The 135,122-nt window shown below is 37.8% G+C and overlaps 3 protein-coding genes, 1 long non-coding RNA gene and 1 pseudogene across 11 annotated transcripts; 3 read left to right on the top strand and 2 right to left on the bottom strand.

Moving 5' to 3' along the window:
- The first annotated feature begins 13,096 nt into the window (after positions 1 to 13,096).
- Positions 13,097 to 35,377, top strand: LOC133249633 (UDP-glucuronosyltransferase 2B31-like). Of its 2 annotated transcripts, XM_061420363.1 has the most exons (7): positions 13,099 to 13,356; positions 13,873 to 13,918; positions 14,531 to 14,679; positions 26,522 to 26,653; positions 29,755 to 29,842; positions 30,714 to 30,933; positions 33,755 to 35,377. In XM_061420363.1, exons 1-7 carry the CDS (start codon positions 13,192 to 13,194, stop codon positions 34,032 to 34,034), a joined length of 1,080 nt encoding a protein of 359 aa, XP_061276347.1. In that variant the 5' UTR covers positions 13,099 to 13,191; the 3' UTR covers positions 34,035 to 35,377. The 2 variants fall into 2 exon arrangements, with proteins under 2 accessions (XP_061276346.1, XP_061276347.1); XM_061420362.1 differs by having other exon boundaries at positions 13,097 to 13,918.
- A 24,457-nt stretch (positions 35,378 to 59,834) lies between these two features.
- Positions 59,835 to 62,302, top strand: LOC133249637 (oxysterol-binding protein-related protein 1-like). Its single transcript, XM_061420369.1, is given in 2 exon segments — positions 59,835 to 60,686; positions 60,689 to 62,302. Coding segments are annotated over 2 exon segments (1,233 nt in total). The 5' UTR covers positions 59,835 to 59,936; the 3' UTR covers positions 61,172 to 62,302.
- A 20,765-nt stretch (positions 62,303 to 83,067) lies between these two features.
- LOC133249615 (large ribosomal subunit protein eL33-like) lies at positions 83,068 to 83,388 on the top strand (annotated as a pseudogene).
- Positions 83,389 to 83,977: 589 nt separating this feature from the next.
- On the bottom strand, positions 83,978 to 122,218 carry YTHDC1 (YTH N6-methyladenosine RNA binding protein C1). 7 transcript variants are annotated; one of them, XM_061420335.1, is made up of 17 exons: positions 121,835 to 122,218; positions 110,967 to 111,068; positions 110,274 to 110,602; positions 109,723 to 110,149; positions 104,527 to 104,616; positions 104,005 to 104,058; positions 103,333 to 103,427; positions 101,098 to 101,206; positions 100,871 to 100,988; positions 93,856 to 93,940; positions 92,512 to 92,678; positions 89,906 to 89,988; positions 88,716 to 88,752; positions 88,580 to 88,619; positions 88,413 to 88,475; positions 86,797 to 86,931; positions 83,978 to 84,983 (listed from the first exon to the last, which is right to left on the bottom strand). In XM_061420335.1, the coding sequence occupies exons 1-17, from the start codon at positions 121,860 to 121,862 to the stop codon at positions 84,759 to 84,761; spliced, it is 2,187 nt and encodes a 728-aa protein (XP_061276319.1). In that variant the 5' UTR covers positions 121,863 to 122,218; the 3' UTR covers positions 83,978 to 84,758. The 7 variants fall into 7 exon arrangements, with proteins under 7 accessions (XP_061276319.1, XP_061276318.1, XP_061276323.1 ...); XM_061420334.1 differs by having other exon boundaries at positions 88,580 to 88,643; positions 121,835 to 122,207; XM_061420339.1 differs by having other exon boundaries at positions 88,580 to 88,643; positions 110,481 to 110,602; positions 121,835 to 122,207.
- On the bottom strand, positions 115,840 to 121,510 carry LOC133249616 (uncharacterized). The gene is made up of 2 exons (XR_009737034.1): positions 116,900 to 121,510; positions 115,840 to 116,588 (listed from the first exon to the last, which is right to left on the bottom strand). It is a non-coding gene; the product is annotated as an uncharacterized LOC133249616 (long non-coding RNA).
- Positions 122,219 to 135,122: the final 12,904 nt, after the last annotated feature.

The following is a 135,122-nucleotide window of genomic DNA, read 5'->3' as shown; positions in this document are numbered from 1 at the left end:
TAATTGATTCCATATATTAAATTCTAAGATGTTCATACGATGTAATCAATGTGTTAGTTTCATTCAGAACATTTGACTGGAAAAACCTGACATACTTACTACCCAATATATCAAATGATAGACTTTTTTAGGATATTTACTTTATGTTTCAAATATTATAAGTAAATATATTACAACATATATTTACAATAGCTTCAATATTTAAATAGCTTCAAAAGTTAAATCACAAAATTTTAATGACTTTACTGTGGTTTTAATATCAATAGTTAATGAATTTTACAAGAGCTTGAGGACCTCTATTGGCTTATTTCAAATATCTGTAGTCCTTTTGAGACATGACTACAAGTATTTTGACAGCTTTCCCACCAAGTCAGAGAAGGCAATGGCACCCCACTCCAGTACTCTTGCCTGGAAAATCCCGTGGATGGAGGAGCCTGGTAGGCTGCAGTCCATGGGGTCTTGAAGAGTCAGACATGACTGAGTGACTTCACTTTCACTTTTTGCTTTCATACATTGGAGAAGGAAATGGCAACCCACTCCAGTGTTCTTACCTGGAGAATTCCAGAGAGGGTGGAGCCTGGTGGGCTGCTGTCTATGGGGTTGCACAGAGTTGGACACGACTGAAGCAACTTAGCAGCAGCAGCAGCCCACCAAGTAATTTCCTCTTTTGAAGTTTAGTAAGTCTTGCTGCCATCTCAAAAATGTTTTGGCTTCACCTTCAAGGCTCAGTTAGAAAATTCAACACATTCTGTATCTGTATTTCTTCTGTGTGTGTATCACTCCATCATCTCTCTATCTCTCTACTCACTATGGAGCCCTGTACTATATGGAAAGTCTCTGTGATTAAAGACCATTTGTAGACATATGGTTTTCCCAGTGGTCACATATGGTTGTGAGAGCTGGACCATCAAGAAGGCAGTACTTTGAATTGTGGTGCTGGAGAGGACTCCTGAGGGCACCTTGGACAGCAAGGACATCAAATCAGTCAATCTTAAGAGAAACCAACACTGAATACTCATTTGAAGGACTGATGCTGAAGTTGAAGCTCCAGAATTTTGGTCATCTAATGTGACTTATTGGAAAAGTCCCTGATGCTAGTAAAGATTGAGGGCAGAAAGAGAAGACAGCATCAGAGGATGAGAAGGCTGGATGGTATCACCAATGCAATGGACATGAACTTGGACAAACTTTGGGAGACAGTGAGGGATAGGGAGGCCTGGCATGCTGAAGTCCATGGGGTCACAAAGAGTCAGATATGACTGAGTGACTAAACAACAAAATAGATATGCATAAAAGCTCAACATTCAGAAAACTAAGATCATGGCATCTGGTCCCATCACTTCATCACAAATAGATGGGAAAACAGTGGAAACAGTGGCTGACTTTATTTTTCTGGGCTCCAAAATCACTGTAGATGGTGATTGCATCCATGAAATTAAAAGATGCTTGCTCCTTGAAAGGAAAGTTATGACCAACCTAGACAGCATATTGAAAAGCAGAGACATTACTTTGCCAACAAAGGTCTGTCTAGTCAAGGCTATGGTTTTTCCAGTAGTCATGTATGGATGTGAGAGTTGGACTATAAAGAAAGCTGAGCGCCAAAGAATTGATGCTTTTGAACTGTGGTTGGAGAAGACCCTTGAAAATCTCTTGGACTGCAAGGAAATCCAACCAGTCCATCCTAAAGGAGATGAGTCCTGGGTGTTCATTGGAGGGACTGATGTTGAAGCTGAAACTCCAATACTTTGGCCACCTCATGCAGAGAGCTGACTTATTTGAAAAGACCCTAATGCTGGGAAAGATTGAGGGCGGAAGGAGAAGGGGACAACAGAGAAATGAGATGGTTGGATGGCATCACCGACACAATGGACATGGGTTTGGGTGGACTCTGGGAGTTGGTGATGGACAGGGAAGCCTAGTGAACTGAAATGAACTGAACAATTCCTCCTAGTTCCAGCCCCCCAGCAGTTTGAGTCTTCATAAACCAATCACCAGGTATGTTCAGATGATTACAACCCCAGCCACCACAAGACAGTAACTGCCTGAGAAACTTCCTATAAGAACCACTTAGCTGATCCCAGCAACACCCAGAACTATGAGTTCTAAGTCCTTTCATTTAAGGGCAGTTTTTGTGCACTAATATATAACTGAACAATAATTATACTTCTGTAATAATCAATAACCTCAGATATGCAAATGACACCACCCTTATGGTAGAAAGTGAAGAGGAACTAAAAAGCCTCTTGATGAAGGCCTCATGCGAAGAGTTGACTCATTGGAAAAGACTTTGATGCTGGGAGGGATTGGGGGCAGGAGGAAAAGGGGACGCCAGAGGATGAGATGGCTGGACGGCATCACTGACTCAATAGATGTGAGTCTGAGTGAACTCCAAGAGTTGGTGATGGACAGGGGGGCCTGGTGTGCTGCAATTCATGGGGTCACAAAGAGTCAGACACGACTGAGCAACTGAACTGAACTGAACTGAATAATATTACAATTATGACATATCTTAATGGGAAACTTAATATTTCATTTTTAAGGTAACTATAACACAGAAAGGGGAGCCACCATACCATACTGTTTAAGAGACTGCAGTTTAAACAGAGTATATCCATAAGTCACCATGAAACAACCACAGAGTTACATGGATTTGGACCAGATGCTCAACCTCCCTATGCCTCTTCTGCCTCATCAATGGAATGCAGATAAAGTAACAGTATCACCTACTTCATAGGTTGTTAAAAGTCTAAATATATTAATATTGTAAATTTTATACAGCATACAAATATATACAAAAAATATATACAACTGAATAGTTGCTGTATATAGTAAAATGTAATTTGCATTGACTATTCCCTGGTGGCTCAGATGGAAAAGAATCCGTCTGCAATGCAGGAGACCTAGAATCTATCCTTGGGTTGGGAACATCCCCTGGAGGAAGGCATGGCAACCCACTCCAGTATTCTTGCCTGGAGAATCCCCACGGACAGAGGAGCCTGGTGGGCTACAGTCCATTGGGTTGCAAAGAGTTGGACACAACTGAACAATTAAGCACATTCTCATTTAAATACATAGAAAATTTCCACAATGACTTTAGTCTTCACATTGACCTAATATATTTTAATGTAACATGTAAATAACAATAAGAAGATCAAATCAGTCAATCCTAAAGGAAATCAACCTTGAATATTCATTGGAATGATTGATGCTGAGCTAAAGCTTCAATACTTTGGCCACCTGATGCAAAGAGCTGACTCACTGGAAAAAACCCTGATGCTGGGAAAGATTGAAGGCAAAAGGAAAAGGGGGGGAGGGGTAGAAGATGAGATGGTTGGATAGCATCACCAACTTAGTGGACATGAATTTGAGTAAACTCTGAGATATAGTAAAGGACAGGGAAGCCTGGCATGCTGCAGTCCATGAGGTTGCAAAGAGTCAGACATGACTTAGTGACTGAACAACAACAAAAACAAAATGATAATTTCCTGAGAAATATGTAGGAATTAAACTTATGGTTTGGAATCTGACAAGATGATGGTGTATAAGGATCTCAAACCCCTTCTCCCTGCAAACACATCAAAAATACATCTTCATGTGTAACAATTCAGAGAAAACTAACTGGAAACTGGCAAAACTCTTATAAAAATATAGCTGCAGGAAACATTTCCTTGTGATCAAGTGCTTAGTCATTTGGTCATGTCTTACTGTTTGTGACCCCATGGATTGTAGGCCCGCCAGGCTCCTCTGTCCATGCGAATTCTCCAAGCAACAATACTGGAGTGGGTTGCCATCCCCTCCTCCAGGAGATGTTCCGAACTCAGGGATTGAATCCAGGTCTCCTGCACTGCAGGTGGATTCTTTATCATCTCAGTCACCAGGGAAGTCCCAAAATACTGGAGTGGGTAGCTGATCCCTACTCCAGGGGAACTTCCTGACCCAGGAATCAAACAGGGGTCTCCTGCATTCCAGACAGATTCTTTACCAGCTGAGTTACCCAGGAAGCCTTGTAATCGAGTAGGACAGAAAAAAAGGCATAGAACTGGAACCTCAGCCCCTGAGAGAGATCTGAATAAAAAGAGAACTCCCTCACAGGTGGACCCTCATCCTGGAGAGCTAGCAAGCAGAACTGTTGATCAGACAGCCCATCCTGGGGTCCTATATGGCTGCTGGGAAACCACTGAAACAAACATCAGGGTTGCAAATGCCTAGGTGCTGCTCTCAAAAAGTGCAGAAGTGGCTGGCTTATTAACAGACAGTAAGGAGAAGCTCCACACCAGCAGCTGTCACTTTGCCATTCTCCTGAATCCAAGCAGCACAAACATCCCAGGCTTGTTCATTTCACATATCAGCTGGGAAAAGACTCATACTGACTATACAGAGAAATCTGGGGGTTTTGGGTATGGTCCAGGTGGGAAGTCATGTCAATACTGGCACTTATTAGGCAGTGTTTCAAGAGTCACCACTACCAGCATACCATGGTCCATCTACTAAAGACTGTGGCCCCACCTACTTCATATCATAGCCTTGCATTACGTCTGGGACAACCACAATAAAGGAAGTAACACGAATTGAACTCAAGTTGCATGTAAGCAGAGCCACAGATGCCTACACAGGTTGTATATAGGACATCTGTGAGCACACGGACCTCATTGCTTCAGCACTCCCCACCCTTAGGGCAAGGAACACAATGATAGCTTATGGTGAATGATATAGGATTCATGATATCCAAAGAAGGTTTAGTTTTGGGATCAGGGACCAAGCTTGATCACTCAAGAGCTTTTGTGTAGCAGAGTTTTATTAAAGTGAAAAAGGACAGAGAAAGCTTCTGACATTGATATCAGAAGGGGGACAGAGAGCACCCCCCTTGCTAATCTTAGCAAGGGAGCTATATACTTTTTCAACTGGTTATTACAGTAAATATCTTCAAAGTTAAAAAAAAAAAAAAGTCATGGCCAACTAGAAGAATGGTCAATCTGCTTCTTTTCAAGTCTTTCTAATTTCTGTAAATGATATTATTACTCTTCCAATTACAATCTTTGCTGCATCATTTAAAAAAAAATACAGTAAATCAAAAGAATGTCTCAAGGTTGTAAAATTCTTACCAGACCCACTCTCACTATTTACTGATGCTGGGAAAGATTGAAGGCAAGAGGAGAAGGGGATAATAGAGAATGAGATGGTTGGATGGCATTACCCACTTGATGGACATAAGTTTGAACAAGCTCTGGGAGTTGGTGATGGACAGGGAGGCGTGGGGTGCTGTAGTCCATGTGGTCAGAAAGAGTTGGACATGACTGAGCGACTGAACTGAGTCTGACCCCAGGGCTTCTACTCCAAAAAAGCAAAGATCAGACCCTACCTCTGACAGGGCAGTGAAAGCCCTGTTCAGTTCAGTTCAGAAAGCCATGTAGCAGAGAGGAAGTCCTGCCTCCCAACCTGCACAGTCTTTAGACACTCTGACCACAACAGCATCCCCTATCAAGGTGATAATGCCCAGTGCACACTGATAAAACTTGTGACTGACATTCATTTCTAAACCACTGCTCACAACAAAAACACACTGGAAACAGGCAGTCTATACCAGGACACTCCCACATAAAAATGCCATTTCATGACCATGATAAGACTATTTCTCCTAAATTCATGGAGACAAAAAAGTTAAGTGAAATAGAAAGCTAGAGAAAATATTCCCCAATAGAAGAGCAAGAGACATCCCCTGAAAGAATAAAGAAAGAAACACAGACACCTGTCTATCAGACACTGAGTTCAAAAAGGAGGTAATAAATATACTAACTGAATTAAGAAAAATTATAGACATAAACACAGATCACTGTAACAAGGAATTAAACATTTTAAAGTTCAACTGATCAAAAAGGAACGATTTCTGAGACAAAGAACAATCCAGAAGCAATGAATAGTTGACTAAATGACACAGAAAAATGAATAAGTGATCTGGAAGACAGAATAATGGAAATGACTTAATCAGAACAGCAAACAGAAAAAGAAATTTTTGAAAAATGAAGGCAAATAGGAGACCCAGGGGATGATATAAAACATGCCAATTTATGCATTATAAAGGTTGTAGAAGAAGAATAGATAGAGAAATGGATCAAAAATATATTTGAAAAATTATGGATGGAAACTTTCCAAACCTAGAAAAGGAAACAGATTTCCAGGCACAGGAAACACAAAGGGTAAAAAACAAAATAAACCCAAATAGACACAAAAAAACATATAATTAATATGCAAAAGTTAACGATAAAGACAGAATTTAAGGAAGCAAGAAAAAAAATATATTTTCAAAAGAACCCTCATAAGTCTATCAGCTGATTTCTTGGAACAAATTTTGCAAGCCATACAGAGAGTGCTGCTATAGACAAAGTCCTGAATGGGAAAACCCTGAAACCTAGCATACTCTAACCAGCAAGATTATCATTTGGAAAAGAAGGAAAGAAAAGAATTTCTCAGACATGCAAAAACTAGAAATATATGAAGCATCCTTTAAATCACAATGGTATGAAACTAGAAATCCCCTACAAAAAAGAAAAAGATGGAAAGAATTAACACATTAACACTATTCAACATGCTTATAAAGAAAACAATGGGTCAACAGTGAAATCAAAGAATAAATGAGAAAACAAAAATTGTTTTGTATGGCAAAACCAAGACAATATTGTAAAGTAATTAACCTCCAATTAAAGTAAATAAATTTATATTAAAAAAACTTTTAGTCAGTTTGAATATGGAACACTGAAAAGAAATATGACCTTTGAAAAATATATTTTATGTCATGAATACTTGTGAATTCTTACAATTTAGCACATTTTAATCTACTGGTTAGTCAACAATAATAATTAAAAAAAAGAAAACACCACAAGCAATTGAAAATGAAAACACAGTTCTACAAAATCTATGGGATGTAGCAAAAACAATTTTAAGAAGGAAGGTCATAATGATGCAAGCCTTCCTCAAGAAACAATAAAGATTTCAAATGTAACCTACCCTACAAAACAATTAGAGAAAAGAAAAAAAAAGAACAAAGAAAGACCAAATTTAGCAGAAAAAAAGAAAATACAAGGGGTTAACATCCCAAATATACAAACAGCTCATACAACTCAATATCAAAAAGCAAAGAACCTAATCAAAAAATGGGCAGAACACCCAAAGAAAAGATCTTCTTTTCCAAAGAGGACATACAGATGTCTAACCAACACATGACAAGATGTTCAACATTGAATTATCAGAGAAATGGAAATCAAAACCACAATGAGGTGTCACTTCACACTGCTTAGAATGACTAACATCAAAAAGTCTATAAATAATAAATGCTGAAGAAGATGTGGAGAAAGGGAACTTTCATATACTATTGCTGGAAATATAAATTGAAGTAACCATTATGGTAAACAGTATAGAGGTTCCTTAAAAAGTAATAATAGAATTACCACAATATCTAGAAATTCCATGCCTAGGTATACATCCAAAAAAATAGAAAACTGTAATTCAAAATGATACATCCACCCTGATATTCATAGCAGTACAATAGCCAAAACACAGAAGTCACTTAAGTGCCCAGCAACAGATGACTGTCTTAGAAAGATGTGGGATATGTGTACAGTGAAATATTAGTCATAAGCAAGAATGAAATAATGTTATTTGTGGCAATATGGATGGGCCTAGAGAATATTGTGCTAAGTGATATAAATCAGTCAGAGAGAGACACATACTGTAAGATATAAATTATACAGTGAATCTAAAAATTAACACAAATTGAATCTATATACAAAGTAGAAACAGACTTACAGACATAGATAATAAATTTATGGTTACCTGGGAAAGGGGGAAGGACAAATTAAGAATACAGTATAACCAAAACAAACTACATAAAAGAAACAAGTATCTACCGAATAGCAAGGGGAATTATGGGCTTCCCTGATAGCTCAGCTGGTAAAAAATCCGCCTGCAATGCAGGAGACCCTGGTTTAATCCCTGGGTTGGGAAGATCCCCTGAAGAAGAGAACGGCTCCCCACTCCAGTATTCAAGCCTGAAGAATTCCATGGACCGTGTAGTCCACGGGGTCACAAAGAGTCAGACATGACTGAGCGACTTTCATTCACTTACAAGGGGAATTGTACCAAATATCTAATAATAAACTATAATGAAATATAATCTATAAAAATACTGAATCGTTTTGCTGAACATGTGAAACTAACAAAAAATTATAAATCAGCTAACATAAATAAGCAAGCAAATATATATATGTACAAATTAAGGGCTGCAAAACCATGGCCTCTGACCTAACTCTTGGTAGCCATTTGCGTTTTTCCATTGAGTTAAAATTCATGTTACAGGAAATTCACGTTTTTAACTGTAATAAATTATATAATTCTGTGTTAAGTTAATGAATGTACAATGATGTGCAACTGTCACCTGTATCTGGATCCAGAGTATTTAAACTCTATAGCCTTTAGATAGTTATTTCCCGTTCACCCACTCCCAGGCCCTAGCAAGTAAGCCTTGTGCTTTCATCACTGTGCAGCATTTAAGTAATACCAGAAAACAAACAAAAGAAATGCAAGACTAAAACTTTAACCAGGCTTCTTTCTGTACTTTTCACGTATTTTCTTGGTTCTTAAATTAAAATTATCTGATGAATTAAAATTTACTATTAATTCCTTGATTGTTCTTTTATTGAATGTATACAAGAACACAGAATGTGTCAAAGCGTTAGAATATAGAGAAACTTTTCAAGAACACTTTGAACCTCCCAATTTCTGAATGGCAGTATGGCATGTTCCACAGACTAGCTCCCACATGAAACAAGCATCACAAGTGAAAAATATTTTTAAGACAACTATTTAAAGTGTCTTTTAAAGAAATTATCCTAAAGACATACAGCAAATAAAGATACATTTGTTCCAGAAATACACTAACAGCAAAATGAGTGATAGCCTGTGGCATTTGAACCTCAACTTACTCCCTCTCTCACCCTCTCTACTCAGAGTGAGAGACTCTATTCCAGGTAGATTCAGAAAGAGCACGGGGTTCTCACTCCCCACAGCTCTCTTTTGAGTGCCGTGGTATCTTCTTGGAAGGGTCAAGCTGCTTGACTTTCTATATCTCTCTCACACACACAGTTATGTGTTACAGAGGCAAAGTTCAGACAAATGTTGCTGAGAGGGATCTCCCTTATTCCCTGAGCCCCAGTGATAGGAAGAAGCTCCATTAATGCACAACATATTGAGAATACCCAATTCCAAATACTCATTTCCCCAGGTCATTCAAAGGATGGAGTTTCCATGAGGAAACAGGCAAACTAAAAAGAGAGGCCATGGTCTGACTGCTAAAGTGGGGATGCCACTCAGAAAGAAGCATGCCACTATTATTCCCCAGCTCTGGAAGCCAAGGTTCAGAGAATTTGACCAGATGGAGACTCAGGACATAAACACAGAGCTCTAAGCTATTCCATAAGAAACTCACTTTATTTCAAAATTTCTGTGGGAAGTTCAAATCTAAGAACTCCAACAAACTATGAAAGATAATTTGGTAAGCAATTAAAAGAAATCTGGTTGTCTCATAATAGATACAGGTCAAACCATTGACAAACAAGTTTATCAAGGATACAGCTATTGAAGAGCCTTCCTGAGGTAAAAATCCACCTGAGATGCTGATTTCAAAGAGTATGCCCGCAAAAGAGTCTAAACTTTCTGGGATCAGATTCTGAGGCAATTTATGCTCCCAATATATTATCAGAAAATATTACTCATCACCCAGCAATCAGTGAAAGCTAAAAGTAAGAAAAGAGGCAGTTAAAAGGAGCACCCTACTAAAATCACTGCTGCCCAGTAATGTGAATATCCCCGAGGCTGCACCCTCCAAGAAACCATGTCAGAGCCTTAACACAGTAAGGGAAAAAGACTTCACTAAAATAGTCCATGTAGTCACTAAATAAATACCAGTAACAATACATGGAGCTGGAAAGGGCCAGTATCCAGAGTAGCTACACTCTATTGTCTAAATGCAAAGTTTAACAATAACTTCACAACATATATATAAAAAAGTATGAATATGTGACCTATATGGAGAAAAAAACAGGCAAAAGAAACTGCCTGTTAGAGGTACTAATGGTTGGCTTTAACAGGAAAAACTTCAAAATTAGCTAATCTCAATGGGCTCAATGACCCAAAGGAAACCACCAAAAAAGACAAAACACTGAAATATATAAAATAAGAAGCTAAAATAAAAAATATAAATGATCATAAGAAACTATTGGAAATAGTATTATTCCTAAAATGTGGAGAATTTAGAAGAAATGGATACATTCTTGAAAGTATACAACCTACCCTCAGGAAACTATGCTTAAAGAAGAAACATATAATAAAAATGTCCCACCTAATAGAGTCTATAAATAATAGATAGAAACCATATTTTATGAAGTAACAAATGAAAATTTTGAAGTAGAAAATTGAAATATCTGAAACAAAAAATTCACTAAGGTGGGAGGTATTTAACAAGTAGATTTGAAGAACTGATGAAAAAGCCAGAAAACTTAAGATAGATCAACAATATAATCCAAAGAACAGAGAGAAAAAAAGAGTAAAGAAAAATAAACAGAGGGGTAGATAATTGTGGAACATAATTAAGCACAATACATACACAAGGGGTTGACCCTGTGACTTGGTAGGAAAAAATCTGCCTGTAATGCAGGACATATAAAAGAAGCCATAGGTTCAGTCTCTGGAAGGCCCCCTGGAGAAGGAAATGGCAACCAACTCCAGTATTCTTGCCTGGAACATCCCATGGACAGAGGAGCCTGACATGACTCAGTGACTAATACAACAACAATAACACTCAAAAAGGGGAGTGCCAGAAGAAAAATGTAAAGTAAAATCTTCAAAAAATAATGCCTGAAAACATCCCAATTATGATGAAAACTATTAATCTACACACTGCATTTGCTCAACCAATTTCAAGTAGGATAAACACAGGAGAGCCATATAAAGACATTAGTGAAATGTTGAAAGCTAAGGACAGAAAATCTTGAAGCATTGAGAAAAATTATTCATCCATAAAAGCAAACTCCAAAAAGATACTACTTATTTTTCATCAGAAACAATGGATGCTCTATGGCAATGGGATGTCATGTTCAAAGTGCTCAAAGTCAAAACTGTCAGCCAAAAATTCTGTCAAACAAAGCTATCTTTCAAAACTGAGGGCAAAATACATACATTTCTCTATACCCCACCCCAGAAAGAATTCTTTGCTATGAATTCTGACATACAGGAAAAGCCAAAGAGAGGTTTTCAGAGGTTTTCAGGTTTTCAAGAAAATAAACCCAGACTACAATTCTAATCACCATAATCAACCAAAGAGCACTGGTGAAGATAACTAAAGAATTATACAAGACAATACAAACACACTGTAGTTCTGGAGAAGACTCTTGAGAGTCCCTTGGACTGCATGGAGATCAAACCGGTCAATCCTGAAGGAAATCAATCCTGAATAGTCATTGGAAGGACTGATGCTAAAGCTGAAGCTCCAGTACTTTGGCTACCTGACTGAAGAGCTGAATCATCGGAAAAGACCCTGATGCTGGGAAAGATTGAAGGCAGAAGGAGAAGGGGACGACAGAGGAAGAGATGGCATCACTGGCTCAATGGACATGAACATGAGCAAACTCTCAGAGATAGTGAAGGACAGGGAAGCCTGGCATGACACAGTCCATCTGGTCACAAAGAGTCGGATATGACTGAGTGACTGAACAACAGCAAACACACATTTCTTCTCCTTTCTTCCCTTAACAAATATAAAATGCAAGCATGCAAATCAAGCATATAGTTATATTGTTAAGCACATTACAATGTAGTTAATATATTAATATTAGATGGGGAGCTGTTGCTGCAGTGGTACAGCATGATAGATTAAAGCTGTGGCTTAGGATACAGAGAGGCTATGTCGACCAGCAGCAGCTCAGCCTAGGTATGTCCAGTCAAAGTCACGATTAAGAATACAGAGTGCTGTACTAAGTTGTTTCTGTCATGTACAACTATGTGTGACCCCATGGACTGTAGCCTATCAGGCTCTTCTGTCCATGGGGCTCTCCAGGCAAGAATACTGGAGTGGGTTGTCGTGGACTTCCCCAGGGCATCTTCCAGACTCAGGGATCGAACCTGAGTTTCTTATATATAATCTGCATTGACAGATGGGTTCTTTACCACTAGCACTACCCAGGAACCCTCAGGAATACAGAGTGATGGCCAAGGAAACAGCAGAGTGGCCCTAGTTATGGCAAAAAAAGCACTGACTTAGAACCTGGGGCCAGAACACAGAGCAGCAGCTCCAGTCTCATAGATGGCAAGGCACTGTAACATCTCAACCAAGGAAAGCAGGGTACAGGAGTGATGGGGCCCCAAGCTCAGGTTTCACCACAGTGACATTTCCAGCTTCAGGAAAGACACAGCATCAGGAACTCTTGGCAGTTCTGTCAAATGAAATCAGCGCTGGTGAAGACTATAGAAGTCCTCAGTAACAAAGGCTGCAGATGCTTACAGAGGTGATGCTCTTTGGAATTCTCCTGCTCTCTTTCTCTCCATGGGGAAGATCCTGATGGAGGGATCCTTAATGCTGCCAAGCTGGTCTGAACTGAAGGATGTTGCTATGTATGTAAAATCATTCCCATGGTTTTTTACATGGACATCTTCAGTTTTTGCTTTGCCCTCTTCAGGGTTTCTACTCCTTCATCATTATAATAGAACTTTCCCCAAATAATTTACATTGGTTTGTACTTGTTCATTTATTATTTTTGTTGTTTTTGTGAGGGATACAAGTGTTGGGACCTCCTAGCCCTCCATCTTGAAGATGTCACCTTATTTCAAATTCTGTGTCAAGGAGACTGCAGACAAAAGTGCCTCTCATTCCTACTGTTTCTACACGAGTCTTATCTCTTACATAACATAGTGAATTTGTTGTACAAGATCCTTGACTTTTAGATGAGTAATAGCACTGGCAAAACATTAAACACACTCATCTGGAAGTGTTCTACACTTTGCCCTTTTGCTGCTCTCCACACCTGCTGACCGTTCATATCATGTATTTACTTGAAATGGAGGAGTTATAATTTAACTTCCAGACTGATTTCTCTTTGGCTATGAGCTTGAGCTGCCAGATACAGTTATTTTAAAGAAGTACTGCATATGAACATGATGGCTGTGAAACGGCTCTTGCTTCTGCTGCTGCTACAGCTGACTTGTTACTTTAGCTCTGGGAGTTGTGGAAAGGTGCTGGTGTGGCCAGTAGAATATAGTCACTGGATGAATATGAAGATAATTCTGGATGAACTTGTCATGAGGGGTCATGAGGTGACTGTTTTGACATCTTCAGCTTCCATTTTGATTGATCCCAACAAACCATCTGCCATCAAATTTGAGAATTTCTCAGTATCTTTAACTAAAGATGATTTTGAGGATGCTTTGAAGAATTTTGTCGGGAACTGGACAGACCTGACAAATTCATTTTGGACATTTCCTTTGTTACTGCAAAGCTTATTTGATGAATATTCTGATCTTACTCTAAAGATCTGTAAAGAACTTATTTCAAACAAGAAACTTATGACAAAACTACATGAATCAAGGTTTGATGTTGTCCTTGCAGATACCGTTGGACCCTGTGGAGAGCTGCTGGCTGAGATATTTAAAGTACCTTTAGTGTACAGTGTCCGCTTCACTCCCGGTTATTCAATTGAAAGGAAGAGTGGGAAACTCCCATACTCACCATCCTACGTACCTGTTATATTGTCTGAATTAAGTGATCACATGACATTCATGGAGAGGGTCAAAAATATGATATATGTACTTTATTTTGACTTTTACTTCCAGATGTTAAATGAGAAGAAGTGGGACCAGTTTTACAGTGAAGTACTAGGTAAGTCAGGTTTTTAGTTGATGGCATAAAGTCCTAATTTTCCTTGGAATAAAAGTTTGTATAAAGTCACAGAAATTTGTCTATTATAAGTAAAATGATGAAAAGAAAATATAAAATGTTCCATCAATCTCATAAAATGTATAGAAACATTACATGATAGGGTAAGATATAATCCTGTGGTCCATTACTAGTACAGGACACTCCAGAAAGTCATAAACCACAGATTGAAACACTTAGGACTTCTCTAAACAATTGTATATCCATCTTACTAAACTTTTTTAACTTGAAAAAAGTCACTAGAAAATTCATAAAATGTCTTAATAAATGAAGACATGTAGATTGAAGAGTTACACACATATTTGTAACACAAGCTTCCAGGTAGCATTAATTTTTTTTTATTTATATAGTTCAGTTTTCAGACATTTTATGTTTAATATATATTATACACACACATATATATTTGCTTTATCAAAGAATAGAAACATTCAAACATCTTTGGCTACATCATTCCCCCAATCTCTTTTATAAAACTTACCTAATATATATATATATATATGGCAATATTCTCATTTGATCTGAGTCTTGTTTTTTTTTTTTTTTCCTTCCTTCCAGGGAGACCAACTACATTATTAGAGACAATGGGAAAAGCTGAATTTTGGCTCTTTCGATCCTACTGGGATTTTGAATATCCTTGCCCACTACTACCAAATGTTGAATTTATTGGAGGCCTCCACTGCAAACCTGCCAAACCTCTGCCTAAGGTCACCTACTCTTCTCTGTTGTGCTTCTTTAACTTTGCATTTTCAGTAGGAATAATTTTGCATTCTTTATTTATAATGTTTAATTACAGTGAGAGTGATGTAGGAAACTAAAGTGACTTCCAATTAGAAACTCATATTCCACACCAACACAAGTATCTGAATTTCGTTAACATTACAGAATAAAAGAGGGATATCTGGGAGATTTTGAGAATATGTCAGTTAAATTATGATTTCATCATTTAATGCATAATAAAGCATCAGACACTCATTAAAAATAATTATAAAGTGACTAGCATATTCCAAAAGTAAGTGATAATATGCAGAGAAATGGTAGAGACCCAGTTTCTGCCACTTGATGCTCTACCTGGAAAAACAGAATACAGACAAGTAATAAAACTTGTGTATTAATTTTTACAATATGGAAAGACCACAATGATAAGGAAACATCTAACAGCAATCACAGAAATATCTCTGAGTCATTAATAATTAAGGTGAGATCCAAAGGATATTCAGGAATAATTGAAGGTATAAGGGCAGAAGTGGATACAAAAGGAAAGCAGGTTGAGTAGTAATAATAGTGGCCAAGAAGTCCAAGTTTCATCAAAAGAGGAAGAGGCTCAGTAAAGAGTCAGATGATGCTGAAGAGGTAAGTTGGAGACAGAGAATTATGAGGAGTTTGAAGCATCTAGTAAAGGTGTTAGGTAGAACTTTAAAAGGGTCAAGGGAGAGATTTGATCACATTAAAAAAAAAAAGACCTATATAGGATATAGTCACTGGGTTGGACTGTAAAGGGGGAAGAGTAGAAAGGGGTACCATTTAGCAAGTTGCTATGAAATACAGGAAACAAGGACGGAAAAGATATGACCACACTAAATCATGATAATAGTACCAACCTCATATTGTTCTTGTGGGGAAAAAAACTGTACATATGAAGCATCCAAAATGTCCCTGACACAAACTCAGTGGCCTAGAAGAAATATTAAGTATTGTTTTTTTGCTGCTATTACATACTATCAATAACACAATGTGTGCCAGCCACCTGGATTTAATTCCTAATTGAATCAAGACTGGTTTCCTAACACATCAAGATTATGCTCTCCAGTAAATTCCTAGAAAGCAGATATCCCATGAAGTGATTTAAAAATAAATTTTTAATTTTTTTTAGAAAAAAATTAAGTTAATAAAAGTAATTTAATAAAATTTTAAATAAAATATAATTTAATAACAATTTAAGATTTTAATGTTAAGAATTTCTTAAGGTTTCAGTAATTAAATGAGCAAGATGAAAAGCTAGAATTATTTTCTGTTCACCTGTGCTCTAGACAAAATGAAAATTATTCTTTGACAACATAAATGTATGCCCTAACAATTTTTGCAGTCAAATACAACATTTCCTTGCCTTCACATCAGCTTTTAAACCAGTCCTCATTTGAAATCCCAGGGTTTTATAGCTTACAGCATAAAAGGAATAACTTTGTCTATTAGGCCAAGTGTTTTCTGCTTACCCTGACCTTATACAAAAACCTCAGCAAAGCTCTCTTAAGGAGTGTAGGTCTCAACATCATAGCTGCCTGACAGAATGAACACAGAGAAAATGCACACTGCCTATATAGGAATCATAAATTCTGCAGATTATGATAAAGACCAAATAATTTGTGCCACTTGAATCTGAAAACTGTCCAATTATAAAATTTCTTCAGTTCATAGGGCTCTATTTCTAATGAAGGAAAGCAAGAATATAATTTGTCATAAATTAAAATGATTAGTTTTTAATGTAGCTAAAACTTAAATAGGAAGCAAATAATCTTCAGCAAACTATTTTGTGATCTCTTAAGAGATTCTTTAGTCTACTCATTATTGGTGGAAAAATTAAACTGATATCTTTTTCAAAGGGAAAACTCTTTGGATTGCAAATTGTTTGAGTTATCTATGGTAATTTTCATAGTGTCTAAAGGCTGAAATAAGATTAGTGACAGTTCTTCACTACCTAACCATGTATTTTGAAAGATTTCACCATTCTCATTTCAGGAACATGATAGTGTTAGTAAGAAGGGAGGTTAGAAGGAAAGGGAGAATGACAAGGAAAGATGAACAGTAGGATAATGATAATAATCAGTAAATGTAGCTGTTGCTATTAAGTTGTAAAGCAAGATTTGAATCCAAGTCAATTATTGTGAGGATTTCATCATATAGAAAACTATTCCTTCAAACAATAACTTTTCTATTAATTATTAGGTTCTCAGAAATTTTCATTACCTTTGAAAGAATTGACTTTTGGCAAAATGCATCAATAGTTTTGATATCAATTCCTCATTCAGTATGTGATTTGAAAAACTTTTCTCCCATTCTGTAGCTTGTATTTTCATTGTGTTGATTGTCTCTTTTGCTGTGAAGAAGCTTTTGAGTTTGATATAGTCCTATCATTGATTTTTTTCTTCTATCATGATTTTGGTGTCATATTCAAAAAAATCATTTTCAAAACCAATATTAAGGAAGCTTCTCTCCACTTTTTTTTAAAAGACTACTATGCTGTCTAGTCTTATGTGAAGTCTTTGATTCATTTTTGTGAAATGTGTACAATAGGGATCTCCTTTCACTTTTTTGCAAGTGCTTAGTTTTCTCAGAAGACAAAGAATAAACTAACATTTCCCAATTAGGTGTTCTTGTCTTCCTTGTCAAATATTGATTATAAATGCTGTTTTAATTCTGGACCCTGCATTCTCTTTCACTGTTCTATTTGTCTATCTTTAGGCCAATATCATATTGTCTTAAATATTACAGCTTTGTAGTATAATTTGAAATTGGTAGGTGTGATGCTCTGGCTGGCATCGAGTAGTGTGGATATTTCAATAGTATTATCTCTTATGATCCATGAATACATGATGTTTTTCCATTTATTTGTTTTTTCTGCTATTTCTTCCAACAAAGGCTTATAACTGTGCAGAGTTTTCACTTCATTGGTTAAGTTTATTTCTAGTTATTTTATTATCTTTGATCATATAGTAAATAGCATAATTTTTTTAGATGTTTCATTATTAGCATAGAAAAATGCAACTAATTTCTGTATGTTGATTTTTTATACTATAACTTTACTGAATGTGTTGACTAGTTCAGGTTTTTAGTTGAACCTCTGGGATTATCTGTACAAAAAAATTATGTCATCCACAAAAAAAAAAAAAAGAATGACGATTTTACTTCTTCTTTTCTGATTTGGACACCTTTTATCTTTTTGTCTTGCCTCCTTGGTCTAGCTAGGACTTCTAATACTATGTTGAGTGAGTGTGAGAGGCCATCCATGTCTTGTTCCTGATCTTAGAGAAAAAGTTTTCAAATTTTCATTGTTGATCATGTTAGCTTTGAGTTTACCATATATGGTCTTTATTATGTTGAGGTCTTTCTACACCCAATATATAGGAGGTTTTATCAGGACAGGTGGTTATCTTGTCAAATGTTATTCTCCATCTCTTGAGATAATCAAGTTATTTTATCTTTTATTGTATTAATGCAATGTATTACATCTATTGATTTGGATGTTGAACCATCTTTGCATCCTATGGATAAATTCCACTTGGTCATGGTATATAATTTTTTTAATGTGCTGTTGAATTTGGTTTCCTGATATTTGGATGAAAATTTTTGCATATATATTTACCCTGGATATTGGCATATAGTTTTCTTTACTTAGAATGTCCTTGTGTATTTGATATCAAGGTGTAATATTGGCCTTGTAGAATGAGTTTAGAAATGTTCCTTCTCTCCTGTTTAATTTTTTAGGAAAAGTTTTTGAAGCAATGATTCTCAACCCTTGGAGTAAGTACTGATGAGCTTCATGCTATGTGGGGATGTGTCTGAATGAGGGACTGACAGAGATCCCACTTTAGTCTCTATGAAGCTTCATAGTCTCAGAATTACTACTTTCCTCTCTTTGGCTTTTTAAACTATATTACAAGTTTGCTGCTGCTAAGTCGCTTCAGTCGTGTCCGACTCTGTGCGACCCCATAGACGGCGGCCCACCAGGCTCCCCCGTCCCTGGGGTTCTCCAGGCAAGAACACTGGAGTGGGTTGCCATTTCCTTCTCCAATGCATGAAAGGGAAAAGTGAAAGTGAAGTCGCTCAGTCGTGTCCGACTCTTCGTGACCCCATGGTCTGCAGCCTACCAGACTCCTCCGTCCATGGGATTTTCCAGTCAAGAGTACTGGAGTGGGGTGCCATTGCCTTCTCCATATTACAAGTTTACATAGACATATTTGGAGGAGAAATTCATATTTTCTTCAGATAATCATATTATTGTTTATAAAATGAGGTCCATACTGTTTAAGCAGTCTCTGAAATGTAACCGTGCAACTCCTAAAAGACTTGACAAGTGAATCAGCTGGGAGAACTAAAGAGATTCAGGTTGAAAAAGCAAAACTGATATTAACTTACTGTCTTTTCTAATGAAAGACTTCACGATAAGTTTCATACAATTTTCATCAACCATATTTGAACTAATGGTACTTACAGTTCTTTGATGTACAGAGATGAAAATCTTCCTTTAATATTATTTTGATTCTGATAATGTTTATACTTCAGTAGAAGAAAAAAAAATCACACATATGCGTGTTAAATGTCCCTGCCCCAGGGGAGTTTAAGAACCCTCGAGTTCCAACCAGTGGATACCTAGGGTTCCTAGAACCCAAAATAAGAAAGAACCCTGCAATTTAGAAGCCATTTATAAAGCCTGGGAAAATTATCTTAGGAGAGAACCCTTTGGGTGGGGGGCATTTTTGGTCATATAGTCTTTCCCCTTGTTGATATAACTTTGCTTGTGACCTCCAAGGAAGAGCTGAGAATGGGCTCAGAAGTCAGTGTGGCCATGGGGATCTCCGAGTTAAAGAGCTTGGACAACAATGCAGTGATGACCATTTCCATGTGTGACATGGTGGATGCAGTTCCCTGACCTTGAAGGAACATTGTAGTTTTTTTTTTTTTTTTAGATTTTAATTGTCACCAGCATCAAATTCCTCCAAAATTTTCAGAATTCTTTCCTCCAAATTCTGAAATTCATATACTTCTAAGGACCAGGACCTATGGACCAGGAAATAAATTTTATTCTAAGTTAAACTAAGATTGTTGAGAATTTATAATACATACACAAATAGGGAGGAAAAAAAGAATGTATAATTTGGTTTCCCTGTTGGCTCAGTGGTAAAGAATTTGCCTGCCAAAGCAGGGGACACAGTTTCAATCCCTGATCTGGGAAGATCCCCTGGAGAAGGAAATGACAATCCATTTCAGTATTCTTGACTGGAAAACCCCATGTAGCCTGGCATGCTACTGGCCATGGAGTCACAAAGAGTCAGACACAACTTAGTGACTCAAGAACAACAGTAAATATTAATATTTTATAGAATGTGTCAGTGAAGTCTTCTAGTCCTGGTGTTTTCTGTGTTGGGAAATTTTTGATTACTGGTTCAGTATCTTTACTCATTATAATTATTCAGATTTTCTAATTCTTCCTGATTCTGCCTTGACATATTATGTATTTCTAGGACTTTATCTATTCTTTGTGGTACATAATTTGTTGGTGTATAATTCTACACAGCAGTATCTTATGACCTTATGTATTTTTGTGATTTTAGTTTAATGTCTTCTCTTTCGTTTCTAATTTTATTTATGAGTCTTCTTCTTTCTTTTGTTAGTCTAGCTAAAGTTTGTCATTTTTGTTTATCTTTTTGAAAAGACAAAGACCAATACTGTATGATATCCCTTGTACGAGGAGGGCATGGAAACCCACTCCAGTATTCTTGCCTGGAGAATTCCCACGTGCAGAGGAGCCTGGCAGGCTACAGCCCATGGGATTGCAAAGAGTCGGACACGACTGAGTGACTAAGCACACACACCAATCCCTTGTTTGAGGAAACTTAAAAAGGTCAGACTTTTAATAAAGGAGAGTAATATGGTAGTGGTTACCAGGGGCTAAGGGCTGGGAGAAATAAAGAGATGCTTTTAAGGGTACAAACTTGCATCTCAGAGTAAATAAGTGCTATAGACATAAGGTACAGAACAGTGATTGTAGACAACAATATTATAATCATCAAGCATGCTGAGACTAGATCTTAGTTATTACAACCACAAAAAAAGAAAATATAATTATGTAACATTATGAAGATGTAAACTATCATTAAAATGGCAAACCTATTACAATATATAAATGTATCAAATCATTATGTCTTAAGTTCCATAATGCTTTATGTCAAATATATTTTATTCTTCTAAAAAAGTGCATGAATTTTAAAATAAGGATATCCCTACTCAGTAGTATACCTTATTTCATTTTTATAACTTTTTGTATTTTGCATGCTTTTGCCATGCTGCTGCTACTGCTGCTAAGTCGCTTCAGTCGTGTCCGACTCTGTGCGACCCCATAGACGGAAGCCCACCAGGCTCCTCCGTCCATAGGATTTTCCAGGCAAGAGTACTGGAGTGGGGTGCCATTGCCTTCTCTCTTGCTTTTGCCATCAGATCAGATCAGATCAGTCGCTCAGTCGTGTCTGACTCTTTGCGACCCCATGAATCGCAGCACGCCAGGCCTCCCTGTCCATCACCAACTCCCGGAGTTCACTCAGACTCACGTCCATCAAGTCAGTGATGCCATCCAGCCATCTCATCCTCTGGCGTCCCCTTCTCCTCCTGCCCCCAATCCCTCCCAGCATCAGAGTCTTTTCCAATGAGTCAACTCTTCGCATGAGGTGGCCAAAGTACTGGAGTTTCAGCCTCTGCATCATTCCTTCCAAAGAAATCCCAGGGCTGATCTCCTTCAGAATGGACTGCCTGGATCTCCTTGCAGTCCGAGACTCTCAAGAGTCTTCTCCAACACCACACTTCAAAAGCATCAATTCTTTGGCGCTCAGTCTTCTTCACAGTCCAACTCTCACATCCATACATGACCACAGGAAAAACCATAGCCTTGACTAGACGAACCTTTTTGGCAAAGTAATGTCTCTGCTTTTGAATATGCTATCTAGGTTGGTCATAACATTCCTTCCAAGGAGTAAGAGTCTTTTAATTTCATGGCTGCAGTCACCATCTGTAGTGATTTTGGAGCCCAGAAAAATAAAGTCTGACACTGTTTCCACTGTTTCCCCATCTATTTCCCATGAAGTGATGGGACCGGATGCCATGATCTTCGTTTTCTGAATGTTGAGCTTTAAGCCAACTTTTTCACTCTCCACTTTCACTTTCATCAAGAGGCTTTTTAGTTCTTCACTTTCTGCCATAAGGGTGGTGTCATCTGCATATCTGAGGTTATTGATATTTCTCCCGGCAATCTTGATTCCAGCTTGTGTTTCTTCCAGTCCAGCGTTTCTCATGATGTACTCTGCATATAAGTTAAATAAACAGGATGACAATATACAGCCTTGACGAACTCCTTTTCCTATTTGGAACCAGTCTGTTGTTCCATGTCCAGTTCTAACTGTTGCTTCCTGACCTGCATACAAATTTCTCAAGAGGCAGGTCAGTTGGTCTGGTGTTCCCATCTCTTTCAGACATGTCCACAGTTTATTGTGATCCACAAAGTCAAAGGCTTTGGCATAGTCAATAAAGCAGAAATAGATGCTTTTCTGGAACTCTCTTGCTTTTCCCATGATCCAGTGGATGTTGGCAATTTGATCTCTGGTTCCTCTGCCTTTTCTAAAACCAGCTTGAACATCAGGAAGTTCATAGTTCACATATTGCTGAAGCCTGGCTTAGAGAATTTTGAGCATTACTTTACTAGCATGTAAGAGGAGTGCAATTGTGCGGTAGTTTGAGCATTCTTTGGCATTGCCTTTCTTTGGGATTGGAATGAAAACTGACCTTTTCCAGTCCTGTGGACACTCCTGAGTTTTCCAAATTTGCTGGCATATTGAGTGCAGCACTTTCACAGCATCATCTTTCAGGATTTGGAATAGCTCAACTGGAATTCCATCACCTCCACTAGCTTTGTTCATAGTGATGCTTTCTAAGGCCCACTTGACTTCACATTCCAGAATGTCTGGCTCTAGGTCAGTGATCACAACATCGTGATTATCTTGGTCATGAAGATCTTTTTTGTACAGTTCTTCTGTGTATTCTTGCCATCTCTTCTTAGTATCTTCTGCTTCTGTTCGGTCCATACCATTTCTGTCCTTTATTGAGCTCATCTTTGCATGAAATATTCCTTTGGTATCTCTGATTTTCTTGAAGAGATCTCTAGTCTTTCCCATTCTGTTGTTTTCCTCTATTTCTTTGCATTGATTGCTGAAGAAGACTTTCTTATCTCTTCTTGCTATTCTTTGGAACTCTGCATTCAGATGTTTATATCTTTCCTTTTCTCCTTTGCTTTTCACTTCTCTTCTTTTCACAGCTATTTGTAAGGCCTCCCCAGACACCCTTTTTGCTTTTTTGCCTTTCTTTTCCATGGGAATGGTCTTGATCCCTCTCTCCTGTATAATGTCATGAACCTCATTCCATAGTTCATCAGGCACTCTATCTATCAGATCTAGGCCCTTAAATCTATTTCTCACTTACACTGTGTAATCATAAGGGATTTGATTTAGGTCATACCTGAATGGTCTAGTGGTTTTCCCTACTTTCTTCAATTTAAGTCTGAATTTGGCAATAAGGAGTTCATGGTCTGAGCCACAGTCAGCTCCTGGTCTTGTTTTTGCTGACTGTATAGAGTTTCTCCATCTTTGGCTGCAAAGAATATAATCAATCTGATTTCGGTGTTGACCATCTGGTGATGTCCACATATAGAGTCTTCTCTTATGTTGTTGGAAGAGGGTGTTTGTTATGACCAGTGTTTTCTCTTGGCAAAACTCTATCAGTCTTTGCCCTGCTTCATTCCATACTCCAGGGCCAAATTTGCCTGTTACTCCAGGTGTTTCCTGACTTCCTACTTTTGCATTCCAGTCCCCTATAATGAAAAGGACATCTTTTTTGGGTGTTAGTTCTTAAAGGTCTTGTAGGTCTTCATAGAACCTTTCAACTTCAGCTTCTTCAGCATTACTGGTTGGGGCATAGACTTGGATTACTGCTTGTGTTATTTTCATAAAGATGTCAGAGAAGGAGAATAATCAGTCCACATCTGTGATTAATTTTTAAAGAAAGGCTGTATTACAATATGATAGGGATGCATCTTCCAGAGCAGAGAAAAATGAGCTTTGAATAGTAAGACAATGAAACAAAATACTGAAGACACATAACTTTAAATACTGCTAAAGGTCACTAGAAATATACATATGACCTGGATGTACCATGTGAGGTGGCTCAGTGGTAAAGAATCCTGATTGGCTGATGGCTCAGTGGTAAAGAATCCACCTGCAATGCAGGAGCCAAAGGAGATGTGGGTTCAATCCATGGGTCAGGAAGATTCCCTGGAGGAAGGCATGGCAACCCAGTCCAGTATTCTTGCCTGGAGAATCCCATGGACAGGAGACTAGTAGGTTACAGTCTTACAGGGTTGTGAAGAATCGGACATGACTGAGGCAACTGAGCATGCACACACATGTGAGTCATAGGAAAGTTCACTGAAGTTCATATTGAGGCTGATATCATCAGGGTGAAATTACATTTTTAAAGAATTCTCTACACAATGTAATCTGCAAGGTTAAAGTTTGAAAAAAGATTCCATTGTCTTTTTTTTTCTGTTAAAAATAGGTTAAAAAAATATTTTATGATCATAAGTAGGGTCAAAAAATATACATTTTATGATGGAAGGGTTGAGTCATTATTCTCCAGAAGAAAAAAATAGTAAATTGAAAACAGAAAAAAAGGAAAGAAGTTTAAAAGATATGTACATCATTTTCACTAGCTATTCAGGAAAATTTCTCTGCATTTTTTTTGTAATAGAGTACAATGAGGAATGTGGAATTATTCTAATATAGAAGATAAAAATTTTACGTTGGAAAGTGTGAAGGACTACAAGACAAAATAATTCTGATACAATTCCAAGCGTACAATTTTTTTAGGAGAGTACATTGAGCAATGTGGATTTATTCTAGTATATTAGTGACAAAATTATTTTTAATTGGTGAGGATCTGGGGTTACTCAACAAAATAACTCTAAAACAATTCCAGCAAATACAGCTTCACCAGGAGCTTTATTTAGTTTGATGTGAACCACAAGTTCACAGAAGTTACACATAGTACATCCTACTGTGACATTAAGAAAGTGTAAACAAAAGACCCTGATGCTGGGAAAGACTGAAGGCAGGAGGAGAAGGGGACGACAGAAGATGAGATGGTTCGATAGCATCACCGACTCAATGGACATAGGTTTGGATGGACTCTGGGAGTTGGTGATGGACAGGGAGACCTGGCATGCTGCGGTTCATGGAGTTGCAAAGAGTCGGACACGACTGAGCGACTGAACTGAACTGAAACAAATTCAGCAATATGATCACTCAAATATATATATAAATACACAGATATATCTCTGGGTTTTACATATAGGACTCAGGACTCTTTCGTAGAACATACAAACAGCAATGCCAGACTCCTCATTGTCAGTGATTAGTAATTTAGAGAGAGAGTCTGGGAAATATTGGCAAAGTTTAAGTTGAGGTATAAGGATTATAGAGCTGAAAGAATGAGAAAGTTATTAGAATCATAACTTTTTCTTAGTACTAATAGTCAGGGAAATAAAATACAAATGATGAAACTAAAATAACTCACCAGAATGTATGGAATAAATAAGTGATTTAGTAGGATTATAATAATAAATAAGATGAAGCAAAAAGTGAAACTGAAAGTTGCTCAGTTGTGTCCAATTCTTTCTCTGTGACCCTGTGGACTATACAGTCCATGGAATTTTCCGGGCCAGATTACTGGAGTGGGTTGCCGTTCCCTTCTTCAAGGGATCTTCCCAACTGAGGGATCGAATTCAGGTCTCCCACATTGCAAGCAGATTCTTTGCCAGCTGAGGCACAAAGGAAGCAAATCTTTCCAATAATCTATGTTAGTAATCAATAACATTATTGATGAAGAATCTGAGTGTAGCATTGTTTAATAGTATCTCCTCACTACTGTCTTTTTCTTGCTTTTACACACATACACATTTGCACAAATACACATATTAGAAGAAATTAACCTCATATTACATATCTCCTTCCCAAGGATCTCAGGGATAACATCTGTTTAAAAGAGAGCCATTAATGAAAATGCTATGGAGATTCCTCAAGAAATAAAACATAGAATTACCATAGAGGTCAACAATTCTCCTTCTGGGGATATATATAAAAAATTGAAATTAGTTATGAAATTAGGATGAGATATTTACACACCATGTTCATGAAAGCACTATTCACAAGAGTCAAGAGGTTGAAGAAACCCAAGCATCCATCAACAGATAAAGCAAAAAAAAACAAAATGTGTCTGCAAACAATGAAATATTACTCAGCCTTTAAAAGGAAATATGAAACAAGGCAAAACATGGATGAACCTTAGGCAAAGTGAAATAATCCATCACAAAAATACAAATACTATACAATTCAGTTTTTATGAGATTGCTAGACTCTCAAGTTTGTAGAAACTAGAGTAGAATGAAGGTCTCCAAGGGGCTGGGCAAAGAAGAAATGGTGCTTCTTAATGGACATAGACTTCTAGTTTTGCCAGATGAAAAATGTCTGGAGATTGGTTCCACAAGACAAATATATTTAACACTACTGAACTATACACTTAGAAATGATGAAGATGGTAAATTTTATCTTATGTATATTTTACCACTTTTTTTAAAAAGTCACCAATAATTCCTAATTATAGTGTTTGTAGCCATCCTTCAGTTAATGTTTGCTATGCTGTTGCTCTTTTGTGATGAAGCAAATGCTTTTTTCACAGGAAATGGAAGAGTTTGTGCAGAGCTCTGGAGAAAATGGTATTGTGGTGTTTACTTTGGGGTCAATGGTCACTAACGTGACAGAAGAAAGAGCCAATATGATTGCATCAGCTCTTGCCCAGATTCCACAAAAGGTACACACAGTAACTTAATAGTGGACAACTATTTAACAAGTTGGGCTTCCCTGGTGGCTCAGTATAAGAGTATGCCTGTCAATGCAGGAGACTCAGGCTTGATCCTTGGGTTGGGAAGATTGCTTGGATAAGGAAATGGCAAGCCACTCCAGTATTCTTGCCTGGAAAACCGCATGGACAGAGGAGCCCGGTGGGCTACAGTCCATGGGGTCGCAAAGCATTGGACACAGCTTAGTAACTGAATGACAACAGCAACTAATGAGTCCGTTAAACTCTATAAAAGGTCTAATTACAGAAAATTTTTGCAAGAAAGGTAAACTACTATGATAGCTCCAACTTATCTGAGATATTTATAAAAAAACAAAATATACATGGCAGATGCTAAAGTGGTATACAGAGTGTTTTTGATTGACAATAACTTTGGACTTACATTGTAATCAAAAAGAGATATATTTAAGAGATGTAGTATGAATTTTGGTATTATAATAGTGTTGTAGGCAGGAAAAGAAATCTCACATTCTGTTATGTAGTTTACTCCTTTACCTTGAAGGGCTCCTGAGGACACAGTATACATATACAGGTGTTCTCAGAGGTTAAATTTTAACAGTAGGCATAATACCGACTCTTTGCAAACCCGTAGACTGTAGCCAGACTCCTCTGTCCATGGGATTTTCCAGGCAAGAATAATGGAATTGGTTGCCATTTCCTTCTTGAGGGGATCTTCCCAACCCAGAGATCAAACCCAGGTCTCCCACACTGCAGGCAGGCTCTTTACCATCTAAGCCACCAGGGAAGACCCAATAATACAATAATGTTAAGCAATATTGACAAAAACCTGCAATGTGCCATGCAATTTCTACCTGCCAGGAAATCCCAACCCCTTTCCTTGTCCTAAATGTTGAAACAGCCCTCTTCAGTGTCCTTTTCTGGTTGCTACACAGAGAAAGGATGGTCAGGGAACCGCAATCTGCTGCCAGACATCCGTATAGCCACAGTGATTCAGAGAAAGAGAAACATCAGCCTCCTTGATTGATTGCTGCTACTGCTGCTAAGTCATTTCAGCCGTGTACGACTCTGTGCGACCCCATAGACGGCAATCCACTAGGCTCCCCCGTCCCTGGGATTCTCCAGGCAAGAACACTGGAGTGGGTTGCCATTTCCTTCTCCAACGCATGAAAGTGAAAAGTGAAAGTGAAGTCGCTCAGTCGTGCCAACTCTTAGCGACCCCATGGGCTGCAGCCTATCAGGCTCCTCCGTCCAAGGGATTTTCCAGGCAAAAGTACTGTAGTGGGGTGCCATCGCCTTCTCTGATGGTTGACTGGGTCCTGCCAAAGTCTGAGGCAGGAAGAGCAAAGGAAAAGGGTGAAGGTGGGGTCCTGCCCTTTGGATGAACCCGGTGCACTGTAAAGTCTGGTCCTTAATGGACTCTGCTTCTATTACTATTCTAAATTGAGGAAAGAAAAGAGGCTGTAAGAAGGAGTCAAGCATGAGAAAGACTGGCATGGAAAAGGATCAGCTGCCTCCTTCTCCATAAAATATAGCAGTAACTTATTTTCTAATGTATAAAATACACCAAGGGTCTTTGGATGTTTGTGAACTTCTTTTTTAGTTTACTATCTGATATCGATCGTAGTATTCTCCTAACTACACATGCTAATTTTTTGCTGGAAACCTACTTTACATTCACATAGCAAATAGAAGTTAAACAACTAAAAATTATAATCCAGTTTATAAAGATTGCTTGGTACTAATTTAGCACCACAGTTTTTGAACTTTACCAACAGCTGTTTTGTTATTAATAGTTACAAATTGCTGACAGGCTTTTCTTTTCTAAATTTAAAGAATTTCCTAACCTAGAAAAGTGGTAATACACTGGATTCATGTCAAAAATTGCTAATAGACACTTTTCTTAGAAGTAGTGTTTAACAATTTGTAATCTAAAAGAAGCTATCTCCTAAACAGCATTAATTCTCTCTGCTAAGTTGCATCAGTCGTGTCTGACTCTGTGCGACCCCAGAGACAGCAGCCTACCAGGCTCCCCCATCCCTGGGATTCTCCAGGCAAGAACACTGGAGTGGGTTGCCATTTCCTTCTCCAATGCATGAAAGCGAAAAGTGAAAGTGAAGTTGCTCAGTCGTGTCTGACTCTTCGAGACCCCATGGACTGCAGCCTACCAGGCTCCTCCGTCCATGGGATTCCCCAGGCAAGAGTAGTGGAGTGGGTTGCCATTACTTGCTATTAATAAATTACTAAATAAGCAGAAATATTAATTGTAATAAGTGGCTGATTGAATGTATTCCTTTTTGTAAACCAAAAGATATAAAACTCTAGTAAAAATTACTTAAGCTATATGAGTAAGTGTATATAAGTAAAGTCCCTACTATGAATCCAAAAGGAATCAGTAAGAGACAATTAAATTTTACAATAAGAGCTAGTGTATGAAATAAAGCAAATAAATGTATGTTATTAATGATTTGCCACTTTTTTTAATAGAATGGAGACCAATAGCAATTTCTTAAATATATAAATTTGCTATTCAAGATCTCATTTCTTTATGGCATCAGTCATTAGTGCATACCACACCTGGTTGAATAAGTTCATAAAATGTGGTTCTTCCTATTGATGGCAGTGTATTAGTACATATCATTACTTAAGAGGTCATGTCCTTGTTTCCTTAACTGTCATCAGTTCAGTTCAGCTCAGTCACTCAGTTGTGTCTGACTCTGCGACCCCATGGACTGCAGCACACCAGGCTTCCCTGTCTATCACCAACTCCCAGAGGCTACTCAAACTCAAGTCCATTGAGTCAGTGATGCCATCCAACCATCTCATGCTCTGTCGTCCCCTTCTTCTCCTGCCTTCAATCTTTCCCAGCATCAGGGTCTTTTCTAAAGAATCAGTTCTTCACATCAGGGGGCCAAGGTATTGGACTTTCAGCTTCAACTGAATATCATATGGAATATGACATTTCATATGGAATATGACAAATTCCATATGAAAAGTCTTCCATATGGAAGACTTTTAACTAGTTGTCTTCAATCTCTTTAGAATTCTATCCCTATAAATTTGAAGTTCAACTTACGGAATATTTTCTTTAACAGGTTTTATGGAGATATGATGGCAAGAAACCAGACACCTTAGGACCCAATACTCGGCTGTATAAGTGGGTCCCCCAGAATGACCTTCTTGGTGAGACTTGGTAGAACAATTGAAAGCATGGGTAACAGCTGAGCAGAGTGATCGTACTTCAACAGGAAACAAACTTACCAAGTATTTATTATTGAAACACTCAAAAAGAAAACTTTACTCCTTTATTTTTATTTCCAGCTCTAGGTGAAAATAGAAAATATAGCAATTGTCACTTTATTAAACATAGAGATGTCCCTTAAAACAGAATCAAAATGTCTTATTTTAGCTGTAATCATTTCGAGCCATGAACTTTTAAATAACTTCAGAGATGGTTGTTCTGTCTTTGAATTCTCTATCTTTTCCCCCCGTAGGGATATTAAGATCCACTGAAAAATACCGGCTCCTTTTTTATTACCAATGACCCTTCATTTTCTGTAGGAAAAATTCTGCAATCATTTCCTTGAGGCAATTACACATTTTATGGTAATGTAGATTTTCCTTCCTCTGGTTCCAGTACAACTACCATTACCCTTCCTGTGGCCTTGTCACCCTTTCTATCGGACTGAATGACTTTACTGTTTCTTTAAGAGAATATATTTCTGACATGCCCTCCTCTGGTATTTTTGTTCATCCGCTTTATTTTACGCAGAGTATTCTTTCAAGCTATTCACCTGCTGATCTTGAATTCGTTTATGACATTCAAAAGGTAAAGTACTTCTTTCATGAAGTCTTCACTTACCTCTCCAGCAGACTTAGTGGATTCTTGCACTGAGTTCCAAAAGCTATTTAAATGCAGTTTCCTGTGTGTAATCAAGGGTGATATTAAACAAACAAACAAACAAACATTGCTTTCTTTCAGTGTCTTCTAATGCCCTTTTCTCATTTTTAAGACTTTTAATTAATAATTTTACTGAAATTCACACAATCCTAGGTCATCCAAAAACCAAGGCCTTTATAACTCACGGTGGAACCAATGGCATTTATGAGGCTATCTACCACGGGGTCCCTATGGTGGGCCTTCCTTTGTTTGCTGAGCAACCTGATAACATCAACCGAGTGAAGGCCAAAGGAGCAGCTGTCAGATTGAACTTGGAAACAATGTCAAAAACAGATTTCCTCAATGCACTGAAGCAAGTCATTAACAATCCTTCGTGAGTATATATATACACATATATGTTTTACTACGTATTATTTCTAGAGGCGTTCTCATAGGAAGACACAAGAGGCAGCAAGGAGTCTTCAGTAAGATTTGCTCAATGCTTTGAAAATAGTCATTAGTAACCTATTGGGTCACATTGTGTGTTTTCAGTGGCTTTAGGGGAAAGATTTGTCAGAGGCTTAAGGATTGTGGAGAAATTCTGAAAGAGCTCCTCATTAGAATGAGAAGAATCCCTAGGTGGTAACAAGGATTAAGAGGAAGCACTGAGAACAAAGTTAAAGTAGGAAACCATGAACTCTTTAAGCACTCATCTGCACACTTACAACTTTCCTTCAGCATATGAATTCCGCAAATGTTTTAGACTCTTCTGCTGCTGCTGCTGCTGCTGCTGCTGCTATGTCACTTCAGTCGTGTCCGACTCTGTGTGACCCAATAGAGGGCAGCCCACCAGGATCCCCTGTCCCTGGGATTCTCCAGGCAAGAACACTGGAGTGGGTTGCCATTTCCTTCTCCAATGCATGACAGTGAAAAAGTGAAAGTGAAGTCGCTCAGTCATGTCCTACTCTTCGCAACCCCATGGACTGCACCCCACCAGGTTCCTCTGCTCATGCGATCCTCCAGTCAAGAGCACTGGAGTGCGGTACCATTGCCTTCTCCATTAGACTCTTCTAAAATGGTCTAATTTTAGTAAATCACCATGACATGATCCATCTCAAATTCTCATTACATTGAGCACTTTTCAAATTTTCTGTGCTAATATTTTTTCCATAAAAGATGAAAGATAAACATCTAGAACTATCTAATTACAACTATTTTGAGACTATTTTTTACCACCAGTGCCACCTGGGAAGCCCAAATATAGGTACATTCTTAGTTCTTCTTTAGGTTGTTTTTGTCTTGTTTTGAAGAACTGTAAAATCAAAAAGTAATTGACTTTGAAAAGACAAGTTGGGATATTCCTATGTAAAAACCAAATTTTCTGAAACCAGAAACATTTTGTTTTCAAATTGTTTCATAGTTTAACTTGAGTAATATTATTACTACTAATATCATAAATATGATGTATGTATTTTCCCCCTTTTGTTTCATGATGACTTTGGAAAAAAACATTTTGAGACTATATTGGCAATAATAGCACAATGGACATTTGTGCTTTAAAAACAGTGTTATTTAATTTTAGCACAAATATTACACTAAATGTCTGCCATTAGAAGAATAGTTTCTTTATTTTTAAAAGAAATATATGTTTCAGTAGGCAGTTTTATGTAAAAGTAACTCTCTCTAGTATCTTTGTGTATTTTTTAATTTTTAATAATGTAAAGCTAGCATCCGGAGAAGGCAATGGCACCCCACTCCAGTACTCTTGCCTGGAGAATCCCATGGACGGAGGAGCTTGGTAGGCTGCAATCCATGGGGTCGCTAAGAGTCAGACATGACTGAGCGACTTGACTTTCACTTTTCACTTTGATGCATTGGAGAAGGAAATGACAACCCACTCCAGTGTTCTTGCCTGGAGAATCCCAGGGACGGTGGAGCCTGGCGGGCTGCCATCTATGGGGTCGCACAGAGTCGGACACGACTGAAGTGACATAGCAGCAGCAGCAGCAGCAGCAGCAGTAAGCGGCACCAGCAAAGCTAGCGTCAATAAAGAAAGATAATGTACTGCTTGATATATATTGACTATTTATAATATGGTACACATTGTACTAAGTCCATTATACATATTAAGTAACTTCTTCATTATAAACTTTCCCTACTCTATTAAAAGTATTTCTGAACTACTACCCTCTTCTCAAACACCCAATGCTCCCCCTGAGTTTTTTACAGAACAGGGAGAGAAGTTACCTCCATTGTTACCACACTGTTATTTATAAAAGTTCATGCATCATATCGCTTTATTCCTCTTTCCTTGTCTGTTAGTCCATCATCATTTCAACAATAAAAACAAATAAAACTCGGAAGTCTGAGGGTGAAATGTTTGGCACACTCTGTATTCTAAAATAACTAGCAAGGAAAACAACAATAATATTAGGAAAAATTTACTCAGTCTACTGTATACTAATAATACATCTAAGGATCAACATATTATTCCTCCAAATAATCAGATAGGATACTATTGCTATGCATTCCATTTAACAATGAAAAACTAAGAAATGGAGTTTAAAAAGCAGGCAGCAAGGTAAGTGTCAGAGTCAGAATTCAAACGAAGGCAATTCACTTCCACACTTTAACCACTGCTTCACTAATATAAGGTCAACACCAACTCCTGGCCAGTGCTATCTGGCCATGTCTCTGAAGCTCATGATGTATTTACCTCTTATCTCTGGATTATGATAGTGTTTCAAAGCTTTTCTGCCAGATCTCTTCACAATTCCTTACTGGATAGCTCAAGTCATGTATTTCTTTTCTTTTCACCTTCACAATTTAACTTACTCCATTCTCAAGCTACAGACACTTCTCTCTTGTCTTCTCTTTTCTTCATAGCTTGAAATCCTATGCATTCAACAAATTCAAGCCCATAAGCTCCTGTGCCTGTGTTCAGTTGCTTAGTCATATCCAGGTCTTTGCGACCCCATGGACTGTAGCCTGCCAGGATTCTCCGTCCATGAAATTCTCCACCAAGAACACTGGAGTGGGTTGCCATTTCCTTCTCCAGGCCGACGAACTTAGATCTCTATAATTATCTCTTAGAAAAACAATCAATCGTTCTTCCACTCTATGTGGCACTCATTTCCTCTCTCTGCATGGAAATTTCACATATTTAACTTTTATAGTTCATTCTATAAATTGATGTCTCTTTGATTTTCCTTCAGGTATAAACGGAATGCTATGTGGTTATCAACCATTCAACGTGATCAGCCTATGAAGCCCCTTGACCGAGCAGTCTTCTGGATTGAATTTGTCATGCGCCACAAAGGAGCCAAGTACCTGCGACCTGCCGCCCACAAGCTCACCTGGTTCCAGTACCACTCTCTGGATGTGATCGGGTTCCTGCTGGCCTGTGTGGCAACTGCTGTATTTGTCATCACAAAATGTTTTCTGTTCTGTTGCCGAAAGTTTGCTGAAACAGGAAAGAAGAGGAAAAGGGAATAGCTGTATTTGGGTCCCAAAGCAGTAATGCCCCAGAGGTGGAATTCTTCCAGCTTATTTCAACAGGAAGGAGTTATGAAAAGGCTCCTATCTTCCTGTGACAAAATGGCTTTTCACAGTTCAGCACCTCCTTTCAAAATTCGTTTACAAGGAATTTTTTAACTGTTTAAGATTTAGAAAAATGTCATACCAAGATGAAAGCTGATGAAAATTATATAAAAGTAAATGGGTAAATATTGAAATTTATTATTTTAAATCAGAAGATTTACTAAAAAATTATTGAATATGGTATAACAGTGTTTCACATGGTGTGCATAGACACTAGAATGATAAACCTAGACCTCCTCTGACTTACATAATCAGATAACAATGGGCAAAATACAAAAATTACATGAAGTGTATGGAAAATTGGTAAATCAAATGAAAGCAATATGAAGTCACTTTTGTAAATTGCACATCAGGAAAGCAGTTTATAATCAAGGTGGTCCAGGTGAGGAAATGGGTTTTATTGATCAAGAGGACCACCATCTAAGTCATATAACAAACATTCATCAGTCTAAGGCATAATTTATTCAAATTATTTAAAAATAAATTGATGCTTGGGGAATGATAGGAAAAATGTACCATAGAATTTTCCATACTGCCTCTCAACATAATTGCCATATTTAAAAAAGATAGAATTAATATGGTACCATAGTAGATAATATTATTAAATCACACATATAGTTCTAAATAATTTTCCAGAAATCTATCCTGCAACACTTGTAACAAAAAAAAGTGTTTGTCATTACTGTATAGTGAGAATTACTCCAAAACTCCAACAAAAAGTCAAACAGTCCAATATGAAAATAGATGAAGATGAATAAGAAAGTCACAGAAGTGAAATGGCCGATGACATGTAGAAATGGACAAAAGTCACTGGTGCTTTGGAAATGGAAACTAAGCCACTTATGTCTCTGGATATATTTCAGTGTCTCCTAGTTTATAGTCTATGGGAACTTGAGTAGAATTTGTATTCTACTGTTGTGTAAAAATTGCATAAATCTTAATATGTTGAATTGATTCATGATGATTTTAAGGTCTACTGTATTCTTCTACTTCTCTATAGATGCATTCTATTAATTTCTGAGAGTTTGATATTGAAATTCTAACTAAAAATCTTATCTACCTAAAAAATTCTAATATACAGGGAACTATATGAAAATGCATATTTTCATAATTTAAAATTTTTTTAAAGCAAATTATTTTCCAAAAATAATTTTCAGAACAAATAATATAGGAGAACTATTTTTCTGTATGTATAATGTGGAGATACCCTTTGAAAATAAAATTTAAATGTACTGTTTGACACCGCAACTCTACATCTTGGTTATCTTTCATACAGAAAGACTTGCAAGTGTTCATGCATGCTAAGTCACTTCAGTCATGTCTGACTTCTTGCCACCCCATGAACTGTAGCCTGCCAGGCTCTCCTGTCCATGAGATTCTCCAGACAAGAATACTGCAGTGAGTTGCCATGCCCTCCTCCAGGGGATTTTCCAAACCCAGGGATTAAACCCACATCTTTTATGTTTCCTGCATTGGTAGGTGGGTTCATAATTATATACTGAATTCCCACTAGCACTTAAATTGCTATCAGTTTATAAACACACTAACCTACAACATAGGTATGCGTTATACAGCCATGAGAGAAAACAGATGGATTATGGACAATATTGTTGAATACTCTCCATGTCACATTACTAAGTAAATAAAAAGTTGCAAAAATTACAAAAAATAAGCATGACATTCTTCTTTGGACATAAAATTAAACATATGTAAATATATGTAAATTTGCATACCACAGGGAAAATCTTAAAGAATACACTGAATTTCCAATGAAGAGAATTTAAATTTTAGTTCTACATATTTTTCAATGGTTTCTAATTGTGCATTTATTGTTTTTGTAGATTTTATGGGGGATACAAGTGTTGGGACCCTCCTAACCCTCCAACTTGCTAATGTCACTTTATTTCTAATTCTGTGTCAAAGGGGCTGCAGTCACAAGAACCTCTCATTTGCTATTATTTTTACACTTTTTATCCCTTACAAGATATAGTTGATGTTCTATGCAAGGACATTAATATTTAAATGTGTGATGACTGACAAAACAATATTAAACACACTGTATAATCTGGAAGTGTTCTAGACTTTGCCCTTTCAGTTGCTTTCTACATCCGCTATTTACATATTTACTTGAGATGGAGCTGTTTTAATTTAACTTCCTGACTGATTTCTCTTTGGATGTAAGCATCAGTTCGGTTCAGTCATTCAGTTGTATCCAACACTTTGTGACCCCATGAACTACAGCACGCCAGACCTCCCTGTCCATCACCAACTCCCAGAGTTTACTCAAACTCATCTCCACTGAGTTGGTGATGACATCCAAACATCTTGCCCTCTGCCATTCCCCAGTCCTCCTGCCTTCAATCTTTCTCAGCATCAGGGTCTTTTCCAATGAGTCAGTTCTTCATATCAGATGGCCAAAGTGTTGGAGTTTCAGCTTCAACATCAGTCCTTCCAAAGAAATCCCAGGGCTGATCTTCTTCAGAATGGACTGGTTGGATCTCCTTGCAGTTCAAGGGACTCTCAAGAGTCTTCTCCAACACCACAGTTCAAAAGCATCAATTCTTCAGTGCTAAGCTTTCTTTATAGTCCAACTCTCACATCCAGACATGACTACCAGAAAAACCATAGCCTTAACTAGAAGGACATTTGTTGGCAAAGTAACGTCTCTGCTCTTTAATATGCTGTCTAGGTTGGTCATAACTTTCCTTCCAAGCAGTAAGCATATTTTAATTTCATGGCTGCAGTCACCATCTGCAGTGATTTTGGAGTCCCCCAAAAATAAAGTCTGTCACTAGTTCCACTGTTTCTCCATCTATTTGCCATGAAGTGATGGGACCAGATGCCATGATCTTAGTTTTCCAAATGTTGAGCTTTCAACCAACTTTTTCACTCTCCTCTTTCACTTTCATCAAGAGGCTCTTTAGTTCTTCTTTGCTTTCTGCCATAAGGGTGGTGTCATCTGCATATCTGAGGTTATTGATGTTTCTCCCTGCAATCTTGATTCCAGCTTGTGTTTCATCCATCCTGGCATTTCTCATGATGTACTCTGCATACAAGCTAAATAAGCAGGGTGAAAATACACAAACTTAACGTACTCCTTTACCTATTTGGAACCAGTCTATTGTTCCATGCCTAGTTCTAACTGTTGCTTCTTGACCTGAATACAGATTTCTAAAGAGGCAAGTAAGGTGGGGTGATATTTCCATTTCTTTCAGAATTTCCCACAGTTTATTGTGATTCACACAGTCAAAGGCTTTGACATAGTCAATAAAGCAGAAATAGATGTTTTTCTGGAACTCTCTTGCTTTTTCCATGATCCAGCGGATGTTGGCAATTTGATCTCTGGTTCCTCTGCCTTTTTTAAAACCACCTTGAATATCAGGAAGTTCACGGTTCACCTACTGTTGAAGCCTGGCTTGGAGAATTTTGAGCATTATTTTACTAGTGTGTGAGATGAGTGCAATTGTGCGGTAGTTTGAGCATTCTTTGACAATGCCTTTCTTTGGGATTGGAATGAAAACTGACCTTTTCCAGTCCTGTGGCCACTGCTCAGTTTTCCAAATTTGCTGGCATATTGAATGCAGCACTTTCACAGCATCATCTTTTAGGATTTAAATAGCTCAACTGGAATTCCATCACCTCCACTAGCTTTGTTCATAGTGATGCTTTCTAAGGCCCACTTGACTTCACATTCCAGGATGTCTGGCTCTAGGTGAGTGATCACACCATCGTGATTATCTGGGTCCTGAAGATGTTTTCTGCATATGTCTTCTGTGTTTTCTTGCCACTTTTTCTTAATATCTTCTGCTTCTGTTAGGTCCATACCATTTCTGTCCTATATCGAGCCCATCTTTGTATGAAATATTCCCTTGGTATCTCTAATTTTCTTGAAGAGATCTCTAGTCTTCCCATTCTGTTGTTTTCCTCTATTTCTTTGCACTGGTCACTAAGGAAGTCTTTCTTATCTATCCTTGCTATTCCTTAGAACTCTGCATTCAAGTGGGTATATCTTTCCTTTTCTCCTTTGCTTTTTGCTTCTCTTCTTTTCACAGATATTTGTAAGGCCTCCTCAGACAACCATTTTGCTTTTTGGATTTTTTTTTTTCTTAAAGATGGTCTTGATCCCTGTCTCCTGTACAATGTCACGAACCTCCGTCCATAGTTCATCAGGCATTCTGTCTATCAGATCTAGTCCCTTAAATCTTTTTCTCACTTCCACAGCATAATCACAAGGGATTTGATTTAGATCATACCTGAATGGTCTAAAGGTTTTCCCTACTTTCTTCAATTTCAATCTGAATTTGGCAATAAGGAGTTCATGATCTGAGCCACAGTCAGCTCCAACTCTTGATTTTGCTGACTGTGTAGAGCTTCTATATATGGTTTTTCCTGTGGTCATGTATGGATGTGAGATTTGGACTGTGAAGAAGGCTGAGCACTGAAGAATTGATGCTTTTGAACTGTGCTGTTGGAGAAGACTCTTGAGAGTCCCTTGGACCGCAAGGAGATCCAACCAGTCCATTCTGAAGATCAGCCCTGGGATTTCTTTGGAAGGAATGATGCTAAAGCTGAAACTCCAGTACTTTGGCCACCTCATGTGAAGAGTTGACTCATTGGAAAAGACACTGATGCTGGGAGGGTTTGGGGGCAGGAGGAGAAGGGGACGACAGAGGATGAGATGGCTGGATGGCATCACTGACTCGATGGACGTGAGTCTGAGTGAACTCCGGGAGTTGGTGATGGACAGGGAGGCCTGGCGTGCTGCAATTCATGGGGTCGCAAAGAGTCAGACACGACTGAGCGACTGAACTGAACTGATAGAGCTTCTCCATCTTTGGCTGCAAAGAATATAATCATTCTGATTTTGGTGTTGACCATCTGGTGATGTCCATGTGTAGAGTTCTCTTGTGTTGTTGGAAGAGGGTGTTTGCTATGACCAGTGCATTTTCTTGGCAAAACTCTATTAGCCTTTGCCCTGCTTCATTCTGTACTCCAGGCCAAATTTGCCTGTTACCCCAGGTGTTTCTTGACTTCCTACTTTTGCATTCCAGTCCCCTATAATGAAAAGGACATCTTTTTTGGGTGTTAGTTCTAGAAGGTCTTTTAGGCCTTCATAGAACCATTCAACTTCAGCTTCTTCAGTATTACTGGTCAGGGCATAGACTTGGATTACTATGATATTGAATGGTTTGCCTTGGAAACGAACAGATGTCATTCTGTCATTTTTGAGATTGCATCCAACTACTGCATTTCAGACTTTTTCGTTGACTATGATGGCTATTCCATTTCTTCTAAGGGATTCTTGCCCACAGTAGTGGATATAATGGTCATCTGAGTTAAATTCACCCATTCCAGTCCATTTTAGTTTGCTGATTCCTAAAATGTCAATGTTCACTCTTGCCATCTCCTGTTTGACCACTTCCAATTTGCCTTGATTCATGGACCTAACATTCCAGGTTCCTATGCAATATTGCTTTTCTATCACCAGTCACATCCACAACTGGGTGTTGGTTTTGCTTTGGCTCTGTCTCTTCATTCTTTCTGGAGTTATTTCTTCATTGATTTCCAGTAGTATATTGGGCACCTACTCACCTGGGGAGTTCCTCTTTCAGTGTCCTATCTTTTTGCCTTTTCATACTGCTCCTGGGATTCTCAAGGCAGGAAAACTGAAGTGGTTTGCCATTCCCTTCTCCAGTGGACCACGCTTTGTCAGCTCTCTCCACCATGACCCGTCCATCTTGGGTGGCCCTACATGGCATGGCTCATAGTTTCATTGAGTTAGACAAGGCTGTGGTCCATGTGATCAGATTGGTTAGTTTTCTGTGACTGTGGTTTTCATTCTGTCTGCCCTCTCATAGAGAAGGATAAGAGGCTTATAGAAGCTTCCTGATGAGAGAGACTGAATGAGGGTGAAACTGGGTCTTGTTCTGATGGATGGGGACATTTTCAGTAAATCTGTAATCCAATTTTCTGTTGATGGGTGGAGCTGTGTTCCATCCCCACTACTTACCTGGGGCCAAACTATAGTGGAGGTAATGTTAATGGGACCTCCTTCAAAAGATCCCATGCATGTACTGCTACACTCACCGCCCCCCAACCTTGCAGCAGGCCATGACTGACCCATACCTCCATTAGAGACTCATGGACACTTCCAGGTAAGTCTGGGTCAGTCTCTTGTGGGTCACTGCTCCTTTCTCCTGGGTCCTGGTGCACAAGGTTCTGTTTGTGCCCTCCAAGAATCTATTTCCCAGTCCTGTGTAAGTTCTGGTAGCTCTATGGTGGGGTTAATGGTGACCTCCTCCAAGAGGGCTTATGCCATACCCAAGTCTGCCTCACCCAGAGTCCCCGTCTCTGTGGCAGTCCACTGTTGACCTGTACCTCCACAGGAAACCCTCAAAACAGCTCTGTCTCTGTAGGGTCCCTGGGTCCTGGTGCACACAAGGTTTGTTTGAGCCCTCTTAGCATCTCTAGAAGGAATGGGGTTTGATTCTAAAACGCGAATTCACCCCTCCTACCATCTTTCTGGGACTTCACCTTTGCCCTTGGTCATGGGATACCTCCTCACAGCCACTTCAGTGCTGAGCAGCTGTTGCTCCAGCACCTATCCTCTTACTGGGGTTTCTCTGATCTTGGACATGGGGTACCTCCTCATAAGCATGAGGAGATATAAGCATGAGCAATGGCAAAATGATTCAGCAATTTTTGCATATGAATAAGATGTCTATGAAATGTCTGTCATTTCTGTTGCTGCTAAGGCTGACTTGCTACTTTAGCTCTGGAAGTTGTGGAAAGGTGCTGGCATGGCCAGTGAAATATAGTCATTGGATTAATGAAGATGATTCTGGATCAACTTGTCACAAGGGGTCATGATCTGACTGTTTTGACATCTTCATTGCACTCTTATTGATCCCAACAAACCATCTGCTATTAAGTTTGAGGCTTTCCATGCATCTTTAGCTAACGATGATTACTGAAATTTTATCAAGCATTTTGTCAAGATGTGTGGATGGATGTGTCAAAACACTCATTTTGACACATTTCTCAATGCTGAAAAATGCAATTTTGGAATATTTTGATACTACTATGAAGTTTTGAGAAGATGTTGTTTCAAACAAGAAACGTATGACAAAGCTACAGGAATCAAGGTTCAAGGTTGTTCTTGCAGATGCCATTAATTCTTTTAATGTACAGTCGTCGTTTCACCCCTGGTTATTCAATTGAAAAATATAGTGGAAAAATTCCATTCCCACCATCCTAGATACCTGTTATTATGTCAGAACTAAATGACCATATGACATTATGGAAAGGCTAAAAAATATGATATATGTATTTTATTTTGACTTCTGTTTCCAGGCATTTAATGTAAACAAATGGAGTCTGTTTTACAGTGAAGTGCTTAGGTAAGTTATCTTTTAGTTTTTAGGATGAGCCCTAACTTTTCTGGTGCCTCAGAAAGTGTGTTTGTATAGAATTCCAATAATTTTTCTCCTGTAAGTGTAAAGATGGAATGAAAATATAAAATGATCCACTGATCTCATAAGTAATACAGAAACACTTAAATTATATGGCAAAGTAGAACCAGAGATCAAATTGCCAACATCTGTTGGGTCATCAAAAAAGCAAGAGAGTTCCAGAAAAAATATCTACTTCTGCTTTATCGACTATACCAAAGCCTTTGACTGTGTGGATGACCACAAACTGGAAAATTCTTAAAGAGATGGGAATACCAGACCACCTTACCTGCCTCCTGAGAAACTTGTATGCAGGTCAAGAAGCAATAGTTAGAAGTGGATATGGAACAACAGACTGGTTCCAAATAGGGAAAGGAGTACACCGAAGTTGTATATGTTCACCCTGCTTATTTAGAAGGACTGATGTTGAAGCTGAAATTCCAATATTTTGGCCACCCGATGCAAAGAGCTGACTTATTTGAAAAGACCCTGGTGTCGGGAAAGATTGAAGGCAGGAGGAGAAGGGGACTACAGAGGATGAAATGGTTAGATGGTATCACCAACTCAATGGACATGAGTTTGGGTAAACTCAGGGAGTTGGTGATGGACAGGGAGGCTGGGCGTGCTGCGGTTCATGGGGTCGCAAAGAGTCAGACACAACTGAGCGACTGAATTGAACTTAACTATTTAACTTATATGAAGAGTATATCATGAGAAATGCCAGGCTGGATAAAGCACAAGCTGGAATCAAGATTTCTGGGAGAAATATCAATAACCTCAGATATTCAGATAACATCACCTTTATGGCAGGAAGTGAAGAAGAACTAAAGAACCTCTTGATGAAAGTGAAAGAGAAGAGTCAAAAAGTTGGCTTAAAGCTCAACATTCAGGAAACTAAGATCATGGTATCCGGTCTCATCACTTCATGGCAAATAGATGGGGAAACAGTGGAAACAATGAGAGACTTTATTTTCTTGGGCTCCAAAATCACTGTACATGGTGACTGCATTCATGAAATTAAAAGACGCTTGATCCTTAAAAGAAAAGCTATGACCAAGCTAGACAGCATATTGAAAAGCAGAGACAACTTGGCCAACAAGGTTCATCTAGTCAAAGCTATGGTTTTTCCAGTAGTCATGTATGGATGTGAGAGTTGGACTATAAAGAAAGATGAGCACTGAAGCATTAATGATTTGAATTGTGGTCTTGGAGAAGACTCTTGAGCATCCCTTGGATAGCAAGGAGATATAACCAGTCAGTTCTAAAGGAAATCAGTCCTGAATATTCATTGGAAGGACTGATGTTGAAGCTGAAATGCCAATAATTTGGCCACCTGCTGTGAAGAGCTGACTCATTTGAAAAGACCCTGATGCTGGGAGAGATTGAAGGTGGGAAGAGAAGGGGATGACAGAGGATGAGATGGTTGGATGGCATTACTGACTCAATGGACATGAATTTTAGAAAGCTCTAGGAATTGGTGATGGACAGGGAGACCTGGAGTGCTGCAGTCCATGGGGTCACAAAGAGTTGGACACAACTGAGCAACTGAACTGAACTGAACTGAAAGTAGAAGCCTGTGGACTGTCACTAACACAGAACATTTCAGGAAGTAACAAGCCACAAACTGAATAACTTGGAAATTCTCCAAGCAACTATATATCCAACTTACTAAATTTTTTTTAACTTAAAAAAAAAAATCAGGATGGGAGGAGCTAAGATGGCGGAGGAGTAGGATGGGGAGAACACTTTCTCCCCCACAAATTCATCAAAAGAACATTTAAACGCCGAGTAAATTCCACAAAACAACTTCTGAATGCCGGAAGAGGACATCAGGCACCCAGAAAAGCAACCCAAGTCTTCGAAAGGAGGTATGAAAAAAATATAAAAGACAAAAAAAGAGACAAAAGAGGGAGGGACAGAGCTCCATCCTGGGAAGGGAGTCTTAAAAAGACAGAAGTTTCCAAACACCAGGAAACCTCCTTATTGCCGAATCTGTGTCAAGCCTTGGAAGCACAGAGGGCAACATAACAGGGAGGAAAAATAAATAAACAATTAAAACCTGCAGATTAGGAGCCCTACGGTAACTCCCCCAGCGGAGAAGCAGCGCAGATGCCTGCATACGCCACTAGCAATCAGGGGCTGGGCAGGGAGGCATGGCACGGGCTGCACCACTTAAGAGTAAGGATCTGGCCTGAATAACCTGAGCGCTATCTGAGCAAAATAATTTGGGCTAGCAAACCAGACTGTGGGATATCTACCACGCAAAAAGCCAGCCCTAACCTAAGACACCGCCAGGCCCATGCATGGAACAAAGGACTGAACAGAGATAGCCGGCTGCATACCATCCCCCTCCGGTGACAGACAGCCAGAGCCGGAAGAGGGCATTCGCTGCCCCAGAGAGACATTATCTATAAAACTGTAAGCAGGCTTCTTTGCTAACTAAAACTTCTTGGGGGTCTGGACAGTCAATATCTGCCTGAGAAGGTGCGCCGGTTGCACACCTAGATAACCGGGCGGCAGGGAGGCGATAAGTCGCAGCAATCGCGTACGCCAAACACCTCATCACCTGAGCTGCTGGTATCTGGGAAGGGCACAAAACGCAGGCCCAACCAAGTCTGGGCCTCTGAGGACTACCCTGAGCGGCTTGGACCTGGGAGGTGCAGGCAGCCCAGGGCCAGCCACGGATGGTTCCTGGCGGAGTAACCTAGAGCCTGAGCAGTGTGGGCAGGGAGGCTACACGCACCGTGAGCAGGGGCAGACCCAGTGTGGCTGAGGCACTGCGAGCACATGCCAGTGTTATTTGTTTGCAGCATCCCTCCCTCCCTCCCTACAGCACAAATGAACAAGTGAGCCTTAAAAAAAAAAAAAAAAAAAAAAAGTGTCCTCCACCGTCCCCTTTGTGTCAGGGTGGAAACCAGACACTGAAGAGACCAGCAAACAGAAGAAGCTATAACAGAGGGAACCGCCTTGGAAGCTACATGCAATAGATTAAAACCCTGTGGTTAGTACCAACTACATAGGAAGGGGCCTATAGATCTTGAGAAATATAAGTCAGACCAAAGAACTAGCCAAAAATGAACTGAACCCACAATATTCACAACAAAACCAGAGAAAGTCCTAGATATATTTTTACTATTTTTACGATCATTCTTTCTTTCTTTCTTTCTTTAATTTTTAAAAAAAATTTTACGTCCTCTATTATTCCTTTAATTTTCACTTTTATAACCTATTACTTTGCAAAAAAAAAAGACCCTTTTTTTTAACACAAACTTCATATATACATTTTCTATAATTTTTTTGACCTTGTTTTTTTTTCTTCTTCTTCTTTTCTTTAATATTGTATTTTTGAAATTCCAAACTCTACTCTAGATTTTTAATTTTAGCTTTTTGGTATTTGTTATCAATTTTGTACCTATAGTTTTTTTAATAATTTCTGTGACTTTTTTATTTCCCTGTTTCTATCTCTTCTTCATTTATATAACATTGTATATCTGAAATTCCAAAATCTACCCTAGATTTTTAATTTATGCTTTTTGGTATTTGTTATCAATTTTATACCTGTATTTTCTTTATAACTTTTGCGACTTTGTTTTTGTTTGTTTGTTTTTTTCTCTCTTTCTTTTTCTTCTTCTTTTTTTTAACATTGTATTTTTGAAATTCCAAACTCTACTCTAGATTTTTAACTTTTGCTTTTTGGTATTAGTTATCAATTTTGTACCTACATTTTCTTTATAATTTTCGTGACCTTGTTTGCTTTTTTTTCTCTCTTTCTTTTCCTTCTTCTTTTCTTTAACATCGTATTTTTGAAATTCCAAACTCTACTCTAGATTTTTAATTTTTGCTTTTATGTATTTGTTACCAATTTTGTACCTTTAAGAACCCAATCTTCAGTACCCATTTTTCACTAGGGAGCGAGATTACTGGCTTGACTGCTCTCTCTCCCTTTGGACTCTCCTTTTTCTCCACCAGGTCGCCTGTGTCTCCTCCCTAACCCCTCTCTACTATACCCAATTCTGTGAATTTCTGTGTATTCCAGACGGTGGAGAACACTTAGGGAACTGATTACTGGCTGGATCTGTCTCCCTCCTTTTCATTCCCCCTTTTATTCTCCTGGCCACCTCTGTCTCCTTCCTCCTTCTTTTCTTCTCTGTATAACTCCGTGAACATCTCTGAGCGGTCCAGTTGTGGAGTGCACATAAGGAAGTGATTACTGGCTAGCCCACTGTCTCCTCTACTGATTCCACCTCATCTCATTCGGGTCACCTCTAACTCCCTCCTCCCTCTTCTCTTCTCCATATAAAGCTGTGAACCTCTCTGGGTGACCCTTACAGTAGAGAAACTTTTCATCTTTAACGTAGATGTTTTATCAATGGTGCTGTATAGAAGGAGAAGTTTTGAAACTACTGTAAAAATAAGACCGATTACTGGAAGCAGGAGGCTTAAGTCCAAACCCTGACTCCAGGGAACTCCTGACTCCAAGCAACATTAATTGACAGGAGCTCATCAAATGCCTCCATACCTACACTGAAGCCAAGCACCACACAAGGGCCAACAAGTTCCAGGGCAAGACAAACCAAGCAAATTCTCCAGCAACAAAGGAACACAGCTCTGAGCTCCAAGATACAGGCTTCCCAAAGTCACCCCAAAACCATAGAAATCTCATAACTCATTACTGGACACTTCATTGCACTCCAGAGAGAAGAAATACAGCTCCACCCACCAGAACACCGACACAAGCTTCCCTAACCAGGAAACCTTGACAAGCCACCTATACAAACCCACACACAGCAAGACAATGCCACAATAAAGAGAACTCCACAAACTGCCAGAATACAGAAAGGACACCCCAAACTCAGCAATTTAAACAAGATGAAGAGACAGAGGAATACCCAGCAGATAAAGGAACAGGATAAATGCCCACCAAACCAAACAAAAGAGGAAGAGATAGGGAATCTACTGATAAAGAATTCTGAATAATGATAGTGAAATTTATCCAAAATCTTGAAATCAAAATGGAATCACAGATAAATAGCCTGGAGACAAGGACTGAGAAGATGCAAGAAAGGTTTAACAAGGACCTAGAAGAAATAAAAAAGAGTCAATATATAATGAATAATGCAATAAATGAAATTAAAAACACTCTGGAGGCAACAAATAGTAGAATAACAGAGGCAGAAGATAGGATTAGTGAATTAGAAGGTAGAATGGTAGAAATAAATGAATCAGAGAGGATAAAAGAAAAACGAATTAAAAGAAATGGGGACAATCTCAGAGACCTCCAGGACAATTTTAAACGCTACAACATTCAAATCATAGGGGTCCCAGAAGAAGAAGACAAAAAGAAAGACCATGAGAAAATACTTGAGGAGATAATAGTGGAAAATTTCCCTAAAATGGGGAAGGAAATAATCACCCAAGTCCAAGAAACCCAGAGAGTCCCAAACAGGATAAACCCAAGGAGAAACACCCCAAGACACATATTAATCAAATTAACAAAGATCAAACACAAAGAACAAATATTAAAAGCAGCAAGGGAAAAACAACAAATAACACACAAGGGAATTCCCATAAGGATAACAGCTGATCTTTCAATAGAAACTCTTCAAGTCAGGAGGGAATGGCAAGACATACTTATAATGATGAAAGAAAATAACCTACAGCCCAGATTATTGTACCCAGCAAGGATCTCATTCAAATATGAAGGAGAAATCAAAAGCTTTTCAGACAAGCAAAAGCTGAGAGAGTTCAGCACCACCAAACCAGCTCTCCAACAAATACTAAAGGATATGCTCTAGACAGGAAACACAAAAATGGTGTATAAATTCAAACCCAAAACAATAAAGTAAATGGCAATGGGATCATACCTATCGGTAATTACCTTAAACGTAAATGGGTTGAATGCCCCAACCAAAAGACAAAGACTGGCTGAATGGATACAAAAACAAGACCCCTACATATGTTGTCTATAAGAGACCCACCTCAAAACAGGGGACACATACCGACTGAAAGTGAAGGGCTAGAAAAAGATTTTCCATGCAAATAGGGACCAAAAGAAAGCAGGAGTAGCAATACTCATATCAGATAAAATAGACTTTAAAACAAAGGCTGTGAAAAGAGACAAAGATGGTCACTACATAATGATCAAAGGATCAATCCAAGAAGAAGATATAACAATTATAAATATATATGCACCCAACACAGGAGCACTGCAGTATGTAAGACAAATGCTAACAAGTATGAAAGGAGAAATTAACAATAACACAATAATAGTGGGAGACTTTAATACCCCACTCACACCTATGGATAGATCAACTAAACAGAAAATTAACAAGGAAACACAAACTTTAAATGATACAATAGACCAGTTAGACCTAATTGATATCTATAGGACATTTCATCCCAAAACAATGAATTTCACCTTTTTCTCAAGCGCATATGGAACCTTCTCCAGGATAGATCACATTCTGGGCCATAAATCTAGTCTTGGTAAATTCAAAAAAATACAAATCATTCCAAGCATCTTTTCTGACCACAATGCAGTAAGATTAGATCTCAATTACAGGAGAAAAACTATTAAAAATTCCAACCTATGGAGGCTGAACAACACGCTGCTGAATAACCAAAAAATCACAGATTAAATCAAAATAGAAATCAAAATTTGCATAGAAACAAATGAAAATGAAAACACAACAACCCAAAACCTGTGGGACACTGTAAAAGCAGTCCTAAGGGGAAAGTTCATAGCAATAGAGGCATACCTCAAGAAACAAGAAAAAAGTCAAATAAATAACCTAACTCTACACCTAAAGTGACTAGAAAAGGAAGAAATGAAGAACCCCAGGGTTAGTAGAAGGAAAGAAATCTTAAAAATTAGGGCAGAAATAAATGCAAAAGAAAGAAAAGAGATCATAGCAAAAATTGACAAAGCCAAAAGCTGGTTCTTTGAAAGGATACATAAAATTGACAAACCATTAGCCAGACTCATCAAGAAACAAAGGGAGAAAAATCAAATCAATAAAATTAGAAATGAAAATGGAGAGATCACAACAGACAACACAGAAATACAAATGATCATAAGAAACTACTATCAACAATTATATGCCAATAAAATGGACAACGTGGAAGAAATGGACAAATTCTTAGAAAAGTACAACTTTCCAAAACTGGACCAGGAAAAAATGGAAAATCTTAACAGACCCATCACAAGCACGGAAATTGAAACTGTAATCAGAAATCTTCCAGCAAACAAAAGCCCTGGTCCAGACGGCTTCACAGCTGAATTCTACCAAAAATTTAGAGAAGAGCTAACACCTATCCTACTCAAACTCTTCCAGAAAATTGCAGAGGAAGGTAAACTTCCAAACTCATTCTATGAGGCCACCATCACCCTAATACCAAAACCTGACAAAGATCCCACAAAAAAAGAAAACTACAGGCCAATATCACTGATGAACATAGATGCAAAAATCCTTAACAAAATTCTAGCAATCAGAATCCAACAACACATTAAAAAGATCATATACCATGACCAAGTGGGCTTTATCCCAGGGATGCAAGGATTCTTCAATATCCACAAATCAATCAATGTAATACACAACATTAACAAATTGAAAAATAAAAACCATATGATTATCTCAATAGATGTAGAGAAAGCCTTTGACAAAATTCAACATCCATTTATGATAAAAACTCTCCAGAAAGCAGGAATAGAAGGAACATACCTCAACATAATAAAAGCTATATATGACAAACCCACAGCAAACATTATCCTCAATGGTGAAAAATTGAAAGCATTTCCTCTAAAGTCAGGAACAAGACAAGGGTGCCCACTTTCACCATTACTATTCAACATAATTTTGGAAGTTTTGGCCACAGCAATCAGAGCAGAAAAAGAAATAAAAGGAATCCAAATTGGAAAAGAAGAAGTAAAACTCTCACTGTTTGCAGATGACATGATCCTCTACATAGAAAACCCTAAAGACTCCTCCAGAAAATTACTAGAAATAATCAATGAATATAGTAAAGTTGCAGGATATAAAATCAACACACAGAAATCCCTTGCATTCCTGTACACTAATAATGAGAAAACAGAAAGAAATTAAGGAAACAATTCCATTCACCATTGCAACGGAAAGAATAAAATACTTAGGAATATATCTACCTAAAGAAACTAAAGACCTATATACAGAAAACTATAAAACACTGGTGAAAGAAATCAAAGAGGACACTAATAGATGGAGAAATATACCATGTTCATGGATCAGAAGAATCAACATAGTGAAAATGAGTATACTACCCAAAGCAATTTATAGATTCAATGCAATCCCTATCAAGCTACCAACGGTATTCTTCACAGAGCTAGAACAAATAATTTCACAATTTGTATGGAAATACAAAAAACCTCGAATAGCCAAAGCGATCTTGAGAAAGAAGAATGGAACTGGAGGAATCAAGCTACCTGACTTCAGGCTCTACTACAAAGCCACAGTCATCAGGACAGTATGGTACTGGCACAAAGACAGAAATATAGATCAATGGAACAAAACAGAAAGCCCAGAGATAAATCCACGCACATATGGACACCTTATCTTTGACAAAGGAGCAAGAATATACAATGGATTAAAGACAATCTCTTTAACAAGTGGTGCTGGGAAATCTGGTCAACCACTTGTAAAAGAATGAAACTAGAACACTTTCTAACACCATACACAAAAATAAACTCAAAATGGATTAAAGATCTAAACGTAAGACCAGAAACTATAAAACTCCTAGAGAAGAACATAGGCAAAACACTCTCCGACATACATCACAGCAGGATCCTCTATGACCCACCTCCCAGAATATTGGGAATAAAAGCAAAAATAAACAAATGGGACCTAATTAAACTTAAAAGCTTATGCACAACAAAGGAAACTATTAGCAAGGTGAAAAGACAGCCTTCAGAATGGGAGAAAATAATAGCAAATGAAGCAACGGACAAACAACTAATCTCAAAAATATACAAGCAACTCCTGCAGCTCAGTTCCAGAAAAATAAACGACCCAATCAAAAAATGGGCCAAAGAACTAAATAGACATTTCTCCAAAAAAGACATACAGATGGCTAACAAACACATGAAAAGATGCTCAACATCACTCATTATCAGAGAAATGCAAATCAAAACCACTATGAGGTACCATATCACGCCAGTCAGAATGGCTGCGATCCAAAAGTCTACAAGCAATAAATGCTGGAGAGGATGTGGAGAAATGGGAACCCTCTTACACTGTTGGTGGGAATGCAAACTAGTACAGCCACTATGGAGAACAGTGTGGAGATTCCTTAAAAAACTGGAAATAGAACTGCCTTATGACCCAGCAATCCCATTGCTGGGCATACACACTGAGGAAACCAGAAGGGAAAGAGACACGTGTACCCCAAAGTTCATTGCAGCACTTTTTATAATAGCCAGGACATGGAAGCAACCTAGATGTCCATCAGCAGATGAATGGATAAGAAAGCAGTGGTACATATACACAATACTCAGCCATTAAAAAGAATACATTTGAATCAATTCTAATGAGGTGGATGAAATTGGAGCCTATTATACAGAGTGAAGTAAGCCAGAAAGAAAAACACCAATACAGTATACTAACGCATATATATGGAATTTAGAAAGATGGTAACAATAACCCTGTGTACGAGACAGCAAAAGAGACACTGATGTATAGAACAGTCTTTTGGACTCTGTAGGAGAGGGTGAGGGTAGCATGATTTGGGAGAAAGGCATTGAAACATGTACAATATCATATATGAAACAAATCGCCAATCCAGGTTCAATGCACGATACTGGATGCTTGGGGCTAGTGCACTGGGACGACCCAGAGGGATGGTACAGGGAGGGAGGAGGGAGGACGGTTCAGGATCGGGAACACGTGTATACCTGTGGCGGATTCATATTGATATATGGCAAAACCAATACAATATTGTAAAGTTAAAAAAAAAAAAAGAATAAACTGGGAAGGAGAGTATCCTGGGGAAATGAGAAACCCATGAGACTTTGAGAATATGCTGATCAAATCATGAATTCATTATTGAACACATAATAAAGCATCAGACATTCATTCAAAAATAATTATAATGGTGACTAGCATATTCCAGAAGTAAGTGCTACAATGCAGAGATGTGTAGGCACAGTTTCTGCCACCTGATACTCTATGTGGAAAGATAGAATGGGAAAGTAAAGTCATTCAGTCGTGTCTGACTCTTTGCAACCCTGTGGACTGTAGCCTACCAGGCTCCTCTGTCCATGGGATTCTCCAGGCAAGAATACTGGAGTGGGTTGCCATTTTCTTCTCCAGGGGATCTTCTTGACCCAGGGATCGAACCCAGGTCTTCCACACTGAAGGCAGACGCTTTACTCTCTGAGCCACCAGGGAAGTAAAAGATAGAATAGCAGCACACAAAAATTGTGTGAAAATTATTATAATAAGAAAAGACCACAACACTAAGGAAATATCCAGAGTGAATCACAGAAATTATCTCTGAGGCACTGTTATTAAGGTGAGATCTGAAGGATATTTAGGAAAAAACAGAAGGGATAGGGCATGTGCGGGGGGAAGACGGGAAAGAACAACAGGTGGAGTAGTAATGACAGTTCCCAAGAAGTCTAAGTTTGGTCTAAACAGGAAGAGGCTGAGTAAAGAAGCAGATGATGTTAGAGAGGTAAGCTGGAGACAGATAAGTATAAGGAGTTTGAAACATCTAGTAAGAGCACTACAGAGAAAATTAAAAAGGTTAAGAAAGGGAGAGAGATAATCACATTTAAAAGAAACACAAGATTTAGTCACTGTGTTGGATTGTAAAGGGGCTAGAGTGGAAATGGCCATCGTTTAGCAGGCAAGACACAGACAACAAGGATGGAAAACTAGACTACAGTGTTCATAGAGATATAAGCACACTAACATAACAACAGTACCAACCTCATATTGTCATTTTAGGAAAAAAAAATTTTAGTAGGTATGCAGTACCTAAAATGTTTCTGACACATACTCAGTGATCCAGAAGAAATATTAACTATTGTCATTATTGTAATTTTGTTACTATAACATACTATCAATAGCCCAATGTGCACCAGCCACTTGGATTTTCTTTGTGAATTGATATTTAGAAATCAGTTTTCCAATACATCAAGATTATATAATCCAGTAAAGTCCTAGAGAGTAGATATTCTAGGGAGTTGTTTAAAAGTAAATTTTTTAATGTTTTATGTTAAAATATAAAGTTAATCAAAAAATTTAGTACATTTAATAAAATTAAGTTAAATGAAATATAATCAGTTCAGTTCAGTCACTCAGTTGTGTCTGACTCTTTGTGACCCCATGGACCACAGCACGCCAGGCCTCCCTGTCCATCACCAACTCCCAGAGTTGACTCAAACTCATCTCCATTGAGTCAGTGATGCCATCCAACAATCCCATCCTCTGTTGTCCCCTTCTCCTCCTGTCTTCAATCTTTCCCAGCATCAGGGTCTTTTCAAATGAGTCAGTTCTTCATATCAGGTGGCCAAAGTATTGGAGTCTCAGCTTCAACATCAGTCCTTCCAATGGACACTCAGGACTGATCTCCTTTAGGATGGGCTGGTTGGATCTCCTTGCAGTCCAAGGGACTCTCAAGAGTCTAATGAGTATATTCAATTTAAAATTATAATGTTAAGAATTTTTTAAGGTTTTGCCAAACAGATGAGCAAGATAAAATGCGATATTTTTTTTGTAAGGGTTGAGGATTTTCACCAGTGCTTTAGCTTTAAAAAAAAAATTATTCAACAATATAAATGTATGAAATGTATGACCTAACAATTTTTGCAACAAAATCCAACATTTCCTCACCTTCACACCAGCATTTAAACCATTCCTCACTAAAAACTCCTGGGTTTTACATCTTACAGAATAAAAGGAAGAATTTATTCTCATTTATTCTAATAACCAGGTGTTTTCTGCCTATACTAAGCCTAAAGAAAACATCAGAAAATCTCCCTTAAAAGAATGTAGGTCTCAACATCATAGCTTCCTGATAGAATTTACACTGCATACATAAGAACCATAAATTCTGCACATGTAATAAGGACCAAACAATTATTCATACATGAATCTGAAAATTGCCCATATTTTCAAATTATAAAAAACTGTCTTTGGTTTAGGATGACATGACAGTCCATGTGAAGGAAAGGAAGAATCTAATCTGTAAACTATTTTGTGATGGCTCAAGTAATTCTTCTTGTCTCTTACTGGTGGAAAAATGAAACATCTTTTTCAAAGGTAAAACACAATATCATTTTTGATTACAAAAGCTTGGGTTATCTCTGGTAACTTTCAGCATGTCCAAAAGCTGAGATAAGATTAGTGAAAGTTATGTGCTACCTAACTCCATTTTTTAAAAGATTTCCCCATTCTCATTTCAGGAAAGTGACAATGCTAATAGGAGAAGAGATTAGCAGGAGAGGAAGAAGGTAAAAGAGAAAGATAAATAGCAGTAAATCACAATAATTAGTAATAATATGTGTTGTTATTAAGTCGGAGAAACAAGATTAGAATCCAAGTCAATGACTGTGAAGACTTTATTATACAGAGAAATGGTTCTTTCAAACTATCACCTTTTCCATTAATTATTAGGTTTTCAGAAAATTTCTGTACTTTTTGAAGAAACAAGATGTTTGGCAAAATGTGTCCAGAATCTTAAAAATGCATATAGCCTTTGGCTTCACAATATACTCCTATGAAATGATACAGAAAAAAATAATCAAGATGTGCAAAAACAATATTTTGGGCAGTAATTCATAAGAGTCAACACAGGAAGCAATCTAAATATCCAATATTAAGCAATGATTAAAGAATGTATCAATGTGCACATCATACCATTATAATTGAACTATCAAAGAATTTTTTTTACCCTTACTTACCCTTAATTACCCTAAATCATCTACATATGAGACTTATTTGGAAACAAGTGGAAAATAACAAACATAATAAGATCATAATTTTCCTGTAGGATAAAAAAGAATATAAGTTAGATTACAATTTTCAAAATATATGTCATAATGTATATTTAATTATAGAAGTAGATAAAAGACTAGAATGAATGTACAAATTCTAGCATAATCTTGTTAAAGTCCATCCATGTTATCAAATATGACAAAATTTCTTTCCCATGGATGCATATTATTCTACGTCTGTGCCTGTGTGTGTGTGTGTGTGTGTATTTCAGATCTACTCTATGCATTCATCAAGTGATGGGCACTTAGGTTTTTTCCCTTCAGTTCATTAGAGTTCAGTCACTCAGTCGTGTCCGATTCTTTGAAACCTCATGGACTGCACCACTCCAGGCCTCCCTGTCCATCACCAATTCCCAGAGTTTACTCAAACTCATGTCCATTGAGTCGGTGACGCCATCCAACCATCTCATCCTCTGTCATCCCCTTGTCCTCCCACCTTCAATCTTTCCCAGCCTCAGGGTCTTTTCCAGTGAGTCAGTTTTTCATATCAGGTGGCCAAAGTATTGGAGTTTCAGCTTCAACATCAGTCCTCCAATGAACATTCAAGACTGATTTCCTTTAGGATGGACTGGTTGGATCTCCTTGCAGTTTAAGGGACTCTCAAGAGTCTTTTCCAACACCACAGTTCAAAAGCATCAATTCTTTGGTGCTCAGCTTTATTTATAGTCCAACTCTCACATCCATACATGACTACTGGAAAAACCATAGCCTTGACTAGATGGACCTTTGTTGGCAAAGTAATGTCTCTGCTCTTTAATATGCTGTCTAAGTTGGTCATAACTTTTCTTCCAAGGAGTAAGCATCTTTTAATTTCATGGTTGCAGTCACCATCTGCAGTGATTTTGGAGCCCAAAAGAATAAAGTCTGTCACTGTTTCCACTGTTTATCCATCTATTTGCCATGAAGTGATGGGACTGGATGCCATGATCTTAGTTTTCTGAATGTTGAGTGTTAAGCCAACTTATTCACTCTCCTCTTTCACTTTCATCAAGAGGCTCTTTAGTTCCTCTTCACTTTCTGCCATAAGGGTGGTGTCATCTGCATATCTGATGTTATTGATGTTTCTACCTGCAATCTTGATTCCAGCTTGTGCTTCATCCAGCCCAGGGTTTCTCAGGATGTACTCTGCATGTAAGTTAAATAAGCAGAGTAACAATATACAGCCTTGATGTACTCCTTTTCCTATTTGGAACCAGTCTGTTGTTCCATGTTCAGTTCTAACTGTTGCTTCCTGACCTGCATACAGGTTTCTCAAGAGGCAGATCAGGTGGTCTGGTATTCCCATCTCTTTCAGAATTTTCCACAGTTTATTGTGATTCACACAGTCAAAGGCTTTGGCATAGTCAATAAAGCAGAAACAGATGTTTTTCCAGAACTCTCTTGCCTTTTCAACAATCCAGAGGATGTTGGCAATTTGATCTCTGGTTCTCTGCCTTTTCTGAAACCAGCTGGAACATCTGCAAGTTCACAGTTCACCTATGGTTGAAGCCTGGCTTGGAGAATTTTGAGCATTATTTAACTAGCATGTGAGATGAGTGCAATTATGTGGTAGTTTGAGCATTCTTTGTTATTGCCTTTCTTACGGATTGGAATGAAAACTGACCTTTTCCAGTCCTGTGGCCACTGCTGAGTTTTCCAAATTTGCTGGCATATTGAATGCAGCACTTTCACAGCATCATCTTTTAGGATTTGAAATAGCTCCACTGGAATTTCATCACCTCCACTAGCTTTGTTCATAGTGATGCTTCCTAAAAGCCACTTGACTTTGCACTCCAATAAGTCTGGTTCTAGGTGAGTAATCACACCATTGTGATTACCTGTGTTGTGAAGATCTTTTTTGCACAGTTCTTTTGTGTATTCTTGCCATCTCTTCTTAATATCTTCTGCTTCTGTTAAGTCAATACCATTTCTGTCCTTTATTGAGCCCATCTTTGCATGAAATATTCCCTTGGTATCTCTAATTTTCTTGAAGAGATCTCTAGTCTTTACCATTCTATCATTTTCCTCTATTTCTTTGCATTGATCACTAAGGAAGGCTTCTCTCTCCTTGCTATTCTTTGGAACTCTGCATTCAAATGGGTATATCTTTCCTTTTCTCCTTTACTTTTTGCTTCTCTTCTTTTCACAGCTATTTCTAAGGCCTGCTCAGACAGCCATTTTATTTTTTCATTATAAGGGACTGGAATTTTCCCCTTGGCTCCATGAATAATGCTGCAACAAACATAGAAGCATAGATCTCTTCACTACACTGCTTTTGCTTTCTTTAGGTATATACCCAGAGGTGAAATTTCTGGATCACATAATAGATATATTTCTAATTTTGTAGAAAACTTCATTTTGTTTTCCATAGACACTCAACCAATTTACATTTCCTTTTCTCCACATCTCATCAACATGTATTGCTTATATTCTTAATGGTAGACTTTCTAACAGTTGTGAGATGGTATCTCATTGAGGTTTTGATTTCCATTACCCTGAGTATCAGTGATGTTAAACATCTCTTCATATACCTGCTGGCCATTTGGGTACCTCTGGAAAAATGTCTATCCTGTCTATCTGCTAATTGCAATGAATTTTTTGATTATTGAGATGTATGAGTTATATATATAATTATTTATATTATATATTATATATAAATAATATATATTATTTACTATTTATAACTATATATATAAATAAGATGTTAATGCCTCTTTTCATGTGTGGTTTGCAATATTTTTCTCCTATACTGTAGGTTGCATTTTTATCTTACTGATTGTTTCTTTTGCTGTGCAGAAACTTTTATGTTTGATTTAGTTCCACTTAGTTGATTTCTTTTTCTTTTGTTGTGATTTTGATGTCATATCCAAAAAAAAAAATAAGAGTTTCTTTTAGGAGTGTTATGATTTTTGGTCTTATATTTAAACCATTGATCCATTTTCAAATAATTCTTGTGAGTGGTGTAAGTTAGAGGTCTTATTTCATTCTTTTTTTTTTTTTTTTTTGCATGTGTTAATCTAGTTTCCTCAGAAGAGAAAGAAGAGACTAACCTTTCAAGATTGGGTGTTCTTGCCTTCATTGTTGAATATTAGTTGACTGTACATGCAAGGATTTAATTCTGAATCCTGTATTCTGTTCCCTTGTCCTATGTGTCTATTTTTAGGCCAATGCCATATTGTTTTAAATACTGTAACTTTGTACTATAATTTGAAATTGAGAGGTGTGTTATCTTTGGCTTTGGATAGTGTGGACACTTAACTATTTCTTTGTGTTTTATTCTATTTCTTTCAACAAAGTCTTGTAGTTATCATTATACAGATCTTTCACTTCAATGGTTAAATTTATTTATAGTTATTTTCTTATTCTTGATGCTGTTGTGAATGAGATACTTTTTTTTCAGATGTTTCATTGTTAGTATACAGAAATCCAACTGATTTCTGTATGTTGATTTTATATCTTGCTGCTGCTGCTGCTGCTAAGTGGCTTCAGTCATGTCCAACTCTGTGCGACCCCATAGACAGCAGCCCATCAGGCTCTTTCGTCCATGGGATTCTCCAGGCAAGAATACTGGAGTGGGTTGCCATTTCCTTCTCCAATACATGAAAGTGAAAAGTGAAAGGGAAGTCACTCAGTCATGTCCGACTCTTAGCGACCCCATGGACTGCAGCCTACCAGGCTCCTCCGTCCATGGGATTTTTCTGGCAAGAGTACTGGAATTGGGTGCCATTGCCTTCTCCTTGTATCTTGCAACTTTACTTAATTTGTTGATTAGTTCAGTTTTATGGTTGACTGTCTGGGATTTTCTATACAAAAAAACATTTGTCATCTGCAAAAAGTGATAATTTTTATTCATTCTTTTTGATTTGGATCCTTTGATTCCTTTGTCTTACCTAATTGTTCTAGCAAGAACTTCTAGGTTAAACTGACTAAGTGTGGGAGTGGGCCTCCTGGTCTTGTTTCTGATCTTAGATAAAAACCTTTAACTTTTCACCATTGTGTATAATGTTACCTTCGGATTTGTCATATATGGCTGTTATTATTGAGGTATGTTCTTTCTATATCCAGTATGTTGAGGGTTTTTAATCATAAAAGGATTTTTTTTGTCTTGTCAAATGCATTTTCTGCATCTACTGAGATGATCAAGTTATTTTGTCTTGTATTCTATTGGTATAAAGTATTACATTTGATTTTGGTATGTTAAACCATCCTTTCCTCTCAGGGATAAATCTCACTTGGTCAGGCTATATGGTCCTCTTAATGTATTCTTGAATTTGGTTTACTGATATTTGGATGAGAATTTTTGCATGTATATTCATCCTGGATATTCTTATAGCTTTTTATTGTGATGTTCCTATTTATTTTGTATCAGGATAATGTTGTCCCACTGGGGAACAGGTGCTCTCTGGGGTACCCACTGAGATGATGGCAAGAGTCCCTCACAGCAGTTGCATATAGCACAGCCGACTGTGACATTGATCATACGATATGAGCTCAGGGCAAAGGGTGTAATATGTAAACAAACTCAGCAATATGGTCACTGAAATATGTAACGACATGGGCATATCTCTGGGTCATATATAAATAGGACTCAAAGGATTGCTTTACAGAACTTCCAAACCATAATACCAGACTCTTCAATGTCAGTGATTAATGATTTAGAGTGTTTTAGAAATTCTGAAAGAGTTTAAAGTAAGGCATAAAAATTACAGAGCTGACCAACTGATAAAGTCATTTATATTATAATTCTTTCTTAATGCTCATAGAGAAGTGAAACAGTAATGACTAAGCTAAAATAATTCCCTATAAAGTCTGACTGGAGTAAACAGATAATGTAGTAGAACTACAACAATAAAGAATTAGATTCATTCGCCGGCTGTAGCCCCGGAGGGCGGCGGTGCGGCCGAAGGGCCAGCGCGGACCTCGGGCGGCCCGGGCGCTAGTCCTGGGCCGCGCCTCTCTCCCTGCTCGACCTCGCCGGGAGCCGGGGGCGGGCCGCGCGAAGGTGACTTAGAGAGCCCTTGCGGTGCCGCCCTGGATCGCGCCTCGCAGCTGGGCTGGAGAGGAGGCGGAGGGACAGGTCGAGCGCGTTCTTGCGAGAGCTGCGAGCTGCGCCGGGCGGAGCGCGCCGCCGGGGGGAGCCCCGACCCCGGCCCAAGTGAGGAATTTTAAATTGGAACAGGAACAAGAAAAAAACAAAATTTTATCAGAAGCGCTGGCGACTGTAGCCACTGAACATCACGAATTAGAGCAGTCTCTGGTTAAAGGTTCCCCGCCTCTGAGCATCTTTAGTGAGGACGAGTTCTATGATGCACTGTCAGAACAAGCCTGCCTTCCCGTATGTTTTCCAGAAATGACTTCAGTATCTGGAGCATCCTCAGAAAATGCATCGGAATGGAACTCTCCAAGATCACCATGCCAGTTGTATTTAATGAGCCTTTGAGCTTCCTCCAGCGACTCACTGACTATATGGAGCATACATACCTCATCCACAAGGCCAGTTCGCTCGCTGATCCTGTGGAAGGGATGCAGTGTGTGGCTGCATTTGCTGTCTCCGCTGTTGCCTCGCAGTGGGAACGCACTGGAAAGCCTTTCAACCCACTCCTGGGAGAGACTTACGAGTTAGTTCGAGATGACCTTGGTTTCAGACTCATCTCTGAGCAGGTCAGCCATCACCCACCCATTAGTGCATTTCATGCTGAAGGATTAAACAATGATTTCATCTTTCATGGCTCAATCTATCCCAAACTGAAGTTCTGGGGGAAGAGCGTAGAAGCAGAACCCAAAGGAACTATCACGTTGGAGCTTCTTGAACACAATGAAGCATATACGTGGACGAATCCTACGTGCTGTGTGCACAACATCATCGTGGGAAAGCTCTGGATTGAGCAGTACGGCAACGTGGAGATCACAAACCACAAGACTGGGGACAAATGTGTGTTGAATTTTAAGCCGTGCAGCCTTTTTGGTAAAGAATTACACAAAGTTGAAGGCTACATTCAAGATAAAAGCAAAAAGAAGCTCCGTGCCCTCTACGGGAAATGGACAGAATGTTTGTACAGTGTTGACCCAGCCACGTTTGATGCTTACAAAAAAAAAATGATAAGAAAAATACTGAAGAGAAGAAAAACAGCAAACAGGTGAGCGCTTCTGAGGAGTCGGATGAAATGCCAATGCCGGATTCTGAGAGCGTGTTCATCATCCCCAGGAGCGTTCTCCTGTGGCGAATAGCCCCGCGGCCTCCGAACTCAGCCCAGATGTACAATTTTACTAGCTTTGCAATGGTTTTGAATGAAGTAGACAAGGAGATGGAGAGCGTGATTCCTAAGACAGACTGCAAGCTGCGGCCTGACATCAGAGCCATGGAGAACGGGGAGATAGATCAAGCTAGTGAAGAAAAAAAGCAACTCGAGGAGAAACAGAGAGCGGCCCGCAAGAACAGGTCCAAGTTGGAGGAGGACTGGAAGACGAGGTGGTTCCATCAAGGCCCTAATCCCTACAGCGGAGCCCAGGACTGGCTTTATTCAGGCAGCTACTGGGACAGAAACTACTTCAATTTGCCTGACATTTATTAAAATGTAGACAAGTTGGGGCGTTTTGACTCATCTGCAGATAAATCTTAAACCTATGTTTTAAAATTTTCTTCCTTGGTTTCTACTCATCTTTTTTAAAAAACGGAAAAAACCCTCTCATGATAATTTGCCCTTCACCCAACAGAAGTGGGGTATAGGGTGATACCAGTGATGAAAGTCTTAGGAAGAATGGGTAATTCTGCTAGGTCGTGCTTCTTTGGAATACTATTTTATACAGAGGTATGGGAAACTGCTGGCAAATATGCTTTTGATGGTTGCTGTTGCCATATTTACCGAAGGTTTATACCTAAATGTAACTTTAGCTTTATGGAATTATATAGTAACCCAAATCAAGTTATTTTGAATATTTTTATGATGTCATGCTTGAATGTTTTAGATTTAACTTTGAAATGTTTAAAATTCTCCTATACAAGGTTTATATGCTCAAATATAGAGGTGTATGTCATTTTGTAAAGATTACATTGAAAAGATGGCTTTTCTTTACACTAATCCTCTCAATTTTGCCCCCTCCCATCCCTAAAAAGAAAAAAAAAATGAGTGTTCGGAAGAGACATTCCTAATTTGAAAATTCGAAACTGGAAAAGGTATTTCATTTGCTTATTTTAGTACTCTGAATTTACTTTTACAATTTTCTATAATTAATGTCATTAGAATTAAAAGGTGTTTGAATTGTATGTTTGAAAATATGTATAAAACCTAGCAATTCACAAAAATACCATAAAAATAGAGGTTTTAGGCACCATCATTACATAATGACAAACCTTTTAAAATGCTTCAACTTCCAGTGGCAAATGCCACCAGAGAAACTCAGTTGTATTCATGTATTATAAATATCAAACTATATAAAAGGAGGTCTTGTGCATTTCAGGTTTGCAAGGCACCTGTGTACTTAAGATATGTACGGAGACCTACTGTACAGTAGCTTTGCCCCTTTAATTGGGGCACATTAATCACATGATATTTATCTACCCAACCCCAAACTGAGATTTTGCTCCTAGGGGCCTTAGGTAACTGCCAGTAAGTTATTTCAATGGCTGTCTCAAAGTTAACAAGTGTTATAATGAAATAATCTACCTGATACTAATAAAGGCTTTAGAATGTTCTAAAAAAAAAGAGAGAGAGAGAGAATTAAAGGTGACTTAAGATCCTGTGGTCATCCCTCCTGCTAAGAATCTATGTTAGTAATTGATAACATTACTGATAAAGAGTCTAAGCATAATCGTGTTAAGCTTATATTATCCCCTCATTACTATGTGTACTGGCTTTATCTCATTTCTTGCTTACACACACACACACACACAAACATTCCCACAAATATACCTAATAGAAAAAACTGTCTTCAAATCACACATATCCTTCTCAAGGACCTAAGGAGTGAAGTCTTAAAAGACAGCTATTACTGAAGACAATTTGGATATTCTTCAAAAATTTGAAAATATAATTAAGGTCCATAAATTCCTCTTCTGGGCATGTATCCAAAGGAATTGATATTAGGATCCCAAGATCTATTTGCACACCACATTCACGAAAGCACTATTCACAACAGCCAAGAGGCTGAAGCAACCAAAGTGTCCATCAACAGATAAATCCATAAACAAAATGTGGTATCTACAAACAATGAAATATTACTCAGGTTTTAAAAGAAAATTTTGACATTTGTCACAATGAAGAATCTTACATGAGTGAAATAAGTAAATCACAAAAAAAACAAATACTGTAAAACTCAACTGATATGAGGTATCCAGACTAGTAAAATTAGTAGAAACATAGAGAAGAATGAAGGTTGCCAGGGGCTGGGGAAAGAAGAAAATAGAGTTTCTTAATGGACATAGACTACCACTTTTGCCAGATGAGAAAGTTCTGGAGATTGGTTGCAGAATATGAATATACTTTACTAAGTTATACACTTAGGAGTAATTAAGGTGGTAAGCTTTATATGTATTTTACCACAATATTTTGAAAAACAGCCACAACTCTAATAATTCCTCAAAATATCAGATTTTCTCTTTAGCTGTTTGTAGTCATCCTTCAACAAATGTTTCGTATGCTGTTGCTCTTTTGTGATGGAGCAAATGCTTTTTTTCACGGGAAATTAAAGAGCTTGTGCAGACCTCTGGAGAAAATGGTATTGTGGTGTTTTCTTTGCGGTCAATTGTTAGAAGAAAACTTCTAACATGTCAGAAGAAAGAGCTAATATTATTGCATCAGCCCTTGCCCAGATTCCACAAAAGGTATGCACAGTAACTTAACCAGTGGGCAACTATTAACATTTAATAAGTTGGTGTTTTTCTTTATGGGGAGGGAGGTGGGAGGGGGGTTCAGGATTGGGAACACGTTGTACACCCGTGGCGGATTCATGTTGATGTATGGCAAAACCAATACAATATTGTAAAGTAATTAGCCTCTAATTAAAATAAATACATAAATAAATATTTAATAACTTGGTCACACTCTATAAAAGGTCAGATTTTAGACATCTTCTGTAAGAAAGATAAACCATTTTAATAGCTTCAGCTTATCTCAAATATTTATGTTGTTGCTATTGCTTAGTCACTAAGTTGTATCCAACTCTTTTGTGGCCCCATGGACTGTAGCCTGCCAGGCTTCTATGTTTGTTGGATTTCCCAGGCAAGAATAATAAAGTGGACTGCCATTTTCTTCTCCACAGGATCTTCCCAACCCAGGAAGTGAACTGTGTCTCCTGCATTGCAAGCGGATTCTTTACCATTGAGCCAGCATGGAAGCCCCTCATATATATATATATAAAAACCAAAATATACACAGCAGGTGCTAAAGTAGCACAGCGTGCCTTTGATTGATGAGAATTTTGAAGTAATATTGTGATAAGAAAGAAGTATATTTAAGAGATGCATTGTGAATTCTGGTATTATAATAGTAGTGTGGGCAGGTACAGAAATTGTCAAATTATGCCCTGTTATTTACTCCTTTACCTTGAAGGACTCCAGAGGATACAGTACACATACAGATGTTCTCAGGAGTTAAATTTTAACAGTAAACATCAGTCAGTTCAGTCGCTCAGTCATGTCTGACTCTTTGTGATCCCATGAACTGCAGCACGCCAGGCCTCCCTGTCCATCACCAACTCCCAGAGTCCACCCAAACCCATGTCCATTGAGTTGGTGATGCCATCCAACCATCTCATCGTCTGTCATCCCCTTGTCCTCCCGCCTTCAATATTTCCCAACATCGGGGTCTTTTCAAATGAGTCAGCTCTTTGTATCAGGTGGCCAAACTATTGGAGTTTCAGCTTCAACATCAGTCCTTCCAATGAACACCCAGTACTAATTTCCTTTAGGATGGACTGATTGGATCTCCTTGCAGTCCAAGGGACTCTTTTTTTTTTTTTTTTAAACTTTACAATATTGTATTAGTTTTGCCAAATATCGAAATGAATCTGCCACAAGTATACATACCCGCGTTCCCCATCCTGAACCCTCCTCCCTCCTCCCTCCCCTACCCTCCCTCTGGGTCGTCCCAGTACACCAGCCCCAAGCATCCAGTACCCTGCATCGAACCTGGACTGGCGACTCGTTTCATACATGATATTATACATGTTTCAATGCTATTCTCCCAAATCTCCCCACCCTCTCCCTCTCCACAGAGTCCATAAGACTGATCTATACATTGGTGTCTCTTTTGCTGTCTCGTACACAGGGTTATTGTTACCATCTTTCTAAATTCCATATATATGCGTTAGTATACTGTATTGGTGTTTAAGAGTGTTCTCCAACACCACAGTTCAAAAGCATAAATTCCCAGAGGGATGGTATGGGGAGGGAGGAGGGCGGAGGGTTCAGGATGGGGAACACATGTATACCTGTGGCAGATTCATTTTGATATTTGGCAAAACTAATACAATTATGTAAAGTTTAAAAATAAAATAAAATTAAATTTTAAAAAAGCATCAATTCTTCAGCACTCAGCTTTCTTTATAGTCCAACTCTCACATCCATACACGACTACTGGAAAAACCATAGCCTTGACTAGACGGACCTTTGTTGACAAAGTAATGTCTCTGCTTTTGAATATGCTGTCTAGGTTGTCATAACTTTCCTTCCAAGGAGTAGTGTCTTTTAATTTCATGTCTGCAATCAACATCTACAGTGATTTCAGAGCCCGGAAAAATAAAGTCAGCCACTGTTTCCACTGTTTCCCCATGTATTTGCCATGAAGTGATGGGACTGGATGCCATGATCTTAGTTTTCTGAATGTTGAGCTTTAAGCCAACTTTTTCACTCTCTTCTTTCACTTTCATCAAGAGGCTCTTTAGTTCCTCTTCACTTTCTGCCATAAGGGTGGTACCATCTGCATACCTGAGGTTATTGATATTTCGTCCGGCAATCTTGATTTCAGTTTGTCTTCCTCCAGCCCAGCATTTCTCATGATGTACTCTGCATATAAGTTAAATAAGCAGGGTGACAATATACAGCCTTGACCTACTCCTTTTCCTATTTGGAACCAGTCTGTTGTTCCATGTCCAGTTCTAGCTGTTGCTTCCTGACCTGCATACAGGTTTCTCAAGAGGCAGGTCAGGTGGTCTGGTATTCCCATCTCTTTCAGAATTTTCCTCAATTTATTGTAATCCAGTCAAAGGCATTGACATAGTCCATAAAGCAGAAATAGATGTTTTTCTGGAACTCTCTTGCTTTTTTGATGATCCAGTAAGCATAGTAGCACAATAATGTTAATTTTGATAAAAGCCTGAAATGTGCCATGCAATGTATACTTGCGAGGTAATCCTGGCCCCTTTTATTTCCTCTAAATTTTAGTGTGCTATTCAGTGTGCTTTTCAAGGGAACTACCTAGATAGAGAAAGGATGGTCAGGGCCCCCCAAACTGCCTCCAGACATCCAACCAGCCACAGTGATTTAGAGAAAGAGAAACATCAACATCCCTGTTTGACTGGGCCCTGTCAGATCAAAGACCAAAGTGTGAAGATGGGGTCCTGCCCTTAGAATGAACCCTGCCCATTGTAAAGTCTGACTCCTAGTGGACTCTGTTTCTCCTCCAAATTGAGGAAGGAAAAGAGGCTGTAAGAAGATGTCAAGTATGAGGAAGACTGGCATGGAAAAGATTCAGTTGCTTCCTCCTCCATAAAATATAGTAGTAATCTATTTTCTACTATGTAAAATACCCTTGGCTGTTATCTTCTACTATGTTAAATATCGTTTTGGAAATTTGTGAACTACTTTTTAGTTTGCTATCTGATATTACAGTCTTCTTCTAAGCACCTACACTAATTTTTTGCTGAGAACTTAGAGTTATTTTACATTCACATGACAAGTAGAAGTCAAATGCTAGTAAATTAAAATACCGTTAAAGGAATTGCTTGGGAATCAAAGTTGGTTATCTTATTTTGATTCTGGGCAAGCAAACCACATTAATCAGTGCTGTCAATGCTTTGTGCCTCATTGTCAAAATGTTCAGGACTGATTCAATAAATTTTAGCAACATCATTTTGGAACTTTTTCAACAGCCTTATTGATATTTAAAAGTAGTAACATGGTTTTCTTTTCTAAATTCAAATAATTTTGAAACTAGTAATAGTGCTAATACTCTGGATTCATGTAAGATACTACCAGTTGCCATATTTGTTGGAAGTAGGGCTTAACAATTTGCAATCTCAAAGAACTTATACTTCCTATGCAGCATAAGTTAAATTGATTATTGATAAATTAGAGACTTCCCTATAGCTCAGATGGTAAAGAATCTGCCTGCAGTGCAGAAGACCTGGATTCGATCCCTGGGTCAAGAAGATCCCCTGGAGAAGGAAATGGCAACCCACTCCAGTATTCTTGCTGGGAGAAACCCATGGAGAGAGGAGCCTGGTGGGCTACAGTCCATGGAGTCACAAAGAATTGAACACAATTACATCAATTTGTAAAAATATTTCTCATTGCATGCATGATTGTATGCAGTTTCCTTTCTGTAAATAAAAAAATAAAAACTCTAATGAAATAATGAGTTATATTAAGTGGATATAAGTTAGCTCCCTTCTATAACAGTCAAAAAGAAATAAACCAGTAACTATTAAATTTGAGAGCTAGTATATGAAATAAAGTAAATTGCAAGTTATTAGTAATCTGTGACTGTTTTTGCACTAGAGTGAAGACCACCTAATGATTTCTCAAATATTTATACTTGTCATTGAAAATCTCATTTGTCTATGCCATTATGTGTGAAAGGTCATGGCTGCATAGAAACAGTAATAAGTACATAAAATGTGGGCATTCCATGTCACATTTCATGATAAAATTTGGTTTTTCCTCCCTCTGCTTGCATTCCCACTACAATTATGCTTCCTGTTGCCTTGACTCCCTTCTTATCTGAATAAATAGCTTCAGTATTTCTTTAAGAGAGAATATTTCTGACATGCCCTTCCCTGTTTTTTTTTGTTCATGTGCTTCCTTTTATCCAGACTGTTCTTTCCATTTCTTCACCTGCCAATCTTGGATTCACTTGTGGAATTAAAGTGACGAAGCACTCTTTTCAGAAAGTCTTCACTTACCTCTTCAGCAGACTTAATGGATTCTTGCTCTGAGTTCTGAAAGCAGTTTAAATGCAGTTTCCCATGTATCATCATCTGTTATCTAAAAGACACTGCTTCTTTCAGTGCCTTATAATATCCATTTTTCATTTTATTTCTAAGACTTAAAGTTAATAATTCTACTGAAATTCACTCAACCCTAGGCCATCCAAAAACCAAAGCTTTCATAACTCGTGGTGCAACCAATGGCATTTACAAGGTGATCTACCATGGGATCCCTATGGTGGGCCTTCCTTTGTTTGCTGATCAACATGATAACATCACTCATATGAAGGCCAAGGGAGCAGCCGTCAGATTGGACTTGGAAAATATTAAGGACAGATTTGCTCAATGCTTTGAAGCAAGTCATTAATAATCCTTTTTAAGTATAGTTTTGTTTTTCTACTCTTCCTAGAGAAGTTCTCATATGAAGACAAATGAGTCTTCATATAAACACAATGAGGAGTAAGATTGTTCAACACTTTTAAAACAGTCATCAGTAACCATTTTGAGTGTCACATTGAGTTTTTTCTCTGTGGTTTTTAGGGAAAAGGTTTATCTCAGGTTTAGGGATAGTGGAACAATTTTGGAAGAGTTACTCATTAGAATGAGAGGAATCACTTATAAATATAGGTATATTCTTAGTTCTTTTGGTTGTTATGTTATTTAGAAGAATGTAAAATCATAATGCAATTGATTTAGAAGATATACATTGGGACATTCCTGTAGAAAAGCCAAATTTTCTTAAACCAGGAATATTAGATTTCCAAATTATTTCAGGATATGCATTAATTTCAATATTATTATTATTAATATCATAACTATGATGTATATATCTTCCCCCTTTTGCTTCATGGTAACTTTGGAAAGAAAACATTTTGAGAATATATTGATAATAATAGCACAGTGACAGTGGACAATTTTGTTTTAAAAGTAGTATTATTTTTATTTTAGCACAAATACAATAAATGAGTACCATAAGAATCACAGTTTCTTCTTTTTTAAGAGCTATAGGCTTCATTTGGTGGTTTTTATGTAAAAGTACATCTCTCTAGTATCTTTATACATTTCTTAATCTTTAGTATTGTAAAGTTGCTGTCCAAAAATGAAAATAATTTATTACCAGATATATATTGAATGTTTATGAAACTCTACAAGGTGTACTAAGTCTTTTGGCACATACTAAGTAACTTTTTCATTATAGTCTTTCCCTAGAGTATAACAAAAATGTGTCTGGATTACTGACCTTTTCTCAAAAACCCAGTGCTCCCCATATGTTTTGTACAGAACAGGGAGAGAAGTTACCTCAATAATTATCGCTACAGTGCCATGTTGTAGCACTTTGTGATTCAGAGCTCCTGAATTTCTTTATTCCTCCTTCTTTCTTGACTGTTAGTCCATCATCATTTCAACTGTAGAAATAAATGTAACTGTAAAGCCTGAAAGTGAAATGTTGAGCTTTCTCCAGATTCTAAAATAACTAACAAGGAAAACAATATTAGCAAACATTTGCTGAGAGCTTACTTTATGCTAGGAATGCCTCTAAGAATCAATACATTATTCTTCAAAATAATCAGATAAGGTACTATTTCCATTCATTCCATTTCACAATAAAAAACTGTGAACTAGGAAGAATGAAAAACAGGCAGCAAATAAGTGTCAGAGTCAGGATTCAAACCAAGGCAATTCACTGCCACACTTTTAACTGTTACTTCACTAATAAAAGATCATCATCAATTTCTGGGCTACTCCTCCTCATCCCTGCCTGAATGTATCTCTGAACCTCATCATAGATATACCAGGTATCTCTGGGTTATGACAGCATTTTAAAACTTATTAAAAATTCTTTATTGGATGATTCCAGCTTTGAACACTCAAATCATGTATTTATTTCTTCTCTTCTTTCTCTTTCTTTGCCGTAGGGACTTAACTAATTCTACTCTTTAGGCTTCAATGTTTCTCCTTCCCCATCTTTTCTCTCTTAGCTTGAAATTCTATTCATTTAACAAATTCTAGCCCATAAGCTCTCTATAATTGTCCCTAAGGAAAATAATATATTTTCTTTCCTTTATGTGGCATTCATTTATACCATCTGCATGAAAATTTCACACATTTATCTTTTCTGGTTTGTTGTATAAATTAATGTCTCTTTGGTTTTCCTTTAGGTATACAGAGAATGTGATGAGGTTATCAACCATTCTACGTGATCAGCCTATGAAGCTCCTAGACCGAGCAGTCTTCTGGATTGAGTTTGTCATGTGCCACAAAGGAGCCAAGCACCTGTGGCCAGCTGACTACCTCAACTGCTTCCAGTACCACTCCCTGGATATGACTGGGTTCCTGCTGGCCTGTATGACAACTGTTATTTTCCTTCTCATAAAAGGTTGCTTGCTTTGCTATCAAAAGTTTGTTAAGACAGGAAAGAAGAAAAAGAGGAAGTAGACTGGGAGATCTCAGGCTAGCAGACATGATAGATAGTGTTATTCCATTTAATTCAACCACTATGGATCAAGTTGTGACCAGATTTTCCTCCATATTTGACAAGAACTGTGTCTTCCTGTTTTACCCAAAATTTTAATCTTGATTGAATATATTGTGTTAGTTAATCCACTCAACTCTAAGGATGAAAATCCTGTGTATTTCTTGATAAACACTTAAATATTCCTCTTGAAATGATCAGTTCTGTTCATCAAACCAAAGAAAAATGGTACCTAAAAATATAAGGTGGATTATAGTCAATTTAAAATTCTAATTTCATAAATCTTTCAGTAATTAATTCTACTTTTTAAAATACTGATTTATGTATAATTTTATTTTGGGGGGGCTCCAAAATCACTGCAGATGGTGCTGCAGCCATGAAATTAAAAGACACTTACTCCTTGGAAGGAAAGTTATGACCAACTTAGATAGCATATTGAAAAGCAGAGACATTACTTTGCCAAAAAAGGTCCGTCTAGTCACGGCTATGGTTTTTCCTGTATCATGTATGGATGTGAAAGTTGGACTGTGAAGAAGGCTGAGGGCCGAAAAATTGATGCTTTTGAACTGTGGTGTTGGAGAAGACTCTTAAGAGTCCCTTGGACTGCAAGGAAATCCAGCCAGTCCATTCTGAAGGAGATCAACCCTGGGATTTCTTTGGAAGGAATGATGCTAAAGCTGAAACTCCAGTACTTTGGCCACCTCATGCGAAGAGTTGACTCATTGGAAAAGACTCTGATGCTGGGAGGGATTAGGGGCAGGAGGAGAAGGGGACGACAGAGGATGAGATGGCTGGATGGCATCACTGACTCGATGGACGTGAGTCTGAGTGAACTCTGGGAGTTGGTGATGGACAGGGAGGCCTGCTGCGATTCATAGGGTTGCAAAGAGTCGGACACAACTGAGCGACTGAACTGAACTGAACTTACAACAAAAAAGAAAATTACAGGTGAATATCTTTGATGAATATTGATGCAAAAATCCTTTTAAAATATTAGCTAACAAAAAAATTAGTACACTGAACTCAATTATACATTAAAAAAATCACACACCATGATCAATTTGGATTTATTCTAAGATTACAAAGATGGCTCAACATATGAAAGTCAATCAATGTGATACACTACAGTAACAAAAGGCAAGATAAAAATCACACAAATATCACCAATTTGATAAAATTCAGTATCTCTTCATGACAAAAACTCTCATCAAAGTGGGTACAGAGGAAACATATTTCAACACAGGGGCTTCCCCAGTGATTCAGGGATAAAGAATCAGCCTGCAGTGCAGGAGACACAGGACACACGAGTTGGAACCCTGGGTCAGGAAGATCCACTAGAAGAAGGAATGGCAACCTACTTCAGTACTCATGCTGAGAAAATCCCATGAACAGAGGAGCCTGGCAGGCTACAGTCCATGGGGTAGCAAAAAGAGTCAGACACAACTGAGCAATGGAGCATATTCAACATAATTAAGGGCATTTATGACAACTGAGCGACTTCACTTTCACTTTTCACTTTCATGCTTTGGAGAAGGAAATGGCAACCCACTCCAGTGTTCTTGCCTGGAGAATCCTAGGGATGGGGGAGCCTGGTGGGCTGCCGTCTATGGGGTCGCACAGAGTCAGACACGACTGAAGCGACTTAGCAGCAGCAGCAGCAGCATGACAACTGAGCGACTTCACTTTCACTTTTCACTTTCATGCATTGGAGAAGGAACTGGCAACCCACTCCAGTTTTCTTGCCTGGAGAATCCCAGGGACGGGGGAGCCTGGTGGGCTGCCGTCTATGGGGTCGCACAGAGTCTGACACGACTGAAGTGACTTAGTAGTAGCATGACAAACCTACAGCAAACAGATTAATAAATAAATAATAAAGCAAAACACAATACAATACGTCTGTATCACAAAGCTGAATTTGGAGTTGAAACAATAAATTGAAAACTGGTATAACAGACAATAGTACTTCAAATTTTTCATTCATTAACATCCCAAAGGTTTTTGCATCCTTGGGCCCAGCATCATAATAAAATTCAGGTGAATAGAGGCATGTGTGGGTGCTCAGTTATGTATGACTCTGTGATCCAATGGACTGTAGTCTGCCAGGCTCCTCTGACCATGGGATTTCCTAAGCAAGAATACTGGAGTGGGTGGCCATTTCGTTCTCCAGGGGATTTTCCTGATCCAGGGAATGAACCTGTACCTTCTGCATTGGCAGGCAGATTCTTTACCACTGTGTCACCTGGGAAGCCAAATAAAAGGCACAGCTTGTCTTTAAAATGAAGTTCATAGAAGTGGTAGTAGATAGAGCTCCTGACAAAGATGAATAAAAGTTAGGTCCCCTTGGGTCTGCAGCACCCCTGGTGGTCACTTTTTTTTTTTTTTTTCACACTTGAAACTAATAATTTATCTATTTTAATTATAATTCAATAAAAATTATTTTGAGACTGAATTTTAACTGAAAGTGGAGTAGGGAAATGGAGGAAGAAAAAAAACAAGAGATGGAGAAAGTCTAGCCCTTAAGTAATCTCAAATGTTCTTTTAGATTACTCTTCCTGGGAACTTCCTGGTGGTCCAGGGGTTAAGAATCTGCCTTCCAATGTAAGGGATGTGTGTTCGATCCCTCATCTGGGAAGTAAGATCTCACCTGTCCCAGGCATAAAGCCCCTGTATGACTCAACTAGAGAAAGCCTGCATGCAGTAAAGACTCAGTGCAGCCAGAAAAAGAAAAAAAGATAATCTTCCTAATTTCTTTTAATTTCTGGTTTTAACTAGTTTATCCTATCATCTGTTATATAAAATCCAGACTGATTACAAAGCTTTCTACACCTGCCCTCTAGCCTTATCTCTTACCTTTTTGGCCCTATCTTGTATCTGACATGACTGAGCGACTGAACTGAACTGAACTGTATGCCTCAACTTCATTTCCTCTAGCCAGACTGATCTACTCGCTGTGCCTCCAAACATTTCATATTCACCTTCCATGTAAATATTCATACTGCCTTTTATTTCTGGAATGATGCCCAGAATAATGTTTTCTCTTTTTTCAACTTTTCAAATCCTGCCTATCTCTCAAAACCCAATTCAAATTTCATCTTCCTCTTACATCAACCAAAAATGATGACTTTCTTCTTTAATGTCCAAATGTATGGTAGAATAGACTAGATTTTCTACGTAATAGCTAGCTCAGTCTAGGTTATGGGAAATCCATTATGTTGGACCTGGAGGTGAGCCAAATATGCCATCCCAAACTATGCCACTTTGGCATGTTACTTTGAATTAAATACTTAGGAAAGTAAAGTTACTTAGGAGAAAACTGGTATAAGGATACTCTGACTTTCCTCTGTCCCCACTGATAGCAGGAAATAAATCGCCCTGTGAGGCTACCCTCTATTCCAGGAGAGTGGAAGGCATCCTTATCAACAGAGATAAGGAATTTAGGGCTAAGACTATTTAAACAAAACTTGTTACTTTTTCATGAATTTGCTATGCCAAGGGCAAACCCCTTTACCTTGTCAATTCTTCATCAAGGTATTATTTGTCTAAAAGGTATAATATCTGCCTGTCTGGTCATTTGAGTCTCATATTTTTATGGGCTCTCGTATATACAAAATTAAATGTTTTTTCCTGTTTATCTGTCTTACATAAATTTAATTATTAGATCAGACAATGAACCCGGAAGAGAAGGAAAGTTTTCCTCCCCTAAAAGCCCACATAAGCCTTCATCTCTGAACCCATCACCAATCTGTTCAAACATCCATCAAACGAGCACTAGAGTGACCAGATAATTGGTGTCTCCTCTATGATGGATATTAAATCAAACAATCCAAAATAAATGGAAATACAGTATTTTATTGATTTAACTGGCAAATCTCTATTAATATAGATCACCCATTTTTTTGTATACTGGTTTTCTTGTTTTTTATCCATTCAAGTCTCTTTTTTGTATGTACTGAACTCCTTTTCTATTGTGGTGCTTTTCTATTGACTCTTCCTTGGCTTAGAGAAGGTATGAAAGGTCAATTTGTCATTTGTAAAAACAAAAAATCTAGAATCCCAGAGTCATGGATGACCATGAGTGAAAGTGACTGGCAAAGAAACAAGACTCACAAGACAGATTAACTGGTAAAAATTAACCAGAAATTCAAGGTCAGAGAAGTTGAGCTTTGGAGCTGGGTTGATCAGTCATAATGAGGACATGCAGGTTACATGACCCAAGAAAGAATGAAATAAAAAGGAAGGCAAACACATTGAATCAGATTACAAATACTACAATGTAGCACAGAATGGGTAAGTATGGCCAGGAAAACAATTAGAAACACAAGAACTTTAAAAGCACCATAGATAATCAGGAGAGCTCTGATGTGAAGGCTAGAGGCTCTATCTGTTAAGATTCAGTCAGAAAAACAGAAAATTCACTAATTCTGTCTACAACTTATCATACTCATTCTTCTCTTCATCCATTCAGTTCCATTTTAGTTCATACAATCAATGAATATATTTCTGATTTCTAGAATTTCTAATGGTTCTTTATAGTCAACTTCCCACCCCAACCCATTCTTACCTGCACTTTCATCTCTGAACAGTCTAAACATGCCTTTCTAAATAAAAAAATTTATTGACATACAGTTGATTTACAATGTTAATTTCGGGTGTACAGCAAAGTGATATATATATATATATTCTTTTCCATTAGTTTATTACAAGATATTGAATACAGCTCCCTGTGCTGTATAGTAGGACCTTGTTGTTATCTATTTTATATATAGCAGCTTGTAGTTTGTATCTGCTAATCCCCAAATCCTAATTTATCCTTTCCCCCACTTCTACTTTGGTAACCATAGATTTTTTTTCTATGTGAATCTGTTTCTGTTTTGTAAATAAATTTTTATTATTTTTTAGAGTCCACATATAAACAATATCAAATGATATTTATCTGACTTACTTCACCTAGTACAATAATCTCGAGGTCCATCCATATTGTTGCAAATGGCATTATTTCATTCTTTTCATGGTTGAGTGGGGCTTTCCAGGTGGCTCAGTGGTAAGAGAATCTGGCTGCCAATTCAGGAGACTTAGATTCAACCCCTGGGTTGGGAAGATCCCTTGGAGTAGGAAATGGCAACCGACTCCAATATTCTTGCCTGGAAAATTCCATGGACTAAGGAACGTGGCAGGCTACAGATGGATGGGGTCACAAAGAGTAGGATATGACTGAGCATGCATGCACTTATGGCTGAGCAATATTCCACTATATTTATGTGTGTATGTGTGGGTGTGCATGCACACACCACATCTTCTTTATCCATTCATCCTCCAGTGGACATTTAGGTTGCTTGTCTTTGCTAAATACTGCTATGAATATTGGAGTGATGCCATCTTTTCAAATTACAGCATTTTCAGATAAGACATTCCCTTTTAATTATTTTTTAAATTTTAATGAAGTCAGAGATGTTTCTATAAATACTTTAGAATTCATTGAGATTTCATTTGTGACCCTGCACAAGGTCAATCTTATCAAATGTTTCGTGTGTGTGCTCTTTAAAAGAAAGTATATACTCTATATGGAGCTACAGAATTCAACGGATGAAACTTGTTTTCTCAAAATAATCCAAGTTTCATACTAATTTTTGTTTGCTTGACTATCAGTTTCCAAGAGTACATTAAAATATCACAATTTTTATGTGTTAATTCTTAGTCAGTTACTTCTACCCATAGAAATGTTTGTTTATCACATTTTACTTTTTATTTTTCATTCTACTTGTTTGAAATTAATAGTATTACATCAATTTTTATTTCATTAGTATTAGAATGCATATGTTTAATAATATATACATAATTTTAAGTAATCAAAAAAGAGAGTTCCAGAAAAACATCTATTTCTGCTTTATTGACTATGCCAAAGCCTTTGATTGTGTGGATCACAATAAACTGTGGAAAATTCTGAAAGAGATGGGAATACCAGACCACCTGACCTGCCTCTTGAGAAACCTGTATGCAGGTCAGGAAGCAACAGTTAGAACTGGACATGGAACAACAGGCTGGGTTTAAACAGGAAAAGGAGTACATCAAGGCTGTATATTGTCACCCTGCTTATTTAACTTATATGCAGAGTACATCATGAGAAACATTGGGCTGGAGGAAGCACAAGCTGGAATCAAAACTGCCAGGAGAAATATCAATAACCTCAGGTATGCAAATGATACCACCCTTATGGCAGAAAGTGAAGAAGAACTAAAGAGCCTCTTGATGAAAGTGAAAGAGGAGAGTGAATAAGTTGGCTTAAAGCTCAACATTCAGAAAACTAACATCATGGGATCCACACCCATCACTTCATGGCAAATGCATGGGGCAACAGTGGAAACAGTGGCTGACTTTATTTTTCTGGGCTCTGAAATCACTGCAGATGGTGACTGCAGACACGAAATTAAAAGACGCTTACTCCTTGGAAGAAAAGTTATGACCAAACTAGACAGCATATTCAAAAGCAGAGACATTACTTTGTCAACAAAGATCCGTCTAGTCAAGGCTATGGTTTTTCCAGTAGTCATGTATGGATGTGAGAGCTGGACTATAAAGCTGAGTGCTGAAGAATTGATGCTTTTGAACTGAGGTGTTGGAGAAAACTCTTGAGAGTCCCTTGGATTTTAAGGAGATGCAACCAGTCTATCCTAAAGGAGATCAGTCCTGGGTGTTCACTGGAAGGACTGATGTTAAAGCTGAAACTCCAATACTTTGGCCACCTGATGCAAAGAGCTGACTCATTGGAAAAGACCCCGATGCTGGAAAATATTGAAGACAGTAGGAGAAGGGGATGACAGAGGGTGAGATGGTTGGATGGTATCACCGACTCAATGGACATGGGTTTGGGTGGACTCAGGGAGTTGGTGATGGACAGGGAGGCCTGGCGTGTTTCGGTTCATGGGGTCGCAAAGTGTCAGACACAACTGAGTGACTGAACTGAAGGGTGTAACAACTAAATGCTAAGATTAAAAGATTAATTATCTAAGACTAAAAGAGACTAAGAAGATGTGACAACTAAATGCAATCTATGAACCTGGATTGGATCCTGGTGTAGAAAAAGTTAGAAACAGAAAAATCTGTAGCTAGACTGTTAACACTGTGGTTTCTACATTCTACCTACCCCCATTTTCCACCCCCACCCACCAACTCCCAGAATTAGAGTTCTTTTGTAAAGAAATTGAAAAATTGTCCAGGGAGAAATAAAGTACCTAAAATCAGTGTAACACATCAAAGTAAATCATTTCTCGTTCTGGCACGTATAACTCCCTTGAGTCATATCTAGTAATACGCACTCAGCATAAAAATCAAAGCCAGATAGTTAACAAATCCTTTACAGGTACAGAGCGTTCCCAGTGATTTCTTTGATCTATTGCTCATTCTTAAATACGAAGAGACAAGCAAAGATCAGAAAACATTTATGGATAGCTTATAAAATGCCAGATTAAGGCCAGCACACACAACACACACACACACACACAGACACACACACACCAGAATAAACATAATGAACAAATGAGAATTTTAAAAAATAAAGTTTAACCTTATTTAGTAACCTCTGCTGCTGCTCCTAAGTCACTTCAGTCGTGTCCGACTCTGTGTGACCCCAGAGACGGCAGCCCACCAGCTTCCCCCGTCCCTGGGATTCTCCAGGCAAGAACACTGGAGTTGTTGCCATTTCCTTCTCCAATGCATGAAAGTGAAAAGTGAAACTGAAGTCACTCAGTCATGTCTGACTCTTTGTGACCCCATGGACTGCAGCCCAAACAGGCTCCTCCGTCCATGGGATTTTCCAGGCAAGAGTACTGGAGTGGGGTGCCATTGCCTTCTCCTTAGTAACCTCAGAGGTCATCAAAAATTTCATTCATAATTACTACAAAATGAAATGAGGAAAAAGGGAGGGGTCTTGTATATTTCACACCTCTATGTACTATCTCCTACCTTTTTAAACCTATTTTGCTCACTAGCTTTTGCTGTGCCAAGGAGCTTCTTCAGTTACAATTGGATAGTACAGATCTCTCATTTTCTACACAAGAGCTTCTTTACCACCACTGCATGCAACTGCTGAAGGAACGCATCTCACACAAGCATAATCTAGCAGAATGTTGAATAGGAGCCCCCTCCCATCGTGCAGGTGGTCATTTGTGAGTATATTATACATGGCTTCTTACTGGGTCCCAGTGGACTTAGGTTCCACGTGCTAATTAGCTTCGTAATACATGTACTAACTTTTCTCGCTTCCTGTTTCATCCTTTCCTGTTCCCTACTCCTGTACCCTAGGATTGCTCAAAATAAATTACTGCTTTCTGATCCTTATCTCAGACTCTGTTTTCTGAGAATATACTGAAATAGGCTGCACCAGAACTGGCTCTAAAAAGCAGACCTGCACGATAAGACGTGGGAACTGGCTAACTCGTTGATAACTAGCAATAACAATCTCACTCCTGATGACATGTGCAACACTGAGAGATCCTAGCATTTGGCAACATTACAATTTATAAGAATCGTACAACCAGTGAGGTATGTAGAGAAGATAAAAAGTATTCATTTATGGACAGTACACAGTGAAAGTGTTAGATACTCAGTCATGTCCAACTCTTTGCAACCCATGGACTATAGCCTGCCAGGCTCGTTTGTCCATGGAATTCTGCAGGGGTCCAGCCCTGGTGGATCCAGGGAATTCAAAGCGGCGACGGTGTCGGCGAGGATCAGGAAACAATTGCTTAATTAAATGTTAATTAAGGATATAAAGAGTGGTTAAATAAGGATAGCTCAGTGAGCAAGTTCAGTGGAGAAAAGAGGCTGAATAATTCAGCCAGAAGGTGAGAGAAAGAACAACATGGGGAGACCAAGTTTCGGTGAACAAGGCCCGCACTTTATTTTCCAAAGTAGTTTTTATACCTTACGTTATGCATAGAGGATAATGGGGGAAGGGGTAGAGTCATGCAGTAAGCCAGGCTTTCTTCCTGCAAACTTATCATATGCACAAGTTTAGGTGATTTGCATCATCTTCTGGCCCAGAGGCCTGTTAACATTTTAAGACCCTTTCTTCAGAAAACTTATTTTTCTCTAAAGGTAATTAGTCAGGCGCCACCCTCCAAAAGCATTAGATAAAGTTGCATTACTACAGGGCAAAGGTGTGGTGGGCCATAACAATAAAAAGAATTAACTCAAGGGTCCAAGGTTACAAACATTAAAGCTACTACTTACACCAATTATATTAATCAATACACTGCCAGGGACACAGCAGGTAAGGGATATGGAAACTTAGCAGCAAACATTGGCCCAACAAGTGAAAAACCCTTCACCAATACAATTTCTAATCAATCTTTTAACTGCTCAAAGGAATCTGTAGACAGTTTAGAACATCTTATGCCTCTCACAGTTGGGAGGCTCTGAACAATCACATGTGGCCGGAAGAACCTATTCAGGAGAGAGATGGTGGTGGGAGACAGCCCCCCGTAAAGTCAGAGGTGTAGGTGAGAGCACAAAGCAGTAAAGTAGGCAGACTCTGGTTTTGGGGGTAGATGCTCGAGAATTTCCAGGGGGACTCCTGAGGCTCGATCCCGCCTTTGCGTATGCTGAGCCTCCTTCCTCATGACCTTTGCCACGGGTGGAGTTCCTCAGGCTGGCTCCCTGCAGAATTCTCCAGGCAAGAATACTGGAGTGGGTAGACATTCCCTTTTCCAGGGGATCTTCCTGACCCAGGAATGGAAGCCGGGTCTCCTGCATTGCAGGTAGATTCTTTGCCATCTGAGTCACCAGATAATGCTTATGTGGAAATTACTATTGGTAATAATACAGTTTACAGAGTGACATGGGTTTTTTTTAAAACAAACAAACAAAAAGTTTTAGAAGTCTTATAAATGACAAACTCAGTTTAAGTAGACATCAAATCAAAATACGCTGTGCAAGTCAGAAGTTCTCCTTGGCAGTGTTTAGCCTCTTTCTTCTGCAGGAGCAGAAAACCAGGCTTAGAATATAATTGCTAAGATAGAAGCCTACAAAGAAGACTCAACTCAAGCTCAACAGTTTTCCTACCAAAGTCAGGGTCTAGATAGAAAAATGGGGAACTCTTGAAACCTGGGTTCGGGGAGTAAGCCTGAAAATGCTCAATACCCAGGTTCTTCTAGGTTCTGCTTCTGGGGGTACAGTAGTGAAGACAGTTCTATCAGGGGTCACAGTAAAGTCACCACTAAATATAAAGCTATGAATATCACATTTTGGACTCTTCATACCAGTCACTCGGTGGGCAAAGAAAATAGTAACTGTTAAGAGTGGACAATGAACCCTGATCCAAGTCAGGAGATAGGATCATAGTTACATGACAGGGAAAGAAGGGATTAATCTGAGACTCAGGATGCGGCGTGCTATGCTGTGTGTTAAAATCTATCAGTCATGTCCAACTCTTTGCAACTTCATGGACTATAGCCTGCCAAAGTCCTCTGTCCAAGGGGTTCTCCAGGCAAGAATACTGAATGGGCTGCCATACCTTCCTCCAGGGTATCTTCCTAACCCAGGGGTCGAACCTAAGTCTCTTACATCTCCTGCATTGGCAGGTGAGTTAACCACTAGCACCACCTGCAGAGAAGGCAATGGCACCCCACTCTAGTACTCTTTGCCTGGAAAATCCCATGGACAGAGGAGCTTGATAGGCTGCAGGCAATGGGGTTGCTAGGAGTCAGACACGACTGAGCGACTTCACATTCACTTTTCACTTTCATGCACTGGAGAAGAAAATGGCAACCAACTCCAGTGTTATCGCCTGGAGAATCCCAGGGACGGGGCAGCCTGGTGGGCTGCCATCTCTGGGGTCGCACAGAGTCGGACACGACTGAAGCAACTTAGCAGCAGCAGTGTCACCACCTGGGAAGCCCCAGGATGCAAAGGGGTGCCTAAAATTTAGGGGGGTAGAACTCAGTGCTAGTGATAACCATGAACTGACATGGGTAGGGTGGTTTGAGGGTCAAGGTTCATGTCATCCCATCAGACTAGCAATTTAGAACAGCCAAAGTGCTGGCAAAGAGAGAAGTAAAAGAATCTGCAGTAAAGGAAGATGAAGAGACAAGCAAAGCTTTTTCTGAAGCTAAAGATAGTGGTCACAATTCCTCAGTGGAGGGATTGAGATAAAAAATACAGCTGATATGGAAAGAAGCAAAATTTTTTATGATGGTTGGGTCAATGAATTAAATATATGTACACATATCCTGATGCTGGGAAAAATTAAAGACTGGAGAAGGGGACGACAGAGGAAGAGAGAGTTGGATGGCATCACCAACTCAATGGACACTGAGTTTGAGTCAACTGCGGGAGTTGGTGATGGACAGGGAGGCCTGGCGTGCTGCAGTCCACGGGGTCGCAAAGAGTCAGACACGACTGAGCAACTGAACTGATATTAACTTGTAAAATGTACTGGTGAATATAAACAAAATGTTAGTGAAATTTATTACCAATTGGTTTAATCAAAGGCAATGCTGATTCAGAATCCAGGTTTCTTAATACATAAGTGTTCTTTCTTCTCAACCCCACTGCAGAGATTTAAAATAAATCCTTTTTTTGAAAGACTGAAAGGCAGGAGGAGAAGGGGACGACAGAGGACGAGATGAATGGATTCTATCACCAACTCAATGGACATGAGTTTTTGAGAAAGCTCCAGGAGATGGTGAAGGACAGGGAGGCCTGATGTGCTGCAGTCCATGGGGTCACAAAGAGCTAGACACAACTGAGCAACTGAACAATATATATCTATTAGGCTGGTACAAATGTTAATTGTGGTTTTGGACTGTGATTTTTAAGTCATTATAACTAGACTCAAACACATCTTCATTAATCAAAATAGGAACCACTGCAATCAACACATTTTTGCCAATGAGGAACAAGTTTGCTTATTCCTGTAGCACAAAAACCCATGCGTCAGGATTCAATGAACTCTCGGAAAGCATTTTCTACCTCCTGCTGGTTGTAGAAGCATTTTCCCTGCAAAAAGTTGTAAAATGCTTGAAGAGGTGGTAGTTGGCAAGAGGTCAGGTGAATACGGTGGATGAGGCAAAACTTCATAGCCCAATTTTTTCAACTTCTGAAGCACTGGTTGAGCGGTCAGACATTGTGGAGAGAACTGGGCCTTTTCAGTGCAGCTCAGCGATCTGCCGAGCACAATTCTTGGATGTAATGGTTTTGCCAGGATCCAGAAAGCTGTAGTGGATCAGACTGACAACAGACGACCAGTAACCATGACCTTTTGGGCGTGCAAGTTTGGCTTTGGGAAGTGTTTTGGAGCTTCTTGGTCCAACCAGAGCTGGTTGTTGCATAAAAACCATTTTGAACTCCAATTAGAAAATCGCTTGAATTTGCTTTTTGTCTAACATCATTTCTCTGGTTTAAATTAAACAGCTATAAATCTTCAGCAGAAATATAAGGCAAGAAATGTGCTAAAATGATGTAAACATAACATTTATTTAAGAATATATTTCAATATCAAATGACAAAGTTCAACAATGCAAAACCACAATTACTTTTGCACCAACCTAAATACTAATTGGAGCGCATGGAAAAATATTCTAAATGTCAGTGAGAATATGAAAGCAGTAAGCTGACAGTTTTAAAAATCATTCAACAGTGAAGTTCTTGTGTTCTTTTGACACTATTATGAACATGATCTAGCACAGAATTATGACAGTGTATGAAAATGAAAAAATGTGATCAAACATGCAAATATCACAAATATTTAAATATTCAACATAACAAAGGCCAAAATGGTAACTTAAAATACAGTTCTTTCAGCCATCTTGGATCCTGTGGAGGCCTGCTGGGAGCAGGATGTCTAAAACAACAGCTATGTCTGGAAGGCTGTGGTACAAGGCCATTTTTGTTGGCTAAAAGTGGGGTCTGTGGAACCAGAGGGAGCACACAGCTCTGCTGAAAACTGAAGGTGTATATGCTTGGGATGAATTCTATCTAGGCAAGTGATCTGCTTATGTGCACAAAGCAGAGAACATCACAGTAACTCCTGGCAGATAACCTAACAAAATCAGAGTAATCTGGAAAAAGATAACTCACGCTCATAGCAACAGTGGCATGGTTCGTGCCGAATTTCAAAGCAACCTTCCTGCTACTGGACATAGAACCTGTGTGATGTTGCATCCTTTAAGTATTTAAACTTACTAAAAAGTAAATAAACAAACATGTGGATTTATGAAAAAAAATTTTTAATCTTTTATTTTTTTAAATATAAACTTATTTATTTATAAACTATATTTTATATAGCTTGTTACTACTGAGAGGGATTAATGAGGGTTAATTTTAAAGGTGTATTTTAAAAGTAAAATACGAAATATCTAACTTATCAAAGATGAACACAAAACCTGAAAAAAACAAAATAATCCTGTAACCAAAGTAGATCCAAAAATGCTACCAAATGAATACCTTAACCAAATATCAATGAAATTCCACTATGTACCATTAGTTCTTATATTAGAAACAAAAGTAAGCATTTATATATAATTGACCTAGGTTAACCATTTTCGATAAAATATGCAAAAAAGACAAATGGGGGTCCAACAATTTCTAAGCACAAAGCATTCTCTTATGTCTACTAATAGGTTGGTCAAAAAGTTCATTTGGGTCTTTCCATAACATCATATGGAACACCCAAATGAACTATTTGGCCAAATGAACTTTTTGGCCAACCCATACATCATACACAAGAAAACAAACTTGCGTTCAGACAAGAAAGAAACACAAGAGATAAGTGTCAATCTTTACCAATTTATTTTATACAAAACAGTAGCAATGTAGAATATGGGAATTATCTTCTGCTGCCACACACGCAGGTTGTGAACATTCCAAGCCAATGTATACAGTTTGGAGGAGAAGGCTAAACCAATAGCATCAACCATGCTACTGAACATAAGAAGTTTTCCTATCTAAAAAGATTAAAAATTAGATAGCAATGTCTTCTTAATATTGCTCTCATCATTGAAGACGAAGAAAAATAAAAAGTGACTTTTTTAAGATTAAAAAAAAGAGGGAAAGGGAGAAACCAAGAGGCTGCTACAACACTGCCATAGAGTCAAACCATCATACTTCAATATTTGCATACTTGATAGCAGCATTATTTTTACTGAACCGTGTGCAACTACATTTAGAAATACATCAAAGCAAAGTATCATGGCAGTCATCAATCAAGATCCAAAAGAAAGAAAATGAACAAAAAATAACTCTAGGATGAACACCCTATAAGCAGATGAAGATTTACAGAGACTGAATCAGTATCTACATTCTTGGACTGTTCCATTCTGTCCCAATAAAAGTGTCAACTCAAATTGTCAACTGTGCATTTTTGGAGGATTTGAGTTTTTCCAGTTCTTATTATACTGCATGCTTGGAACAAAGAGGGTCATAATAAATCCTTCTACACAATGAACTTTAAGTAGACAGTTGAAAATAAATTTACTACTTGTAAACACACACAAAAAGAAAAATACAAGATTCTGTATCTTTAAACAATCAGTGCTTCCAAAAGCGCATTATCTCCTATATCTACCTCTCTCCCCTCGGTCTCTGTCCCGATCACATAATCGCTCTCTTTCTCTTTCTCTATCACGTCCTCTATCTCGCTCTCTGTCTCTTCTGTTATCTCTAGGGCGGTCTCGTTCTCGTTCCCGATCTCTTTCACGGGGTCTACTTCTCCGGCCACTGACAACAGCCTGTGTTCGACGAAGGAAATCATCCACCCTCATATCATAATCATGCTAGAAAAGGTAAGAAATGGATAAGGTATGTCAAAAATCAAATGGAATTTATGAGTCCATTTACAGTAATTATTGTCTGGTAGAGAGAAGAATCTAAAGAAATACCCTAATGCATTAATTCACAGAAAGCAATTTTGACATTGTTTAGAAGAAGGATTCTGATGTCTTACTAATTAGACACAACAGATGATTTACTCAGATCTCATTAAAAAATCATTTCTTGTAGTCAGTTTTTAATTTCTCTAACCAATCTCTTTAATAAGATTTATGCCGAATAATCACCTAATGATGACCTCCAACTGCATGATCAATAACATCAATACATGGGGCCACCTATGCTAAATGTCAATGTTTTTCTGCAACAGGTGGATTCTACTTAATTTTTCCTCCTTTGAGTCTACAAACTAAAGCAAATCAACTGCGCCCTCTAAAGGTGAAATTGGGAATTCTTCCATTCCTGATTTTCTTTCAAACTAAATCATTGTTAACAATTTATGGAATTTGACAGAATTTTTTAAAAATATGTACTGCAATAAGACTGTGAAGTCTATTTCACACAGAGCTAATAATACACATAAGGCTGAGGAGGACAGTGAAGGGTAAGATAAGCAACTAAGTGAGGTGCAAGGTTGTCACTGTGGCTACTACTAAGTTTGACCCCTGCTCTAGAGTTCCTCTTTCAGTTCTCAACTCATCTTTAGTGAACTTTGTTTCTTCAAAAGTCAGCTTATAAGATTCAAATTTTCACACTACCTTTCATATATTAAAAAAAAGCGATTAAATAAATACAAAATATATTACACATATGTATTAACCAGAAAGCTACTATATAATGGTGCATGAAGCACAACCTGTTAAAAAGGACAAGAATAGTTTAAGAGTCTCAGAAAAACTTTTTGAAAGTAATGTGATCATTTAAAAAAGACATTTTCAAAAACACCACAAGCTAGCTATTCAACTAAGATTTCATCATACATTGGCTGTACACTTGAGTGGTGGGGGGAAAAAAAAACTACTAAAAGTCTACTGCTATTCAGTTGTGAAGTCACGTCCAACTCTCTTTGTGACTCCATGAACTGCATGCAGCCTGCCAGGCTCCTCTGTCTACAGACTTTTGCAGGCAAGAATACTGGAGTGGGTTGCCATTTCCTTCTCCAAAAGTCTGTTTGTTAGAATTCTCAGATTGTTTTACTAAATATTAATGGTCCTAGTGTGACTTTATTTTGAAGGCTTAATAACTTCATGAGATAAGGAAATAAATGACAGATGAAAGTATCTCAAAGATAAGAAACTACTGCTCTGACTGGTTCTCAGACATGCATGTTCTTTATCATGTGGGAAGATAAAAAGAAGTTTATGTGGCCCAGCAGAGTCATCATGTGTGTAGCATTTAATAAACAAACTCAGCCCAACTATTATATTGAAGACCCAGAAATATTTACTCAAAAATAATCCACTTAAATAATCAAAGAGATTAGCCTAAACAATCTGCAATAGAAATATGAAACCATTATCTATTAATCAACATAATCTGGTTGTTGTTCAGTCACTAAATCATGTCAGACTCTTTTTGACCCCATGGATTGCAGCACACCAGGCTTCCCTGTACCTTCACTATCTCCCAGAGCTTGCTCAAACTCATGATCGTTGAGTTAGGATGCCATCCAACTATCTCATCCTGTCGCCCTTTTCCTCTTGCCCTCAATCCTTCCCAGCATCAGGGTCTTTTCCAATAAGTCAGTGTCCCCCACATTTAAATTATCTACAGAATTCTAAGTAGTTCCCTCACGCTTTTGCCTTCTTGTGCACTTACTACTCGTTTATCTCTGTATCTTGCTTCATGTGGTACTGGGTGATGTCCTGAATAAGGGGGATGAGCTTGAGGAGGTGGAGCATGGTGCTGATAATAAGGATGGTGTGGAGGCTGTTCCATTCCAGGATAAGGAGTCTAAAAAATGAAAACCATTTCCATAAGCATCTAAAAAACATCCTTGTAACAAACCATTCTTAGAATTCCCCTATCCAAACCACCCAACCCAAAGAATTTACTGTTGAAGCCATTTACTTTGATGACATTAGCATTCTTTAAAATACCCTCTGTATTTGCTTGTTGAAAAAAAATGTGTGTAAGAAACTCCTGAATATTTAAACCCCATCATCTAACATGTTACATACCATAAAATACCACTAGAAATCAAAAGCCTATCCTACATAGTGATTACTATTCACTGTCCTAAGCACTTTAGAAGTCTCATTTAATCCCCACAGCAACCCTACAGATAGGTACTAATAGAATTATAGGTAATAGTATTATTATGTAATCCTAATTTACAAAAAGGGAAACTGGGGCACCAAACGGTTAGGTCACTTGCTCAAATTCACACTGCTACTAAAGAGGGTAGAAGTTAGACACAACATCAGATAATCTGACTCTAGAATCAGTCATGTTAATACTATGCACAAATGTATTTAAAGAGCTAATGAAATTATAAAATGAATAATGCAATTATAAAATGAATGATGGAAAATCAAGGTAGTTCTCCCCCTAGTTAGGGCCAAGATATTACTATTATTTTTTAAATGTCATACTCTAAAGGAAAGAAATAATTCATCTGTCTGTATACAGTACCTTAAGTGAAACAAAAGTCAGATGAAAAGGCCACATTACAGGCAGCATTTTAAGATAAAAAGGTAAGAAACAATCAGAACAAATTAAACTTCTAAGTTGTTTTATTTTATTAGGAACTAATGCTTCAGCTATCTTTAATACTTTAAAATACACTTTAAGAAGAACATCCAGTTTTCTTAAAAAAAGAAAAAAATTAAAGTTCAGGAACAAGATTTAGTTAACCTTATTTAACATAGAGAATTTACTGAATATCAGGGTCAGGCACTATGCTAAACTTAACATGTATTTTGCAAACTTAGCTTCTTGACAATCCTACAAGGTTGACACTATTCCATTAAATTTTAAACTATACAAGCATAGGCATACTGTCCCAATTTATTCACTGATGTACACCCAGAGCAAACAGGGTCATGCAGAGTAGGTACTAAATAGTTTGATGAGTCAAAGAATGAATGGATATCCAAATTTCACAGATAAGGAAAACTAAGACAGAAATGTATTATGAAACTTTTCTAAAGTCAGAGCTGAGACGGGAAGGTATTTGAACCCTGAAGAGTTTACACTACTAGCCACCACAATAATAAATCATAACATTTATCAACTAAGCCTCCACTATTAATACAAATCCAATCATTCATTAGCCTTTACTTTAAAAACAGCATGCAATTTTACTTATCACCAGACATGTATTTTATGTCTCTTAATGGGTAACTGTAACAATCATACTCCAAGTAAGCATTCAAAATGTATGGAACTGCAAATGAAATTATATAACTTGCAAAAACAGAATTAATACAAACCATTCCTTGCCAAGGTGGTGGTGGTCCCATGTTATGAAATTCCCTCACATAATCATTGTAGGACTAAAATGAAAGATGATAATGTCAATAAATAAAAACCCAGAACTTACAAAATAAAGCAGATACTGATTTTATGTGCATTAAATAAAAAAAAAAGAAATGCTTACCCCATTTAAAAATACATCTCGGCGAACTCCTGAAAACCGTCTGTTGGGAATAAGATTTGTGAAACTAAATTCAGGTGGTTCATAAACTAGTTCCAAGAATGTAATTCAAAACTGAACAAAAATGAACCCAACTTACCTATCTACTTCCTGGTATCGTGGATCCTTTAAATACCCTGTTCAAACATCAAGCATTTTAGTATATCAAACTTATATTTTTTATTATGGCATCATAATTAAACCTTCCTTACCACTCATTTCAATTCTTCCCATGATATAATAGTGAAGCTATTAAGTGATACTATTATCATACTGTTCCATTTTCAGATTTTCTTCTCGGATTACATGATAATTAGAAAGTAACTAAATAACTTACTGATATCACAGAATTATAAACTGTTAGAGAGGTTTGCATATGGATCTTCTAAATCCACACCCCAATTCTTGCTAGACAGAAATTTCTTCATGCTGCACCATAGGAAGGTAAGGACAGAGGAATTATCTTGAGGACACTGTAATAGGTCTTCCTTAAAACAAATGTTTACCTTCCACCTTGAGAATACATAAGCCTTGCTAAGTCAACCAAAGCGTTAAAAAATGCAAACTTAAGGGGAGAAAAACAAAATTAACGAAAGTTGTAAAAATTAAAATATATACATTTTAAATGAAAGAACCACAGTAATCAGAGAAATATTCTCCCCTCTTCTTCTCATAAGAACTTAGCAAATTAAAATGTGAAAAAGTTTAAGTGGCCAAGTTACTGGGGAAAAATTTTACTTCTTCAGAATATCCCATTTTGGAGAAGAATGAGGCTTATCAAGCCATCTGTCATGTAACAAGGCTGTAATGCTCACTAACACCAACTTCCAAATGGTCTGATTTTTATAAGTGTATCACTGACTGTTTTAAATAAATATCTTCTCTTTAACTACAGTGTGCCTTTTTCAACTCCAGTAAGGGAAAGGTTAACTGAAAAGCTGCTTTTAGATTACAAACCAAGCATTTCCCATTCCTCTCTAAAAATATGAAAATCAAAGATGTATTTAGAAAAATACAGCATAATTTCAGTTTCCAATTAAAGCTTTCTACCACAGGAAATACTAAGTATCAAAGAGAATAAAAATCCTAATAAGAGTGTAAGTTCATTGCTTTCCCTATTTAATCTTAAAACACAAGTGCAGTTTCCATTTCCTACAATTTCAGGTCATTAATAGCTGCATCCTAAAGTTTTCTCACTTTTAAAACTATAGGGTCATGATAGAAGATTCTGTGCTGTTGTTGTTTTTAATCATTTCAAGTCAAATATCTGCAGGATTATAAAATATTAACCTGGTCTCTGATGAAACTCAGGGGCATAGTCAATCCTTGGTTTCTTTCTGCTGTTATGAATATCATAATCTTCTGGTCGACGCCTACATAAATTAGACACATTAGAAATTAAACCAAAAACTGCTAGGAGAACAAACAGCAAAGCAAGAGTTTCTGACAGAAGTAAGTACAAAAAAAAGCTCATTATTTCCTTTAGAATAACAGCCTCGTCTTTCGTGAACATCTTAAAATCTCTAAATTTTAATTCCTCAAATTCTTATACACCAATCCTTAGATGTATTGCTAGAAAGAAATATATTCTCTAATCCTTGTGCTATGATCAGACACTTAAAAGTAATCTGTTCAAAATACGTAAATCACATTTTAGTTATCTAAACAAAAGTAAATGAGCTAAAGCTAATATAAATATCCAGTTTAACAATTAAAACACTTTTCTGAATAAAGTCTTCATTCAGGTAAAATAAAGGGGAAAAAACTTCTCATCATTACACAACAGGTAACCCTAAAATCTATATATTTAAACTTATTAGTGTCATTTTAGGTTAAATCTGAATAAAATTATGTATTTCTTAAATATTTTTCTTCTGCTTTGTACAAAATTATACTTTTCACATGATCATACAGAAAATTTGATACTTATTAAAAGTTATTTTACAGGAAAGTTTTAAAAATGTTTAAATACTTTGAAAAACTAATTTCTAAAGTTAGTAACATTTACAAATTGTGGGAATTTTTTCCCAGAAACAATGCCTTAAAATAAACTGGCAAATAATGGGGCAGAGTTTTAACAGAGTTTCATAATACAAATTCAAAATGTATTCTTTAGAAGGTGAAACTTTACTATCTGCAGCAGGCTGCTCTTCACTATCTTCCATAAATCTCAACGGTTAATGTAACCATTAAGGTTAACGTATATACATCATGAAATACACTTCATTATACTTAGCATTTAATAAAGAGCTATACAAACTAAAAAACAAAATTTCAGGTTTTTTAAGGTAATAATAAATATGTCTTTTTACCCTTGTCAAAATCTCTGTAATAACCTGGGCATCACTAGCTTTCCAGTTATTTCTGAATGTTTACTGCTTTCATAAACTTCTGCAACACAAGTTCACTCAAACTACAAAGCTGCAATAAACCCAAGCCCCCCAACATAATAAAAACAGTTGCATCTACAATAAATAAGACTAAGAAAATTAAAAACTGGTTTAAAAAATAAACATACCGCTTTCCTGTAGTTTGGGGAGTGCATTTACGACCGGTATAAAACATGATAGTAACAGTTCATAAAGTAGTCCAACTACTGACTTTAAGCTGTAAGCCACATACAAATATGGAGGCCCTGGCAGGCTTGAGAGGAGTAGTGGTGTAATAAGTATAGTTTACAGTCCATTGCAAATCTGAGGTAAAAACTTCACTTGTATGTACTGTATTGCACTGGAAATCTCTTAGCTTAAAACTTCAAAAGACATCTTGGTGATCAGTCCTTTTAGGCCAAAAGTAAGGGGGCTCTGCCAGGTTTCCTCCTACCTACTTGACAGTGTCCTTCTTAAGCTCAAAGAAAAGGGGACTCTTGTTGGATTATCTGTACCTACCACAGGATGTTTCCACCAAAAGGAAACTTAACCAAAGGTTTCATCCCATCAACCACACATCCAACAGTCTTTAGCAGAATATTTTAGATTTAGCTGTATGCAAATCTACTCAGGGTAAGGTGTTGGGTGAAGGGCTTAAATCAGTCCTTTGCAAAGACTTCTCCAATTCTGTAACAAGTTAAAACCCCTTTTCCTGGAAAATGCTGTTTAGTTCATAAAGTAGTGATCAACAACCATGGCGATCCTCTAAAAAACACTTTAAGTCCACAGGTACTGCCAGCATCTGGAAAAGCTGTAAACAGACACAGCAACAGCCCTTCTTTTTGGTTTGTTGCCGGGTCTCCCAGGGCCACTTGATCCCCTTTGGAAAGAACCTAGTTTTCAGAAGCTCAGCAAGATGTGTGAATTCACGGGGTACATGTTAGACAATATTGAGAATGGGGTTAACACATCACGATGGTAAAATCTGAAACAGTCCCAACAATGCTCCTCTTGAATATCAAAATAACTTAAAATATTTTATCCTCTAATAAATGAGGCGTCATCTTCTGAAAAAATAATAGTGATCCTTTATAAAAGTCCCATATCTGATAAGGTTTATCCAGAGACACACCTGAAAGAAAAGGCTTTTTACAAAATATTAACAATTTTTGCAAATAAAGACTTCCTCCTCTTCCTCCTTTCTAGCCTGTTCTTAGCAACAAAGGCCTACCTCATTTCAATGGTATACATTGTATTATCAGATTACTATCTAATCTAAACTGGTTATCACTCTTTAGCAGATAATTTTTTCTGCATAAGGAAAGATCCCCATTTTCCTCTTGAAAAATGACTGAGACCAAGGTGACCATCTGAAATCCTCAATGAAGCCACAAACTAGTCCATGCAGCTTGATTTGAGGATTTTCTCTTTCTTCTTTACCGCAGGACAAACTTTTGACGAATCATATTCCTCCATCATGTTATTCTGATATATGTGCCTATTATCAGTCCAAAGAACGTTTCTAACCTTCCCACATCCCGGACTGGTTCTCGACGGGATGGTCGTCCTCTTGATCGGGGCTGAGAATGCATTCTTCTCTTGTGACGCATTTTATGAATGACCTGATACAAGTCAATACTTTCATCAGGGGGAAATAGAAGACAAAGCTGGGTTCCACATTCAAGTTCAATTTCCTGGAATAAGAAAGCAGTAATTTACAAAATGAAAAAAAGGAGAAACTTTTGATAGAGTTGTTGTATTTTCCTGATGTACAGAACAAAAATAGGCTGACTTGGAGGTTTCCTTCCCAAGGTTGATGATCACATGAGATTCCAATCAACTTCCTTGAAAGATTTTAAAAAGCTTTTCAAAAGTGTTTCATGTATTTATGTAAGGGGAAAAATGGTTTCCCTGGTGGCTCAGACAGTAAAGAGTCCATCTGCAATGCGGGAGACCAGGGTTTGATCCCTGGGTTGGGAAAATACCCTGGAGAAGAGCATGGCAACCCACTCCAGTATTCTTGCCTGGAGAATTCCCATGGACAGAAGAGCCTGGTGGGCTACAGTCCATGAGGTTGCAATGAGTCAGACACAAATGAATGACTAAGCACAGCACAGAATCTCCAAGGTTAACTACAGAATCTGTGACAGTCACCCTCTGTAACAAAGGAATATTTCTTTGTGCAAAATACATTAAGTATCAGGATGAAGTCATCCATCTTAATACAATGGAGAAAAAATGTTTAGTGTGTCAACAATTTTCATGGTTATGAATTGCTAAATGCACTGAAATATATTAACAAGGGCAAACTAATCTATGGGCTTTATATAATTTTTATTTTAAATTACCAACATTTTCACTTACAAGCAATAAAAACTTGGTTCAAAATTACATTTAGAAAACTAAGGGTCACAAGCCTAGGTTTATTTTAAATCACTGCACATTTTTAATTTTATCTGCAGACTCGACAACCTGCGTATACACATACTCATCTCCTTTTAATAGTTTCTTTCTATTCAGAAAACTTCAGTAAAGATGTTAAGTGGCATTTCTAAAATGTATCAGAATCTGTTAAGCAGTAATAATACAATGAAAAACCTAAACCTAAAAGGTTTTTAAAATCGTGCCAGTTCTCTTCAAAAACTTTTCCTTCAATTGTATAAATCCAGTACCAAATAAATCTACCTTTCTACATTAACGGAGGTCATATCAAATCAGTCATAATTACAGTAATCACAAACTCCAAATAAGAATATTTTCCCCAATCATTCTCAGAAATTCACTCAAAAATGGTTTTAAAATATCTTTCAATAAAGATTTCTATAAGAGTGATTAAATATATGTTTTTTAGAATCAATTAAAACAACAAACCTGTCCATCACGTCCAATCTTTACTGGCTTATGTTCATTCCAAGGATTGGTGAGATGAGCTGACTTAGTAAAGGGTAATTCACGCCTAAACACAAAGTGATATCAATTATACTATTTTGCAGAATCTTTTAAAGACCTTATACTACTTTAGTAATGAATTCCTATTAATCATGACTTAAATGCGACTAAATAAGATTGATAGAGATTATTTCCCAGAAACAAAGCCACATTCAGAGACACACTTTTCACATTCTCCTGTATTCTCAAAAAGAAAAAAAAAAAGCTAAATATGCTTAAAAATATGAGCTAAGACACCAAGACAGTTTGGTCTCTCTCAACTTTTCTGAACCTGAGTTTCTTCATCTTATAAATATAAGGATAGTGCCACTCTCTTCAAACTTGTTTTAGGTAGCTTGCAAATGAAATAACACATCAAATGTTTACATCTTATATCTATGTACTAAAAATCTTGTATATTTTAATAACTGATCAATAAAGAGATGAACTTTAACCAGGCAGTTAATACCATATGAATACATGTCCCCTACCCTTGGTTCAAGACTGCTTTCCCAGATTCAATTATCTTCCCCTTTTGCTAAAGCAATAATACAAAATTTTATACTTATAAATTTACATATTTGCATGTATTAATTATGCACTATCTCTCCTCTTACACTACAATGCTATACTTCATTTTTTATTAATTGGAGACTAATTACTTCACAATATTGTGGTGGTTTTTGCCATACATCGACATGAATCAGCCACGGATGTACGTGTCCTCCCAGGTGTCCTCCCCCTGCCACCTCCCTTCCCACCCCACCCTACCCCCTTTTGGGTGGTCCCAGAGCACTTGCTTTGAGTACTCTGCTTCATGTCCTCTATTTTACATATGGTAATACACATGTTTTAATGCTATTCTCTCAAATCATCCTGTCTTTGCCTTCTCCAACACAGACCACAAGTCTATTCTTTACATCGCTGTATCTTTTGCTCTCTTGCATATAGGGTCATCGTTACTGTCTTTCTAAATTACATATATATGCATTAATATATTGTATTGGTGTTTCTCTTTCTGACTTACTTCACTCTATATTATAGGCTCCAGTTTCTGAGCCACAGGACAAAATAGTCTCGCCAAGTTTAAAAAAAAAAGATACCCTGCATTTTTATAGCACAACAATGAACATAAACATGACAAGTAATAAATACCTGTTGCCAAAAAAAATCAGAAATTAACATCATTCAATAATGTTTCATCTATTTGTGTATAAAGTAATGCCAAATTAAAGAAATGCTTTAATTAAAGAACTATATCTACAAATAAAACTGCTCAAAAAGCATACAAAGATGAGTAAGATAAAAAGCTTTAATTCCTAACCTTTTTTAAACAGCTTTCACCAAACAATAAATAAGCACACACAAGTATTTTGTAAAAAGAATGAGTACCATAAACAGAGTATAGAACTTTTGCTTTTAATGTGAATGGTCGTATTTGTCTTGGCAAGCAAGAAAGAAACAAATAGAAAATGCTTCTATATGCCACCTGGTAAAGGTGGCATAAGGGATAAGCCTGAAAGAAAAGTGACTCAGGAAAAGTCATAGGTAGAAAGGTAAAGCAGAGATACTTCTGAAGCAATGAAAAGGACCTGAGTGAAGACATAACAGAGAAGAAAAATTACATGCAAATGACCTGGTCCAATGGACAAGCTATACAACCATTTACTTCTAGCCTTATGTGAATTTTCTTAAAGATGAATATTAAATGCTCAAAGTTTAGACTTTTTTAAACCTCAGAAAATATTTTTAACATCTACAGGAAAAGATTAAAGTTACAAAGTGGCATGATCTGTTGTGGTGGTGATGTCAATGTATGGGAAAAGTGAGCAGTGAGTGGTGGAACTAAATGCCCACTAGGTACTACTAAAAAGGCCTGAATCTTCATCTAAAAGACATCTTACCTCACACATCGAGTGGTTCAAGAGTGTATACAAACAAAAATATATGTGTACATATATACATATATACACACATCCCCACCCCGCCACTTCAGGGAGGGCTGGGAGGAAAGAGATCATCATTAAGCTAAACTAAAGCCATAGCAAAGCCTAGAATATCCAGACACAGATCTATAGTTAAAAACTGTATTTTAAGTTTCTTATATTTTTCTTCTAAATTGCCAGTTAATAAGTTACAGAAAGGAATATCCTACAACCTTCCCTGGTGGCTCAGATGGTTGAGTCCACCTGCAATGCAGGAGACCCAGCTGGGTTCGATCCCTGGGTCAGGAAGATCCCCTGGAGAAGGGAATGGCAACCTACTCCAGTATTCTTGCCTCAAGTTCCATGGACAGAGGAGCCCGGAGGCTTAATACATGGGGTTACAAAGTTGGACACAACAGAACAACTAACACTTTCACTTTCAACTACCAAAGCAAAGCACAGGAAGGTTTCAAGTTATTATTGCACAGAATTATCACTGCTATTTAAACATTAGCCATGGATTACCCTTGGTCCCAAAAAAAGGCATTATGTTGAGCTGGTTGAGTCACTTGGGGTTAAAATTCTTTGGTGGTTCTTTGATGGCACTGGTTCTAACTGAATTCCAGAGACATATACCCACTGTTTTGACAAATTATTTAATCTCAGCCTGAATATCACAGGGAACTATGACGCTTTAAGTAAAACAGGGCTCAGGTTAAAACTAAGAGAAATGGTACATCTGTGGTTATCATGAGTATATAGCAGGCATCCTAAAAACTAGCTTTTGAGCAGACATGTAAGGAAGAGGCCTACAGATGTTTATCTCTACTGTGAGTATTCTAGGTAACATGGCAGTGATTCTCTACTTTAAGGAGCTTAGTAAATGGGGCATATTTAAAAAAAGAACATGAACTGTACAAAGACTCTGTATGTACTAAATAGTTGGTCATTAAAGCTAACAGGAATAGCAGAGAAACCATGAAAGAAAAGATAAATGGGTTATTTGGAATGGACCCGATAGGGGTGAGGTTAAAACACAGATTTAATTCTGGTTGAATAATATTTTATAATTTTAGTCTTATTTTGATCTAACTCCCAGTGGCAACTGGGACTTTTTATGCATGCTTCCTTCCTTATGTGCTACCATGCACCATCTAGTCTTAAAAACTCAAATGTGCCTATGGGGCTTCTCCGATGGCTCAGTGGTAAAGAATCCACCTGCAAATCAGAAGATACAGTAGATACAGGAGACTTAGGTTTGATCCCTGTGTTGGGAAGATCCCCTGGAGGAAATGGTAACCCACTCCAGTATTCTTGCTTGAAAATAATCCTGTGGACCGAGGATTCTGGCGGGCTAAAGTCCAAAAGGTTACAAAGAGTTGGACACAACTGAGTGAGTGAGCATGAGTGTGTGCATACAGGTTTGAGGCACATGTCAGAATCCTACATTCTAATAATCAGATACTACTGATGCAAGTGATCCAAGGACCACACCTAAAAAAAACTCAGAGCCAGTTATTAAATCCAAAAGGCACTTAAATAAAACTCTAGTAACTATCATATCTGATTTATATTTATTAAAGTTTAATCCTTTTAAACTGGATCATCGAAAAAGCAAAAGAGTTTCAGAAAAACATCTATTTCTGCTTTACTGATGATGCCAAAGCCTTTGACTGTGTGGATCACAATAAACTGAGGGAAATTCTGAAAGAGATGGGAATACCAGACCACCTGACCTGCCTCTTGAGAAATCTGTATGCTGGTCAGGAAGCAACAGTTAGAACTGGACATGGAACAACAAACTGGTTCCAAATAGGAAAAGGAGTACGTCAAGGCTGTATAATGTCACCCTGCTTATTTAACTAATATGCAGAGTACATTATGAGAAACGCTGGGCTAGAGGAAGCACAAGCTGGAATCGAAATTGCCAGGAAGAAATATCAATAACCTCAGATATGCAGATGACACCACCCTTATGGCAGAAAGCGAAGAACAGAGTGAGAAAGTTGGCTTAAAATTCAACATTCAGAAAACTAAGATCATGGCATCCGGTCCCATCACTTCATGGGAAAGAGATGGGGAAAGAGTGTCAGACTTTATTTTGGGGGCTCCAAAATCACTGCAGATGGTGACTGCAGCCATGAAATTAAAAGACGCTTACTCCTTGGAAGGAAAGTTATGACCAACCTAGATAGCATATTGAAAAGCAGACACTACTTTGTCAACAAAGGTCCGTCTAGTCAAGACAATGGTTTTTCCAGTAGTCATGTATGGATGTGAGAGCTGGACTATAAAGAAAGCTGAGCGCCAAAGAATTGATGCTTTTGAACTGTGGTGTTGGAGAAGATGCTTGATGTCCCCTAGACTGCAAGGAGATCCAACCAGTCCATCCTAAAGGAGATCAGTCCTGGGTGTCCATTGGAAGGACTGATATTGAAGCTGAAACTCCAATACTTTGGCCACCTGATGTGAAGATGACTCATTGGAAAAGACCCTGATACTGGAAAAGATTGAGGGCAGGAGGAGAAGGGGATGACAGAGGATACGATGGTTGGATGGCATCACCGACTCAATGGACATGAGTTTGGGTAGGCTCCAGGAGTTGGTGATGGACAGGGAGGCCTGGTGTGCTGTGGTTCACTGGGGTCGCAAAGAGTTGGACACGACTGAGTGACTGAACTGAATCATTTTAACACTAACAGTTATAAGTAATTCTCATTTCATATGGAGAACAGTTCAAGTGACTTACCCAAGGAAATATCAATGTAATAATATCATGTGCCTCCTCAGAACTTTTAAGTACTATAAAATTACTCTTGAACATACTTGTGACTTTTTCTTTTTAAAGCTGTATTTTTTTTAATTTAAAAATATTCTTTTCAGGTAAACCTTAAAACTTACTTAAAAATAAGAATTACTACCCCAAATTTTGCGAACTGCTAGAAGGATGGACTATTTGAATTTTTACCTCTTCTGTTGCTAATATAAATAAGATAGTAAAACTGCCAGTAAGTCAATGAAGAAGAAAATGACACAATAATCTGTGTATAAATTAATTTTCTAAAATTGAGAAATTTATCAATAATTTGAAAATAAAAGTTAAATAAGTAAAATTCAAAATAAAATTTGCTACCACCAATCTAAAACTGGGTAATTACTTTTCTTCTATTCCTAAGAAAGCATCATCTCCAAATATCTTTCAGTGACACCAGTAATGTCTCTAGTCATAAAACCATAGACTTAGCAAACCTTTCCTTTGGCCTTTATCTATCAAAAAAACTATAAGTAAAAATGTCTCATCTCTAAGAAATAACTTGTCTTCCCTATAAACTACCACCAGATTTCTAAACTTTGTAATTTTGATTATGATTAATTTTAGAAATAAAGAACTTCATTTTAAAACCCTGGGTACAATGGAGTATGGGAATATTATCTATAGTCTCACCATGCTAACAATGCATTTCAATGTAATTATGTATCCTTTCATCTGTTAAATCTTTCCATGTTACATGTATTACATTACAAACCATAATTTACTTAACCAATTTCCTGTACAAGAGAATTTAGATTGCTTCTAATTTTTCCCTATGGAAAGTAATGGTGATATATATATATATCTCTAGCATTTTGCTATTCCATTAAATATCAACATAGTCTGCTGTATCACTGCCCATGTATTTTCATAGTTCTTCACTGTCCCAAAGTAAACGTTTAACTCCTTAGGCTGACCCACATTAATAATAATCTTTGCCTTTTGTTGTTCTCTTTACTGACTCTGCTTCATTAAAAAGGTGGCTCCCTCTATCACCCAACATACCCAACACCTCCCACCCCCAAGGTTTCTGATTTCATAGTTCTTCTGTGTGTTAGTTCGCCTTCATGAAAACAAATAGCATTTTTCCTTCTTATCTAATTCCTCTATCCCCCTCAAAATCCACCTAAGTCAACTTATAATACCAAAAAATCCTTATGGTTCCTTTCAGGTAATTCTTATTTAACTAAAATTAATTTTACAAGTAGTAGATTTGTGCATGCCAAGATCACTTAAATAACTAGCTTTTCAGACTGTTGAAATACCTTTTTAGGCCCAAGATGGAGTCACTCCTGCCCAAGGTGCCAAACTAGCAAACTGAAATTTAGGTAACTTTCATGTCCCTATAAATGCTCCATTTGACCAGAAATGCAGTATGTCCTACCAGCCAGTCCCCAAACATGAAGCCAGCTCTGGGCTTCCTCATTCCAAGCAAGGTTGACAATGCTACCCCACCCAATCAAATAATCTCTTATTAGTATCTTTCTTATTCATTACTATTTATCCTATAAAAGCTTTCTGCCTTCACCCCAGCTGGCAGTTCCAGACAACAAACTGTCCATTTCCTGAAGTGTTAAGTTTTTCTGCATTATCTAAACTGACTGTTTTAATCATTTTTTTTAAAACAATGTAAAATCATTCAGTAAAATCAAAAAAAGTAGTAAATAACTGAGTTCAAAGTAAGTTATTTTTATAACAAACATTTAAATCTTAATTACTTCAGTTTCAAGAATCACAATGCTAACTAACATGACTTTGCTAACTTCCTTAAAAAACACTACTTGTTCACAACTAAATCAGTCACCTCCAAAATGTTATTCAGCCAAGCCAAAGAGTGACTATTTTCCTACTTTACAGTAATAAAATGTCAAGTTAAACCACTAAATATAAATGTTAAGTAACATTCCAAGCATTTGTCTGGTTCATAAATTCTGCTATGTTACTAACACAGAGAACCAATGAAATACATAAAACTCTTGACTAAATCTTTGCCCTATGCATCTTAGATTATAAAGGTTGTAAACAAAGTATATAATGTTATTTTTACTTTCAATATTGTTGAATAAACCCCACAGGTCCCAATCAGATTAGGAGTAAGACCAAAAAAGGGGAGAATAATTAGGATAATAAATTACAACTACATACATGTTAACATTATCAACTGGTAGCCCACTTAAAACAAGGGCAATTTTAATTATCTACAGTGAAGTGTGTAATTTACCTGCAAATCCAATCAATTTTAAAGACACCTCCCAGCATTTTAGCACTCATTCCTGCTGGAAGTACCCAATGTATAGGAGATCCTCCATGATGTGATTCTGAAGAAAGTCTTGCAAATCCTAAGGGAAGAAATTATAATGTATTCATGCAAATATAATTAATGTTTTTACATATCCAATTTATTTTTACCCTGAAATTTCCCTTGAAAAATTAACAATGAAATTTTACCTTGAAATTTTCCACTCTCTCTCACAGAAAATATTAAGATAACACTCCTTGCAGATCTGAATGCAACGTTCAATTTCTTCTCATTTACAGGCAGTGTAGACCATACACCCTATATAAATGATGTGAAGATCACAGATTGAAATTAATATAAATCTTTTATGTTTCCAATTATATTTGCAAAAGACCAAGGCTACCAATAAGCTATTATGAATAAAGGTCCTATTTATCAGCAGTCAAAATAATATAATACTCGGGAAAAATATGGAGAAAATTAACCAAACTTAACAAAAATATTAAAACTATGAGTGAAACACATGAGGGCAGGAGCTGACCAAAACATATGAGCTAGAAAATTATACAATAAAAACAATCACCAACAGTTACTCTAAATTAGAACCATTTACTACCAGAAAAACATTTTGTTTGAAAGTGAATCACAATGTGTACATTTCTTCTTTAAAAATTGTGTCTAAACTTTCAATGGCTAAGTCAGAGATCTCTTTTGGTAAATGTCACAATACACTTGAAAATATGTGTATTATTTTCAAATATCTCTTGACATTGATTTCTAACATAATTCCACAATAAGAGAACAGACTGTATGATTTCAATACCTTTAGACTATGAAATTTTTCACTTTGTTTTACATCCGTGGATATGTTCCAATTGTCTCCTGGATTACAGTCTATGGTAACATGAATAGCATTTGTACCCTGCTGTTGTGTGAAAACTGTATAAAATCTTAATTATGTTGAATTGGTTCATAGTGCTTTTCACGTCTACTATACTGTTCTACTTTTGTATATTCACTCTATTAATTTTAGAGTGTGATACTGAAACTCCAACAAAAAAAATCTTAATTCATCTACTTAAAAAGTTAACTGTAATCTGTAGTGGAATTATATGTAATTTTGTTCTGTAGTTTCCAATAAATGTGTTATCCTAGTTTCATAATTTGAAAAAACAAAAACAAAACTTGCTCAAGGACTTTCCTAGTGGTCCAGTGACTAGGACTCTGCACTTCCACTGAAGGGCACACAGGTTCAATTCCTGGTCAGAGAACTAAGATCCCACATGTAGTGTATCAGGGCCAAAAAAATTTTTAATTTAAAAAATAAAATAAAAATAAGTAAAATAAAAACTGCCTAATGATGCAAAAATATGTGAGTAAATCACAGGGAAGAATTTCTATTAAGTTTGAATCCTTTTTCTTTTCAATTTAAGTTCAAATTTTCATATACCAATAGTTTGAAGAGACTTGTGTTTTATGTACAGCTGGAACACAGCTACCATTTCCAAAGCATTTTAATCAATTCTTTCTTCATGAAAGATTAAGAGGCAGAATGGTAAAGTAAAGCAGAAGCTCCAATTCAGTTTGATCTGCTGATACATACTAGATCTCATTCACACTAGATGCTTAAATACTTTTGCCTAAATCCACTCCAGCTGAGGAACAGAATAAATTTCCATTACATAGTTATTTGGCATATTATTCCTTCCATCTGTAAAACTGAATGGGTTAACCGCAAACCAGAAATACAGAATCATTATACTGACAGAAATATCTTTAAAAAAATGTTTAGTTTTACCTTTCTTGAAGTCAGTGGAAACTGTCTTAAACCAAAAATATGAAAACACTGTAATAGTTTGTATAAAAAGTAGATGTATTTTACAACAAAACATTAGAAAAAAATTAATCTTACAACATCTGACAGCAACCAGGTATATCCCTTTTGTAAAGGCTAGGGTGGGCCTGTAAACTGAGTCTTCTCTTTTCTTTGAAATCCAAGTGATCTTACTTTTGAGATTCTCCATAGAGGAACACCTTCTTTGCAAGAAAACCTCAAGGTGGAAAACAAGCAGTAATACAAAACAAAAACTGGCTGACTAAAGAACCTTTTTAAAAAGTGTTGGTATAATAAACTAGCAACTGGAATAAAGAAACACAAAACTTGAACCATTTTTGCAGTACAATGTATAATGAAATATATTCTTCAAATATTGAATAATTTTACTTCTAAACTCATCTTCAGAAGACTTAAAATAAAACTTAAAGTTACTACTTGGGTTGCTTAACCAGTTAAAAAAAGCAGACCCTGCAGGGCAACTGTGGGAAAGAGCTTTAAAGCTTTAATGAATATTACAGTATCTCATGTACTCAAGTGATAGTTAAGTCCACCTTCACATGTAAAATTTTCAAGGTTAGGATAGTTTCAACAGAACTGATGCTAATACCTTAGCTTTGGCAAGGGACACATTCTCATGGTTGTTACTCTTTATGAGAAAAAATCTTGCATCCTGTAGAACATATTTGAGTTTACTGGTTTGATCTGAAAAAAAGAAATCCAAACTGATTAACCAGAGGCCATTATCACACAGAGGAATTTAAGTTGTACTAACTGAAATTAGCCCTCCGCAACCCAGCTAAACTTTTAAAATTCATAATCACCCATTCAACCTGAAAAGCTAAGCCACAACACGTAGTAAAGCAAAGCTAAGAAAAGACACCAGCATTTTGCAAGAAGGCAAACCTAATATAGTAATGTTCCGATATATCAGATCCATATTTTGTGTGAAAATAGCTATAAATTTTATGGATTTTTATCACATTAACCATTTAAAATTGTAATAAATTCTTATGCTATTAAAATATATACATATTTTTTACACACACATCATCCACTCTGTCCAGAAACTAAGGTAGCTGAAGATGTTTGCTATTTTTCTAAAAGATATGGCAGCAAAAAGTGAATACAGAGCTCTGTGTAAGACATTATATTTTCCCCCCTTAATGCAATATATCAGAACATTACTACATTAAAACCAACTATTAATGGAGAACCAATAAGGCAAAATAATGACTTTAAGGCAGCATGCAATGAAAACAATTTCAAATTTAAATGATACCTTTTCGGACAGCACGAACGGAAGATGATAATTTCTCATGCTTCTTTTCTGAACCTGTATTTAGCCAAAGTACATTTGTTCAGATTGGGCTTTAATAGAGATAAGACAAAATTTCTACAGTCTTGTCACATAAAGTTCTCATTCAAGACAAATTATTCTTCCTGGCGCACCCACACACACAAAAAAAATACTTCTCAATGTGTACGAGTGTTTTGCTTTTTGGGTTGTTTGGATGTTTTTAAAAATATTTGAACAATTTCTCACTCAGAAAACTAGTCACTGAATCATCATCTTCCAAGAAAAAAAAAAAAAAAAGTGAAATTCCACTTAAGCAGTAACAGAACAGGATTAAAATAATAAGAAAAAGCTTAGTTTCTTCTAGAATTATTACACTGAACATGCCAGAAATCAATACTAATGAACATCAACAAGTTCACGCTAAACTACAGCCTCCACACTTTTTACAGCAGATTACATTAGAATCAGTCAGATATGATCACAAATAAGAGTAAATGAGAATACCTGCATATGACTCCGATGCAGAGCTTCCACTTCTATCAAAAATAATAGGAGATATGCCTCTAGCTCTCTTTCTTTCCTTCTTTTTCTCATCTAAGAAAGAATAAGACAAGATTTTTAAAAACATTACAATGTAAATTAATCAAATAAGGATGTATCATGTCTGGATTTTCCCTAACCTCTGGTTTTCATTACTAACCTCTCCTGACCCACTTAACTTCCTCAGAAGAAAGTGTTCCAATCCAGACACTGTTCAAAAGCTAAGCACATTTTTTATTTCTCCCACCAATTTGAATCAAATAAAAATGCACAGCCATTAATTAAAAACTACTTACCCTATATATAAAAGGAAGTCTTAAAAGTTTTAAAAGGCGGGAAAAAAAATTCTGCAAAGCAAACACTACTTTTCTTTCAATTAAATTTATGGTGTTCCCTCACACCAGCCAGAATGGCTGTCATCAAAAAATCCACAAATAATAAATCCTGGAGAAGGTGTGGGGAGAAAAGACCACTCCTACACTTTTGTTGAGAATGCAAATTGGCACAGCCACAATGGAGAACAGTATGGATGTTCCTTAAAAAACATTCAGCTAGTATGACCCTGAATCCCACTCCTGGGCATATATCCGGGGGAAAATATGATCCTAAAAGATACATACACCTCAATGTTCATCGTAGCACTGTTTACAACCACCAAGACATGGAAGCAACATACAGTCCATCAACAGAGGAATAAATTAAGAATAGGTGATACATATCTACAACCGAGTATTACTCAGCCATAAAAAAGAATGAGAAAACGCCATTTCCAGCAACAGAGATGGACCTAGAGAGTGTCATACTGAATGAAATCAGACCTATAAAAATATCTTATGACATCCCTTATATGTGGAATCTAAAAAGAAATGATACAAACTTACAAAACAGAAACAGACTCATAGACTTCAAGAACCAATTTATGGTTGGGGGTGGGGAGTGGGGAATGAGAGGAAGGGATAGTCAGGGAGCTTGGGATTGATATGTACATACTGCTGTATTTAAAATGGGTAACCAACAAGGACCAACGGTATAGCAGAGTAGGTACTCTGATCAATGTTATGTGGCAGCCTGGATGGGAGGGGAGTTTGGGGGAGAATGGATACCTGTGTATTTATGGCTGAGTCCCTTCCTTGTTCACCTGAAACTAGCACAACACTGTTAATCAGCGATACCCCAATACAAAATAAAGTTAAAAAAAAATTACAATGTTCCCTTCTATGCACCAAGTATCACTGTTTTAAGTCCTCTTTTAAAAAGCTTACTATCATTCTTCAGCAAAATTCCAAGTCTGATTTGAGATGTCCAATGAACCCCAGAACTCAAAGGTTTTCAACTGTTCAAATAAAAAAAATTACACTAAACTAGTAACTCCCTTCTGGTTGTCACTGCTTGCTTCTGTGTCTTCAAATACATTCTTTTTGACCATTTCCTTCCTGAATTACTGCTTTTCAAATTCAATTCAAAATTTATCTCTAAAATCTCAGTGATGGTCTGTATAGTGCTATTAAAAAGCTGGGAATCTTCAATAGACAGAAAAGGTTTGCATTACTTATAAAAACAACTTCAAGCTTAATTTGGAACTTTATAAGCATATAAATGAAGACCTAAAATGGAATTAGGCTCTCCTGTCTCTGTTTATCAGTATTTTAATTACTTCATGATAAGCACCTTTACAGCTAAAAAAAGGAATATGATGGGAGAAAACATATATACTTATTTTTATAAAAATAAGAGAATGTTATAACAGTAATCAACGATCTTTCATATAAACTTCTTTTTAAAAGCTTTAAATAGATTATCTCCCTTAAACCTTAAAACAAACTCGTAAGATACATAATACCATTATTCTCACTTATAGAAAAGGAAACCTCAACTTAGTGGTGTGGTTAGGAAACTTGGCCAGGGTCCCATGGTTCCTGAGTGGCAGATCCTAGTTTCTAACTTGAAAGTACAAGCCAAGAGCTCTATTCTTATTAAGAGAATAGAAAAGATATTTTACTACTGTTCTTGAAAGGGGATTCTAAGTTTAAGCTAGTTTAAAGAGGGAAAACTACAAGGTAATAAGTTCCTTCTAAGTAAGCATTTCTCCCCCTTGTAATTTACTACTAATACCTTCTCCAAATAAGATTGTTAACAAGTTTATAAATGATGCTGATGTTTCTAACTCTGGCAAACAGAGAAAGGCAAGGCAGTACATACTGACACAATTTCAAAACCGAGCCCATTTAAAGCTAGCAACTGGGGAACATACTGATATTCATATAGCTAGCTATAGAAAAAAGTATTCCTAGGCTTGCCGGCTTTGAATAAGACCTAACTTTCAAGTGTTAAAATCTTCTCCCTCAGGGTAAACTGTTAAGACTTGAAAAGAAATTAAACTGAAGTTTTAGTACAAAATAACTGAAAACCTCAACCAAACAGATGAGAAACAGGAGTTTTTGTCACATCCCAAATCTCTTTCTCATCATGCCTGTTTTGTTCACTGACTACACATTCTTATACAGCATCTAGCATACAGAAGGAACTGAATTCACTGACTCAATTGACATGCACATGAAGGAGACTAGAAAAATAAACTTTGTTTTTAAAAAATCATTCTAAATTATTTCTTTCAAAATGTCTAACATGTTTCTTTTACTTTTTCCTATTTGAACAGTTAGGGAATCTAAGCATTACAAGGTTTCCCTGGTGGCTCAGATGGTCAAGAATCTGGCTGCAATGCAGGACACTCAAGTTCAACCCTGGATCGGGAAGATCCTCTGGAGAAAGAAATGGTAATCCACTTCAGTATTCTTTCCTGGAGAATTCCACGGACAGAGGAGCCTGGGGAGCTACAGTCCATGGGGTTGCAAAGAGTCGGACACAACTGAGTGACTAACACTTCCACTTCCACACATTATAAATTGATCACCAAGAATAATACAACTCCTACTGCTGTTTAAAAATAATACTTTATGATTATAAGTACTAAAAGAATCTCTCAACTAAGATGATGCAGGAAAAATAACAGAAGCAGATCTTGCCCAACAATTTTTATATAATGTTAAATATTGTATTACCATGAAAAATCTCCAAGGAGTTTTTATCTTTTTTGTACAACTAACTTTCACTGTTCTTAAGTTTATGATCCCCTCTCCTGACTATTATTCTCAGATCAAAAAAAGTCACCTAAAAAATAACCTTTAACAAGCACCAACTGTGTCACTTTTATTATAAAAGGAAGTTGCTAAAGTTCAGAGGAAAAAATAAGGTAAAATAAACCAGAGGCTAGAAAATTCATGACAAGGAAACTAAACTGTCATTCTTTGTATTTAAAAACTGGTACCCCTCTTTTAAAGTTTCAGGTTCTTTTTCTTTCACAGTAATAGAAACTGCTCCATGATAAAAATAATAATATCCTGCATACTAAATAGTCTTTAAAACATGTTCCATGTAAAAGTCACAAAGCTTCCTTTAATAAGGAAAGTAAGAGTTCCAGGTATCTCTAACAATAGATCTCAACAGTTTTAATATCCAGGTTTTCTAAAAACCATTGGTTAGTATTCAATACAAAATATCTAATCTACAAAAAACATAAAAAGTATGAATAAGTATCTTGCTAAGTATCAGCATCTAGGAGCTTATTAAAAATACATGATTTCAGGTCTGATCTATTTATACAATCTCCTTGGCATGCGTGTTTACTCGCTCAGTCGTGTCTGATTCATTGCAACCCAATGGACTGTAGCCTGCCAGGCTCTTCTGTTCGTGGATTTTCTAGGCAAGAATACTGGAATGGGTAGCCATTCCCTTCTCCAAATAAGTCTCCCCTATTTAACTTAAACAAGATAAACATTCAAGTCAAAGAAATATCATTCCTAATGTGGACACCAAAAAGAAGATTCCTACAATAAAATGTCCCCTACTTTTCTATTTTCACACTCTCCACAATAAATGAACATTCATTCAAACTTTGAATGCAATTTTTGTTCTCCATCCATTATCATAAATTATAAATGCATATCCCATCAGTCTGTGCAAAGTATGATGGAATAATAGTAATAGATTCCACAAGTTTTTTTGTATTAAACCCAACTACCCATCTGTTCAGTTTAACTCTTTAACCACCTTCAAAAACCTGTCTACCTCCCAAACCTAGAACTCTGGTGAGTAGAAGGCTAGCAGCACTTCAGCTGTCAACTGGAGAATACCTGGCCATCTGCTCTAACATTTACACTATCAAGAATATGATTAACCAACAATGTACTACTAAAATGATAAAATTCTATAATGACATTGTAACTATCACATATATCAGAAGAACAGAACTTTTCTTGTGTTCCAATGTTTGTTACATTTGGCCTATGTAGCAGATCTGGTTGCACCTTTACATTAAGACAGCCATGGCACTATAATCATATAGTGGCCAATGATCTTTAAGGACCCTGACCTCTCCTTACTCTACCTTCTGAATTTCTCCCCAAAAGAGGGTCCCCTCAGCCTAGTGACTACAACTATCTACCATTCCTACTTTAAGTCTCCTGGGTCAGAGAAAGTGGCAAAGCATCTAATATTCTTTCCCAGTCTCTCCACAAGAATTTTATACTCTTATTTTCCATCTAATACCTTTTAAACCCAGCCCTCTGGAGGCATTGCCTCAGTCAGTCAACCCAAAGGTATAAAAATAAAAGTTCATGCTCCCAAGAGAAAAACAAAGTTATTTTGATTTCTGTTGCCACATGATGGAAATCTAGAGGCATTTAACATGAAAATACTGTAATACCTAGCAGATAGGTTCCATATGAATATACTTTAAGTACAGCAGTGTTTAAGCTAGTGTCGACTAGTATGTAAATCTAAGAATTTATAACAATAAAACCTCAGATATATTTCCTTATTAGAGAAACAAATGAAGTAATGTGCATTTGCAATACAATTAATTTGGAGCTGAGAAACACCTTCACTAAGATATGTAAATCTTATTCAAGTGCATAATACATTCCAAAACACACCATATTTAAAAAAAAAAAGAACAAAAAACACAGCACAGTCTTACTAACATCCCACAGTGCCTCGCCACAGTGCCTCAAATTTCATAATTCAATTTTAAAATATTCAAGAAAAACACCAATCAAGTCAACTAAAAAATAAAGACAAACTTTAACATATAAAAATTAGTACCTGATCCATCTGTTCCTGAACCAGATCTGACAGACCCATCCGTGAAGGTAACAGATTCAGAATCAGAGTCGCTAGCCTCACTTCTAGTGTCATAATCATTTCCCTCTTCCTTCTGGTCTCTCTCATCCTGTTCATATTCTTCTTCCTCCTCTTCCTCCTCTTCTTCCTCCTCCTCCTCCTCTTCTTCCTCCTCCTCCTCCTCTCCATCTTCATCCACCTCTTCATCTTCCTCTGCATCTTCTTCTACCTCTTCGTCTTCCTCCACATCTTCCACCCCCTCCTCCTCATTCTCAGTGTTGTTGCCTTGCTCATCAGAAGAACCACTGCTGCCAGTCTCGTGGTCAGAGCCATATTCTTCAGAGTTCACTTCCTCCTTAGAAGACTGGCTGGATCTGCTTGCACGTCTATCCACTTCAAGCCCAATTCTCTGATGTTTAAAGAAAAAGGGAATCAGCAGTCATACAACAAGGTCAGAGTGAATAAATAGTTCTAGCCTCACACAGAAATGAAAGAATTGCTCTCTGTATTATATCTGCAATAATATTGACTACCTCAGAATCATCTGGTGTAGGGGATTTGACCCTCCTTTCAGGATCCCTTTTCCGCAGACAAGTTTTGTCAGGCTGACTCTTATAAGGTTCTCTGGAGGCACTGCTTGACAAACGAATCTTCCGATCAGCTTCTAACCGCTTGTTTCTTTCAGATCTTTGATATTCCTCATTTTTATACTCTGTGACTGATTTTCCTTTTGTACTAACCATTCTTTTGTTGTTGTTAACTGATGAGCTCAGTGGCTTAGAAATCAACTGTCTTGAATGAACAGAAGGCTTTTGTCGCTTTGTATCAGCAGATTCCATTCGGTCACTTTTTCTTTTTGAACCTTAAAAATACCAAAAAAAAAAAAGGTTTGGGTATTAAGACTTATTTCACCAAAGTTCAACAAGTAAATACACCGAGAGAAAAAAAGCCTCATTTCTTTAAAATGTCTTCTGAAATATTTGTACTCCAAAGTTAATTATAAAGAAAACACAGCTTTCAAATACTGGAATAAATTCACTTATCTGAGACATTTCACACGTTTGAAAAAACATATATTACTCTCTTTCATGTGGAATTGGGTACCACTGCTTGTTATGATTGTGCTTTTGGTGTTAAGAGCCTCAAGGAACAAGCACAAAAGCAAAGACTTAAGATATTTATCTCTATGTACACTGTTATTTTAACAAAATAAACAGAAATCTTACCCTTTTTCTCATTTTTATCTTGTTCACTCTCTGGATTATAGAGTTCATCATCTTGTTCTGGTACTTCAGTCAAAATATCATCTAGAACATTAAGTTCTCCATCTGAAAGCAAGGAAATTAAAAAGTAATGGGGAAAAATCATTACCATTAAGCATTTATTTCTGAGTACTTACTGTGAAGTTAATTAAGTATGAGAACATAACCTTTAAGGAGTTTTTATTTCAGGATCAAGACAAAAGAATAATTCCTATAAAACCATACAAAGCAGAGGATATGATACAGAGCCCTGGTCTACAAAGCCTAGGCTATGAAAGGATATATACTGGGGTACAAAAAGAAAAAGTCAGAACTTATTTGTGCATCATCCTTTCATCTCTAATTTTTTGTCAACTGCTTTAAAATGTGCACAATAAAAAAAAAAAAAAATACAGGTGCATAACTTTTAAATAAACATATCTATCAAAGGGATTCCCAGGTGGTGCTAAAGAACCCTCCTGCCAATGCAGGAGATGTGAAGAGATGTGTGTTTGATCCCTGGGTCTGGAAGATCGCTGGGGGAAGGGCACGGCAACCCACTCAAGCATTCTTGCCTGCAGAATCCCATGGAGAAGAGGAGCCTGGCAGGCTACAGTCCATGGGGTCACACAGCATCAGGTACAACCGAAGCGACAGCACACATATTTATCAAAGACTGTGAATTTCGGGAAAAATACTTACTGATTACTATTTTACAGTTCAGAAACTCTGGCAGACTCCAGCTTAAACAAGTAATCAAAGTTATCACCACCCACAGTGGATCAAATCAGTATTATGGACCCTGGTATGACGCACTACTCATGGAACACTTCTCCAATATTCCTATGCAAAATGCAAAACCTAAACCTATACATAAGGAAACAAATACAAAACCAACCCAAATTTAGAGGCATCCCAAAACATCAATATCATGAAATACAAACACTAAGGAAACACTTCAGATTAAAGGAGACTAAAAGATACGCGATATAGCACATGATCTGAGACTTAACTGGAAAAACTAGTGAAATCTAAATAAGGTCTGCAGATTTGATAGTACTACCGTTAAGTAAAAGAGAATTCTACTTTTTAGAAAATACATACATAAGTATTTAGGACTCGTCTGCAACAGACAAAAGATGGAGTGTGAATGAATTAGAAAGACAAATATGGTAAAAAATGTTAACATGTGAAATGTGGTTGAAAAGCAAAATCCTCATACTATCCTTACAGCTATCCTGTTGTCTGAAATAACATCGAAGCAGGTTAAAAGAAGAAAATCAGTGATGCTGGTTTGGACTATAAAAAGTGTAACTTGTCCAAACAAAGAAACCATTGACTGTAACTGATACTTTCAATGATCATGAAAACTTACAACTCAGTTTCATCATCCCACCCTCCTTCATACCGCCCCCATCCTGTCTAATAGGACAAAAAAATTCTTAGAAATACATGCAATTATGTATTTACTACTTTAAACTGATTTTTCCCCCCAAATAAGGCACTAAAGCTAATGGTCAATGTTTTAAACACTAAGCATACAAGCATCAAAAATATCTTTCCAAATTTAAGGTGCCATAACAAGAGATATAAAATCATAAAAACTGATGACACAGGACAACTGTACCCATGGCTCTAGCCAAAAAGCAAAGCCCACTCAAAGTATAACAAGGTTTATTAACCTGAGGTCTTTGAACAGGTTAGATATAACTCAAATTTCCCCAAAAAGGGACAGAAATCAGGTACTGAAGAGAACTAAAGCAGATAATGTAGGTAAATAAGAGGAAAAGCAAGGTGACACAGGATACAGAAAACAAATCTTCTGTACCTGGAGCCACAGTTGCTACTTAGAACACTGAAAATTACATATGCCTGAAATAGAATAGTAACTGATTTCCTTGAGCCATAAAAATGCTTACCTGTACTTTACTATTTTTCTAAAATGAATATATACTATATGGACTGCTTCCTTTTTTTTTTTTTAATGTTACTGAAAATCAAGATATGTAAACCAAAATGGTTTCTCTCATCCTTTGGGTTCATGTTTTCACTGAAGAAAATCCCCTTGAAACCTGAACAGTGCAAATACAATTTTTGGATACTATATCATAAATAAAAAATAAAAACATATAATTTGATTTTTAGACATCCATGTTTTTCAGATATTAAGCCATCTTTGGGTCAAAGTTCTCTAGTCAGTAAAAAAGTGGGTCCAACAAATCCTGAAAGATAAGACATCTGTAGAACCAAAACAAAACAAACAAACAAAAAAAAACTATGACATGACAGCAAATAAGACAATCAATACAGTGCTACCTAAATCTTTGCAAATTGCTAGTTCTTGATTAGAAATATCCACCCAAAAGCTTGGACAGTCACATGAAATTATATACTTTTATACATGCTAAATCTAACACAGAAAGAAATACTGTGAAGCTGATTATATCAACTTAAATTTCAGACATGCCTAAATCATGGTTTACCTACAAAAAGGGTACTACTCTCTTTAAAAACTTCAATAAATAATTTTATTAGACAAATCCAAAGATTAGTTGCAGTTTTAGAAAGTATCTACAAATTTTTAAAATACTAATCAATACTTGCTTTTCTAACATTTTATCACTTTCATACATATCATACATGACACACATAAACTATATTTTAGACTGCTTTGCAGATAAAGAAATAGAAGCTCAGAAGTTCAAGTTACGCAAATTCACTTGTCTAGAGTCCAGGCTTTCTAAATATATGGTTAAACTACATGTAAACAATAGAAGTACCTTTAAACAAAGTGTAAGAAAACAAAAACCCAAAACATCACTGAAAGGTTGGGTGCACTAGTAATTAATTTCAAATTAGTGCATCAGAAAGCCTTGCATCCTAAACATTGCAGCATCTTAAATTTACTTTAAGTTCAACCACAATATCCTCATTTGATGTCTACAAATTTTTACCCATTTTATACTCTATGACAACAAAAATGTAACTGGTTTTAATCACAAAACTGGCAAACTAAGACCTACAAGACAAAATTCAGCCCACAGCCTATTTTTGACTGACAAGAATGGTTTCAACATTTTTAAGGTTGTGTTTTTAAAAAAGAAAAGAATATATGACAAAGATCTTATGAGGCCTACAGAGCCTAAAATATTTTCTGACTCCCTGATATAAAAGATTGTATTTGTTACTTTTCTCCACCACTGAAATCTTTTATTTGCTGAAATATGATACAGACGAGATTTGTGTTTGGAAGGAAGAAAATCCAGGTCATCATTTAAGAGCTAGGTATCTTTGGGGAAGTCCCAATTTGAGCTCCAGTTTCTTCACCTCTGATAAGAGGCAATTAGAATAAAAAGATCACTGTTTGGGGTGGGAGCGGGGGGGGGGGGGGGCAGGTATTTGACCCTCCTGAACCTTGTATTAATAATGACTAGGGTACATGATATACAAAATACAGTCCTGAATATAAAACAAAATCCTCTTTTCTCAATAACACAAATACATAAATATTCTGACTACTGCAGTAAATTTAACATGCTATCCCAAAACTTGGTGACTTAAAACAATACAGTCATTTATTATTACTGCTTATGGTTCTGAGGCTCAACTAAAGTCTCGCATGTGGCTGCAGTTAAAGGCTGGCTAAAACCATCTGAAGGCTTGTTTATTCACACTGGCTGGGTAGATTCAAAACAGCTGGGGCTCCTAGGCCATGCTTTTCAATGGCACCCTCTACCATGACAGCTTCAGCATAGGTCAACCTCTTTCACGGTGGTTTAGAGCTCTAAAGATACATTAATACAGCCCAAAAGAAAAAGGGCCGTCTACTCAGGTTCAAAGAGAGGAGCCAGGGACTCCAACTACTGTGGAAGAAATGTTCCAAATACTTGGAAGGTGTTATCCAAACTATCACCACTTGCTTAGTTTTGCTTATTTAATTATAAATGTTAAAATGTATTCTTAAAATAATAAGAGTATTGGGTTATAAAGCTAACTGCTTCCTATGACCATTCACTGGCTAGAAAATGTACACTTTGTGTTTTAATTCATGTTTTTAATTTAAAATGAATTAGCTATAAAGGATTATTTTAGTAATCTCAGAAGTTACCACTATGAAAGATTAACCTACCCCTGGTACATCCTTTTGGGGAAGAAGAGAGAAAGTAGCATCCACTGGTTCTCCAGTGTGACTTCTTTTATGCTTTAAATCACTCATTTTATCCTGAAATTTAACATTATTCTGCACAGTGATATGCACATGTTCAATTTCATCACAGTAGTTTTGACAGCAGCACCATAAGAATATTAGCAATAAAATGAACAAAGGTTAGCAGATGCCTGGTTAAGAATTCTATATAAAATATAACTCAAATGCAGCATTTCCTAACAGGATTTTTAGATGAATTTATTTATTTAAAGATCTATTTATTTTTATTTTTTGGCTGTGGTGAGTCTTCAGTGCACAAGAGCTACTCTTTTGTGGTGCTTGAGTTTCTCATTGTGGTGGCTTCTCATTGCACAGGCTCTAGAATTTGGGCTCAGGAGTGGTGGCACATGGGCTTCTCATTGCGGTAGCGTCTCTTGTTGCGGACCAGAAGCCCTAGAGCGTGAGGGCTTCAGCAGCTGCAACACATGGGCTCAGCAGTTGAGACTCCTGGGCTCTAGAGCACAGGCTCAACAGTTACGGCTCATGGGCTTAGCTGCTCTGTGGCATGTGGGATCTTCCCCAATCAAGGATTGAACCTGAGTCCCTTGCACTGCAAGGTGGATTCTTAACCACCGGACCACAAAGGAAGCCCCTCAAATGCAGTATTTAAAGTGCTTTATTTATTTTTTGAGAAATCTATATAGAGTCTTTAAAAAAAAAAAAAACCCGTTTAAAGTCACAACAAAAAATGAATTTTTCACAATGTGTCGATGCAACAAAATAACTCAAATGAAACACAAACAGTATTCCCATTTATAGTTAAAGTTCAAATCCATTCAAAGTTATACACTAAGAGCCTGTAGAATTTAGCTCTTGGATGCTTTGTCTTTGAAAGCTCCAAGGGTTTAAAGTAAGAACATATATTCTACATTTTAAAAAAAGACTATTTGATCACTGCTGCTGCTGCTGCTAAGTCGCTTCAGTCGTGTCTGACTCTGTGCGACCCCATAGACGGCAGCCCACCAGGCGCCCTCATCCCTGGGATTCTCCAGGCAAGAACACTGGAGTGGGTGGCCATTTCCCTAGGGTCCCAGGTTTTTACCTGAAAACTACCAGTTGGAGCAGTCCTGACAGTCTTTGGTAAAGACACACACAAGGTAATTTATGTCAAAGTTGTGCATGAGACAATCTAGCTTTATGTTTTTTACATCAGGGTATTTACCAGTATTTCCTGAACATAGACCATACTTATCCCTCTATTCTCTATTACCTCAATACTTGCCATTTCTGCTGCTAGATCGCTTCAGTCGTGTCTGACTCTGGGCGACCCCATAGATGGCAGCCAACCAGGCTCCCCCGTCCCTGGGATTCTCCAGGCAAGAGTACTGGAGGGGGTTGCCATTTCCTTCTCCAATGCATGAAAGTGAAAAGTGAAGGTGAAGTCGCTCAGTCGTGTCCAACTCTTAGCGACCCCATGGACTGCAGCCTACCAGGCTCCTCCATCCATGGGATTTTCCAGGCAAGAGTGCTGGAGTGGGGTGCCATTGCCTTCTCCGTACTTGCCATTACCTATTGTATTAAATAGGGGTTCACTGGTGGCTCAGATGGTAAAGAATCTGCCAGCAATATGGAAGACCTGGGTTCGACCCGAGTTGAGAAGATCCCCTGGAGGAAGGCATAGCAATCCACTCCAGTATTCTTGCCTGGACAATCCCCGTGGACAGAGGAGCCTGGTGGGCTACAGTCCATGGGGTCGCAAAGAGTCAGACACAACTGAGCGACTAAGACACACACAGTTCAGTTCAGTCGCTCAGTCGTGTCCGACTCTCTGCAACCCCCATGGACTGCAGCACGCCAGGCCTCCCTGTCCATTACCAACTCCCGGAGTTTACTCAAACTCCTGTCCGTTGAGTTGGTGATGCCACCCAACCATCTCATTCTCTGTTGTCCCCTTCTCCTCCTGCCTTCAATCTTTCCTAGCATCAGGGTCTTTTCAAATGAGTCAGTTCCTTGCATCAGGTGGCCAAAATATTGGAGTTTCAGCTTCAGCATCAGTCCTTCCAATGAACATGCAGGACTGATTTCCTTTAGGATGGACTGGTTGGATCTCCTTGCAGTCCAAAGGACTCTTAAGAGTCTTCTCCAACACCACAGTTCAAAAGCATCAATTCGTCACCGCTCAGCTTTCTTTATAGTCCAACTCTCACATCCATACATGACTACTGAAAAAGTCATAGCTTTGTCCGTACTGACCCTTGTCAGTAATGTCTCTGCTTTTTAATATGCTGTGTAAGCTGGTCATAGCTTTCTTCCAAAGAGCAAGCGTCTTTTAATTTCATGGCGGCAATCACCATCTGCAGTGATTTCAGAGCCCAAGAAAATAAAGTCAGCCTCTGTTTCCACTGTTTCTCCATCTATTTGCCACACACACACATCTATTTTTAAAGCATTTTATCTGCCTGACCCTAGAATGCATATGCCCATAACTCTTAAACAACACTGATATTAAGTAACTACCAAAAAATTTATGGTTCAATTCAAGACACTGAGGTAACAGGAACACCAAACATATATACTTTTAGTACACAGGATACCTTGTGAAGGAGTAGGAATGCTACAGGGGACAAGCCTACTCAACTCCAGTGGATTCACTGTCTTAAGAGAAATGCCAAGTACCCTGTCAGATCTTATAAATTTTCAAGAGGATTTCTAAATTCAGATTTTTACTTCAATTGTCTGACTTTCAAATACTCCTTGATTTAAAACAAAACAAAGCAGGCTGCTGCTAGCTTGATTCCTTTATGGAAATACAATCATCTGTGAACGTTTTGCATTCGCAATATATGACGCTCATACATGGACTTCATTATCATCACTGGTTAAACAAGCATAATCTTATGTTACCATCACAAACTATTAACAAACTGAGTTTTGGGATAAATATACAGATCCACAATACAGGAAACAAAACAAAGAAAGAAAAAAATCACTGTTTTTAGAGAACCTGTTCAAAACTGTGTTAGTCAACAAAGCTTGTCTTCTGTAGATGGGAGTATTTGTTTGGATAAGATAAACACAGGAACTTTAAAATCTAACTGGCTTTCAAAGTAGTTTCTAACCTTTAGAAGGTTATGTATGAAACAAGTATTCCAAAAAGAAGCCCAATAAATTCAAGCACTGTGAATAAAATCTCACAGTTCTGAATCCAAATTTAGTACTCTTTCCACTGTGCCAGAATTACACCTCAACCTTGAAACTCCTGGCCTGAAAGGCCACAATCCTTAACTCCAGGGATACCAGTGTTGAAAATAATATTTATCTGAGAAATGGTTCGCTTTTTGTTTGTTTTTTGGACTCTGGAAGCTTCTGGATCAGGAGATACAGAGTACTGTTTATTTCAGGATCCAGGTTCAGACTAAGACCTTAAGTATTTAAAGGGAGGAAAAACAGACAAAAAAAAAAAACTGAGCAGTTAAATATATTGTGCATTTTGTGTCTAACATAGGGCACCAATACATTACAGTTGTTATTTTAATTCAGTTAATATAGTGGGGTTTGGCGATGGAGCAACATTTCCTGGAGCCTCCCATTCTGTTTTGTTTTAGATTAGACCAGTCTCTCAGTTATTTTTTTGTCATTCAAATTGTCATTCTTCTAAAAGAAGAGACTTGGATTTCCCGTCCCATCCAAACTTCCTGCCTCTCAAAAAACAAACAACTGAAGTCTACGGAGAGCATGTGTAGCTTTCTGTCCTACTTCTATTATGGATAAAACAAATATATTGGAATATCAAACATACTCTACGCTTTATAAAGCCCTAAAGTGAACGAACACTATCTAGCCCTAAAGACTTACTAGAGTGAGGACATGTGTTTGTGTGTGTGTGTGTTACCAAATGCACATATTTGTATGTATTTGCATGAACGTGTGTTATGTATAAACTGAGAAACTCTTAACTTTGGACATCAATAGCAAATATCACATAAATAGTCAGTTTTTAATGAAGTCCAACTTTGAACTAACGATTTACAATTTTCTAAATCATTTATTCAAGGTACTGAGACAATTACTGTACACCAGCAACCGGGTAAACAAGACAGACATATTCCTGGCCCTCATGGAGCTTCCAGTTGGGTAACACGCAAAAAACATGTTACTTTTTAAAGTGGTACCTAATTATCCACATTTTAGATATATTAAACTTGTGTAACTGTTCTCCAGAAAGAACTTTATAAGAACTGAAATAAAATGCAAAGATGTTTATACAGAAAAACGGCAAACAACATTCGATAATACCACCAACATTTCAACATCTTCCAAATCTCCATTTTGGATAATCACCACAGGAATTAAGCAGGCAATTTCTCCAATTACAGGCTTGAGCTTTCAAGTACAGGTATTACATAAGCATTCATACAAGGTAATGTCTGCTTATTATATAGCTAATGTGCAAAGCCCAATAATACAAGGGGTTTATGACCAAAGTTTAACTGTTTTGTTATTTACAGCAAATTTTTGCAACTTAAACTCATTTCTTATCAAGATCTTACACCACTTACAGAATCTTTAAAGAAAGGCCTAAGGTGTGTGGGCATGTCTAAGATTCTTACAGGGCTTATCTTTATAATTTCTTAACGTTTCATTCAAGACATCTGCTGTTCATTTTTCCTTGTTCAATGTGAAAATAAAGTCAAGTATTAATTCTAATTCTAGCTATTTTCCAGCTGTTTGACAAATATCAAGAAAGTAAGACACCCTAGGCCTCAATTTCCTTGTTTGCAAAGTAGGCTATTCTAGAAATCTTCCCATTTCAAAATTATATAAGCAACTCCAGTAGGTATGTATCTGCTAGCTTTGCCAGTAAACTATAGACAATCTTAAACTATAAGATAAGCACTTTTATCATAAATTTTGAAATAAGCTGAATTACGAAAATTAAGTTTTTAAAAACTACACAAATGTGAGGCCTTTCAAAAGCTGGACAATTTATCCTAAGTATTGCTCTTAGGTAGCATTACTACTTCCCAGTAAGTGACAAAGTTCATGTAGACATTTTCACCTCTAAATCCATTTCTAAAGCAAAAAATTCAATATAGCACCTACTCTTTTTCCTCCTGTACAACTGTGTCTACTCCATAACTGACTTACAACTATGTTCATCTTGAGACAATGAACTCTTGAAAGTACCGAGCTTTACTCATTTTTCATCTAGCTCATCTCACATACCTCAACCACCATCCCACACACACAGCTCATAGATAACACTCTTGAAACAATCGTTGACTGAGTTAATTCTTACTGATTAAAATCATCTATTTAATACTACTATACTTCTAATTAAAAGCAGTTTGTTTTATTTACTAACATCATGCAATCTTATGATCACATTCCTTCTGGATTTCTCAAAAGGAGGGGAGAGGATTTTTAGGGCTCGTTAAGGAAGGAAAATTAAACTACTAAAACCTAATCAATCCCATGATTGCATTCCTTCTGGATTGCTCAAAAGCAGGGGAGAGGATTTTTAGGACTCCTTTAAGGAAGGAAAATTCAACTACTAAACCCAGTCACCATCTCCTGCTTAAACCAGGAGCAGTTATCTTAAACATATTCCCACCCAGTCCAACTCTCAAGGTTGTCCCTTTCCCTAGAACAGTTCACTGATTTTTCCAGTTCATTGACTCTTTCTTCTTTTAAGGAGCAAAATTAGAGATCACAAATCTAATGGAACTTGACTCTGCAGTCCATTTAACAAATTGCTCCCCTCACCACACAAAAGGGTAGATTCGAGAAATAAAGGGCAACAGCTGGCCATATATGTATATATTTTTTAATAATCAGCTATATCCTTCCCAAAACTATTATAGTAATCTTTGGGTTGTAAAAAAAAACCTTAACGCACCATCCAATCTAGACCACTCTTCAAACTTGTATTGAGTCTGGATCTACATCTAGGCCCCGGAAGGCCAGTATTTCAAAAGACCTGATATTTCATTCTGGCAACATCAGTTCCTCCCAGATTTCAAAGCAACTGTATCCCTCCGACTCTATAAATTACATTTGTTCCTAGTTACCCTCCAGTAACTACGCAAAACGTGTGTCTTTCAGAATAGCGGCCAAGATTTTTTCTACCAGGCCTGAACCACATAATCCTCTTTTCAAACATTACCTTTCCCAAAATAAGTAAATATGTAACCAAATAGGCCATTCCTGCCACTGCCTACTTAACAGGAACAGAAATTACTTGTCGACATTTCCCCGGACTAATCATCTATCTATACCACGTCTTAAACATCCACTAGACTACCAGCTTTAATCGTGGCATTAAGGGTTTTCGAAATTCAGCCTAAGAGAAAAGACTTCCAAAAATACGCATTACCTCCGCATAATACTACCAGGAAATAAACCCAAGGGCCTGCAACTCAAGAAAGGCCTTCTCTCAGCCGCGCCCAGGACGGATAAACGTTACGTGAAGAAGGAAATTAGGATCAAAGAAAAAATCCAAGGCTAGATGAAGTGTTAGGTCATGTGGAGACCGAGGACGAAAGGGCAGGCCTGGTCTTTGCCAGTGAGTTCGAGTGTCTCCATGGAGAGACCGGCTCCGCGCGGAGCAAGCTAACCTCCTCAACCCCCAACTCACAATGACGACCACGGTTCGGGGGACCACTCCAGAGCCCCGACTCCGCCCGTCACCTTTCTCCGCACTAACCTTTCTCCTCTCGGCTGTCGGCCGCCATTGCTCCCCTCTTGTTTCCGATGCTGCTGCTACCGCCGCCGCGGCTTCGAGGCGACTCGCGCGGGTGCCGCAGGCGCGGCAGCAAAACAGGCGCGTCCGTCAGTCCGTCCGCTGGGCTGCGCGCTCGGCACCGTGGCCTCTACACTTACCCTTCCCGATTCACCCTTTCTCCCCGCTTCTTCCCTTTCTCTTTTCCCCTTCCCTCCTTTCACTCTAGCCACCCGCAGCTTAGGCCCAGCCTTCCCGTTGGGGCTTAGAGACGGGAGGAGGGGAAAGGCGGGGGTTGGGGGGAGGGAAACAGATGGCGACGGCGGGCGGCGCTAAAATGGAGCCTGCTTCCTGCGTGAAACAATCCAGCTCCCGAAGTGCCCTGCGCTGTTTACGCTACGTTCCTCCCTGGGAACGTCACAGTGCGAAGAGGGGCGAAGAGGCGGGACGGACGAGGGAACGTGACGTAACGTCCGCACGTCGTGCCGCCCCCCTGCACCCCGGAAGTCTCTGGAGTGAGTTTCATTTCTAGGGATCGAGTATTCCAAGTTACATGCTATCTTGCGTACTCCCAGGTTTCTGTTTTCTCACCTGAAGCGCCTATTAAAGTACCTTCCAGCCTCAAGACAGAGATGCTTCCTGTCTCTCCGCAGGACACCTGATTCAGTTCTGAAAATTGAAGGCTTATTTAGGACAAGTCTGGGCCAGCCCCTGTGCGGCCACCACTTTCTACACTAAGTACAAGATGTACTTTCTGATTTGGTGCTGAAGGCTTACCGAAAGGCAGCGCAGGATGCCATCAGCTCAGTTGTAACAAAAGCCTGCTAGTTGTGTTTTTTACTGGGGAAAGGAATTGTATTGTATTTTAAAATAGCTTTGTAAAGTCACGTAAATTTGATTTAAACATGTATCGAGCTCCTAGGGTACACAGTTGAGTTAAATAGACTTGAGAAATTAAAACTACGAAAGTGACCAAAAATCATTTTACATGATAGAGTAAGATCTTTGAGGACACTTGCCTAAAGTTCATTGTCAAAGGGATGAAAATGTAATTTTGCTTCACTGTTCCATAACTGAGTTTACAAGGGAAAGAAAATTTGAACGCAAAAAGAAAAAAGTAACATTGTTAAGATATAAAATCAAACTAATAACAAATTCAAAGAAAGGCAGGATCTATGCTCCCTTGTTCTTTGACCTTGATTGGTTTCTCTCTTCAAGGAGTTTATATTCTACTGAGGAAGACAAAGCATAAGTAAAAAATTACAAATCATGATGAATTCTATGAAAGAAAAAGCTAATATGGCAAGGCAGGGGGCTTAGGTGAAGGCTTTTTATATAAAGTCCTAAGGAGATGAAGTTGAGACTGATACCCAGTAAAAGGTGGAGATAAGGGTCTTCCAGGCAGAGACCAGCACACCCAAAGGCTCTGATCAGGAAGGAGGCCTTGGTGTGGTCAAGGATCCACAAAGAACATCACTGAGCTACCACCCAGATAGTGAGAGAGCAAGTGGCTGAGATAATGTTTGAGAAACAGGCCACATCTTTAGGAGTAAGGGCCTAATCAGGACCCAACCAAAAACAAAAGCAGCTCAGTATCTACAGAGAGACATAAATTCAGGGGTGAGCCCACTGGAGGCAGATGGAAAACACCTCTGGCTTTCCACAGATCCACACCTATAAAATGTGAAAATAAGCCAACACAAGTTCAAGATGAGCAGCACACCTAGGAGGAAAACAGCAAAATCTTAAATATCTCTGAAACATTTTCCACAATGTTTACTATTAAATCAGACCAGGGCCAGGTCCTATAGAACACGTTGCAAACTGGTGCCTGCTAACCTAAGACATCTTGAACCATCAGTGTTTCTGTGCTTTTATTGAAGCTTAATTCCTTTAATTGGGGCAGGCACTTTCCAGTAAGACTTCCTCCACCATCCCTCTCAACTGCCTTACCTTTGTCCAGTGTTACTGACTGAAGTATGTATCTATGAAGTGTGTGGATTCAGAAAAAAAAAAAAATGGTAGTTGGATTCTGTTGCTCTGGGAAGGTTATGTAGAGTGAAGAGTAAAGGAAACTCAGTACAGAGTCTTAGAGAATATCAATAAAGGGAATATACAATATGAACCTAGAACATTTTGTCATATTAGAAAGGAGTAATAAGAGAATGCTGCTGCTGCTGCTGCTAAATCACTTCAGTCGTGTCCGACTCTGTGCGACCCCATAGACCGCAGCCCACCAGGCTCCACTGTCCCTGGGACTCTCCAGGCAAGAACACTGGAGTGGGTTGCCATTTCCTTCTCCAATGCATGAAAGTGAAAAGTGAAAGTGAAGTCCCTCAGTCTTGTCCTACTCTTAGCGACCCCGTGGACTGCAGCCTACCAGGCTCCTCCATCCATGGGATTTTCCAGGCAGGAGTACTGGAGTGGGGTGGCATTGCCTTCTCTGAAGAGAGAGAATGCTAGGGCCCTATCAAACTATGAGGCATTTTGAGCAGCTGTAAAGATAAAATTGCAGTGGACTGAAATATACCAAATATGTTTAAATCCTTGAATTCATCATAGTTCAAAAAAATCTCTCAGTCCCCTTTGGGTTATGCTAGGGAACCAGTTCATTATTTTGAAAAATGGTAAACAAGAGAAGTAATCATTTAACCTGTCTTTCAAATTAGAACTGTATCTCATGGTTACCAGGCAAGTAGTTGATGAAAGAAAGTTTCTCTTTAGGGAGGTATTCAGGCTAATATGTGTCCAGGGCAAAGCAATGTTATAAGTTAGGATGTCATCATTTTATAACCATGAATGAGATAAACAGATCAAGACAGTAGTTATTAATGGTTGCTAATTTGTATAACAGACTAAAACCAAGGTCCAGAATGAGCCACAAGAGGAAACAAAATGTGGAAGTTGAGTCTTTCATATTAGAAAAGATTAAAAAACATAAATATGCAACCTACAGAAGTTCAAGGTGATTAGCCTTCATATGACAGCAGCCTTAATCTGACCTCAATTTCCTAAGCCAGAACTACCCAGCTAAATGGTTCTGAAATTCCTGACCCACAGAAATGACAAAAGATAATAAAGGTTGTTCTTGAAACCACTAAATTTGAGGGTATGTTGTTACATGGCACTTAGAGAAGTAATATAAAATGCCATATGTTAAAGTCAATTGTATTTCTAAATATAGCAACACACAATTGGAAAATAAAATTTAAAAACATTTACAATAGCATTAAAAATATAAGATACTTAGGAATACTGAAAACTATAAAACAGTGTAGACAGAAAATTAGAGAAGACCTAAATAAATGAAAAGATACTCATCATGCATTGAAGGACTCACTATTGATGTCAACCCTCCCTGAATTGATCTATAAATTCAAAGCAATCTCATTCAAAATCCCAGTGGAGTTTCTTAAAAGAAATTGACAAGGTGAAATTAAATTTGTAGGGAAGTGAAAAGGACTTAGAAGAGTCAAAATAATTTAGGAAAACAAGAACATTTTGGAGAATTAGCACTACCTGACTTCAACACTTATCATAAAACTATAGTAACACAGTGTGGTAAAGTAAGACAGATAGACTAATAGATCAGTTTGGTTCCAAATAGGAAAAGGAGTACGTCAAGGCTGTATATTGTCAAGTTACTTATTTAACTTATATGCAGAGTACATCATGAGAAACGCTGGGCTGGAAGAAGCACAAGCTGGAAACAAGATTGCCGGGAGAAATATCAATAACCTCAGATATGCAGATGACACCACCCTTATGGCAGAAAGTGAAGAGGAACTCAAAAGCCTCTTGATGAAGGTGAAAGAGGAGAGTGAAAAAGTTGGCTTAAAGTTCAACATTCAGAAAACGAAGATCATGGCATCTGGTCCCATCACTTCATGGGAAATAGATGGGGAAACAGTGGAAACACTGTCAGACTTTATTTTGGGGGGCTCCAAAATCACTGCAGATGGTGACTGCAGCCATGAAATTAAAAGACGCTTACTCCTTGGAAGGAAAGTTATGACCAACGTAGACAGCATATTCAAAAGCAGAGACATTACTTTGCCAACAAAGGTCCGTCTAGTCAAGGCTATGGTTTTTCCAGTGGTCATGTATGGATGTGAGAGTTGGACTGTGAAGAAAGCTGAGTGCCGAAGAATTGATGCTTTTGAACTGTGGTGTTGGAGAAGACTCTTGAGAGTCCCTTGGACTGCAAGGAGATCCAACCAGTCCATTCTAAAGGATATCAGCCCTGTGTGTTCTTTGGAAGGAATGATGCTAAAGCTGAAACTCCAATACTTTGGCCACCTCATGCAAAGAATTGACTCATTGGAAAAGACTCTGATGCTGGGAGGGATTGGGGGCAGGAGGAGAAGGGGACGACAGAGGATGAGATGGCTGGATGGCATCACTGATTCGATGGACGTGAGTTTGAGTGAACTCCGGGAATTGGTGATGGACAGGGAGGCTGGCGTGCTGGGATTCATAGGGTTGCAAAGAGTCGGACACAACTGAGCGACTGAACTGAACTGAACTGAAAGTATGATATGATCATACCTAGGCATGGAATATAGAATTAAATGTCTAGATAATTTGTGTTATATTCATACACAGTTACATAATACAGCATTAAAAATGAACAAGAGCTACATTTAAAACATGGCTGAATTTCAAAAACATAATGTTAAGTGAAACAGGAGCTTTCAGATCGCTATTGTAATATTGTTTAAATGTAAAAAACACATAAAAGTAATGTATTATTTTATACAGAAATAATGTATGAAAAATACAAAATTATGGGACGTGAGGAAGGAATAGAACTGAGAAGGGGTATAAGGAGGATTTAATGCTCATCAGATATGCTTTATTTAAAGACAAGAAAGAACTGAAATACATGTCAAAGCAATGACATTAACACATGCTACATTAAGTATTATTAATTATTAATACATTAATATGAGGGTTACGTTACTGTCTTCAGTGTCTTTGAAATATTTCATTTTTAAAAATTACATATGAAGAATTTTAGGCAAATTTCTAAATTGAACTTATCATTGAACAGATCATGCAATTGTGTTTAAAATAGTTGCTCAAGGCAGTAGTAAAGAAGTCGAGCATTCCACTGTCATTGTTTCGAGGCCTTTTCCACTAGAGGCCTTGTTTCTGCTCATTCTGAAGAGTTTGATGCAGACGAGAACATTTCCTATTTCTAAGCAAGTGCATGTAGGTGAAAGGAGAGCAGGAGATAGGAGTCTGTGTCTTTTACTAAAATGCTTATCTGGACTTCCAGATGCATAAAGCCTAGCGTGCCTTCACCCTCCACCCTCTTTTCTATTTACTGCCAGCCTGCGTGCCTCTGTAAAGTACTATGTGAGCCAATTTAATAGGACCTGATTTGATGCTCCTGCCTCTGTATTTTCCCATCTTCACCTATGCCTGGTAAGGATGATGTATCTTTATAAAATAATAACATCAAAAAGTTTAGTATAACTGAGACTTCCCTGGTGGTCCACTAGTTAAGAATCCTCCTTGCAGTGCAGGGGACCTGGGTTCTATCCCTGGTTAGGGAACTGGATCCCACATGATGAGGAGCAACTAAACCCAGTGAGCCACAACTACTGAACCTGTACGCCTCATCGAAAGATCTCTCGTGATGCAATAAAAACCTGACACAGCTAAATACAAATATATACATCTATTTAAAAAGGGACTTCCCTGGTGGCTGAGATGGTTCGATCCCTGGGTTGGGAAGATCCCCTGGAGAAGGGAATGGATACCCACTCCAGTATTCTAGCCTAGAGAATTTCATGGGCAGAGGAGCCTGGTGGGCTAAATAGTCCATGAGGCAGCAAAAAGTCAGACACAACTGAGTTACTAACACACATACATACACACATATTTTAAAAAAGAAGTTTAATAAAATAAGAGAATACAATATTAGGAGAGCTACAACAGCTTTAAGATGACTAAGTTCTAGGATCTAATGTACAGCATGGTGACTATAGTTCATAGTATTTTACACATGCTTGTGATTTTCTTAGAGAGTAGATCTTAAGTATTCTCACCACACCAAAGGGGAAAAAAAGTTATTATAACTATGTGAACGGATAGAGATGCATATTAACTTGATTGCAGGAATCATTTCATAGTATACATGTATGTGTGTGTGCTAAGTTGCTTCAGTCATGTCCAGCTATGACTGAAGTAGCCCATCAGACCCCTCTGTCCATGGGATTCTCCAAGTAAGAATATTGGAGAGGGTTGCCATGCCCTCCTCCAGGGACTTTTCCTGACCCAGAATTAAACCTGGGTCTCCTGCATTGCAGGCAGATTCTTTACCATCTCAGCCACCAGAGAATGTAACCCTATAAAGGAAAACTATGTATTTATTTGTATATTGGGCTTCCCAGGTGGCGCTAGTGGTAAAGAATCCACCTGCTAATGCAGGAGACATAAGAAATACTGGTTCAATTCCTGGGTAGGGAAGATTCCCTGGGGAAGGAAATGGCACCCAACTCCAGTATTCCTGCCTGGAGAATCCCATGAACAGATGAGACTGGCAGGCTATGGTTCATGGGGTCCCAAAGAGTTGAACATGACTGAGCATCTGAGCACAAACATTTATATATTCCTTTTTTATTTCTTTTTTAAATATCACCCAGCCTGTCTCAGGTAATCACTGTCTACCCTGTAGTCCCATGACACTTGCTGTTCTCATTGTGGTCACTTGTGAACATGGCTATGCAAACTGCTATCTAGCTATCCAAACTCATAGTCATCTCTTAGCAGTAACAACCTTAAAACCGCCATTTTATTTTTTGAACCAACTATACTTCCATTTATTTTCAATTTTTGGGCTTCCTTGCTAGCTCACAAGGTAAAGAGTCTGCCTGCAGTGCAGGAGACCTGGGTTTGATTCTGGGGTTGGGAAGATCCCCTGAAGAAGGAAATGGCAACCCACTCCAATATTCTTGCCTGGAAAATCCCATGGACAGAGGATTCTGGCAGGCTATAGTCCATAAGTTCACATAGAGTCGGACATGACTGAGCAACTTCACTTTATACTTCAATTAAAAAAATAATTTAAAAAACTGTAAAAGCATCAATTGTATTATCAATTGTGTTACAGTTAGTTTGAAAGAACTTGTCTTCTAGTACAATAGAAGGAGGTAATAAAGGGTTTTGATTCCTTTAATTGGTGGTGAGCTGGTAGATATTTAACAACCAGCTCTCCAGAAGGGAAAACTATCTTTAAAATGTTTGCCAATTTCTATGGTATAGATAATTCCATGGTGACCTATTTCAAGCTACCAAAGTAAGACCATATCATGAACAAAGTGATATGTTCAGTTGAAAAGTGTGCAGTAACACAATTGTGTAGTATTTCCACAACACAGATGCAATACATGAAAGTATAAATAAGCCCAAGAACAGAGACGGCACTAACTTTAGGTTGAAAGAATTAAAGTGGTGAGTTTTGAAATTTATTACTTTTGTTTTTAAAATAATCTATTTACAACTTGTTTGTTCAGTATTGATAAATTGTGTCCAACTCTTTGTGACCCCATGGACTGCAGCATGCCAGGCAGCTTCCCTTTCACTGTCTCCTGGAGTTTGCTCAAACTCAAGTTCATTGAGTCGGTGATGCCATCCAACCATCTCATCCTCTAGCAGCCCTTGTCCTCCTGCCCTCCATCTTTCCCAGCATCAGGGTCTTTGCCATTGAGTCAGTTTGTCACATCAGGTAGCCAAAGTACTGGAGCTTCAGCATCAGTCCTTCAAATGAATATTTAGGGTTGATTTCCTTTAGGATTGACTTGTTTGATCTCCTTGTTGAGAAGGGACTCTCAAGAGTCTTCTCCAGCACAATTCGAAAGCATCAATTCTTTGGCACTCAGCCTTCTTTATGGTCCAACTCTCACATCTATACGTGACTACTGGAAAAACATAGCTTTGACTATACAGACCTTTGGCGGCCAAGTGATGTCTCTGCTTTTTAATATGTTGTCTAGGTTTGTCATAGCTTTTCTTTCAAGGAGTAAGTATGTTTAATTTCATGGCGGGAAGTCACCTTCCACAGTGATTTTGGAGCCTGAGAAAATAAAATCTGTCTTTGCTTCTCCTTTTTTCCACTTCTATTGCCATGAAGCGATGGGACCTGAGGCCCTAATCTTAGCTTTTTGAACGTTGAGTTTTAAGCCAGCTTTTTCACTCTCCTCTTTGACCCTCATCAGGAGGCTCTTCAGTTCCTTTCACTTTCTGCCCTGAGAGTGGTATTGTCTGCATATCTGAGGTTGTTGATATTTCTCCCAGCAATCTTGATTCCAGGTTATGATTCATCCAGCCTGGCATTTCGCATGATGTTCTCTGCATAAAGTTAAACATGGTGATAATATACAGTCTTGAAGGACTCCATATATAATCTAATTTTAAATAATCCCTTTAACAACCAGCTTGCAAAATTTCTGAAAATCTCACAATTGGCTCTTGTATAGGGCTTCCCAGGTGGCTCAGTGGTAAAGAATATGCCTGCCAATGCAGGGGATGCAGATTCAATCCCTGGGTCAGGAAGATTCCCTGGAGTGGGAAATGGCAACCCATTCTAGTTTTCTTGCCTGGAAAACTCTATGGATAGAGGAACCTGGCAGGCTACAGTCCATAGGGTTGCAAAGAGTTGGGCATGACTGAGTGACTGAGCACACGCACATAAGTCATTATAAGCCAATTCTAACAAACCACTGCTTTCACATATACAGCTCCCAGTGGCTATCTCTGTATAATGTCATGGTCGCTCCTGGCCACAGGTGATGCGAGTAAAGCAGGATTTAGGAGTGAATTAAGCCCGAGGGTCATTTTCTTTGTGTGACTGAGCTATAATTAACACTTGAATATTTGATCTAATCACCATAACATGGACTGAGTAGCAGGTAAGATTGATCTTCTAATAAGGAAGGAGTGCAAAGGGGAAGCAGAAAAGGAAAATACCCATCGTGGTTGTCTTACAGCATTCTAGTTTTCAGCTGCAATTCTTTCTGAGACTTGGCTGCATTTTATCCTTGCATTTGGACAGATAATCTTACCTTTGTGAAATTAATTAAACAAGGAAGCCATTATATTTAGATGGCTCTAACACCATAGGGGCTGATGTAAGCAAACCAAATCCTGAACCTATAAATGTCTCAAGGTTACGAAATCAAACCACTAAGTGCAACCCATCACAAATAACCATCTAGGCCTTAAGCTATAGCGGTCAAATATTTTCCTTTCTTTGCTTCTGTGCTTTCTTATATAAAGTCTTTCCCCTGACTCTTTTCAGCCAAGTGCTCCTAACTACTTGCAGTTTGAATCTATTTTTTGCTCAAATAAACTAAGGATTTTTAATTTGCCTCAGTTTCTCTTTTTACATTGGTGACAATGCAAAAGAGTACAGCCATTGGAAGGCAGTTTGGCTATTTCCTACAAAATTAAACATACTCTTACTATCAGTTCAGTTCAGTCGCTCAGTCGTGTCCGACTCTTTGCGACCCCATGAATCACAGCACTCCAGGCCTCCCTGTCCATCACCAACTCCCGGAGTTCACTCAGACTCATGGCCATCGAATCAGCGATGCCATCCAGCCATCTCATCCTCTGTTGTCCCCTTCTCCTCCTGCCCCCAATCCCTCCCAGCATCAGAGTCTTTTTAAATGAGTCAATTCTTCGCATGAGGTGGCCAAAGTATTGGAGTTTCAGCTTTAGCATCATTCCTTCCAAAGAAATCCCAGGGCTCATCTCCTTCAGAATGGACTGGTTGGATCTCCTTGCAGTCCAAGGGACTCTCAAGAGTCTTCTCCAACACCTCAGTTCAAAAGCATCAATTCTTTGGCACTCAGCCTTCTTCACAGTCCAACTCTCATATCCATACATGACCACAGGAAAAACCATAGCCTTGACTAGACAGACCTTTGTTGGCAGAGTAATGTCTCTGCTTTTGAATATGCTATCTAGGTTGGTCATAACTTTCCTTCTAAGGAGTAAGCGTCTTTTAATTTCATGGCTGCAGTCACCATCTGCAGTGATTTTGGAGCCCCCAAAAATAAAGTCTGACACTGTTTCCACTGTTTCCCCATCTATTTCCCATGAAGTGATGGGACCAGATGCCATGATCTTTGTTTTCTGAATGTTGAGCTTTACCCAACTTTTTCACTCTCCACTTTCACTTTCATCAAGAGGCTTTTGAGTTCCTCTTCACTTTCTGCCATAAGGGTGGTGTCATCTGCATATCTGAGGTTATTGAGATTTCTCCCGGCAATCTTGATTCCAGCTTGTGCTTCTTCCAGTCCAGCATTTCTCATGATGTACTCTGCATATAAGTTAAATAAGCAGGGTGATAATATACAGCCTTGACGTACTCCTTTTCCTATTTGGAACCAGTCTGTTGTTCCATGTCCAGTTCTAACTGTTGCTTCCTGACCTGCATACAGGTTTCTCAAGAGGCAGGTCAGGTGGTCTGGGATTCCCATCTCTTTCAGAATTTTCCACAGTTTATTGTGATCCACACAGTCAAAGGCTTTGGCATAGTCAATAAAGCAGAAATAGATGTTTTTCTGGAACTCTCTTGCTTTTTCCATGCTCCAGCAGATATTGGCAATTTGATCTCTGGTTCCTCGGCCTTTTCTAAAACCAGCTTGAACATCAGGAAGTTCACGGTTCACATATTGCTGAAGCCCGGCTTGCAGAATTTTGAGCATTACTTTACTAGCGTGTGAGATGAGTGCAATTGTGCGGCAGTTTGAGCATTCTTTGGCATTTGTCCAGCAATCATCCTTCTTGGTTTTTACCCAAAGGAGTTGACAGTTTATGCCCAAGGAAAAACCTGCACATGGATGTTTATAATAACTTTATTCATAATTGCCAAAATGTGAAAGCAAACAAGATATTCCTCAGTAAGTAAATGGATGAACAAACTATGGTACATCCAGACAATGGATATTACTAATCAGCACTGTAAAAAGATGAACTATTAAGCATGAAAAGATACAGAGGAATCTTAAATGCGTGTTAGTAAGTGAAAGAAGCTAATCTGAAAAGACTACCTACTGTACAGAAAAGAGAACCATGGAGACAGTAAAAGGATCATAAAAAGGTCGGTGGCTATCCGGGGTTGAAGGCAGGGAAAGAAGCTAATCTGAAAAGACTACCTACTGTACGGAAAAGAAAACTATGGAGACAGTAAAAAGATCAGTGGCTATCCGGGGTTGAAGGCAGGGAAACAATGACTAGGTGGATCAGAGAGGATTTTTAGGGCAGTGAAATTACTCTATCTGAAACTATAATGATGGATACATGTCATTATATTAACATATTTGTCCAAACCCAAAGCATGTACAACACTGAAGATGTGCTTAAGATAAACTATGGACTTTGAGTGATTATGATGCTTCAGTATAGATTCATCAATTATAACAATTACCACTCTGGTGGGGAATGTTAATAATGGGAAACACTATACATGTGGGTGGGCAGGGGTTAAACAGAAACCTCTATACCTTCCTCTCAATTTTGCTATGCACCTAAAACTACTCTAAAAAATAATATTGTCATCTTAGGGACTTCCCTGGTGGCCCAGCAGCTAAGACTCCATGCTGCCAAAGCAGGGGGCCCAGGTTTGATCCCTGATTAGGGAAATGGATCCCACATGCTGCAACTAAGAACCAGTGCAGCCAAATAAATATTTAAAAAATAATAATAAAGTCAAGATAACTGGGACAGTTTTTAGTTGGGTAAGTTTGGACTAAAATTGTGCCAGCCTTTCTGAAACACCTTTCAGGTCAGAAGTCCAGGAACATTTTAGAAATTCCGTGGACTAACTAGAACAGGCCTACTGTTCTAGTTGTAGTGACTGCACAATAGTAGTGACTGCAGTCACTACTTTCGTAAATGTCTGAGCAGGATGGCAACACAAGCTGTGCTCCCGTAGCTCATTGCTTCCATCCAAACTGACTCGTTTGACCGGAACAACCAGTTTGCATGCCTGTGCAAGCAGAGAAAGGGGAAATAAAAAGGAATAGAATGAAAGGCATTTAAAAAGTAAGTAGTTACATTTATGCTTAAATTAATGCATTTGTTTTTCAAGGGCTACCATCTTTTGGAGAAAGAAAAACAAGACACAAAACAAATCCTGGAATATGTATAGGATTTCGGCAAGAAATCCTATCTTCCTATCTCCATTTTAAGCCTTAGTTTTATCCAAAACTTAAGTAGCCGAACCTACTTCCTCCCCTCCTTGCCCCTTCGGTTTTTTCCCACAAGTATTTATTGTACGTCTGTTACACAGCAAGTCCTGCCCAAGACATTGGTTTTTGTCCCAAAATACAGAGTCTGAACTTGACCCTCTTGATCTAGAGTTCTCAAAGTATACTGTGCATAGGATTCATAAGGAAGATTTATTGAAAATGTAGATTCCTGGCCTCGAACCCAGAAATCAGATTCGGGAGATTGTTATAAACCTGGGAACTTGAAACTTTAACAGGCATCTTGAGTGACTGATGGGAATAACATGATTGGATCGTTTTAAATATGATAAATCTATCAACTTCTCTATGCATCTATCTAGTAATTTGTTTTTCAATGGGCCTGAGTCTACAAATTGTTCTCTCTTTAAAAACTCTGGAATCAGGCTCTCTGTTATAATCCAGACTCTGCCACTTGGCTATTGATTAAATTAACCCCTTTCTGTTCTGTGTCCTAATGTTGAGGGTATGTGGGAATCAGAATACAGTATCTGCCTCAAAGAGTTACCTTGCAGATTTAGCAAGTAAAGCATATGTGGCCTTACAGAAGTAAGTACTTAAAAAATGGAAGTCCTTATTGTTGTTGTTCTTGTCGTTATTGATAGTAGTTTTACCACAGTTTTATTTTTTAGAGGGAAGAAGAGTAGGACATACTTCCCTGGTGGCTCAGACGGTAGAGAATCTGCCTGAAATGTTCGAGAACCAGGTTTGATTCCTGGTTTGGGAATATCCCCTGGAGAAGGAAATGGCAACCCACTCCTGTATTCTTGCCTGCAGAATCCCATGGACAGAGGAACTTGGTGGGCTACAGTCCATGGGGTCGCAGTGAGTTATAGACACAACTGAGTGACTCACACATCTAACGGTCACCTTGTTTAATTAATTTAACACAAGAGAACAAGCAGAAAAAACACCGATAAATTATTCAGAAAAAAATTAAACCTACCCTCCACATTCCTTCTCTCTCCTAAGAATTAGATGAGCAAAAACAACATGGAGGAGAGCAGGAT

This window comes from Bos javanicus, chromosome 6 (assembly GCF_032452875.1).
Source record: "Bos javanicus breed banteng chromosome 6, ARS-OSU_banteng_1.0, whole genome shotgun sequence".
Classification (NCBI taxonomy): domain Eukaryota; kingdom Metazoa; phylum Chordata; class Mammalia; order Artiodactyla; family Bovidae; genus Bos; species Bos javanicus.
The sequence above is the reverse complement of the archived record's forward strand: the minus strand, read 5'-3'. Positions and strand labels throughout refer to the sequence as shown.

Coding starts and splice junctions, on each gene's coding strand:
- LOC133249633 (XM_061420362.1), top strand. CDS start 13,192: ATGAACATGATGGCTGTGAAACGGCTCTTGCTTCTGCTGCTGCTACAG. Junction 26,654..29,754: donor TTGCCCAGATTCCACAAAAG/GTACACACAGTA, acceptor TTTCTTTAACAG/GTTTTATGGAGATATGATGG. Junction 29,843..30,713: donor CCCCCAGAATGACCTTCTTG/GTGAGACTTGGT, acceptor ACACAATCCTAG/GTCATCCAAAAACCAAGGCC.
- YTHDC1 (XM_061420334.1), bottom strand. CDS start 121,862: ATGGCGGCCGACAGCCGAGAGGAGAAAG. Junction 111,069..121,834: donor CGACAGCCGAGAGGAGAAAG/GTTAGTGCGGAG, acceptor CCTTGCTTTCAG/ATGGAGAACTTAATGTTCTA. Junction 110,603..110,966: donor AGATAAAAATGAGAAAAAGG/GTAAGATTTCTG, acceptor GGTATTTTTAAG/GTTCAAAAAGAAAAAGTGAC.